Here is a 126769-nt window from a genome sequence, read left to right on the forward strand (position 1 = left end):
CATTGTATTGTACTATTGTACTATTCTATTTTACTTACTACTTACTAAAAGATACCAAAAATGTGTATGTTTTGACTAAATCTCCACTCCTGCTGAATTGGTACTGCCAGCAGCCTCCAATGCCGCATGCTTGGAGTCAGTCAATTGACCTGCTTGTCTGCCTCAGTCTGATTCCAGCACTGTGGAACCCGTAATGGAGTGAATACAAGACAAAATCAGCTACATTTGGTGGGTGGAGCAGATGTAGTAGCAAAAACTTTAAGAGCAAACCAACTTTATCGTAGCATATCAGTGCAAAAAAAATGGTGTAGTCTGTACAGTCATACAATAACGCACAACTAAATTTATCATTTATTGACATTGCATGGTGCTATTCTTAGTTTTTATTTTTATTTTCTGAATTCAGAAAAGAGTTTTTCATGCTCACAAATATTTACTGCACTGTCCTAAGCCATAGGACTAACATAGATACATTCTTAAATCCAGTGGTATTCCCCTTTAAAGAGTTTTGGCATTGAATTGAAATCCTGTGCCATGTTTTTTTTTTTGTTTTTTTTTCATGAAACTAGAAGGCCTGCCAACACAATGCTGAAAAGGCAACAGCGCAGCAAGTATAGCAAAAACCTGGCCTGCACATCCGAGGCTTACAACTGCCCTATCCTGCCCAGTGTGAGTGTTCCAGGCTGGATTGCCTTCATCGGCCATCTTTCACTCGCACCAACCCTGGACCAAATCCAGTGTGTCATGTACATCATCACCCTGCAATGTACGAACAAAAAGAAGCAAAGGTGGTTGGGTTAGTGATGAACTTCATTAAAAAAATAATTGATGGTTGTATGCTAATTTCACAAATTACATTTGCACAGTTCTCAAAGTGTGGTTATAGAGTACCTTACTCTGATCCACAAACAGTGGTAATATGCATACACATAGACTTCAAGCAGCTATCAAACATCCATCCATCCATTCATCCATCCATCCAAGTCCTTGGAAAAGGTTGTTTCCTCTAGATCTCTTACTGGAGATAATCGCAGGTCGTTCACTCCTCAGTTAGTATGAAAAACCCCAGTGGAACAAGCACCCAGTTCATCCATCCAGTATAGAATTAATTCTATGGGTGATCTGGGTGCCTGTATGTCATCATCTAACAATGTACTTTGGGGCAATGCTTTCAACATTATGTCTTAATTCCTGTGGTTAAACTATACAATATCTGTGACCATTATCAGGTAGACGCAGCTTCCTGGAGCTAAATCTGAGAGGTTGATTTGATAGACAGTTTATCTTTTCCCTTAATTAGGGGCAGATTTGGCGAGAGAGACATTGCAGGTTAATTACAATCACATTCATTAAGATGCATAAATGCATTGTAATTCCTGTTCGGTGTTGTTATCTGTGCTGATATAGAGTAATTAATTGGATTTCACCTTTGGCTTTATGACCTGTCGACAAGAGGTTTTATTTGGGCTTGCAGCTTCAGACACTGCTGTCTGGTGCAGTCGATCTCCCATTAATGTTTGTACTCTGTCACTGTGGTAATTGGCAAGACTTCCTGCACACAAACACCTATCTAATTAGGAGAGCTACCCACAGCTTGGTGAGACATCTGAGAGAATCTAAAATGTGATTTTGTACTGCTTTAAAGCGTAGAAAAATCATTAAATCATATTTATTTAATATTTCAAAACTTGTTGACTTCACGTGACATTCATTATAATGAGATCGGGGCAGAGGCTATATATTCATTATAATGTATTAGTAGTGTAATGGGCTGTAATTGAGCCTATAGCCTCCAAGTATAAATTGTGGCTCTACAGGGTGCACAAAGGCACTGCAACAGTACTGATATGAACAAGGAATCCAGTTTTATATGTTGCCTATGTGAAGTAAATGGAGGAGAATTTTGTTTACTGGTGCTGGTTTTGGTCTGGCAAAATCATACAATGACACAAACACCTCAAACACATCCTTCAAGATATTTAAAAAATACATGTCAGTATATATAAATAAAAATGTGAAGCCAAACAATACAGTTGCTAATGTCTGTATATAACTTATTACCCATACATGTCATTACACCATAAGTACATGCTGATAACAGCAGACAGCTACTTAGGCCTAATTAACAACAGAACTAAATGCCTACCACATGTATTCTCGGGGCGCTTGGCTGCAGTTCATGGCAGCCTGTTTAAAAATAAGGCAGCTGTCTACATTGTCTATGCTAAAAAAAAATATTTAACATTTAACATTTTTGCTTAAAAAAAAAACAAAAACATCTTAATGTTGCTCTGCTCCTTCAAAGACAGTCCTGGCCAGATATAGGATGGCACCTCTGAGGACATAGCAGAGAAAATTGTCTCTCTAGTTTGATATTCTGTATCTGTTAATGACAGTGAATGACACACATTCCTTTATGTATCTTCAGATTATTTGCCTGTAAAAATTATTCAGGTTCAAGTTCATCAACTACATCATCTTCCAAAAAGCCTTATTGGGCATGTAATCAGGTTTAGAAAAGCCATGTGCTCATCATGTATGGATTTGTGGATTTTTGAGCCCCATTCATAGCTTCTCCTTGTTTTTGTGAATTTAATATTTATATCATCTAAGTAACATGGAGGAAGGCACCTCTGAGGCACCAGTTTGGCTCCAGGAAGAAATTGGTTTATTTTTGAGGATTAGGAAACATGACTGGTTTGTAGGCATACACACAAGAAATGTTAAGTATTAGAGTCCATGTATCCTAATATTTTAGCATATTTCAGATGCGTAATTAAAGATGGGAAAGCATTAGCATCACTCAAGACTGTCACATGAAGGTATTTACATCTCTTTCTCAGACCAAAGATAACAAAGGCAGGCAAGACTGCTTCCTCTTTTTTACAAAGAACTTAATTTCCCCTTGACTGATGGAAAAGTTGGTTAAAGTCTTTGCTTTAGATGGATTTTTTGGAAAACTATATATTTACCATGTCAACACCGTCTTTTAGGTGAAGCGTAGAGAGAATGGGTAATGGCTTATCTTATAGGAGCCTCCATCAGGGAACCTTCAACTTTCTGACATAATTAGTAGCCTATTTTGATCACTGATGATCTGGGCCATGATTTGCTAAATTACCCATAATAATCAATATTTTTGTGAACTTGTATTTTGAATGATTGGCAGAGTCGACTAATTTAGACCTTAGGAAATCATATCCTTCCTCAACAATGAACAAAATGTTTGCAGCCAAGTTTATTATTTAGACTTTTGACAGGGCCTTGGGCATCTTTCTATTTTTTTCAGCTTTTTTGATCTCTCAACAGAATCAACTGTGAAATCTTCAAGAAATTTAAATGTTCTATTTCTTTGCATAAATCAAAGTTCTCTCATTTCATTGAACATTTATTTATGACAGACTCCAGGCCATTTAAACATGGCAAAAAGCTCAAAAAGCTAAAAGTTGATAACTTTGTGCAGCATAAATCCCATTCTCTGATATAGCATCTCTTAAACCCCACCCCTCAACCCTCTACCTGCCACTCATCTCTATGTGTTTCCAATAGGACTTTGCGGCCAGTCGAGTGCATCAGCCTAGCTCGTCTATGTGATGATTAAAAAGTTGGCCATGCAGGTAATATATGCAGCATCTTTTTACCAGAGAAGGACAACTGCTCCATCCCTTCAACTCCCTGGGATCTGTTAGGAGAGTGGGTGATCACGGCGGTTGAGTGAGGAGAATGGTTGCCTGGGGCCTCATTTATAAAAGGTTTATACACACAAACTGTGTGCTTACTGCAAAACAGCATGCATCCTCAGCAAAACCATTCCCTGGATGAATTGAGGTTAAATAAAAAAGGTCATGATATAAAATTCAGTGGGTTATATTGATTTTCTCCAAGATACAGCAAAGCTAAAGCCAATTCATGATGCAATATATGTAGGTATTATCATATTCATATATCATATTCTTTGAAATGACCGCACAATGGAATCAAGGATGATGTCAATTAAGCTTTTTTTTTTTTTTAACTCATGCACATGGAGCCAGTGTTACTCAGTAGATACTTTACTGAATGGGTGATGGTGAAGGGGCCAGAGCTGGGAGAGGTAATGTAGGTAATGACTCAGTGTCATGACCCAGAGTGGAGCGAGTTTTTCTTGGTTGTGGTCAGATGGTATCAGTGTAATATCTACTTGTACACTGCCACAGACATGCACGCACACAAACACATACAGTCAGTTAGGCAGATAAGCCCAGGTTGAGGTACTGCATCTTGCAGTGCCAGGAAACCTTTCCATTAGAAACCTATTGAGTTTGTGTGCGCACGAGAATGTGTGTGTATGGGTGTGTGCGTGTATGTGTGTGTGTGTGAGACAGAGGAGTCAGAAAGAGGGGGTGACTCAGACTACTTACTTCCAGCTCAAGCACTTTCGATACTTTTTGCTGTAAGTGAGAGTAACAGTGACAGTTAAAGTGTGTTTATAACATTGAACTCCAGCTCAGTTCGATCTGAATCGACCCTACAATGCGGAATATGACCAAGAAGATGAACAAGAGCCTCAAAGCAGCCATCAATCCCTTGCTCATTTTGCTCTCACTCTTTTAACCACTTAAACCCTAGACAAAAATGAGGAAAAAAACACCTAAAATGACATACCCAAAGGCCTATATGCATGGTTCTGGTTTCCTTTGATAGGTAAGAAGCTATGGAATATGAATCCATTGTCAGTAAACATATAACTATTACCATTACAGAGTAAATGGAGATTGAACAATTTGGTTTACTGATTGTGAAAGCCCAAGTCCCCCTCTTTCCAAAACAGTACAACACACATGTCATCAATAAAGGTTTACAGGCACTGAGCACTCTGATTGGACTTGCCAATTTGTGGGTTGGATGTGTTTAGCCTGTGTTTACATGTATCCATGTGAGCAAAGCAACTCTTAACTATTGCAATTGGTCAGGAACAATGTAGGCTGAGGGTTGAAATGTCATTGATCATGGCGACATGACGATTAATTTAAGAAAGCAGTTTCAAAGACAGCCATGCTATTTCTATGAATTTCAGAATTGAAATGGTTAATGGTTAGTGGTTAGCATGTGGATATGAGCGAGAACAAAAATCAATTCATCAGGCTGGATCCAGGCTAAGAAATAAGAAATCCTTTGTAACTTTATATTGATCTGCACGTTTCCTCTTGAGGGTGATGGTGTAATTGATTACCGTTACATTACACCATGCTATGAAGCAGGAGGGTCAGTATGGAAAACCCACTTTGAATAAGTACAGTCTTAAGAAAATCAATTAATTTTAACAGCAATTAAGTGGATTGTGGTAAAAGAAGCATTAAAATGAGTACATTGAACTTTCAGCCGTGCAGTAATCAGATTATAAAAAATGTTAACTATAACCCATTACTGTTACTGGAAAAAGTAATCAGATCACATCCATGAAAAACAGTTGATTATTTGGAATACACATAAATGTATTTAAATGGGAAATGAGCTCATTGCAAATGTATATACAACTTGTGGTAATGATTAATCATGGTTTAAGATAATAATAATAAAGTGATTCAAATTCCAGCCTAAAAATTGAAACAAATTGTCCATTTAACTACATATTCTATAACGCTGAAGGAAATGTTACACAAAAACAAATGAAAGTAATTATTGTGAAAATTTCCTTTCCAACCCAGTCAGGAGAAAGATATCAGTGTCCTCGTTCTAAGATATGGTGCAATTCTGCTTGGCTTCGCTCACTGATACCCAGTCACCCAATTCCATCTTTATATCCAAAGCTGCTGAGATCAGTCACCTTTAGTCAAGGGCAGGAAATTCTGACCTCAGACAACTCCTCAGACAGGGATGATTGAGTAATTAAAAGTAGATTAATCACAATATCTTTTCTCTCTTTAATCATGAATTCACTGTCAGTGTGATGTACGAGCTTTGTAATGGGATTGGGTGGGAGAGGTCTCCATTGAGTTGCTATAAACTCACATTTCAAGACCAGCTATCATAAAGAAGGAGTGGAATGTGGAGCAAAAAGAGAAGGGGAAAAAAATGGAAGAGAGAAGGTAATGTGAAGGGCTCAACTGCTGTGAGACTTGCGCTGATTGAAATTGACCCAAGGAGCACCGTTAAGATCTCGTACATCGAGAAAACTGAGAGCCAACCTCTGGTTTTAATTCAAGTGGCTCTCATGTGGTTAGCGGGGGTGAAACTCAAAAGCGAAAATTCCAATTTGATTGAAAGAAACGAATGAAAAGGCATGGATATATGGCTGTCAATCAATAGGGCAGATGGGGAAAAGATGGGCAATAATCTGCTTGAATTGAATTAAATTCATTTGCTCTTGAAATGTTGCCTGCATGTGCTGATCGCGACACGAAAGTAAAAGTCACATTTTGCCACTTTGCTGTTGTTTCCTTGGCTATCTGAAATAAATCTGCAATCACAGATTTCCACTGCATTTTCTGAGAAATAAACGTTTTTCACTGGATAAAAGACAGAGAGGAAACAGCAAATATGGAGAGAGAGAGAGAGAGCAAGAGAATGAGCCAAACTCATGCATGTGAGTTTATGATTAAAAAATATAAGGTGATAATTCTTTCCTCTCAAGACCGTGAGATAGAAATGAAAGCATCTACGAAATAAAAGTATGCCTCTATATAAGAAAATGGGCAAAACGGAATATGAGATTCAGCCGGTAAAAACCCTTGAAAAGTAGTTGCATATAAACTACTTTAATACAGTATTACATTGCCACAACACATTGGTTCTTACATGTGAGCAAAATACACAAACCACTGCTTCATTCTCTTCTACAATAAAAGGACTGAGTGACTATTATACCTGTGTATGCAAGTGAAACAGTGTTTGAGAGAGATTTTAAAATGCAATTATGCCTTTGATAAGCGCCATAATGTTGAGATGCACCAATGTGTATGGTCTTAAAATGAAGTGGACTTTGCATTGAAATTAGGTGTGCCAGTGTCAGTGTGTGTAGAACTTGTAGCCTCTCTTTCATTTCATCCCATCCTGTATGTTAAATATGTTAATCAGATGGGTAGACACAATCACCAATGCTGTATGCAATTCTTCTTAGAAATGTCCCATGGAAAGAATCACTTAGCAACAGTGACATCCTCTCTTACAACTGTTACACATTGTACATAATCTGATGAAGCAATTAAAATTACATGAAAGACAGTTTTAAAAATGTCCTATTTTTCTCATGCTACACTGCATATTTTGTGTGTGTGTGTGTGCATGTGTGTGTGTAAAGAGCAGAGGAAAAAAGAGAGGAGAGGAAAGGAGAGGAGAGAAGATGAGTGGTTGCGGATGGGTGTACATTTACTTGACAAGCTGTGTTACTAATGAGTATAGAAGACAGTAAAAAAGAGTAAACAATGATTGATGCATTTAAAAACAGACACACAAAAGTCTTTAATTACCTTACAACAAAATAAGCAGAATCTCTCGCTTTTGTACCAGACAAAAGTTGTCAAAGTCTTTGGTAAGTTTTTATTCGATGTAGGCTGCATTCCTCTTGGTCTTTGCAATTTGCCTTAGCTTCAATAATGTAACAAGAAATATATTATTACTTATCATGGGAATACAGATCTTGACTTTTGACCCATTTTTCAACCCACACAGCCTATAATTTCTAATTCGTAGGCTAGGTAATGCAAAGCTGCTCTTTATGTAAAGCACAGTAAAGTACTCACAGTTTTCCTGGTCACAAAGATCCCACAGTAGCTATGTAATTAAGCACTCTCCTGTCAGTTACTTTTGTTCGTTGTTCCAAACTAGACACACAAGTAGTTTGAAAATGACACATACTGTGCTTACAGGTTCTTATAGGTTTTAAATTAGGCTTCAGGAGGCCTCTATTTCCCACTAGTGAGGGTATATGGGTCCCAGATCTTGTAATAGTGACTACAATGGGAAAAACCCATTTTCAACCCACACAGCTGGTAATGTCTGATTCTCAAGCTGTGATTCATGCTTAGCATAGTGAGCAACTTCTCACAGTTCTGTTGGTCATGGAGAGTCAACAGTAGATATCCAGTGTATGCACTTTCCTGGCCAAGTTACTTTACAGGCATGTAACTCTCCATAGATTTAATCTAAGCAGCATGACTGAGGTACTGTAAGATGCATATTTGGTTTGTACAGTACCAGTCAAAAGTTTGGACACACCACATTTTTCTTTATTTTTACTATTTTCCACATTTTAGAATAATAGTCAAGACGTCAAAACTATGAAATAACACAAATGGAATTATGCAGTGGAGCAAAAAAGTGTTAAACAAATCAAAACATTTTAGATAAGGCTGGAAAGAAATTCATACAGGCATCAACTTCACTATTTATATTTGTCTAAAAAGCACATCTCAAACATTTAAGCATTCAAGTCTTTACATTAAAATGGCTTGAAGATAATGAAAAACATAGTACATTCAATCAGGTGCGTCCAAACTTTTGACTGGTAGTGTAGAGTCATTACACTATAGATGTCATTACAAAATATAAATTGTATATAGGAGCTAATATTTGGAAGCCCTTACATATAATATATACTGTATATGAAGGAGTGAACACAGAAGACCATTCTAGACACACAGCAACAGACACTTCTAGGTTCATTATAGGTTTTTGATTAGACGTGGATACAGGGGACCAGCATTTTCCTCTAGTGAGGGTATCTGTGGGTCCCAGAGCTTGTAATAGTGACAGCTACCAGGTGACTGTGAAAGTGAAAGAGGTGACCAATTCTCAATGCTTAAGGACACATCTCATCTGCAGGCAGAGTTGATAACCTCTGCTTTAATGATCCTGGCAGAGTCATTCAAATTAGAGGCCTGCGGGAAAATAAATGAGAATGAATCGAGATATAATCCCCAAACAGTACAGACTTCATCAGCAAGAGGCCAGCAATATATCTCTTTTAAAGGTCCTTTATGTGAGGAGGAGGGAGCTTTCCAATGACAAACTTATTATCTGTCACTATCCAAGGTTAAAGCTAGTAGATCCATGGGAATCAGAATTGGAAAAGAGGGCATTTCTACATCAGCAAGGCTTTTTTATCATATCTGAGACTGTAATAGATGATCAGTGTCATTATGAATGATGAGGTCCCACTGTCGTTATTCAAAATGCTAGTAGGAGGTGAGGACGACTTTCATTTCCACTCCAGATAACATCTTTTCTGTAGCTTGCACATGTAGATGAGCTGGACACAGACACTTAGGTAATATAGGTGACCTGCAGCCAAAGTTCTGCTTGATTAGCTGTACTGTTTATACTAAGGTTGTACAAATGTTGTCAAGCTTAGGTTACGGTTACTGAAATAACTCATATTTGATGTCTGCAGAATGTTGTGGGCTGGCCAGTAAGATAGTAATTATTTATCAGCTAGTTGGTAATCAATATCCTGCTGGGGAAGCTCTGCACTTGTAATATCTCGGCAGGGGACATTTCCAATAGTATTAAAGATGACCAACAGAGCTTTCCATGTAAACAATGTGGATTTCATGAATTCATAAATTTTATAAATTCCCTCCTACAGACATAGAGTATGTTGTTAGACCCCAGAGACTATGTTGAATCCATTTATTATCTTCAAATATGTTCGGAAAGTCTTCATTTTTAATGCTTACAAGGCTACAATGTTTACATCCGGATCTCAGTGCAGCAGCTTAGAGAGGAAGCTCCCGCCCCTTCATTTGATCGACAGCCGTTAACAGGTACTAGAATTTCCGGCTCAGTATAGGATTGTAACACAATTAACATAGCAAGACTAGCTAGCAAGCTAACTTACCAGTGGAGTAAGAAGATGCTACGTCCGCATCAGTACGAAATGCTTTCTCTGACTTCACTTTTCTTCCCAGATCAAAAGCTTCTCCAGTATTAATGTCTTCTTTTATCCATGAGTTTTCTCCACTCAACATTATTATCAGGTTTTCGTTTCTTTGCTTTCCCAAGCTCAGTCGTGTCTCTTTCTTCTGCCGACATGGTTATTGAATGAGCAGAGAGGAAAAACACCCTGGAACGGTGCGCGGGCCCTAAGTTCTCCGTCTCCACACAGTATTGTGAGCTCGCACATGCATCCTCGTGCGTGTACTTTAAAACCACATAAGTGTTTCTGTTGTTGTACGGGGACCCACTTTGCTTTCACTAGCTCTACTAAGTGGCCGTTGATTATCTTTAACTCACAAATTTCTGATTTACATTGACTGCAAGGTTTAAAACTGCTGCGGTGTTATTCAAATATTTTTCCAATTTTCAAAGACCCACTCAGTACCTCCTGCACTCAACAGCAACTTTTCTAAAGAACTTACTTTCAACAGAGGCTGACTAAGCAATATAGTAGCAAAGACTTTATTTTAAAATAGATTGCATATTATATGCATATTATTTTTCATCTACAGTTTTACAACCCCAAAAGGTGCAGTTTATGACACTTGTATCATACAGACACTGTATCTATTCTTCCCAATCCCACTATAGAATTATAATATTCTGTCCAGTATTTCTTTAAAATGGTCTAAAATGGTATATTGCATAATAGCATCAATAAATTATTTTGCATAATTTTTTAATCAAAAAAGGCTGAAGGCTGTCTCACCCAAGAATCTGCAAGCACATCTGACATTGCCAGTATGTACATTATATGGGACAAATTTAGCATGCAGATTGTACAACATGACTGCTCTTGTACCTGATAAGTCTTTAGGGATCAACGAGTCGTGTAATGGTTGCTGATCGTATTCACCACACATGAGGCGAGCGGTGTGTCTCTACTGTTAATGTGTAAACAGACACTGATGAGATAAAGTAAACTACAGGCATCAGACAGAGATTAATAGAGCGACATCATGGTGGAGACAGAAAAAGATGAATAGAAAGCATGTTGTTAGCACGACCAAACAGACAAATTTGACCTCAAAATGAAAATTAATAAATAAAAACCAAGCACCAGACAGAGTAAAACAACACAAAAATACACCTTTCTCATTAATAGCACCAATTATCAGCTCAACCAAAAAGTTTTTGTTAAACAAATTGAGTTCTCATAGAATTCTACAAGATTCAGTATGAGCATTGCTAGCTGCAAAATTATACTGTCTATCAATTAGCCTATATTTTTCAGTCCACCTGCTTCCTTATCTCTAACTGACTGCTCCAGCTCAGGGAGTGGGAAGCCAGAGGAACTGTGGCTGACACCTAATTGGACTTCGCTTGCAAGTGGGCACAGGAAATGAAAACTAAATCAAGACTAATGAGCAATGAACAACAAAAAAGGAAGATAAATGGTTTGATGGCAGCAGGACAGGCAAGGTTGAGGAAGTCAAATAACTTTCTGCCTTTCTAATTTTCCCCCATTCAAACAAGCAATCGCACTCGGATACTTGGAACATAGCCTACTTTGAAATGAATCTCTCTGTTTTTTTTTTTTTTCCCTTCAGAAATAAAATAGTATGAGATAAAAAAATATTATAAAGATACACATACGTGATTTCATTTCCATGGATGTTGAACATTCAGAATATTCACTATTCAGAATATTTTTCAGATATTGCTCAATTAAGCAATTTTACATCAGATAAAAATTGATCAAGACAAATTTTTTTATCAAATCAAAACATCAAATCAATTTATTTATTTGTATTATGCAATATACCATTTTAAAGCTCTGAATGACCCATGTTGAGTCTTAATTTAAGAATCCATATTATTATTATTTTATTATATATTTATTTATATAACAGGGGCAATGGACAGTTAGTAACAGCTCCAGAATTAGCTAGAAAGCTAAATTTCATCTGCAGTCCCTGGACAGGTGATACAAAGACAAGCATGTTTACATGTTAGTAGAAAAATGTTAAAGATTACAATTTAAAGTATATTACATCATACAAGTCATATAAAGTGTGTTGAAGTCACATGATTGGTTTGACTTCAGAGGTGATTTTAGTTGTGATTTATGTCAATGTTACAACCCAGTTTGAAGTTAAGCGCATGAGAACTATATTAAAGCTTTAGTGTACGGTATATTTCAACTTGTATGCAAGTTGTTTTCCCCAAAAACATCTTAAATTATTCAACCTTCAGCTGATATCGCATTCACTGGAAGCAGTTTTTGTTTAAAATAGAATGCAATGTAATGTGACAGGTGTGTTGCTACCGAACACAAGATTGTTGAAACATACATACAGTACATACAGTACATACAGTACATCCATACATACATACATACATACAGTACATACATATAGTACATACATACATACAATAACTTACACAGACCTCTTATCACTATGCTAATGAGGACAAATGTATTCAGTGGGCAGACATCCTTGGTGATCGAGGACAAATCAGAATGTCTGTCACTGTTCTGTTTATCAGTGTCTTGTTTGTTCTGACAACAAATGAATCACAGACACTAAACAATCGGCTGTGTTACATGCGCTTGAATGCTAATTGTCAATTATGCCAATCAAAATCCAATTGTCCGAGCACAAATCTTGCATTATTGAATTTATATCCAATGTTCTCACCCAGGCTTACAGACTTATTATCAGATTGCATTATCCTCAAGCACCCTCTGTCGTTGCACTTCCTGCCCTCTGTTGAAAGTGGGAAATGACAATTACATGATTAAGATGTGTGTTCACAGTTTCATTAATAAGATGAAAGGCAAAAGCAGATTGAGAATTAACAGTCTTAGTTGTGACACAGAGGATCCGGTGTGATCAGTAAGCATTTTCACAGAGGTCAGCTCAGACGGCTCGGTAAACAGTTCTCCGGGATGCGCGGCCATGCTTGTGTGCGTTCTGTCCCAGCGAAATCGCTTCTTTCTCTTCGGTCGGTACGGGCTTGCCAAGGGGAATGACTTTGATGTCAGTGGCAATGTCAAACGCCTGGATGAAATGATATCCAAAAACATCTTTATTTATAAACAACACATTCAACTCTCGGAGGCTGACAAGACACTGGGGCCAGCAGGCTGCGGCCTAACCAGCCAAGCAGAAAAGTCATTGTTCTCCATTGCCTGCAGATTAAGCTCCCACCCAGTCTTCCTGTTGTAGTCCTGTTTAAAGATCTATCCTAACTGCATGAGGGGATTCTCACCCAACAGCTTAACTACATCTATACCCTGCGGCAAAGAACAGGCGAGCTTGACAATAACGTTTTTTTTTTCCTTCTAAAGCTTTCTTCTATCTTACTTCCAAGAGCCTCTTTGAATGGGAAAGTTGATATTAACGCCATCTTTGAGGTTTTTCTTCAACAAATACGGGCAGTGCTGAAAAACAAGAGACTTGTGACTGTGCAATAAAGCTTAAACACAATGTGATGGTGTGATAATTTTTAAATGTATTATATAGTATCACCTGTAACATTCAACATTTCTCTGATCTCATGCAATTATATAATATTTCTCTGCTGGATGTAGAAGTTTATGACTTCTGTTCTGACACAAACACACACACGCATGCACACACACACACACAGACACACACACATATGGTGCGCGATTTGTGTCAGCTTACTAGAGCTCCTATGAAAACACACACACACACACACACACATACACACAGACACACACACACACACACACACACATAAAGAGTAATTACTTTCCAAAGTGCACCTAAAGTGTAAATAGCATCACCTACAGTATGCATACAGTAAGCATTTTGGAAAACGTCTTGCATTGCAGGATTAGTTTGTGTTTACTTTCAGCATATGTGTGACAAATAAGTTTTATATGTATAGAAATTGCTCTGCCAAATTAACTAATTCTAATAAACAGCTTTCTTCCTCAGCTGTGGCCCCATACAGTATAACACAGATAAGCAACAGAGGCTCCTTCTGATTACTTCTCCTCAGTTTCCTGTTGGTTATCCTTGACATGTCGATAGAAGGTAATTGGATGAAGTGGATGGGAATTAATGTACTTCGCACAAAACAATCAGCAGGCATGCAGGTACCTTCCTCAAGGATTAATAGTATTATTACAGTTCAGATGCCACACAATCAACAACAGCAAACTGACTCTCCTTTTCACTCAGCTTGCAACATCAACCCTGACATTATGTCCATTAAACCATCAAACCTTTTTCCTCTTAAGAGGATAGATACTCATGTGTTGGAATGCAACACAGGAAAAACACTGGAGTTAAATCTTTCATGTGACAGAACAGAAGAGGATCCAGACAGTTTCCTACCACTCCTATTACTGGGCTCAGGCAATACTACACCATTTGGTATCACATGGATGCATATTGGATATTCTATTACCTGAACACACACATTTAGGTGCGCAGTGTGAATGTTGCATGATGGCCAATCTGTAACTGTGTAAGTGGAGTGCAGACATTTGGCTTAATTATCCAATTTCACAGTGGCATTGTGATAGTGTTCCAGAGCTAAAGCAACAAAGTTATTGACTAGCTGTATGATAGGTAGGCTCTGAACACCACATCATTTGATGTATTTATCCCATTGGTATTGATAGAATTGATTTTTTGCATTCACACACATAGGTGAATGCAGGTATGTGGCACAGTACTGTGTTTCATTTAGCGGTACTCTACCATACAAAATGCAAAACTAATGAGCCATGGCTATTCTTCATTCTTTGAACATCTTGAGCAAACATCCAACTGCAGTCATCGCAGCTTCCACAGCTGGAGAGGAGGGGTACATTATAATTTGCCATTTAAATACAGTGGGAGAAGGAGGAAGTCCTAATTGCTTTGTGAGATTACCCCTCTGAAGCAGACTGGGATAAGACAGATCGCTGGGCTGATAGGGACCAAAGGTGTAATGACAGGTGCTGTTGACTGAGCTAGGCAAGTCCCCCATCCCATTCACATTATCAGCCCATCAAGATAGGAAAGCAATTTCCCGGCCTTTCATTTCATAAGCTATGCATATCAATGCTCCATTAATCAAATGATAAAGTTCCCAAAAACCATCCCTGAAACACATCCACCTGCACCTGCCCTTGCAGTTATACTGGCATTATCTAAAGAAACTCACCTCCATGATAATGCAAGGAGAGATAACTTACCTTAATTGATACGGCCAAACACAGAGTAGTCCTATCAGGTAGTTTTGTCTGGAGAATTGATTATAATAATACATGCAGGTGTTATGGATGTAACTTTTGGCTTCTTCCAATGAATATTGATCTTGTTTAATCTGCATACAGGTTTGTTTTATAGTCAAAGGACTCTGATTGAAAGTAACTGATTATTCAGTTACTTTCAATTCATCGTGAATCGTCAATTACTTGAGAGAGTGAACAATGAAAAAACACAAGATGAAGATTGACAGATTATGAAATTGCCATACAAAAAGTCCTCACATTTTCCCTTCTTCAGTGACTGTAAAAAATGGTTGAGGCAGGGCAAGAAATGCTTCGGTTGGAAGAAAACATGGAATAGTGTCCCTCTCATCTATTTCACGGCTGGATAGTATGACAGGTAACTAGTGAATGGTATGATTGATTGCCACTTTGTTAAACAAAGCAATTAAGTAGCAGAGTAGAGGAGCCGTTGCTGTGGAACACAGAATGTCTTAAATAACAGCAACCAATGGAAAGACCTGAAATACAAGCACTAATTAAAATGGATGATAGAAGAATGAGTAGCAGAGATTTTTATATGATCATATGCAAATGAGAAGAATGTGTACCATAACCACAGATATATAAAGCCATGTCTTTTGGGGTGTCTCGAGCATTACTTTTCACTTCAGCAAAAAACAAAGGTTTGGACCAAAAGAATCAAAATAATAGCTTTAAACTTCAACGGCTCCTACTTTTCAACACAACCTATTACATCAATTTCACTGGAGAGTTATATCCTTGAATGACCTCTGCAATTTTCTTCTTCTCTTCATTACACTGAATGGGAACAAAGTGAAGGCATGTAATTGGTCCAGGGCACACAGGGGGTAAACAAAGGTGACTAGTACCTCCCTGAATTGGACAAACATCACCTTTCTACTCTTATCAACAATGACATGAACACAAGCCATGCAATTAAAGAGCACAAGCACTTGCCATACCCTTCAATCAAGAGATGCTAACTAAGCTAACAAGCCTTCAATTTGCCGCTGAATTGCTTCATGGAGCAGCAGAGCGGAGTATAATCACCAAGGCCAGTCATTGTAACAACACTGCTCAGTGTGTCTCCACCAGGTCTAAATACCATTTCCAAGTTTCTTTCTTTCCTGGTGGTGGGTGTCGTTTATAGTGCTACTCAAGGATAATCAGGATGATTTCCAATATGTTTCCACTTCATTCCATGTTTGCATACTACCACACAGAATGTTGATTGGGTGTTTAATTCTGTGATCAAGACCTAAAAAGAGTACACTGGACATATTAACTTCCATGCTACACGAACAATGAAACAAGAAGGTTAGGGTTAGGGTTAGGTATCAATAGCTTGTACTGTTGTTTTAACTCCCACACCCCAGAAGGGTCTGGCTGCAGACCTCCACTCTCAGGACTCTTCTTCTATCACTTTAATGGCGCAGTGCAACGTTCTTCTACGTTGGTTATTTTCAACTCCAATCAGTTGGTTAGGGTTAGGGTCAGGGTTAGGGTTATCCCCAGTGTGGGATTTTAATGATATTTTGGCATCAGTTATTTTAATGGATCTTTTTGTGTTGAATGGGTTGATTTTGTAATTTGATTGTACTTGCAATGTGAATATTTGTGATTTGTGTATTCTAAATTTAAGCATATGAATGAATTAATGTTGCATTTGTGCAGCGCTTTTTAACCTCAGTAGTCCTACAGAAAGCGCATATGATTTATTTTTTCTTTTCTTTTTTTTTTACCTCTTACAGCACCAATGTACATCCACCTGGACACCAGAACAATCACTACATAATGGCTGTATGGTGGGGAGTTGAGAAGTGATACCAGCCAATTAAGCAGGTAACTATGAATAGGTGGCCTGATAACAAAGATCTTCAAGCCTGTTGGGTGTCAGGCTTTACTGTACATGCAGCATCGATGTCTCTTTGTCACCTGCATACATTTAAGCTTTGATGTTTCACTGACATGAAAAATAATTTATTTGCATAATATGGTTACTGAACTCTGGGCTTCATTGATGTTCCCATCCTGTTTCAATTTGATTGATGGTAATTTATTGGACCAAAAATGATGCTTTTTTAACCTCTATGACAATACATTGACTCATCTATTTGTTTGTCTGTTACCAATGCCAATTATAAGGGCAATTCACCAATTTCAATTTTGCTTTTACTGTACAGAAACGTTATGCATTATTGAGTATATATAACAGACCAAAGAAACCCAATTTATAATTCCAAATCTTCCTCTGTTTTTGATCGAACAAGGCATACAGCATTGCAAGAAAGGAAAAAGGCAATTCACCAAAGATCAAGTTTTCTTTTTCATTCCTAATTGCCTACCGTTAAAAGCATGCTGTAAACCCCCATGGATGTATCAATAAAATTACAGATGAGTTATGCAGGCAGCTGCTCTTGCAGACTTTTGTTGTTAGACTTGAATAGGTTTTATGCAGTAAAACCATATAACAAAGCTTCTGCTGTGTTCCTAGTTTTGCATAAGTCTTAGATTGCATATAAAAATCATTCCATGGGCATAACTTCAAAGTTAAACATTCCTGAAGAGCCTACTAACTACAAATTTCCAATAACATTTAATAGAAGAACAACAATTTCCAAGTTTAAAGTTTGCTGCGTTATTGATGCATTGTTGTTATGAGAGGAATTGTTTGGTAAATTGTAATTTTCTTCCATTTTCAGCCGTCAGAAGGTGCAAAGAATGGTTCGGCAAAAAGTAGTTTGAAAGATTAGTTTTGTGTTACATGCCTGTTAACATTTTTTAGGCTACTGTGGCTGTCACAATACTAGTGAAGGACAGTTGCTGGATAAATACAGAAAGGGGGGCTTATTTGATGGCTACCACTGTGCATATTTTTGTAAACAGACAATATTTTCCAATATGCAACACTTGTTTGACTTACAGAAAAAAGCTGTTACATGGCTTTAATCTATTACCTTTCTTATATACTATGCACCTTGCTTCAAACTATGTACTTTATTGTCATATTTTGACATGTTGCTAATGCAAATGTTACTGAACTACAGCCTTAGGGTATCGCCCACACAAGAGCAATTAAAAGTTATTTTTTTAAACAATGTTTCCATTGTCTTTGACAGTCAGACCGTACAGTGAATTTCTACAACTATAAATGATAGCTGGCTGAATGACGGTGGGTTCTTTAAATTTGAGAAGTTTGAAGCAGATTAAGACATCAACTGACACACACACACACACACCTACACACACACACACACACACACACACACAGTGCTACTCCATTAGGCATGTGATGGGCTAACTGTGAGAACTTACGTGTTTGTCCCCTGTCGTTACTTAGAGGCAGAGCACAACACTAGATAGACCTTGTTAGCTCCCCTTGCCTGGAGGTATTGATTTGATTTTACCTCTGGGGTCTCCCCCTCCTCTGCTCACAGCTCTTGTAGAGAGCAACCAGCTAGCCTAACGCTGAAGGAGCTCTTGTAGTAAGTGATGTAGAAATTGTATAATGGAGAGAGTTTAATGAAGGCTCCCCACTGGGGTTCTCAGGCTAACGTCACTTAATTAAACAGACAGGGTGAGAGTGTCCACAGAGACAAAAGGAAATACAGGCAGAGAAATATGACAAACTGTAGGAGCTGTATGGGCAGATGATAGGATCTGAAGTTCAGGAAGGATGCAGGTTAATGTACTGCTATTAAGCCTAGTTACATTCCAAAATATTTTGGGTGGAGAATACTCCACATTGTACATCAAGCTGGTGAATGCATACATGACACAGTTTTAAACTAAGCATAACTTATATTTAAATACAGAGATAAATATAGATACCTAGGCCTACTCACAGTGCAGAAATATGTTGACACCTGGCTCTGCAGTAAAACTTTTCACTTTTCATGAGGGATTCTTCCAAATTTTTGGAAATCCCCATTCCATCCTCATTCACACACCCACCAATTTATTTTTTTCTAAGAAAATAATTAGAATTTATTCATGCAGTGAAGAAGTATCTTCAAGACAGGAAATGTGCAGTATTTATACTGGTAATTGGTCTTTCATATTGACTTTTGTGAAGTTGTGGGAGGCAGAGATTACAGGCTTAGCGAGGTCTCAAACCTTTCCAGGAGCACAGGGGATTACGAGGCAAAGATTCAGTCTTGTCTGAAATAAAAAATCACCTCCATACTTCCCATTTTTAAAGATCTTCAGAGTAAAATTGGCTGACTTTCCACTGTGGTTTCACTGGGCTTAATGAATGACCTGCACAGCAGCGTGGAACTGCCCTTCAAGGATGTCAACCAAGTCTCAAATAATTGATGGTGGTCTAAAGCAATTTGATTGAAAGAACACAACCTTATAAGCACAAGCCAAACAACTGATAGTCTAATAAGAGGTTAAGTGAACCCAGAGGCGTCACTAGAGCCTGGGAGTCTCAGTTAATCTGATACGCACCCGTGATATGAGTCTGACTGGTTAGATTGGAATTAATGTGATTTTTACCTCACACTCCACAGTGTAGTGTCATTGTCACTCTGCATTGGCGCACTTCAGAAAAGATGAAGCACAGCAACAACAATGGAAGTCATCTTTATCAGCAGACGAAGCCTCAATCAACCTCCACTGCAAATATTCCTTAAAATTGGTTTGGACCGCAATTCTGCTTACACTTTCACCAGCTCCCGTGATTTACTGTGTCACTGTGTGATGTCATTCGTTGTTGTTCATTTGCGCATGCGTGTGGAGGTCCGTTTATAGTGATGTCGGATATGTGTCACTTTTCAAACATGAATGAGAACAGGTAAGACAAAAAAATTGGATCTGAGCAATAAATTGGACTTGAGCATTAAGGCCTGTAATGTGAACGTCTGACTGTGGTCCTGCCAATGGTGAGATGGGAAACCGACCAAAAGCTGGGTTAGAAGAACCCATTACCTTACTGACTTATCATAGGCTCAATATTTCCACTGCATTAAATAATAACCCTGCAAAAAGACTCAAAAAATATATTGTGAACTATTAATGCTTACACCTACAGTTTGTTTTCTTTGGTTTGAACCATAATTGAAAAGTTTACTTTGTGACATTTTTGTATTTGGTTCCTTTAGGTTCATGGACTCACAAGATGCACATTTATTGGAAAGCGTTTTTGTAAACTTTCCATCTCACGAACAACATTTATTGGAAAGCGTTTTTGTAAACTTTCCATCTCACGAACAACATACTCATAAAACCATATGTTTTGACGAATCTTAAGCCAATCAGCATGGAAAATAAAACTACCAAATCAAACTATAATCATACTGTCAATAAGCATACCTACAGTCAATCATAACTTTTTTTTATTCTTACACTGTATATTACTCTTTGTGGAATTTGATCAATCACACATATTCCATTTTCATGATCACGTTTTGAGGAAGTATTTCAGTAGTACTAATCAATATATTCGAGTCGAAGTCAGTACATCTACTGCAGAAGATGACGATAACATAAAGCTCGAAACCTCAAGTATACCAGACAATGCCAGAAAGCAGGTCATGTACTGAATAGGATATGCAGATGAAATAATATACAATTTGAGTTGTTCACATGCTGAGTAGGAGGATGATGGTACTCGCATTCAACAGTACAATTGCTGGGCTACTCAGGTAGCCGGACTTGCCCACTTAAAATCAGTGAATTGTGGTGATATACTGCCTTTATCTTTACTGCATGCACAAACAAAGCAGCAATCATTTTAGATATTGATACAGTTTGCAGCATATTATGTTTTGTTTTCAATCCTATTTTACTTTGGGGGTAAAGACAAGTAACATGAGAATCACACCTTAGCCATCTACTGAACATCCTATGCCTCAAAGAAGGTCAAATGTAGATGTTCCCTAATACTGCTGGCTTTCTATAAAAATAGAAAGGTGCACATTTTTCAATAGACTTTAGTCAGTCCAGATATTCAGTGCTCAGTTCATAGTGTATAACATCACCCAGGATCCCTCAAAATGTCTATTTTGTATGTAATCATACTGCCTATACTGATGATAAAATCAGCCAGCTTAAATCAAGAGCTTATTAATTATAGTTGCTTATGGAAGTGCGGTGCTGTGTTAGATGGACAAATGTCACAAGGAGACTCAGATCCAGCGGAAGCTCTTTTGTACTGTGCTGTTATCACTCTGACATGGTAACCTTCTGCAGCTCACCACCCAGGGCCTGCTGCCCACAGACAGTGATTCAGACTTGGCTGTTTCATCACTCACCATGTCCAAAAGCAACACTGTGTGTGGACCCACACTGTCACAGGAAATATCATGTGAAAGGAGAAGAGAGGGAGAAGGCAGGAATACTATTGTGCCCTTAATGCATTTCTTTGATAAGACAAGAAAAAAAACCCCTCCACAAATGCATTCCACGTCCCCGTAGGAACTGCTTAAAATTCAAAACAAGAGGACAAAAATAAGTTGAAAAGGGGTGAAGAGGAAAAACGCATAACCCAGGGTCAGAGACAGAAGACAGAGGTTTGTCCTCAAAGTCATTAATTGCCTATGTGGATGACTGGAACCTTCAAACACCCACCTCCTCTTCTTCCTCCCCTTGTCCCTCTCGTTCTCACCCCTCCTTCCCTGAACGCTGTTAGCCAAAGGTTTGGCTAGAATCTAAAACTATTACAGCTGCGCGGCCTCAGTGACTAGCCAGACTAAAAAGAAGTGACAACACTGTCTCAGGGGAAGGTTGACAACAGAGGACAAAGAGAGAGAAAGGGAAAGAGAGAAGGACTGAGAGAGAGAGAGAGAGAGATAGAGAGAGACAGTGAGAGATAGAGAAAGAGCAGGAAAGCAGATGGAATGAGGCAAACGGAGAAAGGGATCAAAGCTACATGAGAGAGAGAAGACTGCAGAAGCTAAGTGGAGGAGAAACAAAGATGGAAGTAGTAAATGAGGGACAGAGTCAGGAGTAGAGTAAGAGGGACAGAGAACAGGCTAAGCAGAGACCTGTAACAGACTGAGAAGAATGCCAAATGGATGGTCACCTGCAAAAAAAAAAGCTGATGAGATCTCCCTCATTTTCTCTCTATTCCCTCCTTGTGATCGACAGAGATAATTGGTACATCTCACCACTTTCCCTGACAGCCTTTCAGGCCTCCCACCAGATTGCGAAAACGTATTCAAGTTATTAACTTTCAACCCAAACGTCAGAGTGTCTGTGAGCCCCGCTTTAGGAACATGCAACTCCCCTTTCCAAAAATCATTACAAACCTTACATACAAATGTTATTGCTCAAAGATGTGTCCAGATCAAAGTGCGTAGTGGTCTAGGAATTCAGTGGTGAGAAAACACTGATCTGATTTAGAGCTGTATTTTATGCACATATTCAGCCTTTTCTACAATAAATTGGTCTCCACTTAACTGTTTTTTCAACCTCGCTTTCAGCATTGATGCAACTGTGCTGCATTTGACTGGTGTTCTTTCACCAGCAAATTGCTGAAAAAGAGCTATGGTTCTTGTGTATTGTGCAACCTGTTTCTTTGAACTCTTTTCATAGACTGCGTTTACATGGACTTGAGTATCCCGGTTATGATTGGGTTTTTGAAGTATCCCGTTTTTGTGTTTGCGCATGTAAACATCATATCCCGATTTCAGAAACCTGGATAAGCCCTTATCCCAGTTTTGAGAAACCCGATTATGCTAGCTGGAGTACTCCCAAAGAAACCGGGATACTCTTGCATGTATACATCTTATCCCGGTTTCTGACCGCTGCCGACTACCTGCGCAGGCGCGGCTTTGGCCAAGTGACGTAACAGAAAAACACAGACAATGGCGGCAACGAGAGCGTCTCACTTCTGGAGCGATGAGGAAACAGAGTTTTGTCTTTCGGTGATGAAAGAATTAAATATACTTGGCAGTTTAGATGGGAGAAAGCATTGAAATGCTGACCTATTCAAGTCTGTAGTATACAGACTACAGGACGCCGGTTTCCCAACACGTACAGTGGAGCAAGTCAGGTCACGGTGGAAAATACTAAATATAGCTTATAGCCGCTTATAGCCCGCTATAATCGAAAGTGGTCTCATTTTCAATCCACAATCAAATTAATTTAAGGTTAACAGTTACAGAGGAATATCAGATTAACAATTTCAAAATTGTCGGTTTGTGTTGCAAACATCACAGGCGCCTGCGCAAATAGCATGCAGTAATCAGTAACCGGGATACTAGTATTTATCATGTATACGGGGATATGAATAACCAAATTTCTCTGTGTTCCATGTAAACGCCATATCCCGAATATGATCAAAACCGGGATAAGCCTCATAACCGGGATACTCAAGTCCATGTAAAGTCTAGTGACTATTGCTACAGATTGATTCTTGTATGGTGTGCAATTTATTTCTTTGACCCCTGTTCATAGTGACTATTGCTTTTGATACATAGATTATCATACTGAGTTGTTCAGAGATCACTGGCTGTATTAAATGGAGAAGTATCAGTGCCTTGAAAATCTACAATTACTGTAATCTCCTTGATGTCTATGCATCATCTATTGGGTACTTGTGACAGAGTACCTCTGTGAGAGCTGTGTGTGTGTGTTCGTCAGCGCTGGCAGAGTCTATGGGTGCAGCTGTGTGAGGATGTATGCACAGGATTAGTCCCAATGAGATGCTAGATTGCATTGAGATTGGACATGCGAGCATGTGATTATTATTGTTGCTCTATGCCACTCCAATAATGCATACCCTCTGAGCACCTATAAAGCGCTAGTGCACTTGAAAAATAACACACACTCATGCACACTCACATGTTCACACTCAGACTCAAAGATGCCTGTACGCGCATGGGCACACGCATCCACACACACCGCTGGTTTGCTCGCCCTGCAGAGTAGCAGAGAGCTGATTACCATTGTCAGAGGACCGCAGACTCAACATTTTGTCACTTCCACAGTTAGTGCAGCTCTACTGGGCATTATGGATACTGTTTGTACTGTACTCTACCTGCTGTAAGCATATAAACTCAGAATGAATCTCACACTGAAAGAAACCAAAGGCTATATGGTCAACAACAGCAACAAACACAACAACAAAATTACCTAGCCAAACCACTCAAACCACATACAGGTTGTGCACACACATATACAGTATACGCACACAGAAAAAAAAAAAGTGCACTCGTGCTCCCTGTCTGAGACACATTCACCACAGTTACAACTGTAACACTGTGTACTGTATATGTGTATTGTTTGTATTTACATGCATGCACTGATTAATGTACATGACCTTGCCCTACAGACCGTAATTACAACAAAGATTAATGTAACCCACGGAAAAGACATATACAGTCTCAGGATGGATGACTTGAATCCTATCAATCACTCTTGAAAGCTGCGTGAAGGAGGAAGAGGTGTGTGAGATTGGCAGACAGCTAACCATGAAATTCACTTTCACTGACGTTTAGAGGGATGCGTTTTTCCAGAGGGATTGGAGTGAAACCCTTACACTCACACATACAGTATGTATGTGTGTGTGTGTATGGAGAGAGGAGTGGGGATGCACAGACTTTTTCTCTCTTGTAATCCCTGTTTACAACTATTAATCGAGCACTGACTTCAACTTGGCATGACTGCAATTTTACCAAAACAAATTTTCCTGTAATGCAATTTTGAGTGGATATTGTATTTACTATAAGAGCATGGATATGATCCACAGATCAAAACTGACATGTTGCCTACTCACACAGTTGCCCTGCATCATACATTAGAGCTAACCAATGTATTACTTTGTATGTCAGGTGAAGAAAATGCAAATCTGACCTGTAGCATATTATGCCTCTCCACTATTTGACTCGGCACATGGAAACATACTGTACTACTTACACTACTAATGAGTAAAATGTCTCACTGGCTCGTGGCAAACCTCAAGGCGGTAGATACACACTATGCTGTGGTAATAACAAGCCTTACAAAAGTCCATATCAAAACTTTTTTCTTTTTTCTTTTATTCCCAATTAGGATATGTTTCCCGTTCCACCATAATGACTGTTGACACCCATTGCCTGAATCTGTGGCCCTTTCTCCTCTGCCAAGATGTTGGGGCATTTGCTGGTATATATGGATATGTTTAGTAAATTATATGGATTTTCGTGGATGTGTTCTGTGGGGGCCTGAGGAGTTCTGGTTCATCAGCCTGACTGGCGGTCAGAGAGAGGAGGAGTGGATCGGGTCACTGGCAGCCTGGAAGTAAACAGGGGATGTATCAGCGAGAGAGAACGAAAACAAAACTACCATGATAGGAGTGTGTTCAGTCAGTGAGGGAGTTCGAGAAAGACAGAGTCGGAGAGAGAGAGAGGGAGAGAGAGAGAGAGAGAGAGTAATGATGTTAATACAACTGCTCTCTCACCCAATTCTGGATCCCCTGCAGCATGAATTAACATTTTATATTCAGAGCAGAATGTGAGCCGCTCTGGCTCCGCTGAGGGCTCAGTGAACTCTGATAAACTTGGCAAGCTCTGTAGGCTCCTACACTGGCATTTATAATTAGCCATCCACATCCACATACGGCCTGTGGGAGATATACTATACATTTTATAATTATTATAAACACAATAGAATCTAAAGTATCACCTCTAGTGCTAACCGTACACAGCACTTTTTTTTTTTTCCATGGGAAGACTTGACTATGATGTGTGATTGGCTATGATGTAAATATAAAAAAGAGGTGTTGATGAAGAACTGCAAAAAAACGGTTCTGTTGAAAGATACAGCGTAATAACAGTATGGTACAGAAATAGCAACTCAGTAATGCGTCAGATTATATCAAATCAAACCATTTCATCTCAAAATACAGTACAAGCAGGGGCTTTTTTTAATTTCATTTCATTTTCATACAGCTGATTAGCGCTACAGTAGATTGTTTATATTACTCTATGATGGAGTTTATATTTTAAACATTGGTGCAGTTCTTTGCAACTGTGTCTGAAAAATTTATAGAAAATTATAAATGTTATTCATGTTGTTCTTTGCATTTGGTAACAGATTTCCCACAGACTCCCTTTTATATCTTGCTCGGTCATACAACATCATTAGCCATAATTATCATTTCTAGCATGTTACTTCTTTTGACTTATTGGTAACTGATACATGGACTTAATGGCTGTCTGAGCATGTGTCTAAGGTCGAGGTTGCAGTGGCTTTGTTCTGCTGAGCACTCTGCATAGGGCAGGGGGTGCAGAGGCTACGAAAGGGTGCGCTCCCCTACGGCATCCTTGCAGGGAAGGACTTAATGACACGCTCAATATCGCAAACAATGTCGTTAGGAACAAACAAGGCCTGCCTCGCCCCTCATTGATGGGGAAGATAATTGTGGCCCAATTTGCATGAGAATTGCTGTTGAACCGATTGGGGTCTTGAGTAAATAAGCATGTGCATAATACCTCAGATGCATAATTAAAGGTGAAGAGTTGCTGGTAATTAACCAATGACCTTAATAAATGCCAGTCAAAATGTTATCTTCTGATCACAGGGCAAAGGGGACAGAAGTGGAAGGAGGGAGTGAGAGAAAACAACAGAATCTACTACAGTACCTCCCTGCACTTTCTTGTTAGGAATTGCATTACTCCCATATTCAATGATTAATACTATCATTGCTTGGCAGTAAAAAATATTGTAGTCCAGCGGCTTTCATGAATGCAGTTGAAATTCATGTTGAGTAGGAATGGTAACCTCTGGAATACACATTTTGTGTCACCGCAAAGTAATGCAATTACAATCCATTATCGCCCAACAGGTCTCGGGGTTTGGGGGTCAACACGGGTTTGATCAAATTACCCGTAAAAAAAAGTGGAGCCCCTAGGTTTTTACCTCTGTTCAATTTCATGAACTCACCTTAATTGATTCAGGACTGCCTCTGCCCAGTTGGCGTCAATCCATCACCAGTGCTGCCTGTGTGGAATATAATACAGCCACCAGCCAGGCAGGCAGCATACCTGCTTCTGCTCCCTCTCCTCCACCCTCCTCCCCATGTCATTCCCTGTTTGAAAGACAGATTATATTGGCCCCCTCTCAACACACAAAACCCCACACCCCTCTGCCGTATCATAACAAGCTGTAAATGAACTCCTATAATGCTGCCGTCAACTGAGGAGCAAACCGGCAGTGGGCATGAGCACGTCCTCTTTCTCTTTTTTTTTTTTTTTTACTTCTTTTCTTTTTTTCCCTACTTTTCTACTCCTTATGGGCCAGCGGTTGGATTTACTGTTTTAATAAAACTGCCATAATTCTTCCTCCTCTATATCCCCCCAACCTTATATTTATGGTACTCTGAATTATTCCACCAAACATTGTGCCAGTAAGGCCAGAGTTATAGGGACATCACCTTGCATCACCACAGATGTATCCGCACAATGAAAAATGACCACAGTCCCCGCGGTACAGTATGGCTCTGCCAGTTGGATAAACTATCGAAGGGGCTGACAGAGCAGAGAGAGGAGGAGGCTCCTTTTTTGCTTATTGCCGTTCATGCTACATTCAGACATCAGTCATTGCTGCTGTAGATTCCCCGCTTCCAAAGACAGCAACAGGTCCTCAATCACAATAAATGCCCATAGCAGGTACTCCCGCACAGGCTCATCTCAAAAGTCAAGCGTGTTCTACTTCTCGTCAGCCCCAACAGGCCCTTTAAATCAAACCAAGTCAAGCAGAATAGTTTTGTTTCCGATTAAGTCACTGTCAAAATTCTAGACATCAGGAGCCCAAGGAGAAAGACAAACATTTTTAGAGGAATTTCCATGCATTTTTTTCTGCTGCAGTGAAATCCCAGAAGTGGAGGGCTATTCCACATATCCTCTTTGATGTCAGTGTTTTTGACATGCACAATAAAATAAAAATGAGAGCTATTTATATAGTTACATGGTATCTTGTGGCGGAAACCTGCCTTGCCGACCACTAAAATCTGCTTTAGTACGATGTATCATACCTAAATCAGCTTTCCTAGCTGTTTTCATACAGTATAAACAACAAGATATAGGAGGAAAATAATTTAATTTGTGGAAACTATCCATTCAGTCCTGTGTCTTGTCATCACTATTTTTTTAATACACTGTCACTGTTCGTTTCAATTTGCAAAAAAAGCAAAAAAGAAGTTAACCTTGCATTTTCTCCCGTACTCTGACTGCATGAATATTTTTCCGTCACGCACATATCCTTATGAATTACGAGGGTTTACGGCAGAGTTACAGTACTTTACTGAGCAAAGAGAAATTCGACACTATGTGAATATAATGAATGTAATCAAGGGGCATATGCAGAAGATGACACACCATAAGAACTGTACATGATGTTCCGAATCCACCTCTAAGCTGTTCGACATGCAGATGATCTGGAGCTACACGGCCGGCAGAATGACCAGACAGCTGGAGGTTCTCTGTTCCCCCCGTGAACCGTTTCCGTCTCATCTTCCCTGGCTGTGGCATTTCTCCCAGCTGCTGCTCCTAACTCACTCCATCGTAATGCTCGACATGTCAATCAGAGCTGCGAGACAGAACACTCATCTCCCAAAGAGATTATATGTCATCAGAGGATGGAGGAACTTGCAAATCCCCCTTTCCTTTCCCCGCTCCTGTCGAGGGCTCCAGGAGTAGCCCATCTCCTTCTTGGTGATTAAAGTGGGAGATTGAGTGTGTTTGCCCAGTACGGGGAGAGGCTCATTACAATGCACTAGCATGTTGTTGGAAATAGCCCTGGCCAGGAGCTCTAATCCAGAATGTGCTTAATGAGGGGCCACCCAGCCTCTTCATGGGCCCAAGGAGTCAGTCAGACCTGGAGGGGAGAGAGAGGGAGAGAGAGAGAGAGAGAGAGGGGGGGGGAGTGTGGAAAAGAGAGAAACAGGTTTCTCCGCCAACATATCAGTCTTCACAGTGATTGAAAAATTATAATAATAGAGCTCACCGGTGATATGTCTGCCTCTCTGTGCTGCACTGCCGGTGCTTTAACGAGACTCATATCAGACGGTTGGTGAAGGGAGAAAATGAGAAAGTATGGAGCGTGTTAAAAGAACGTGCCAGCAACTTATAAACAAAGATGACTGGATTTGAGAAGGCCTGATGAGATGTTAGGGTGATAATGTGATAACTGGAGAACCGATAAGTGTCTCTTCTGTGTCAAGTACAACAGATGAAGTGGCTCTTTTTATTTCTTCTGCAAACCCTACAGAATACTTCCCTAAAAGACACTTTTGGATCTTTGACGCTCTAGCACAGTGGTTCTCAACCGTTTTGGCTCATGTTCCCATAAAACAAAGCAATGTCTACTCGCAATCCCAGTCACAAGCGTGCATGAGTTCAACCAAAGAATGATTTTCCCTTTTCAGGTTGTTTCATTTGATTCATTATCAGAGGAGGCCTCCAGGCTGAAAACTATTCAGTATTTCACAAAAAAAAGGCAAAAATTAGACAAAATCAGAAAAAGACATCATGTTAATACATTTGTATAGTAGAAATATGGGATTCCTATCCCATAAATCATCTCGTAACCCCCCCAAATTATCCCACGACCCCCTGGGGAGTCTCGACCCCAACGTTGAGAACCACTGCTCTAGCGTGCACTACAGTACATGGCTTCATTTCGAAAAAAGACCAAATTATATTGATTCAAGTCCAGTGGCACTAACAGTAATGCAAAAGGCTCTCAATGGCTCTAGATAACATCTGATGCAGACATCTGTAATGAGAACCTCTGATCTTGTTCTTTTCTTTGTTATTGCTTTCCACCTTTGTTGTTGTGTTGTTGCTGTGAGCTTCATGTTGATGGCCACAACCAGCTCACCGCTGGCCACAGCCGATACAACACTCACCCACAGAAAATGGTATAAAAAAACATTCCCAATTATCATTGAAAAGACAATTTCAGGCAAACACACAGGGTCACAGACAGACAAAGACTGATAACCCATATAAAACATGTATTTATTGTTATGTTATATGTAAAAAAAAGTTGCATATTTTAGCTTTAAGTTGCTGGTAATAAAACAATTGAAACAGAGTAAAGATAATTGGACAGTATGCTGTATTGTGCAATGTGATTGAACAAGACATAACAAGGAACTCATCATTATTACAATCCATGTTGGGAAGGTTACATTCACATTTTAATTATTTACAGATTCCTGATTACTGGCTTACTGCAAGCAAAAAAAATCATGCAATGCAAAAAATCCATAGAGTGCAGTTAAAAGGAACAATTTATTTCATTATTTCAGTTTACATACTGTAATTTCATCATTATTTCAAGATATGAAAAAATCTGTTTGTGTAACTTCCCAGTCTAAATGCCGTAACCCCCTCAAACATGTTTCTGCACAAGCCACCACCTATTTTGTAAATGTATCCATAACCTGATTACAGTGTATTTTACAGTAAATTTTATGGATTACAGTTTTTGTAATCTGATTACTGTAGCTTTTCAGCACAAAAAATTATCATTGCATTATACTATCTATGCCTGTAAATTGTACACAGCAGAATAACATTGTCAGAAAACAAAAATGGAGTCAATTTGAAGAGATTCCACGTCCGAGTGAGTCCCAAGCTTCCGATGTTATATGAGACTGTCCATGGAACAATAGCCTGATACATAATTGAAAGAAAATTAGTTTTTCTCCTCCTTGTTTTCTCAATACATCTTCCCGCAGGAGGGTCTGCATACATATCTCTCGCTCCCTTGTTTTTTGGGGGTCTTTTCAATTAATTTACTTAATATATTTTCATCCCCTGGATTTCTATCTAGTCAAAAGGAACTGCCTCGTTGTCGCTGGGAGACCAGCTCTATTATGAGAGTCATTCATCCTTGCTGCGCTCTCTTGGGTCAGTATGTGACTGGAGTACTGCACATAGCTTGTTGTGCAGTGAAATACAGCTTGTCCTTTTCAAGTCCCAAATTAGCCAAACAATTACTCACACAACAAACAGTGTTTAGAACTAAATTAGAAAAGTCAGAGAGAAAAACACCATTGCAACTTATTTCAGGAAAGAGTGGAATGTAAACATTAAAGGCGCTGTGTGTATTTTAACCGGTAATCATTACCACATTAATTCTGAGACATTAATTACCGTAACCAAACGAGAACAGTGGCAGCCTCTAGCGGCCTCTATACTGCGTTTTACATTGTGTGCCAGCTGGTCGAAGTTTGAGGAAAATCTGCTGGTTGCTTTTGGAGATTGCTTTACAGCATGAAACAGGAGGAGGGAAGCTGTTCTTCTTGTGCAAATGGAGTGAAAGCTTTGAGAGTTTAACACACACAGATCTTTAGGACAAAGTTGACTAATCTCAATTTCACCAGTTCATTTTTGCCATGTCAACAAACATGATAATGTTTCTTGCAATATAGCGACTGAAAAGCCTATGAAAAATGTTTATCCTCTTCAGTATAATGAAAGGGAAAACAAGCACATGGAGCAATGGCGGGGTGGTGAGGGGGGACAAGTATCAACGTCGCCTTTGGGAAATGATTTGACAAACACTAACAATACCACTGGAATGAGGTACAGGATACCAATCATCTCCACCATGGTTTTTATTTGTTTACAGTAATTATACAAAGGTATCACAATTAATTTGACAATAATATATTGATTGTTAAATATGCTTCATGTAGCACCTATAAGTGTGACAAATCAGTTTGCCGATTAAAACAAAGAAAAAGACAGATTGTCAATGTCAGTACAGAGCCAGAATTTCTTGCAAAGTACAATATACAATGTTTGTATCTGATTAGTCAGACACCTTCTAACCATACTCATAATTCCCAGGAAGAGTCATGCTTCATCTGGTGGTTGCTGAAGGAGCATAATGAGGAATCTTGTTTACCAATGTGTTAGAAACTTTTTGAGTCACAGAACACGCATGGCCAAACACTGCAGATCTCAAAACTTTATCAACACCATAACATCGAACAACATCTCATCAACCAGAAACTTCCCCCTCTATGACATCTTTGGAGACCCATTTCACAGTATAACAGAGTGCTTTTCAGAAATTGAGTGAAATTAGCTCTGCGCCACAGAACCATAAAAACACAGAGAGGGAGGGAGGGATGGAGAGGCTGGTGGCCGGACGCCAGGTGAAGCTCTCCTGAGAAGGACTATGGGCATGGTGGCAGCAAGATCCGGCCAAAGAGCTTTGTTGTGATAAATCAGATTCACAACCCTATTTTTACTCGTCTATAAATCTCATTGGAAAAAAGCCAGGGAGCCAAGGAGCCATGGAGGCCTCGTATAGGCAGGAAATGAGCAAGTTACTTCCCGGTGCTGCGTTGGTTGAACACGCTCTAATGACCATTATTTATTTCTGCTGTCGTCCTGGTCCCAGATACTAATCTACAGCAGATCTATCCACCAAAATGAGAGGATCATTAGGGGAAGGAGTGATGGAGAGAAAGAGAAACAGAGAGAGGAGAGAGAGAGAGAGAGAAAGAGAGAGGAAGGGAAGAGAGAGGAGAGGCAATTACCTCACTTTGTTAATTGCACTTATTTGCACTTATCATGGCAATTATGGGCCCCTGTGAATGCAAATGCAACAGTGGTGATTCTGAATACTGGAGGTAATTTTTTGGTGTTCTGTTGTGGTAAAGATAGATTAGGCAATAGTTTATATACCAGGGGATGCAATGCAATTATTCAAAGGATTTAATCTTGGCTATACCTTGGTTGTCATACTGCAATGAATTCCTGCTCTGCAGCAGATGATACCATCAGCAAACCATAAAGAAAGCCATTCACATTATAAAGCAACAGCTTCCCTTACAGTTTATGAGAACAGTAGTAAACTAGTGATGTATTGTCAGTGCATAAGTGGTCAGTAGACTACAAAGAATATAATTAGAAGTAACATTTACAGAGCTCAAAGCGTGTTAGACTGAAAATCATAGGCCTCGGTTACTAGACTGTATGATATACAGAGAGACAGTTGATTATGGTCATATATCTCTCCAGCAAGACATACTGTATGTGCTTCACCAGGCTAGATACGTGCATGCCGCGTTTCCCGATAGGTTGTAATAGGGTCATGTTAAATTAATGAAATGATATGGAGATGCTGGCTAATGAACCAAACATTTTATGGTAATGATTCCTCCTTGTCCATAATTTAACAGACCCCTCTGCTTTGACAAGCATGTTATCGATTCCCTATGCTGAATCTATGAGGTCCACTCAGTCTGAGTCAGGGTCTGTTCCCTGACATCTCTATCATGCGTCTCAATTCAAAACTGATCTGATCAACGCAGATGGTATCTTTACATCATATTACTGCATCTTACTGAACATTGACGAGGACGCACATATTCGATTTTTACCTTTTTTGCAGACATCCGCTTCTTTTTTTTCTCTCTGGACATGGCAAGCTTAATGATCTGTTTATCCTTTTTAGCAGAGCATGGCGAGAATCATCTCACTCACACTTGCAGCTGGCTTTAATAAAAATTCATGATGTACAAACACTGATAATTAATTGTGTGGCAAATCTTTCTATCTCCTTTCCCCGACTACCAGCTTACTCAGCAAAGGGCAAATATATACTGGCTGTGTGTATAATGAGTGTCTTATTTAATACAGGCTGGATTGAGGAGCACAAATAAAATATGATAGTTCCAGATGTGTTTTTGATCCAACGCAAGGAGGGGAGCAGTTAACATTTGGTCTTAGAATTTAAGAAAATAACATTCCGATGATATTTTTAGAATCATACACAAAGCAAATTCTATGTTAAAAAGAATTAAAGAAAAAAAAAAAAAGATTTGTGTATCCTGAGCACCTTGCAAGACGTTATCTGAAGAGCAGCAAAATATTGTATTCATTATACTGGATTTGACCGCTGCCATTGGAACCGTGCCCTGCTGCTGGCTGTCGTCCCATCCCTTTATTATTCTCATTTCTCCTACAGCTTCAATGAAGGAAAACATACTTGTAAGACACAGACTGATCTAACTTTAATTTTGCAATTTCTGCATAAAGGTTGAAAGGGATAGAATAGATGTTTTCAAGAAGCCAGTTTGATTCATCATGAACTGAAAGAGTCCTTACAGTCATTATAGTAGAGATATTAGGAGCAGACGTTACATTGCGTAGCTGGGTCTACTCTTCTCTGAAAAATCATATGAAATTTAATTTCAAAATGAGATATCCACCATTTGAAACACCTATAGGTAACACCTATTCTTATAAAATGAGCACAAAATTACATCAAATAATGATTATTTTTGAAGGATAGTAGGTAACGTCCTACTATCCTTTTGACCCATCTTTCACATTTACCACTAAAATTAAAAAAATGTCTTTGTTGGATAAATCAGTAAGGGTCACCCACCACAGTGTCCATTAACTTTTAAGATAACATTTGAATACTAGTTTTTGGATTTTGCCTGTTGTTAAATTTTAAATAAAAAGTGCTCTCTTGTAATTTGAATTCTGCTGCACATAATGATGAATTACAAACCTGATGTGTTGTATAAGTGAGTAAGTCTTGAATTAACACAGTACCTGACTCTATACACAGCAACTAGGTATAGGGTCTAGGGTGACATTTCTATTAAAAACATTATCTAGCTTTATGCTTTAAGCATCATGTTTCTATCAAAAACATTATGTATATTAATTATTTTGGAACAGTAAAAAATCTTCTTAGCCAGAAAGTTAACTTTTGACACTATGTATACATTTGGATATGAGAAGTTGAAACAAATGTGTCTCTTTTTTATTCTAAGTGGGCGAAACATACCCTGCTCAAGTGTCACACCACAATTTCTGCTACTTGGGGAGCAGCAGTGTCTCTTAAGAGAGAATTACAAACTTGTTAATTCTTACCATTTCACAGTCTGTTCAGACACGATCAAATATGTAAATATAGACATAGCTAACATCACGATAGGCTAACAAAAATACAAAATAGATAGTATAGATTTGTTTTACAGATGATCTGAAAATATATGTGGAATCAACTTGCACAGGTTTTGTCAGCCTCTGTATGAATCTATACTGTTCTCTCTAGTTCAGACTGCCGCTGACCCTGAGGCTTTGTCAGGCTGTACAAAAGTCAAACAAGGTCACAATAGCTACCGATACAGGATTTATAACATACATTTGATTCACAGAGGCCCTAACCTCTCAGGAAGCAGAGGACTGCACTTCTGCAAATGGGACTAAAAATCCTTGAGCAGAAAAGGTTGTCGAGTGAGAAGCAAGAAGCGCGAGTCTGTAAGGTTTCTATCTGAAGCAGAGGTCACAAACACACAAAACTAACCTCATATCAGGGACATTATGAAAACAGTTTCAAACAATTCAGCACAAGAGTGACAATATGGTGAGATAGATAGATAGATAGATAGATAGATAGATAGATAGATAGATGCAGACAAATTCATGAAATAAATAGATGTCAGATGCAAGTCTGCACTTATATCCAATTTACTAACTCATTATACACTAAAATACAAATCCTCCCACCGTCAACAGGATGTTGTTGGACCTGTCTTTGATGTATCACCAATGACATCCTCATTATTTTTCATACAAAAAGAGAATAGATCAAAACATGGAGAAAGAGGGATCGTACGGACATATGAGGATGAGTAATAACCTTGCCAATGGCATTCATTGTCTGTGTGTGTGTGTGCGCGCGTGTGTGTGTGTGTGTGTGTTTGTGTGTGTCGGGGTAGGCATTTGGGTGGCGTGGGCACGGACTGGCTTGCTGAGACAGCTTGTACACACCCCAGCGTCTGTCCGGCCCCATACGGACACACTTAGACATTCTCTCACACACACACACACACACACACACACATAACACACACACACATTAAAGCATGCACACACACACACATGGCAAGGGTCCATGTGGAGAGAAACTGCAACCTTCCCACCATGGGGTCTGGCCTGTTGCCTTCATATCACTTAGCAAACTGCTTGATTGTGAATTCTGTGGTAATATTAATTAAATTTGTCAAGGGTGTAGGGAGAAAATAACAGCAATTTAGAGCAAACTCCAGTGGAAAACATAGGCTGTGTGTGCGTGTGTGTGTGTGTGTGTGTGTGTGTGTGTGTGCGTGCGTGCGTGCGTGTGTGCATGCGTGTGTGTGGTCTGCATGAAAAGAACATCAAAGCAATCTTTGGCTTTTCAAAAAAAATCGACTTTTCACGAGAACTTTGGCATGGTAAATGGGAGAGTAAGCTTGAAAAAAATGAAAAATCATTCTTGTCTTGCTGGAGCAGCTGTCTGAGTGGATATACAGTATTATTTAAAATGTAAGATAATAATTTTTATCATTATTTCCACATCAAAATTTCATAGACTTGAAGTAAGTAGAACCTGCTATCTCGCTGTAAATATTACATGAGCCAGGTCATTGAGAAAGTAATTGGCTTTTAGAGTTGGCTGATACTGCTCCACTATCTCCGCTGAGATTTATAATGTTGACTTACTGTACAAGACAGAGAGGATAATCACTGAGACAGTTTATCCCAAAGCTCCATCTGTCTCTCACCCCCCGACACTGGGCAAGGAGTGCAATTGTTTTAGGGCAAAACAGGTGTCAGCCTAAATCAACTTGGAATGCTTCATGGATGGAAGAGTTGGCAGAAAGAAAACGGGGGGGGGGGTTTGATCTATTGAAATAAGGTCCAGGGAGAATCTAATGCTTCATTCCAAATGCATTTCTTTGTGTGTCCTTTTCATCTTTTTTCTGCTTTATCTCTCCCTCTCTCTCTCAGTGTGTCTCTCTCACTTGCTCTCTTCAGGTTTTAGCTGAAATTAAATTGATTTACATAATGAAAGGAGATCAAATGTACTGTACAGGAGAAAAATAGAAATAAAAAGGACTTTCCTCTGAGGGCGGTTGGGGTATGAGCCACAAGAGGAAGGGAGAGGTGAAAGAAAGAAACAATAAAATGCAATTATACAGCCTCAATAAACCCATAATTCCACCACGTACAAATACCAAGATAGGCGGTTCACATTATTTCATTCGACAAAGCCATAAAGGCTCATTCAAAGCCGCAGCGAGCCTTACAACACCACAATTTGTCTAATCGTTGGTGTTGAAAAAGTGAAATTACAATGTCGCTAACCCCAGTGACAGCCCCCACCTCGTAGGTGTTATTACTAATTACATTTCTATTATCATGCTAATGTCTGGCAAGCTTCGACAAAGAATCTCATCTAATTATTCTGTTATTTGTTATATCTCTGTTCCGGGTCCCATTCTGAGATGGGGGATCGCTTTTGATTCTGATACATCTGGGTCTAGTTCTCCAAAATGTTGTTCCAGATATGGGAGAGACGGGGAAGTGGGGAATGAATAAATGTGCTTTGGTGAATTCAGTTGAGGAAGTTAAATTAGTTTTGTTATAGGATATGAACTATCTCTGCAGGATGTGTTGCACACAGTGTAGGATCATTTCTGATTCTTATAAACATAGGCGTTGTATTACTCGAGTATTTGGTTGTGATCAGACCTCAAACAAAGACTATTGGAATAAGTTACAAAATACATTCATCAGATCATCAACGTAGAAGATCTGACAAATATAACAGAGATGTGTATTGAGAAGAATTGTAATTATGACTTTTAGAAGAGAAAGAATTATTTTTTTTAATCCAATTTTGAATGGTTATCATTATAGATGCAGGGGCATTCCCTTTTCACTGCAAATGGAAAGACACTAATTATGAAACAAAATTGCAGAAATTATGCTGTTGGCTTCAATTCATTCCAATAATTACTGGAGGTATTTCAATCGAGTATTTTGCTCCATGCACAAACTAGTGAAGCAAACAAAAGCAGGGATTGAACTGTAGGTGGCTGATCAATTCCTGCCGCAGGAATCAACGGATAGCGCACACAGTTCGTAGGTCATATTCTACATAAACAGTATCAGACTGCCATTTTGTTTCTCTATACTGTCTGTGAAATCCCCTTCAACTCACCACTCAACGAGAGAAGACATGAAAGCGTCTCGGAGGATTCACGTCTAGAGACCCGCTGCAGTTCCTCTCCATCAGGGTCTCTCCTCTCTGCTGCTGTGCAGTTAATAATGTATGAGGGCTAAGTCTTCACTTCTTCCTCTCTCCATGGCTGAAATGTTAGAGGTGAGCAGAGAGGAGGTGTGAACAGGGAACTTCCATATATATCACACCATTTGAAGCAGCGATGCAAACTTCATACCCCCCCCCACACACACGCACACACACACACACACACACACACACACACACACACACAAACACACACGCATACAGTATATGCAAATGAGATAAGAGTTTCGTTCCAAAATTAGATATCCACTATTTCAAACAAATTACACCCACTCTCCCATATAGACTGCTGGCAAAGTTAAGCACATTATGGGGTTACTATTGAAGTTAGTGGTAATCTTAAGACATTTGCTTATAAGATTTTTTGACTGAATAATTCATGTTTTTCAAATATTTCCAGCTAAATTTCAGGCAGCAAAGTTTTTCCAAAATGGATGCACATGTATAGCATTTTGGAATGAAATCCATCATATGTATACTGTATGTATATATACATCACTTCCACCACGAGTCCTTTTTTCTCAGGGTAAATTCATAGGCTCACAGATGAGCTTGACATATCGCGTAGTCACGGCTCCCTGTCTACTCCCATAATTCCATCTGCTTTCACTCTCCTTACTTTTGTGTGCGTATTATGGATGTACACTCACTGTGCCATATCCATCAGATTCTTCCTCCCATCCCAAAAATGAGAAAAGTCTATTATATTACTGTTTATTTTAATTAAAACTGCATTTGGCCACTGGAGTGACTACGCCTGGATTAGCCTGGCTCTAATTAATGCAGGCACATATGATTTCTAATCAAAGAGTGAGGATATGTCAGGTCATGTCTCTCTTGAGGTCGAAGTGGTCAAGAAGCCTCTTCAGACAAACCCAGGCCAGATCATTCAAGATAGCCTCATACACCTTGTGCTCACAAAAAGCAATGCATTCTAACAGCAGTGATGACATTTCTATCCATTTACTAAGCCATGGCAATTTTTAGACAACACGTTGTGCATTCATGTGCAACACAAAAGTAATCCAGAGCATCTTTCAACCTCAGTCTTTCCACAATGTATACATCAACCTTTCTTTATCTTCACAGCATCTGTTGTGCCAAATGCAATTTTATTGCCAATTTGTTTAGGCCTGAGTGTGAAAACGATGTGTTGGCAAGCATATCCATTTGGCAGTACAAGCCTGTTTATCACTAATCGGTTATCATTCACTGGAGTATATCTAGCATTGTGATGGCATATTGAATGCCAGCTCGAATGATTGGTCATTGTTGTTTGGTAGCTCAGCTCTGAAGGACAACTCTAAATATTTGAATAGTCAATCATGAGGGAAAGAGCATAAAAGCTCATTCCATACTCCTCCACATCCACAAGGTGCATCATAACCTAAAAGTTGAGTCCAAAACAACAAAACAAGATGATTTAGAGAGTGATTTGTCAGAAAGAAGTGACATGGACGACACATTTTTAGAAACAGAATAAGACAGCTTTACTCCTGTCCTCGACAGGTTTGGTACTCTGTCAACTCCAAGCTGAATTACGATCTCCATTTAGAGGACAATTGATCGAACCAAGGCAAGCCAATGTGGTGGATAGTGGGGGAACACTTCTGCATGCAGGCTGCACCCTTGATATATGCTCTATCTGTGTCTGCCTACTATGACATAGAGGGTAATACAGTATGGCTTGAGGCTAGAAAGGCTCCTTTTACCTCCCTGTGTGAAAATAAGATCATGCTTATAACACATCCCAGTGGAGAGATCAGCTGCCTGGACACCCATTAATTCCACCATGAATCTTGAATGTGAACGCTACTGATGAAGTGATGCATTTTCCCTAGGGTGTACCACCTAGACAACTTTTGACAGGTAAGTATGAGCCTATATGTCTCCTTGACTAAGCCTTCTCAAGGTGTTGGTTAAATGGCTGGATTAAGAGTTGGTATCAGTATGCGCCTTGTGTTGCAGGCAGATTATGCAGGACAAGAGCTCCTAACTGCTGCATGGTGCTTGAAGGGCAAACAAAACTACCTCTGTCTTTTGTTGCATGCACATATGATGACATCAAAAAGGATTGTCTATGGCTTTTTGAATGTGGCTTTTTTATTTTTCATTTTTGTAAAGGCTGGTGCCTCGAGGGAGCTCCTGCTAAGTGACAGCTGAAATTTCCGAAAACATTCAGAATAGATGGGATGACGGCTGATGTCAGCTCAGGTGGAGCGATGGCCTTAGGGGGGGAGGCATCATCTAACAGCTCTGGTGGAGCCCAAGATAGTGCAAGCCCACAGAAATAGGGTCTCAAGGGCATCTACAAAGAGACATGCGAGTGGATCAAGCTACCTTTCAACTGTGTAAACTAGCTAGTTGGATTGTCAGCTTTTCTCCTCAGCAGAGCGAGGGGTTTTGCTGGTTTGCCAGAAATGAGGAAGAGAAAACGTGAGGAGAGAAGGCGGGCTGCTTGCACCTTACAGCTGAAAAAAAGAAAAGGCCCACAGCGTTAAATGGAGAGGTTTGTTGTTCTGTAACCAAGAGGTCCAGCTTGAATTTCATGTTCAAAGTCAATGCTATTGATGTAATACATTTTTGTTACGTTGTTATCACAGTATGGTAACAGAAACCAGGAAGGAAAAAGATTAATTTCTCATTAAAATCCCTGACAAATATTACCACAATAAATATGAAGAAATCTTGATCTTACCATCATATTTATACTACCAGTGTGTTCTGTGCCATCATTAGACACCAGTTTTTATATATTTTATTTCACTTTTCTTCTTTTCCCCTTGCCTTTTCAGTGAACATCCCAGTAAACATCTCTGCTGCAGGCAAACACCTCTATAGGGTTTTTATTTATTTATTTATTTATCTTTTACTTTGGGTGTCAGGGGTGGGGGTGTGAAACAGATCATCCTTTCATCTCTCCTATTAGAATTTTTCAGTGTGAAGATTGATGTTGAAAAAGCTCTCTCTCTCTCTCTCTCTCTCTCTCCCTCTCTCTCTCTCTCTCTCTCTCTCCCCCCCCCCCTCTCTCTCTCTCTCTCTCTCTCTCTCTCTCTCTCTCTCTCTTTCTCTCTCCTGCTCTCTCTATCTCTCACACATGATGAGCTGTGAAATAAGAACAGCATGGAGCAAATAATGTACTTCACAGTCCAGACAAAAGCTGCAGGTCGAAAGACTGTACTAATGCTCTCTACATTGTACATCGGGGCTTGGTGTTGCACAGATGTCCTTCTTTATTTAAAGTGACAGAGATGCTGTAGAGGCAGACTCAAACCTAGTAACAGAGAGACAGCGTCAAATCAATTGTCTGTTACGTGGCCAATGTGCAGTGAGTTATAGAGGAGTCACCATTGACCTCTAAATGTGGTCTAGACATTTTACTTGAGTGCTACAAAAGCAAGAGCAGAGGTCCAGCCATGAATACAATCTGAATCTCTCCATTCAAACATTAGAGGGTCACAGGTTGGATCCCTTAAAGCGATGTTGAACTTTGGTAGTACCTTGGGTTGTGTAGCTTCCTGGACATGATATAACCACAAAATCGGAGATTATCTGTGTTCTGTTGCTCCGGTAGAGATGATTGTATAATTGTGTTTTTTCTCTCTCCATTGACTGACATCATATGGCGAAACAGGTCTCAAAATCACACTTCTAGCACATAAACTAATGCGAACAAAGCAGATTCTGACAATATACAACAAAAATAGTCATTCTGCACATTCTTCTTTTTTTGTGAATCGCTTTCGTTATGTTTTTGAACCAACAAATGTAACACCAAAATCCGGTCAGAAGAATTTCAGTGTTACACTTGTTCAAACTGAAAGGTTTAATAACATAAAAAATAGTGATTTGTTTATGTACTAGAAGTGTGATTTTCAGACCTGTTTCGCCATATTTAGATACTGTATTTGCTCAAGGTAAGCCGCTTTATATAGCTAGGAGTTTTATACTTTATCTCTTATTATACAAACTGATTTTTATTTACATGATAAATGCTTTTTTTTTTTATCATTTAGTAATTTGAAGAAAGTGGTTCATGCTTTTATTTCTCCACGTTTGCTTCCGTGTAACTCTCTTTATTCTGGTATCAGTCAAAAGTCTGTTTCAGGTCTCCAGCTTGTACAAAACGCTGTAACTATGATTTTAACTGGTAGAAACAGGCAAAATCGCATCACTCCATTTCTGGCATCTGTTCACTGTTTGCCTGCTAGGTTTAGATTTGATTTTAAGATTTTACTGATCACTTTTAAAGCACAGTTACGTCTGGCCCCAGGCTATATCACAGTCATGTTAATCCTCTATGAGCCGGTGTGCAGCCTCAGATCCTCAGGCAGGGCCCTTCTGGCTGTTCCAAAGTCTATAGGCATAAAACTAGGGCTGGCCAAGCTTTTGCCATCAGGACCCCGAGGCTTTGGGACGAGCTGCTGGAGGAGCTCAGGCTGGAAGAATCAGTGTCATCTTTTAAATCACTTCTTAAAACCTATTTTTGTAGACTTGCTTTTATGTGACGTCTTTATCCTATTATTTTTATCCTCATATTTTCTTACCTTTTATCTTGTGGTGCCTTTATTTACATCTTATCTTGTTTTTACTTGTTTTATGATTATGGTTTTCCATTTTATTTGATTAAGCACTTTGTAAACTGTTTAAAAAAAAGTTTTATACAAATAACGTTAAATATATATTTATTATATGTTACATTTAATAGTGTATATGAACTAATATTCTCAAGTACTGTCACAGAATATAGAATAAACATTATCAATAGTATTCATGCTTTGAGTGAAGTGCTTGTCTGTTTTGTGGAAAAAAGAAAAAAAAACACACACATTCACTCAATACTCAGCCTGAGTGCAATTTCTGTACAGACTCAATGGCCATCAAACAGTAATAGTCATCTCACTTTATAAATTCAGCTTGTCAGAGAACTACATTTGCATTTGTTGTGGCAAAATCTGATTTGCTTATGCAGTGTGCTTTAAGTAAATGGATTTGTTGTTCCCCTGGTGAAGGTGAAAGCTTTGTGTTTGAGCATGTCTGAAAACTAAATAACTAATGCTATTCAGCCATTAGGCTATATGTGATTGATATTTTCTGCAGTGTACATTCATATTTCCCCCAATGTTTAATCAATTGTCATTATCCAGCCAAGTACAGAGAGAGGAGAAGGGGATATTTAATGTGCAGACGGCTATCCCCCCAGAGAACTGTCAATCACCAAACATCTATCTGCATAACAAATGAAGGGCCTCGCGTTGCCCTTGGAGTTGGGGGGAGAATGTTCTGATTTATGGCAAGACATTAATATGTTCACATGTACAGGCTATCACTGAGAAATGGTTTTTGCTCTGACAATAAAGGAAGATGAATAAAGGCTCATTTGCAGGGAAAAGTGGAGTGACCGAGGGAGCTTTCTCCCCTGAAGAGGTACTTACTCTTTAACCTCAACTTTCATAGGATTAGCCACACAGGTCCATCTTGATGACATCTTCTTGATCAGGACTTCTTTAAAGATGCACACACACACACACACACACACACACACACACACACACATTCCGACCCCTCCTTGTATGCCCGTGACTATGGAGCTCTTGTTGACGTACATTCATTAATAATAGACAGCCAGGCATCCTGTAGTGTGACTTTGCTTCTCAAATCACTCCTTACCATAGATACACAACTGAATACATACACTGTAGCAGTATGGGGAAATACAGTATAATAATAGAGCACATATGGATAAATGCAGTTCTGAAAAGTATGATTCAAACTGTCAAATCAGATCATATGTTCAAACTTCAATTTAACTTAATTTCACTTAACGTTTCCCCTTTAGTGGCCTTGAGAATAAGAAAAACGTCATCCATATATGTGGTGAATTATACAGATGTTTTAGCTTATTCAAATTTCCTTGTCAGCTAGCATGACATATTTGAAACCTTCTCTTCTTCATTCATTTAAAATTAGGTGTTGCGGTGTGTGTTAACTCCTGCACAGTGTTAACTCCTTCACCTGTATAGATACGAATAGACAGCTGAAAGGGTTAGTGCTTCTTTAAGTTGCTGTCACACATTTCAACTACTCGACAGAACACTATTGCCCATATTCATAAAACTCAGCAATAACAGCGTTGCGCAGCACAAAAGCTATGGCGCGGTAATTTAAGGTGATTCATAAAGTTACCATGGCGATGGCTACCGCTGCAGAGACACTACTGTGGCATTATTGTCCATGGTGGCCCAGGTGAAAGCCAATGAAAATCAATATGTAAATGAAGTGCTGAATATTAAACACCCCCTGATTAACCACGCACATGCACAAGCATAATGGATCACAAACTAGATATGTCAGAAAGGCAAAGAAAGACATTCTCAAAATATGTTATATATTAAGAGAAGAAGTTGTCACACATTGCAAAATTGATCAACCACTAACACTAGTAGTAGTAGTTTTTGCGCAGCGGTGTGTTTTTATGAACCACTTACAGGACATGCAAATAATCAGAAGCGGGCGCTGGTGCCAAAATAGCGGTTTATGAATAGGCAAAATGCCGCCCGCCATGGTCTTTCCCACTGCTGCATCGTTAACCCTGCTGGTGGGTTTTATGAATATGGGCCTATGTGTGGTGAAACCTTCTTTTTGTATGGCAGTGGTGCATTTTTGTCTTTGAAACACAATCCAATGAGGCCTCTCAAGAGGCAATCAGCTGATAAAGTACTACTGACCAACAAAAACAAACAAGCTGACATTTTCTTTTAAACCAAATCCGCAAGCAAACGAATGTGAATCCCAGCCAGTGTCTGACTGGCCATTTTAGCAGCAGACCATAAAGATGAAAGCGACTTCATATGCCTCAGTATCCTCTGGTGGCTAGGACAATTACAGTAGTTTGGCAGGAGGCAGTCAGAAGGGACTCAAACTGAGAGGATCTTCTTTGTTTGGTTCTGGCCTGTCATATGGTCTGTTTGTTTCAGTCTAGGCCTATTCTCCGACGCTACCCCTGGTGTAAACACGAGCTAGCTACACAATTATTCATAATTCAAGAGACATCCTCAGCAAACAAGTGGCAAACAATAATTAGGAATACAGACGTTCTATTTACTTTATCACTGTGGTCTGATTTACTCTGCTACTGAGTAATTTAATTTACTGCAGGCAGCGAGAAATAGGCTTTTTACCAAAAAAACTTAAATATTTATTGATTTGAATTTTTTAATTTTCCATACATTTGCAAGTTAAGGTCAACATTGAATAGGTTGTGGATATTGGGTGGAAGTGACCAGTCCACTTATCATCTGTTACCCCTGTACCTCTCCCTCTTCATCAGACACAACCGTCCTTTTTGTCACAAGCTTCCCCCCTCTCCACCCCGACAAAATATCAAAAACAAAATCAAATGTCTCAGGATAGAAAATGAATTGAACGAATTGTACACATTCACACACAAATCTGGAATGAACATCGGCTCCTGGTGGGACAAAGCTGGCCACCAGCCAACTCCATGAAACAGTCATTTTGTTTAGTCCTAAATCACTCGTGCGGTTTGTGCCTTATTGCCTTATAACTGGCTGTGGAGAGCATAAGAAAGGAAATTGTTAACACACAATTGTTCTCAGTATGTGACCTCCAAAAACCCCTTTATAAATCAGCAAAATACAGGAAAAGTATGTCAATCCCAACCACTCTTAGACTAAATTGGCACCTCTTTTCTTCTCTAACTGTTTCTCTCCATCTGTTCCCTCTTTGTATTTTTCTTTGCTTTTCATCGACCAGTCTTAAGTTGGTTATTTTACAAAAGTGTTCATAGAAAATAAATACAAATATTTCCAAGACTGTAATTTGATGTGACCCAAATATCACCTTTGTGTGTTGTCTAGAGTCCTTTGCCCCCCACAGTCCTCCATCCATCCTCAATCTCTTTTCATTTCCATGTTCACTCTCACTCCATTTTTTATTGTCCTCCTCCCCTCACTTTTTTTTTTTTTTAGCACTTCAGTAAAGTCCAATGTTGCAATTACCATAGTGATCATGGTGTAAATAAATAAATAAATACATATAAATGAATAAATACATAAATAATTCCTCATTAAATAAATACATATTTTTCAGATAGTTTGCCTTGGCATGGTAAAACCCTAACCTCCCCCTGCTGGGTTCTGCAGTGTTGATACTTTGAACTCTGAAAACAGTCTCACAGCTAAAAAAAAAATGTTCTCATCTATGATTTGAGAGAGAGCAAATCCTGCCTTGAGACATACTGTATTTAAATGGTAATGTTGCTGCCTATAGTGGGCCAGCAGTATCCTCCTGCAAGATTTACTCCCAAGGTTTTCTGCTTGTTAAGGAAATGGTGATTCTTTCCTGTTTCTCATATCATGACCAGAGCTTTCATGCTGAAGTTTGAAAACTCAAGAACTCTCACAAAAACCGAACATGTGAACAGAAGTGTATTTTTTGAAGTAGAAAGTTGAGTTCAAAGTCTGACACTGGGAGTTTTTTTTCAGAGAGAGAAAGAGGTGGTTCTCTGTCCTTAAGGAGTACACAGTGCTGACTCTGATGATCTCAATCGAGTGCCACAGGGTGAGAAGAGGAGGCAGAGGAGGAGATGGAGGAGGAGGAGGACAGAGGGGAGATTAAAGGTCTCTGTAGACGAGCTGTGCTAGGACCCCTCCTCCTCAGGGTTTCCTGGAGCATAGTAGCCCGCCAGCTGCCTGAAACGTGGTCCCCAGTCGCTGAGGTAGGAGAAATCCTGCTCGGATGTGGTGGACAGCGTGTGGATGGAGCTGAGCGAAAGCGCTGGTGAACTGGTGCCCTCAAAGGCGTACGTCTGGAAGGAGTCATAGGGCGGCACCGACAGGTCCGCGTCGGCCTGCTCCACCTTCTTACGGATGTAGCCTTTGAATAGGGAGAAGTCTGCTGCTGCCCCGCCTCCCTCCGCACCACCCACCCGGCTAGCCTGTATCCACTGGGGCAGTGAGCGGATCTCCGGGCCAGAGTCGGAGCTCTTGGCCTCGGGGAAGTCATAGAGGTTCCTCAGGGCGCTCATGTCGTACGCCTGAGTGTCCTGCTCCCCTCCGCCCTCGTCGTTGTACTTGATGACGTTGTCCCTCATGTCCTCCTCATCCTCCGCCATCCTCTGGCCCTTCCTGTGGCGTTTGAGGGTCAGGATCAGCAGAACGAGGACTGATGGAGAGACAGAAAGAGAGAGAGAGACGAATAAGATCATTGCACACAGGTGTCAAACGTGGATAGGTTGATGTAAAGAGTTTACAAAGAAAACCTTGATACTCTTAGTGCTTATGTTGGGGGAAAAAAGAAGAAAAAATCCAAGGCACTCTCCTCTGTATAAAGTTAAAAAGCCTTTATTATCCTTGGCTATTTCATGTTAAAATGTTAGAAAACGCACCAGCGCATTGCGGCCCCACCCGGTTTTCTTCAGGGTGCAGACAACAATGAAACATACCAACATGAGCAACACTCCTAAGTGCTTGTTGGGACCAACATGTTGCACATACATGTATGTACAGCATAGGACAAAGACCACTAGATGAATTCATCAAAGTTGTCGAATCAGATCAGTGTGAGCAGTGGGACAGACAGGTTCCCAGCTAAGGGATTTCAAAAACTGTCATGAAGTGTTTTGAAATCCTTGACTTTAACGAGGTCTGGAGCTACATCGTGGATATGGATTAAGAGTTGTCAGGCTGAAAGTTTAAAGAGCTTGCATGCAAGAAAGGAATTCCACTACACCGTGCTAAAAGTAACGGAAATAATGACATACCTAAACCTGATTTGAAACTATGGTAATTCAGGGCCTTCCATAAAGACTTGTTCAAGAGTTTGTTGGAATGTGCAAATTCTATTGATGCACATACTGTCTAAACATCTTACATTTCTGGAGGCTATAATCACATATTTTCCACAACAAAGTTTCCAACTATCCAGCTCATGTAAGTTTTGTAACTTTGATTCCACCTCTAAGGACAAAGACACAGCAGGGAAAGATAATATATTATCAAGTTTTACATTTCAAATGCATGAGCATTGATTTTCCACAATCCTGATTGCCTTGCCCAGAAATATGATTCAAACGGCTTAATGGAGTCCAATTTGTATATCAATACTTATCCAAGTCCTATGCAAGTAAAACTTTGAGGTTACATCACTACTGAACACCAGAGGCATGCAACCACCTACAATGGAGAAAGAAATGGCCAGGAAAATTAAGTCTGGATTAAAAAGGAAAAACAATTGAGATGGATCACGTAATAGACTAATGAGACGAGAGGAAAACAAAGGCTGTATGCATCTAGATAAATCAATGAGGCTTTAATCTCAGCTTAGTTATTTTAATTACTGCCTACATTTGTGATTAGACAAGTCTCACTTAGCTCAGACATCCACTCCCTGACTTCATCATTCCTCCTCAGGCTGCTCCCATTCCCTCTGAAACTTCAACAAGATCTGTCTGAGACTTGCAACCACATCAAATGTCACTTTCGGTGATGATAATAAAAACATATTACAGCCAATTATGACTGAATTATGTACACTGAGGAAAATGAGAAAGATAATACGCAATTCTGTTTACTATAGTGTGAAGGATAAACGGCAATCAAGAATCATTTTGATCAACTACTGAATAAGCAAAGAAGAAAGTGGACTGGGATAGATGTACAAAACATACATTATTTAGTTAGTAAATTGTTGCTGTCATGTGAAAACCTCATAACTCCAATTTTGGGGGTTTTCATGTTTAACTTCACCTGAAAAAAGCTGCTCTATGGGATGAGGCAATTTACAACCCTTGGGTTGATGAAACCTTTTCAAAACCAATTAAATGAACTCAACAATGCATGGTGGTCAGGCTAAAAACAAGCTAAGAACAAGGCTGTTTTTCTTAGTTGTTGAAACGCTGAGATTTTGGAGATACAAGGTTTTCACCAACAGTGATATGGTAAAAATACCAACATGTAACAAAAATAATAGCTGACTGCTATTATCATAATATTATTGTCACTTATAAGATAGAGTAAAACCTCATTTCATCATTTACAACCACAGTTTTAGAGCAGTTGGGGATTCCCTGCTCAAGAATCAAACCAGTGTCCTTCTAGCTGCACACATACTTCTCTACCCATTATACCCCATGATACTGTGTCATGACTGGTTTGAATGCTTTATGCTCTTTTGAATTATGTGATCACAGCCAGCATGGGGGTATTTCACATCTTCGCTACTCTATGATGAGTAATTGTTCATGGTTCATTGTAACCATTCTGCCTCTTCCAATTTGCAGTATCAACTGAATTGGTAGTAAGTAATAGGTGTGGTATGGTATGGTATGCTATGCATTCTTTTGCACAATTCTACAAAAATACATGTGGAGGATTATTGATTTGTGGATCTGTCTGATTAGAAATTACATTGTCCTCAGATGAAGAGATGGACAGATGAGTAAATTTGCACTGAGTTGCGAAGTGAAGTTAAAGTGTTTCAAAGTCGATCTGCTTCATGGCTACAGAATGTAATTACTGTATTTAACTGAGGAGAGGTCCAGCCTGGATATACGCACATCCTTCATTTTTACTGAGAATCCCCACTTCTGTCGTTCTCTTTTCAGCAGGGACAATGAGCAAATACAACAAAGGGAAGTCAGTGAAGGGACATTTAGATAGATCATTAACCAGTAGGCACCATGCATCTTCTGGAACAGATAGCCTGCTGCCTAAAACAAATGCCTACAAGCCCACAATACTAAAAAGACCATCTATTATCATGGGGACTGTGCTGTCTAGGATGGCACAGAATGTTTGATGTTCTAAACCCACATGAGTACACCCATACATTGTGAAAATGAAAAATGGCCAGATCCTTTAACACTCAAACTAGATGGATGGTAGTAGTTTATGTGCTGTGTACAGGAAATTCACATGTTTTAAAGCAGTAGTATGCTTAGCATGAAACAAAGCCTACATACAAATCCATTCTCTTCCAAAGTGACCTTGGATGTCAGGGTGTGACTCTAAAACACTGTTTCACCTTCGCTTTTCCTATCTTGTCCTTTCTTTTCCTATTTGTGCGCAAAGCACAAAGAGCAATAGTTACAAACATATTAATCTCTACAAATGACAGGTCCCGGTAATTGTCTTCATTTGGTGTAAAAGGCCTGAAATATAACTTGCGGAGAGAAAATGCTCTGTGTGTTGCTTGCCTGAAGAGCTGTGCTTGAGCGGAGAGAGAGCCTTGCTGATCTTCTATGGGGCTTTTGTGCAATTTCTCCGACTGATAATGTCCAATCTCTCCTCTTACATTGTTTGGTGGGCTCCATTGGGAAACCAGCATCCATAGTCATTGTGTTCATTCTTCTCCTCCATGAATGGGGTGAGTTAATTGCTACAGGGTTGAGGAAACAGTCATGGTTTGTGGTAAACTCCAGCGCACACCTCCATGCATGCAAAGCAAGCACTAAGACAATTACTTTCAATTCACACTAATGAGGAGAGTAATGGGAGGTGGAAACCTTGATGTTGTGAACTCTTTCATACATACAGATCAGCTGCTTCTTGTATACATAGTATGTTGTGTACAATTTATGATGTAGAACAGTAATCTAATCGTAGGTGGAGTAAAGTCTCTTTGGGTTACGGTTGGCATTTCATTAGGATTTTAGAATGTTGTTGTTTTGTTTTTGTTTTCTTGCTTTTAGTCTTGGAAAGTTTGTTATAAGTAATTTAATGCCATCTTGTAACCTTTTAAGCACTTTAGTTTGACTCAAAGACCATCAGATAACTTCACTTCTGACAAACGCTCCCTCACTGATACCATGCTAGTGTCACTACCTGTTACGCATATAAACACTTGAACTGTAAGCCATGGAAAACCCACTTAGCTTGGCAAGAGGCACACCCTGCAGCACCACATACAGAATCCACCTTTGTAGCAACCATATGTACCTGTGTATAGCTACATCCTACACATACAAAGCTGGTCCCCATGTGTACAGATGTTTCGATAAGCGTTCCTGACAAGACGGTTAATTTACCCTTGGGCTGCGCTGGTTGCCCCAGCCCAGGAGTTCATCACAGCAGATGGGAGGTAATTGGAACGGATGCGTGCAGATGCTGTGATGCAGTGGAATGGATTCATCACACCAGGCCTATAAATGAACTGATGGAGGGACTGTTTGTTTGTAGGGTAATTAGGCAGAAATTTGTTTTCATTTTTCTCATCATCCAACAATTGATGTAATAGGGGTGGTCCAGCCTCTGGAGAGAGAAAGAGCTGGCTGGCTGGTTAGCGAGTCGGTGTGTGTGTGTGTGTGCGTGCGTGTGTGTGTGTGTGGTGGTGGTGGTGGTGGTGGGGTGCTCCCTCATTACACACAATAAATGTACTGTATGGAGAGATAATCGATTGCTTTGCAGTTATCGGGTGAGAAGTGCTTTGTTTGTATGTGTGCGTGCGGATGTGTGCCTATGTTGCATGAACAGACATAAACCACAAACATATATGTGTACACAAGTAAAGAGGGAACAGGGAAGCATCAGGCAATGTGCACAGCGTTGCTGCCACATGCCTCGCTCCAGTCTGTTTCCTCTATTAACACCACAAGATAGCTGTTAACACACTGCTCGTCCCCCCGGTCCCAGCCCCTGCAGCCCAGAGATATTACTGTCCACATGATGACTGGCAGAACCCGGGTGCTCCTACTTAGCCTGTCCTTCAATGCTTTGACGAGGTGCTTTCCGTCCATTTTCTACCAATCAATATCAATCACTCACATCGGTATTGACTTCTTAGCACCAATTAGTGTCACTGACATCATTGGAATCAAAATGGGTCAAACATCACATCATACCACAATAGGTGAAACAAGGGACTGTTTAACATAGGCATTCTATTCTTAATATTGTACTGTCGGCTTTCCGTCAAATCACCAAGACTGCGATGAGAAAATCACACTACAGGCATTTGTACCATGCAACACATTCTTCTTTGTACACAGCATCTTGCTGGAAAGTTTAAAGGCCAGAGAAATGTCTTCAACTCAGGTTTTGCGTGGACATGTCATCTTGCCCAGAACACCAAAACCACAATACTCTGCGAACACAGTTTTTTTTATAGCCAGCGGTTGCCTTCCTCACATTTGTACAGTATTTTTGTTGAGGCTTTTAAAATCGAGATGAATAAATGATGCTCTGCTTTTGGAGTTCACCCCAGTATATGTTTTGGTTAATGGAGACACAGCTTTAACGACCCTCATTATAAAAGCTCTTAAAAGAAATAGATAGCAATGTTATTCAAAGTGAAAGCCGCCTGGTGTCAGATCATCCATCATTCACTGCCTGAACAATGCGAAACGTGTAAGAGACGTGAGCGGGGGAGACAAAACATCGTGACAGCGTTGTCGTTTCTTTCCATCACTGAGGAGTGGGATGCTAAGACGTACAGCGTGGGGAGAGCGAGAAGCCAACTCATAAAACTTTCAGAGATGACAATACCAACCCTCTTTGGTCTACTATTCCTCTGGGATGGTGTGCGTGTGCATGCGTGTGTATGTTTGGGTGTGCATGTGTGTAAGTGTATGTGCATGCGAGTGTATGTGTGCGTGTTTAAGTATCAGAGAATATCTGGAAAGCCTTGTCTATTTAAAGCCTGCTGTTCCAGAGGGATACAAGTGCTGAGGCAGCTCTTTTCCCTGTTTGCTCCCCCCCCCCCCCCCCCAACTTCTCTCCCATTCATTCCATCTCCTTCAGTGTTCCATGGAGCAAAGTGGCTTGATATCATTCATAAACCCAACCATCATCTGTACCTCTGCTTGAACAAAAGCTTTCTCCTCATAAAAGCAACAACAAAGTGTCCAGCAGGAAAGTCACTCACGAAGGCAAGATGAAATATTGATCTCCTTTTTATGTCATTCGTCCTTGTTTTTCTGCCACTGCACATGTGATTTCAATCTTGAAATATAGATAACTTCCAAAAGTGGTTAGTCCATTAAAGGAAACATGCTTGGTTGCATGATTTGCTGAGCGGAAGAGATGGAGTCATGTGTTTTGATGCAGCTTACAGTCTACACGTGCTGTAGTATATTGCCTTGGCTTTTCAGTGCTACAGTCCCCTGCTGAACGTGATGCTCTTGATGTTGCTGTTGTAGTGATTGAACTTGGCAATGACCCTAAAAAAGGCAAATGACTCATATATTTGTCTGTCTGTCCATCCATCCAAACACTTACCTATGAGGATGAGCATGCAGACCAGTAGTGCTATAAGTGCCCCGGGGCTGAGAGCAGCACTCATCACATAGGCTGTAGCGTTGCAGGATTGGATGGCTCCCTCTGTGTCGCAAAAGAAAAACAAGCATTCACTGTAGAGATTCAGCAACAGTTATGGAGTGATTCCATGGTCAAGCATTAAGCATGGCTCTGTTTATTTTTAACATTTATATATGATATTTTTTCCCCAGCTGAAATCTCTGTTAAGGGGACCATTTGTCTGCAAAATCTTGCGATAAAAAAATAAGCTGATAAGGAAAGCGGACAAACAATGGCACGCAGACGCCCTTTATACTGCTACTGCTGCTGCTTCTGATGATGAAGACAATGATGATAATCGTGATAATAATGATGTTAGTAATGACATAGCTCTTTGCTCTCACCTGTGTCGCAGCCACAGACGTGGATGGTCAGGGTGCCTGTGGAGCTGAGGGAGGGAGGCCCACTGTCAACCACCAGGATAGGCAGGAAGTAGACATTCTGCTCGTGGCGGTTAAAACCTGACCGCTGGGTCCGGATACCAGCTGTGTTGTCTGGGTGGGTAGGTGGCGAGGTGTGGGGGTCAGAGAGAGAGAGAGAGAGACAGAGAATGAGAATGAGAGAGAATGAGAGATGAAGCAATAGAGGATTTTAAGAACAAAACCTCTTTCTCTCCTCACAGACCTAGTTTCTATAAAGTGGCACTACTGATGAAACTCAGTCCAATGAGTGCTGGTTATTACCCTCCTCTGTTCTCCTCATTTGAACTCAGAGTGTGTTGATGAAGTGTTGACCATGTAGCCCTAGTTTGGCAGTACTAGAATGTCAGAAGAAATCACGTTGTCAACAACTGGATACTTGACAAGGTGAGAAAATGCTTTCCATTTGATTAAACTATAATAATGAAAGTAAGTCTTCAAGTAATGATCAGTGCTCGAGTGACAAACAAGGAGCCAGGCAGAAAAATGCCATCCTCAGTATACATAGTCTGAATAAATCATCTACCATAATGCACAATTCAAGGACTCTGGAACAAGGGTGTCAGAATTGTCAAGTTAAACTTGGGGTTGAATAAATCCAACAGCAAAGTGAATTGCCTGCGCCCCATTAACATTTATCATGTTTTTTTTAGGCAAATAAAACCAGGGGAGAAAATGAGTGAGAGAGCCACTGTTTGAAATTAAACTCCACCGGTGTATGTATGCGCTCTCTATGGGAGACAGAGACAAATGTAACACAGCATACGGGAGGAGGCTTTGACAAATATAGTTGGAGTAGCATAGACTTGCATGTAGGATACCAAGCAATCCATCTCCCAGAACATATATCACCGTCATCCATGTCACCCTAGTGCTTCTCTGGCACATGTAGCACAATCTCCGTATTACCATTTATGTACGGGAACGTTACGCCCCTGAGTTTGTCCTTTTGACTTTTACACAGTATCCACTTCCATGCCTGTCTGCTTCAGAAAAAGATTCCCTCCAAGTCATATGGATGAATACAGATTAAGACATTTTGGTGTAACTATTTTTGAGCAGACACCACTGAACTTAAAAATGCCCCCATACGCAAAGTTTTCTAAGAACAACCTCAAGACCAAGATCCCATGATGAATTAAGCACAATCAATAGTGTGACTGATGTAGCCTATGTCTTAACACTCTAAATAAACCAAATGGTGTAGTTCAAGTAATGTGCTTTAAAGGTAAAAAAAAATAAAAAAATAAAAAAAAGATCAAGAGGTCCTTTTTACACAGAGAAAAATCTGTTTTTACATATGCTTGGAATCAGACTAATTTTAAAGTATTTCAGTGGAATTTTTTTTGTTTTTTTATTTCACATGACTCACTCTTGGCTGACAAGACTCACCCACACTTCCTTTTAAGGATGAAGTGTGATGTTCTCAAGGCAATTCAATGACAATTTGTCATGTAAAAGCAAAGTTTCTCAGTAAAGGTGAGGTTTGCTTTACAGACTTACAGCAACACATTTCAAGAGTTTAGCAACATGCCGGAAAATGTCTTTTCATCATTGTGTGTCAAGGCTTGGAGAGAGAATGCAATGTGAGGCCGTGATGGAGAAAAGAAGTGACAGATTGAAAGTGACAGTTTGACAAATGTGTCCATGAAAAGAGACAGTAGAGTGGAAAAAAGTGGGGTGGGAGGATAAAAGGTCTGTGTGGGGTTCTGTTTGTCTTTCGACGAAATATATACCACTGGGTCTGCAGTAGTGTGAGTGTGCGTGCATGTGCATGTGTGTGTGTTTGCGTGTGTGTGTGCAAGTGTGTACATGTGGATGCAGAGCATGTGCATGTAAGCACACACACCCACCCTTCCACCCGCATATCTGCGCACACATACACACACACACTCACACATACACCCACACATACACACACACACACACACATGCACACACACACACACACACACACACACACACAAAGAAACAGCCTGACAGAGATGATGAGGACAGAGAGTGAGGCGTGGAGACAGGGCATCTTCTACATTGTGTGTGAGTGTGGCTGACTGATTGGGTGGTTGGATGAGTTAGCCTATGAATGAGGGCCCGTGTGTTCCGGTGGCAGAAACCCACGTGAGTGCAGCAGGAGCTGACCATCTGCGTGAGCTTGCAGTGTGTGTATGTATGCGTGTATGTGTGTGTATGTGCAGGAGAGAGAGAGAGAGAGAGAGAGAGAGAGAGAGAGAGAGAGAGAGAGAGAGAGAGAGAGAGAATCCTTTTTTCATACTTAGTTCTGCATAACTGTTTGCTTGTGTGTGTCTGTGTATATGTGTGTGTACACTGCACAGTGCCAGCGCTATCGTGTGGATGCATGCTCATGCATGTGAGTGACCTCACTGCCTCCGCACGGTGACATTTCCCTAGCTCGGGCTGCTCCCCTGACATTTTCCTGGTGTCAGATCAATCTTGATTTAGCCAGATGTCACATTCACTTAGGTACACATCTCCAAAAGAGGGATCTGCAAGTATCTAATCCTGCTTGGCTCTGTGGGGGCAACGTTTGCAAAAACACGGACAAGCATGAAAAAGTTGATATCCAAAGCAAAGCGAAATCATCACTGGGGAGCGTGGCGGTCCTTATGTTGCCTTACATAATGCAGTTACATTTAAATGGTGTCTTTATACAGCATGCTAAATTCATGATGACACTTGAGGCAATTATGCAAGTTGTTGACATTCCATTAAAATGGAATGGGGAATAGAATATGTGCTAAACAAAGTACTTAAAGAAATAGGCCTACACATATTTCAAGGCTAATGACATTCATATAAAATTCTTATTACTCTAAAAAAATAAACTCTCAGTGTGGAGTTGCCGTTCAGACAGGAGAAGGAAACACGCTTTCGGTGTATAGATAAATAAAACAAACAACAAGATAAAAATTGAACAAAACCACCTTTTAACATGTTACAGAATCTCAGACATGGGTCAAATAATAGTTGCAAATAATACTTTGTATTTATATAACCTTGCTTAAAGGGCCAGAACAGGTGAGGTTAATTCTATCAGGGTAATCTTGATAGTGTCAGGTAAATGGCCAGTCACATTCACTTTCAAATTACTCTCCTGTGCTTGTCTAAATTTTCTGGCTATGTATTTATATACTGTCCTAACTTTACCCATCCGGCACCTGAATAGGATAAATAAGCCATTAACATTAGTGCGACTATTTGGGCAACGTCTATGGAGTCCATACAACTCTTAAATGAAACCAAAATCCCTTTAAGCCAGGTCTACATTTGTAGAATGCCCTCGAGAATTTCACATAACTCTCACATTGCATCATCACATCACAGGGGGGAAATAATTGTGAGATAATATCCTTCGCCTGAACCCTTTCAATCTTTCTGATCTTCATTATGATGTTGAAGGTTTGGCAGTGAAAAACAATGGTGCCACACCTGTGCATTTCAAATGCAAATCTAGGCTCACTTCCTGCTAATATAATAATAATAATAATAATAATAATAATAATAATAATAATAATAATAATAATAATAACTTTATATAGCACCTTTAAAAACAGAGTTGGGTTTTAAGAAGTGATTTAAAAGAAGCAACTGATTCTGCTAGCCTTATCTCCTCAGGCAGGTCGTTCCAAAGCCGAAGGGCCCTGATGGAAAAGGCATGGTCACCTTTAGTTTTAAGTCTAGACTTTGGAACAGCCAGAAGGGCCCCGCCTGAGGATCTAAGGCTGCGCACTGGCTCATATGGGGTCAACATATCTGTTATGTAGCTTGGAGCCAGACCAAAACGTGCTTTAAAAGTGATCAGTAAAATCTTAAAATCCATTCTAAACTGAACAGGGAGCCAATGGAGAGAAGCCAGGATTGGGGTGATGTGATGTCGTCTGTTAGAACCAGTAAGAAGCCTAGCTGCTGCGTTCTGAACTAGTTGGAGGCGAGAGAGTGACTTTTGGTTGATGCCAGAAAGGAGGGAGTTACAGTAGTCGAGTCGTGAGAAGATTAGGGCGTGGATTACTTTTTCCAGGTCGCTGTGTGATAGTATTGGTTTGATTCTGGAGATGGTTCTCAGTTGAAGGAAGCAGGACTGGACAATTTTTTTAATTTGTGGTTCGAAGTTTAGGTCAGAGTCAAATAGTACTCCCAAGTTTCTGGCAACGGGCTTCACATTTGCAGACAGAGGACCAAGACCACTCTCAATATGACTGATAGAATTTGGGGGACTGAACAATATGATTTCAGATTTTGAGTTATTGAGCTGAAGAAAATTCTGTGCCATCCAACAGTTGATATCATTGAGGCAATCTACAACAGCAGCTAGGCTGTGTGAGTCACCAGGTCTCAGGGGAAGGTATATCTGTGTGTCGTCTGCGTAGCAATGAAAAGAGACATTATATAACCCTCCGGTCTTTACAGACTTCTGCTTGCACTATCAGACCACAGAAATCAAATTATGCTGGTCATCGGCTTTGTTACTTACATATTCCTCTATACCTCTATACCTATGACCCCAATCTATAGCACCGGTGACCCTTGCACTCTCACCTTTGACGTCCCAGAGAGTAAAGTGTCGATTGCTGGAGGCTTCAGGGGCCAGGGTGAAGTAGAAGCGATGTCCAGACTGGGGCTCATCTCTATCCACCACACTGATTGTGTGAATTAGCTGTGGAAAGAGAAGGAACCCAAGGAGAAAAAGGGAAAGGAACAGGAAAAGAAGAGTTAGGGCTTAAACAAAGATATGATTTCCTCTAAGATCCTTTCAGTGGCTAAATAGCAAAATAAATCCACCAAAATAAGCATTTTTTCAGGCATAGACACTTAACATATCAAATGCCTCTTTCACGTTACGGGGTGGGTGGGGGAGGTGGGGTGGGGTTGGGGGCGAGGGGGCTGGGTGGGGCCTGGGGGATGGTGGGGGCTGCTTGGATGCAACTGACTCAAACGCTTCCCATAAAACTGCAGTTTAAAAGGGCTACAGTCTCAAAGAGGAAAAGTGTCCATTGTAACTAGCTTTTCTTTCTGCATAATGTTCACAGAGCAGTGAAAAAAGGAAAAAAGTCTTTTCAACGGTAGAGTGCAAAACTATCATAAAATGCCTCACTGAAGAGCTGGGGAGAACAGAAAAGGACTGAGCTATTCTGTGAGAGCTGCCATATTTGCTTTACAGCAGAAAAGAAGACACAGTGATTGAGCAAAGGTGCAGAATTTGTATTTAAAGCAATAATGGTGATCCACATTCAAAGAGAAAACTCAACTGTGATCCAATTGGGCGAACTCTGTGTGGACACAATAAGGTGAGATAGGATTCACTGTGAGCTGAACAGACATCAAACACTTCCCAGAGATCCTTTCACCTTACCACAGGCCTCTCAGTGACAATTCATCCTCTCATCCTATTACTCTTCAGCTAGCATCAAACCACAAGCTGATAAATGACATTTTCACATCAGTTGGCTCTGTTTCCTCTGACCGCACAGAACATAAGAGTCCACATATTTATTATTATTTCGATTATTTCTTTAACCTTAATTTAACCTTACATGGGCTGCATTTTTGTGACGGCACATGGTGGATGATGGGGCATTTTTGTTGGGTACACAGGTTTTTTTCTCATCTGTTTGGTGAGATAGGCGCAGTAGGTTGTGTGTCAGTAAAAATCAAGCAGTGCAATTCAGTTTTGGTGTCAGGGATAATGTGGTTTTGCGCTTGTGTCACCTGGCACAAGGCGCAGTCATGTTCTGTGTTTTTTTCGTTGCTTTACCAAGCAATGCACGCATGAACAGATCCTATTCAAAAGCATACTCAGCTTGACTTTGATATGAATCTGTCAAGCAGGAAAAAATAAGAAACAACATTTTTCGTTCCAACAATACTCTGTGGTGTAACTGATTGTTATCCAACATAGAACTGCGAGTATGCACCATGACGCACGGAGTGGGGATTGTGGAGGCGGCTGCATCCTCTATAGATGTCAGGGACTGGCTGGTGGAGCCTCCTGTAGCCAAACTGTCCCTGAGGTTCCCCGCCAACTTCTATTTGGCTCATTAATATCATTGAACCGTTTCCTACATTGAGCAACGGCTGTGCTAGGACCAGAGCAACACGGTAACCAAAAGTGTTTTCTCCTCCCAAGCTAATTTAATTTAAGGTGCCGTATATTTGCTTGTACTGATTCTGCATCTCTTGCACAAGGACATCAGTGCTGTGTCACAGAGCGCGCTGCTTTTAAAGGGAAGGAAAAGAGGTGATTTGATTAGTCATCATTGGTCATGACCGACGGCCCCTAACGCCCCTAACACACCTACTGATAATGTATTCTTCCTAATCCCACCCTGTTTCCAACTGTGCTGCAGTTGTGCCGTGCGCCTCTGGCCACAAAGTTACCAAAAATCAGAAACCACACCCTCTGCACTTGCACCATGTTCCTTTGATTACGCTTTTTGCCGAGCGCCATTGATTCACGAAAACAGAGACCATAGCCCCACTGAGATAAAGAATCTCCTTTTCAAGGGAGCTCTCGTCCAGAGAAAAATTACATGTAAAGGAAACGTAAAAAGGCAAAATTCACTACTTAAGTGCTCAAAAGGCAGCAGCCCAATAGCAGACCGGCAGGATCATGGGCCAAGTTAGAAACAGATGAGTCCACTTTGTCGAAGACCAGGAAAAGAGACAATACATTGAGGCAGGCAATCTCCCCAAAATCCACTGCTGGCTTTTCTCATTACTGTAGAGCCTTGTCAGAGGGCTCACAGAATTCATTTTGGTTTTGGAAGTCAGCAAAATACTAATGAGATTTTTTAACTGAATCTCCCAAGCAATGTTCTTTTTCCTGTTGTTAAGGTAGACAAGTTTTATCTTGCAGAAAGTCTGACAGAATTTTCGGGATACCTCTCTCTCTCTCTGCTAAACACACACACACACACACACACACACACACACACACACACGCACACACCCACACACACACACACACACACACACACACACAGGAGGCACTGTTAGAAATCTGTAGAAACACACATGACAAACAACATCCAGAACTACTATTAACTGAGGCCCTTCTCAAGATGATTAAAGCTGGATGTTCGATGGACGTAATTTCCTTTGTCTGGTCTCACAAAAGCTCGGTATCAGATAAGAACTAAGGAAATATATCAAACTATTACTGGGCTGTTACAGTAGCTGTCTCCTCTTTAAGGGGCATGGCCTTTTTGAAATGCTAAACATAGCTTTGTTTACTAGAGTGATCCCTTCCCTCTGTCTATCTTTTCTCCTCCACCTCTCTGCCTCTTCTGCCTGCTCTCTCTATCCGTCACTGTGAGCCCCTCTTCCCGCCTTCCTTTGTCCTTTGCATTTATCTCCTCTAGAGTATCTCACTCTTTCATACCTTACCTTTCCAGAAAAATCTGTCCCTCATTCATCACTCGGCTGCAAATTGATTATTCAAACAATACATACGCATGGAATACTGTAGATATACAGCACACCTTTCTCGTACATAAAAATATCTGCTTTATGGTGTGAATTTAAGCTCATGTTGCCTGTCTGTGCTAGACAGCCTCATTCATTTACAGCATTGCACACAAATCTGAATTATGAGCATAAGGGGAGGCTATGCATTACTGTGACTAAGCTACTGTTGAGCGCACTTCTGGGCCACAATTGTACCTTCAGCATAAACAGCTCCTCAGCACTGACGTAACCATCACAGACACAGAACAGGCTTAGTCATACCCACTGCTCAGTGTGGCTGTTTGGGCCTATGTGACCTGCTGTGTAATTACAAAAATGCTATGGCACGATTTCAGGGTAAATTACACACCTTTTCCTTATTGCTCTGCAAAATCTGCACTTGAGAAACACGAGGAAATGAATTAGGAACTATTCCCTGTATTCCTCTGAAGGAGTTTAGAAGACAAAAAAAATGAATAACATGCCGTCTCAGTACTCAGCCATATTCTGGATTGTGTCACGCAGTAGTTTCCAAATGTTTTTGGAAGAAAAAAAAAAGGTTTTCTTTTTTCTTTTTTTTTGATACATTACATTGTGTTGACGACAGACAGTCCTTGAAGAAATACAATCACACTCTATTACTGCTGTGTTGCAAATGTGTCAAAATGGATCTTTTCATGCTTCTTTTGTATGTTAATCAGAGTCAAAGTCAAATGACTAATCATGAATGAATAAAATGAATAAAAGGGAGTGCTTGAGCTCACTCACCTCCGCTGTCTGTAGAGCCACTATATGTAGTTCTCATTTTACAGAACTGAATATACTTTTTTGTTTTGTTTGGAAAGAGAAAGATAAGGAGGGTAGAGGCTAAATAAACTGTGTAGGAGCTAACAAACTCTCACTGTATATTTATACTTCAAAGAAATATATACGTTCTTTTTAGAATTCAATTATTTGGGATTGCATCTTGGTGCTTCCTGTACATGTGTGCGTCTGCGCATGCACACACACACACACACCTATACACACACACACACACACACACACACACACACACACACACACAGACAAAGCCGCGACGAGACATATAATGATGTAAACCACCTGCGGTGCGAAAGACAACTTCTCCCCCTCCCTAGCATACCACGTATTCAGTCAATCCACAGTGATATATTAAAAATACAGCTGAGTGTGCTGTATGCCCAAACAGCCAAGGCCCGACTGTCTCTCCTCTCCACTCTTTGAACTAAGCCCTCTCCTGTTTTTTTTTCAGTCTGAAGGTAAAAGAGTAATGAGGAGAGAGGACACACTATAAACATAGCTTTATTATCAGTCGAGGGATGAATCTACTCTTTTCTTTGAAGAATTATGAACGGCAGCGAGGATGTAGCGAGCAAGTCATGATCTGCGTTCTGTGACAGTGCCCTCAGCAGGGAAGCTCTCAGGCGGCGTCTCAGGGCGAGCGCAAACCACTGAGGGAGAGAAAGAGAGTGAAGCAAGAGAGGGAAATGAGAGAGGAGTGTGTGGGAGTTTATCGAGCAGCTAGCGAAGCTCCCTCAAGCACAATCACCTAATTAGATTTCTATCTAACGGTCCCCTTGTCTGACCCCCTTAAATCTCTAGCATCTCTGGAAAGCTAGAAGGGGAGACTTTCCCAAAAGTAGCCCATCTGCGGAAGAGGTGTTTGGCGGGTCAAGGTCGTGAGAGGGTGGCTGCTTTCTCTTTCGCAGCAGAAATCAACCACTTCACGAGGGTGGCGGGGAAGTTAAAAAAACAGAACTCTTTAAAATGAGCTGAGAGAAGCTTGTCTCTAAAGCCGCAAACACTGAAAGCATCACCAATTGTTTTCAATGGTCAAATGTGCACCCAATGCGTCCAGTGGAAGGTCAAACAGCACGTCACTTTGAACTTGGTTTGACTTGGCAGCGTCAACAGAGGACCAGCAGGGATATTTCTCTGGTTCTGGAGCCGCAGTGCAAAAGAAAAAAAACATTTTTTCCAGAGGGCAATATTCTCGACTTATATTGTAATTATCTAAATAGGCATGTCTGTGTTATAATTTTTGATAAATTTCTAATTTGCAGTCATATATTACAGGGTGTTTTTGGATTTTGTTAATTAGCACCCATAGGCAGCTCATCAAGTCGCCTAGTTTGTAAAGTCTTATTGAATAAAGAGACTGTATACCAGTTTATAGAATTTATATCACAATAAAATATATTACCCATTGCGGTGCAAATGGGAGATTTGCAGTACATCAGCGTCAAACGAGGTGCGTCAAACGATATGCGTCAAAAGTCGCATCCAGCGCATTTGGCCCTTCAGATTAAGCCATAAAAATGAATGCGAACAGGATTAAATGTTGAAAAATATTGGTGGAATAATATTCAAGTCTGAGAAGACCTCAAAAATGGAAGCACTGTTGGAGTGCCTGTATTCATCTACTTGTTTGTCTGTCTGATTCAGCATTAACATTGGAGAGACAAAAGGAAAGGGCATTTTGGTGACTAGAACAGATGAGTCACTCAGTCAGTCTCCTACACAACTCATCAAATATTGTCTGGCAAAACTGTGAGTCTGTCTGGGTTTAATGCCTCGGTTGTGTTGGTTCGCTCCAGTGTGTGCCTGTGTGCGCGTGTATGTGTATGTGTATGTGTATACATGGGTTGAGTAAGTGTGTGCAAGTGTGTGTGTGTGTGTGTGTGTGTGTGTGTGTGTGCCTGTGTGTGTGTTGGGGAGGCATGCACCTGTTTGTTTGAGTGTCTGTATGTGTGTGTGTCTGTATGTGTGTACGCATGTGCATGGGGTGAGTAAATGTGTTTATGTGTGTGTGTGTTTCAGACAGGCCTAACATTTAGCCGTTTCAAATGGACTCTCCCAGGGGTTGGAGGTGGGTGGGGGGTTGGGGGGTGGGGGTGGGGGTGTCCAGGCTGAGGTGATCTGTCGCAGTGACCCACTCGGCCAGCTGTGAGACGGCACGGCAGAGCTGACAGGCCTCCGTTACCCCGGGCCATACTTAGTATTTGGCTTCCCACCCAGCCCTTTTTTCTGCACACACGGCACTATATGATATCTGTCCCTCTGCATCCAGTCAGATAAATACCACGGGGTGGGCGAGGAATGGGCTGAGAGGCTGAGATTGTGTTCACGTGTCTGTCAGAGAGGTGCAGCATGTAGGGAAAATGGGCCAATCAGGACATGGATGCAAAACGACAGAAATCAAGAAGGGATTTGAGAGACTGCAAAGCTTGTGAACTATAATGATGTACAATAGCATAACTGGGGCCATGATTTGCGTTATTTTTGACATATCCAATACACAACTAAATGGTGGCAGTTAAGCTGAATTGCATCTGAAAACCTTTAAGGCGCAATCAGGAATTTGAGCATAGCTGTCCCTATGGTGCCAGATTGCTCCGCTGCTGGTTTTGTATATGTAAATTCAATTGGAATAATACATTTTTACATTTGCATTTTATGCATTTACCTAACACTGTTATCCAGAGTGACTTACAATAAATGTAATGGCAGAATATGTTAAAATTCTTAAATGTCCAACATTTTTTCTCGAACTGACAAAAGCCTTTATATAACCACAAAGAGTGCATGACAGCTAAACATTATTTTTAAACTGTAGATGATTTCCTTACATGTGTATGGTCTGCACACACTAGAATATGAAAGCTGTGGAAAGATAATTTTCCATTAACAATTCTACTCTTCAAGATGTAGATAAACCTGTAATTAATGCACAAAAATAGATTAGGTGGGTGTTTGGCATACACCCACCTATTTGAGCATTAATGCATGGTTGTGCACATGTACTGTATGCTATCATATCCAAACTCCATTTTACCTCCTGCACTCTTTATTTTATTTCATTTTATCTCTCTATCTCTTTCTGTCTTTAAGTCACTCTGCTTTTCTTTTTTCTCCATCTCTAAACGTCGACCTGCATGAGACCCCTAAAAGGCCCCCGTAAATAAAAGGTGAGAAGCTATTTGCCACTTTGTGTCATGCCCCTGGCTTGAACTGTGTCCTCGAGCCAAAGCTGCTTAGCCTGTGTCACCCGTTTTTTATTTACTTCTCATCCCCCCCCCCCACCCCCCCCACCCCCCTCCCACCACATGCACTCTGCCTCTAAACACAAACAAAATACGTTGTGTTGCCAACTCTCAAATGGGATCAAACCCAACCGCAGTTAAAAGGCTTAGGCTAATCTGATTTTCTCTGTGGTTCCACCAAAAACTAGACCTGAGCCAGGAAGCTGACACTCCATGAGCGAGACTGGCTGATAACACACAGCACACAACAGGAGACAATGGAGCGCTCCTCATTAGCTTGGTAAACTGGGGGTTGATCTGACATATGTTAGAATTTGACAGTGATGGGTGTGTGTTTGCGTGCGTGCATGAACACATATGTATGCATGTGTGTTTGCATACATGTTTGCTTTTGTATGTCTGTGTTTGTGATGTATTTTGTGCAAAACGGAGCAAGACTGAGCTCGGTGTGAGGACAAAATTGAAACTATAACCACAGAAAAAAAACCCTATGTAGTTTTCTCTGTGTCTTGATACGCCACAGATGATATATCCACACAAAACCAGCAACACTATATCAACATCAACCTCCACAGCTGTGGGTAAGAAAAGCACTATAGAGAGCCACCACATAACAAATAAACAACACCTCAGGAGTCGCTCAGACACACACACACACACACACACACACACACACACACACACACAAAACTGTTCATTAAGGGCTACTTCAGTGGAAAACCCCCCCCAAAAAAACTTATATATGCCTTGTTGCATCACTGACAGCTTGATTGAATGATTTAGGTATAAAATAAATTAGTGTTTGCTTATAATTAGCTATAATCAAGTACTGCTATCAATCATGTGATACTGATAATCCCCAGCGGGTGGGTTTTGGCTGATTTGCAATGGCAACATGGAACAGACGACCACTCTACTGTGTGATGTTTTGAATCTTGAGCCAAGCAATTTGACAGTTGATTCATTCGAAAAATAACAGGTGTTGGGTTGGGCTCTAATTAATTCTGCCACTGTAGGGGGCCTTTAAAGAAGGTGAAACATGCTAGACATTTAACAAAGCAGTAATAGCCCTCTCTAACTTCACATTTTGTATTCATAGAGGCCAGACCAAGTGAGCAAAGTGCATGTTCTCTGGGTAGAGAAGCACATGCACAGGGCAAAATAGGGCAGCTAGCCAATGTCTGACTTCTATGCCAGGTGAAAGAAAAATGGAGGTAATTATGCCTATTTCCGAGAGCTGTTGCCCTGCCCAAGTTTCCAAATTGATTAACAGCATTCTGGGGAACTGAAACAAAATTGAAGCTCATTTTACACGCAAACATCTGCTGGCTGTTGCTTATACCTCTAGGCTCCTCCTATGGTAGTTTCATTTACTGGATAAATAAGTGCATTCTGGGAAGCAGTAGACATCAAAGCACTTCAGCATAACAGACTATAGCCCTCAGCTGCTTGATATTATGAAGTTGACCCTGGCCTTTATATTCTATGGTAAGAGGACACCTTGGAAAAGCTTGCAACAGTAGAGAGCCGTGTTTTACTTATATCTATGGATTTCATAGCAATATCTATGCTTGAATTATTATGCTGCCTATTGAAATATCTTGCTTGTTGAAATTAATGTAGCTGTGCCTAGATCATGTCATTGTGTATTGTGCATCAATTGGATGAACAGAGAATGTGCAACAATAGGTAATGAACTTCACATGCAACCAAATCAAATGATGCTTGCTAATGGAAGGGCAAATCTCTGCAATAGTTTATTTGATAGAGAATCAAAGTAGGCAATGGGCCAACTGTAAATTTAAGTAATTGGCTGTTTTATATTAGTGATCAATGTACTGTCTTGTCTGACAACACTGACTGATGAAATAGGGCTCCGTTATTACATAGTGCATTCATTTGTATTTTATAAATCAACAGGTCAATATGCACGCACAGTGAATCAGAAATTGGTTCAAAAATACTAAAAGAAAATGATAGGCCACACAGCTTTCTCACTTATGCTGCTTTGAAGTGCTCCTTTTTCTGAGTCAGGAAGTCAGAAATATGACTTGACACGTATTCAAGTGCTTTGGTTGGAAATAATGGCAAAATCGACCCCATAACAAAAGCAGCATTTTTGTGGCTGTTTTAGTTCAGGAACCAAGTGGCACAGAGCTACTTTCTGCTGCAGAGTAAGGAGAAGAAAATGTGCATCAGGCATGATAATGATGTTTTAAGCAATTTATCAGCCAAAAGTTGCATATTTGTGCAGTACTAATTATTTACAAAGAAAGCCAAATAATAACATAAAACATTACTTTTACTATCAATTGTTGACATGGCTTCAATGCTCTAACCCTAACCCTAACATCTCTGCAAGTTATACAGTATATTACTGGGAAATTTCCACTTTCCCAGTAATATTTACCACTTTGTTGGGTCATTAATGTGCGCTCGTCTTTACCATATTTCCATATATTGAAATGCAGCCGTTAGCTTGCTGGCTTGCCTGGGTAATGTTACAGGTATAGCATGTTTGCATAGTTAAAAATAATTTCAGAACACATTGTGCACAATGTGAACAACTTCCAGAATGTCAAACAGGGCTATAAATTGTGGTAAAAGTCTTTTTCCAAGCTTATGGCCAAGATAGATCATTATTAACCTGACATAAATAATTATAAACTGGACATAGATTATTTTCTACCTGTGACAGTTTGCTGCTCTGTGTTTATTACATTTGGACAATGTGTGTATAGACTGTATTTGTGCCAAAGAGAAATGCATTTAGTTCCGGCTAAAACATCAGGTTACTGCAATTTGAACTCTAGTACTAGCTTGAACGCGTGATGTGACCACATTGCACAGACAGTTTCCAAAGAACTCAATTGTCTATCAAGAGAGACCAGGGCAAAGTGACAGCAGTTCGGATTTTCTTATGAATCAAAATTTCAGAAAGTGGCACTACTGGAAAAAAGTGTGGTAAAATGTGATTAAAGAAAAACTCTGGAGTCCTACTGGTATTAAGCTGACTTCTGGCAGCAAGGCAACTTTTTTTCATATAGCACTGTTTATGCTGCTGTGTGTCATTAACTAATCTTTTATTGGTCTCTTTCTATTGGAAGAATCTATCTCACCAAGCGCCAACGCATCTATATGGCATTTATATGAGTAATTAATTAATGAATTGATTCGCTGATTCATTTTTCCCTCCGGGTTTGAATCCATCAATAGAAAGGCTCTATCCTTGCCATAAAAAAGTAGAACATACAGCTCTGAGGCACCAGGGCGGACACGGCAAATCCATGGACCCAAATTATTGTTTTTTTCCACACCTCTCATTTCATTTTTTCAAAGGTAAAGATGCAGTGACTGACAACAAACAACAACAACTACTGAAAACCAGTTGTTGTTATATTATTCTGAAAAAAACATGGAGGAGAAAATTGTTTCTCACATGCCCCCCTGCGGTTACCCCTGGGGCTGAAAATGAATGTTAGAAAGCCTCTGACCCAAGGCTAACACATTTTCATTCAATCTCAGCAGTCAACTCCAACAGAACTCCCCAGAACAACACACAAAAAGAGACTGCAAGGAATAGAGAAAAAAAAAGAAAAAAAATCACAGGTTGTATCTGAGATACAAAGAGAGCCAGAACAAATGAGAAGAGATAGATTGATATATAGATAGACAGATAGACAGACAGACAGACAGACAGATAGACAGATAGCTAGCTAGATAGATAGATAGATAGCAAAATTGATACAACTTCATATTCTCCTTTACAATATGTACCTTCAAATGACATCTCTCTCTTCCTTTGGACCATAATTACAGTGTGAAATATTTAACTGCATTTCTCTCTAATGAGAGCATTAAAGAACCTTTTCTTTTACAATGCTGGGAGCCAGCAATGATCTTTTGCTGGAAGACTAATCGTCTCTATGTGATTAGGAGTTGAAGGTTAATGTGGGCTCTTGCAGATGGAAGAGGGAGCGAGGTGGGAGTGAGCGAGATCAGACCAGACAATGTTCTAGAGAGGCGCAGGCGGGCCGTGTTGCAGAGGCACAGAGGGGCTATAAGTGGTTAAGAGTCTGTGGATCAAGGGGAGGGGAGGCCTCAGCCTCATTACACATGTAAATGCAGCTTCCAGCATGGAGGCCCACTTTAAAGCCTTGCTTTTTTAATTATTCCTTTGCTCTGCACATGATAATTGGGTCCAACTGAGCCCAGGGCCTGTTGACTGGGTAAGGAGAATAAAATACCCTAATGACTCTGTCCATTTTTAATGGTGATCAGTGGGAGGATCTGGCCTCGTATTGGATTGGAAACCACCATGGTATTGACTGTCTTGATTTTCCAGACAGCTTCCCACTGTTTGAATAGTGTTGGGTAATGGTGCACATAAAAGTCTAGAATTTAATTTTGCCCGTAGCTGTTGTTCTTTAGTTACACCAACTGTTCTCTTAGAGTTCACGACCTTGTGGTTTATGAATTTATAATTCAATCTGCAGTAATTATTGTATCAGTGTATGCCTGATACGGTATAACAAAAAGGAAGTACAGAACCATCCCAGGTAGAACTACATTTGTGTATACTGTAATTGTAGCCTATGTAACAGATGAAAGACTTTGATGTCTTGCATGGCAAGCCCCTTGTGTAATGGCATGCAGAAAACCTTTTATCCTGAATCCATTCTTTAGTTTAACCAAACACATTGCTGACTTCTACAAAAATCCAGCATTGAAATCAGCAAAGTATTCATCCAGCTGACTTTTAATCTGTATCCACCATGAAGAAACAGAGAAAATCCCTCTTTGGAAAAAATTAGTTTCTTTCTGGCACCAACACTCTTTGGCAAATTGTACCTGTGTCCAAAAGCTGAGTTTATAAATTGACTTTGGGACAAAGAGTCAGATATATCATGCTGTCCAATTGAAAATGGTCCAAACCAGAAATACGGCAATAATGAAACAGTTCTGACAAGAGAAGAAGGTGATTGGCCAGGGCAATAAGAAGAAAATATACAAAAAAGAATAACAATGACAAGGTGATTGCTGGTTGTTCTACACAGATTTCAAGACCCCTCATGCTGCATGTACCCAAAGATTTCCTTGCACCTAATGGAATCAAATGTTGTTGTGTAAATCAAAGATAATGGGGAAGGAAGATGCTAGTCCAGCCTACAGAAACCCTTTGTCCACTACAGCGGAATCACCTAGGGACGGGGAAATCATCTCACACATATGTGTGTGCAACTGTCTCAAATGACAATATTACTACGCATTAACAAAATGGGAGCACCTGCTAAACAAAATTGTTTTTTTTACTAATTTAAAGACACAGCTGGATCTCACAACACTATCTGTAGTTTACGCTGTTTTGCCTGATTCAAATTTGCCTCTCACAGAAACAAGGACGCAATTTGTGATAAGCTGCAACCAGCTTGGCCAGCCAGGACGTTTGGAGGGGAAATCCAGGTCAGGTGGGGGGCGAGGGGCTAATAAAAGAATCTCCTATTCACTTCTAGCCACCAAGCATACTGCTTGATATTTGCCAAAAAACTACATACATTCTCTCTCTCTCTCTCTCTCTCTCTCACACACACACACACACACACACACACACACAACAACACACACACACACACACACACACGACTATAAACACATACAGTAAACTTAGATGTGATCAGATTTAGTAATTCTGATTTTATATTATGAAAAACGTACCTGACCAGGCTTGGCATCTTCGCATATAGAGGCTTCGTACGGTGTGGCCAGTTCAGGAGGGTTGTCATTTACATCCAGGATACGAATACTCACTGCTGAATGGGATGCCATGGTGTGGTTATCTACAGGAGAAAAAGAAAGAAAACTTGTCTGCCAACTCTGTCTAGATACATTTTTATATGTTTTTGCTGCCAAGAACTATAAACCGACTTCCCAAAAAATCCATGAAAAACACAGCAGTGCCATTAAAGCCAAGATTTGTTTTTAGAAAATGCAAGAGTTGACCACCATTATACCATGTTTTTATTGATGGCCATATCACACTAATGCATTTTGACATAAGCCTTCATCAGAATACATAGGTCCAATTAAGGAAAATAAGGAAAATATACTGTGTATATATATATATATATATATATATATATATATATATATATATATATATATATATATACATACATATATATACATATATAGTTGTAAATGTTACTATCTGTCATGGTGTCATTTCACTGGTCTTTAATACTGCTACTCCATCTATAGCCACAACCACTACTATCACTGCATCACAGTACATACTCATTACACATCCATGAGAATAAACTGATTTTCACAGTGTAAGGTGCCACACACTATCAAGCTATTTCCCTAGTGAGCCACAAAGAAGTTTGAAAGGTAAATGGTGTAAAGCAGACACAGGACTGAAGGTCCTGATGGGATTTAATCTTTCACTGTGATATGAATGTTTCTGACTTTCAACTTCAATAAAATAACCATATAAGGACGTTAATATGGAAAACACTGAGTCACATGAGCCTCATATACTGGTATAAATTGCTCTAAAACAAGCCAGGGAAGTAACAAACTACTGAAATTGTCAATTTCAGTCCTCCAAGATGGTTCTTTTTTGTTGTAACATGAGAAATAAAGGCTCATTTCACCATTCAGATGGATGTAATTTTCCACAATGAAGCAGACAGTTGCTTTGGCGATGTGGCTAAGTGCTGGAGGGTTTTAATCTAATGCCTCCTCAAATTACCCCCATTACCTGAATAACACTTACTGGCACCGGCGAGTGACATGAAAATGGCACCAAAGAACCCATTTTCATTCCCAGGTCCTCACTATCCAATAATGAGGACTATAGTATGGCTGTTTAATAGTTTGAGTGCAACAGGCACGTCTTGGTAAGATGATAATGACAAATAAATGCATTTGATAATATTGCAAATGTCATGCTGTAATTTAGTTCCTCATGTAATTTTTAACTAGATAAAACAAGTGGAATAATACCACACCAGACTCTCAAGACACTTTTCTTAATGGGCCAGAATGTAAACGTGGGAGGGGAGAAGATTATATAATTAGTACAATCAAAACCCACTTCAAATTAGCTCTACTTCTCCTTGAATCTTAATTCCCATTCTTAATCATATGATAATGTCTGAAGGAGTTTCCATTTTGCTCGTGAAACACCATGTATAGTACGACAGGGAGCCTGGGGCCCCTAGTGAGAGAGAGAGGGAGGGAGAGAGAGAGAGAGAGAGAGAGAGAGGGACAGGGAGAGGGAGAGAGAGATAGAGAGAGAGAGAGAGAGAGAGAGAGAGAGAGAGAGAGAGCGAGAGAGAGAGAGAGAGCTCTTTCTCCTCTTTAAATGAGTGATCCAGTTACCTCAAGTGTTGGTTCCGTTATCCTGGTTAATTAGAGTACACAGCTTATAAACAAAACAGTATACATTCAACAGCTGTCGCCACCCAGTTAATGCACTTCACGCATTTTGAGTGCCACTTCACACAGAGATGATAACAACATGCATCCATTGACATTTACCCAAAACATGCAATGTGTGTTATATATTTCAGTTTTTTCAGGCAGTCTGGTCTGACTGACTCCAAAAAACAGGTTGATACTAAACAGACAGAACCAAAAAAACAGACACCAGAGAAACTGATAGCCAGAGAGACAAACACACAGACATACAGACAGACAGACAGACACAGAGAGAGACAGACAGGCAAACCAAGTGACAAAAAGACAGGCCAACAGACAGATAGAGGTTGATAACAGCCAGCCAGACAAAAGACTACTAGCCAGCCAAACTGACACTAGAAACACCAGACTGACCGAGAGTCCAGCTGACCATACGACAGATAGAACCGTTGACAGCTGGCATACAGGTAGAGCAATAGACAGATTAAAAAAAAGACAGACAAGACAGGCTGACCAGAGACAGCCAGACAAACCAATAATCGACAGACCAATGCGGGCAGATTCTCAAACACTCTCTCTCTCTATCTCGCTACAAAGTCCTGCCCAGCAGTGGCACAGCAGCTAATGAGAATACTGGTCTCAACTAATAGCATAATCCTCACATCAATGCAGGGTTTTAATTGACTGCTTTTTGCCTGTGCAGCAAGAATATAAATGGACAGAGAGCTCCACCAGCTCTAGATATCTCCTCTCTTCTTCCTCATCTTCTAATTTAGTCCTCATATTATACAGCTGGCTCGGCCGCGCCGGAATGAAAACCAGCAATCATCAGATGTTATACATTTTACATTTCAATTCCCAGAATCGAAAACAGATGAAACAATATGGGAATGCAACCCCCCCACACACACACACCCTCCCCAATCCCCCACTTGCTCCTTGGGGAAAGAGAGTTATCCAGTGAGACAGTTTCATTCAGCTGGCACAAGCGGCGCTGTTCTAAATCTGTCTTCAGATACAGAGGAAGAATAAAAGGATTTCAACAGATTATTGGCATGCTCTACATCTGTTCGACACTCACCAGCTGTTGGGAATCTTTCATAACCACGGTACAGTAGATCTCTCAGGCATTGAATTATACTGACATAACTTCAGGGAAGACAGACAGAGAATGTGTGTGTGTGTGTGTGTATCCGTGCACGAGCGCATGCACGCATGTGTGTGGGTGTGTGTCAGGGGTGTCATACCGCTTGTGACCAAATGGTTCAGCTTCTTTGCCGGAGGAAACAGTTTGTTTTAAAATGTCACTTTTGTCAGGAGGGAAATGAGGGTATGAATGTACTCTACTCTGTCTGCTTCTGGTCTCTCAACTGAGCCACAGGCCCAGCAATGTGGGCACAGAGGCTACAAAGTATTACAGTCATTTTTCTTCGGTGGTATAGTTTCAGTATTGCACAGACTCGCCAGTGTCCAGCCAGAATCTCTTAATTCCAATTTTGCTTTTCGTTTGCTATGAAACTGACAGCTGAAAATGTCCCCCATATGTACAGTAGAGAACATTTCATGGTACTTTGAACACAATAAAACACTGACAGTATACTGGAAAATGTGCCAAAGTGCCAAAGTGCATGGTTCTCAGTGGGAAGATAAACATTTATCTATACTTATGTTTTTTGGGGGCAAATAAAAGGTTTACACAGGACACTGACAGATTAGAAATTAATTCAGATAAGATGCAATTTTTGATCCCCAAAATTGGGCCTTTACACCAACAAAGAATAGAAGCGTAGGTTGGAGAACAGAGTATAAAAAAAGGTAACGCAGAATAAAATAAAATATAAATTAAATACAATTATATTAACAATAACAATTATTTCTCCACAATGGAAAAACAATACTTGCACTAGCACCATAGACTCAAAGACGTTATGGATGTAAACATGTCACACCCCCCACAAATGACAGAGTCCCCCTCTGGGCCAATCAATGTAATTTTAAAATCTGCAATTTTGACACAGTGGTGAGACACACCATTTCCTCAAGTTTCATCAAAATCCAATCAGTGGGTGATTGAGACATTGTGTGTGACACATGGATGAACAAGCAAACAATGTAGTTCCCCCCCTTGGGCTAATCAGTGTATTTGCTGGAAAGCAGTGGTGGGATGCATGATTTCCCCAAGTTTCGGTCAGCGGCGTCTTGAGATATTGCGTTCCATTGACGGATGACCGAGCAAACAAACAAAACTGAAAGACTCCAATCTTCCCCCTCCTCCTCAGCAACTACGCTGACAGTAAAGACATGTGACTGATTACGTAATGCGGGACGGCCCAGCAGAACGCATCAGCCAGGTCACCGGCTCTGCTCCGTCATTACACATCATTGTGTTTCCCCATCCATGTAAACAGACTCCCTCCGCATTAGAATAGCATTACCACATTCATTCAAACACAGCCCTCTTCCCCATCTGTGATCCTCACAAAATTCTTAAACACAAATCATCCCGTTCTGTGCTTTGTATAACACATTTTATTTCTCATTTTGACTCTTCCCCACTTTAATGGCAGCCATGTATTGTTCTTTGCAAATGGGACCTGCCCTGCTCTCTTGATCCATTCTCCTTTCACATTTCTCCAACTTTGATTAAAAAGAGTCACTTATCTCCTTTCACGACATTGCAACAAGTCTGTGTGTGATTCATTTGGAGGCGGAGAGCAAAAAAAATGTTCAAACACAGTAATAATCAAACAGTCTGCCTTTGTTTGCCAGGCAGCGAGGGAGAAAAGTTGCGCTGTAGAAAATGTCTCTTCCCTGCAACACTGCAACAGATAAAGACTTTCCAACTACTTCGGTATCTTTTTGCCCTCGGGGCGATGCTCTTTTTTCCACCTACCTGTCTAGGTAAAAAAGCAGTTTTGCAATGTGATATCATACTTGCTATCAGTTCTCGAAAATTATATGTCACTCTAACTTACCCGATATGTTTCTATGGTGACAGAAGTCTGTTGGGTAGTAGGAGTACCCTGGCTAGTGACAGTGCAGTTAAATGCTACTCCTGGTACTCAGGAGGTTCTCTGTTCTCCGGCAGGGAGAGAAGTACTGTACAGATGAGAGGCTGTTCCCTGCTCTTCAGTGACAATGTCTGCAGGAAGAGATGCTTGCAGTTGTTACTTTTAATTGGGTGAATTGTAGGACATGCTCCCTGTGTGCATGCAGGTGTGCGTGTGTGTACAGTATGACTGTGTGTGTGTTTGAGTGGTGGGATATCAGTGTGAATGTACGGTGCAGTCTGCCTGTACTTGTAGTTGAACTGATACCTCTTTACTTTGTCCCTAGAGACGAATGCACTGATTGACATTTGGCATTTTTTCTTGCGGTTACGTACTCTGGGTCAATCCTAGGGCACAGACACCAAGCACTGTCATAAAGTCGTCATCACTTGTCCAATGCTGATACAGTAGCAACACAGTAGTTCAAAGGTCAGTAATGGACTGGGGGAATAATTAAGGATTGTGCCACAGAGCCCTGTAGTTTTAACAATGTCCTCGGACAAGTTGACCTTGTGCCTCTCCAGCCTTAATTAGCTGAGAGACCCAACAAAAAAAAGAAGAACAAAACCATTATGGAGAAAATGAAGCCCTTTTTCCTCAAAATATTCTAGTTAGCTGCTTCGGTATTTGTCTCCCTTCCTCTTTCCCTGTCCATTTTTCTCTCTCCCCGTCTCTCTTTTTTTTTCTTCCGGTCTCCTGTCTCTGTCTACAGCTCTCTACTTATAGCACAATCAGGACTCAATGAGCTAACAGGCGATAAAGGAACATTCTGGATGGGAATTCTGATGGGCTTGACCACTGACTCTGTTTGTCTGGGCGTTTCCTTGTAAGGCAATGTGAGAGGCTTTATCTGTCAAGTGCAGGCATGTGTTTATGTCTGATATTGGATGGGCTGCAGCTGCTTTAAATGTTCAATTAACATTAAAATGCGCCTATGACATAATGCCAAGCACAAAGAGGCAGAGCACAAAAGCGTACCCTAAGAATTACAGTTTCAGTATATGGCCAAAGACTCCAAAACTCCAATTTAGTCTAAATGTTCGTGCTGGGCGAGACTGCTTACTAGTCAATGTATGTAGTACTGATTATCTGAGAAATCACAATCTTAGGCTATGGAGGAGGAGAACAAAGATATCAAGACACTTGTAAACCAGCATTGTTGATGCGAAATAGCGCGCTGTTTTCTTCCCTCTCATCTTGTGTGGGCAGCTTGATATTACTAGCCAGATGCAGAATGCAATCTCTTCTGCCTTCAATACAGTCCCAAAATCACTTCATCTGTGTGAGATTGAAAAAAGTGTGGAATACCAGGCCTCCTATTTTCTCAAGTTTACTTCTAATGGTATAGTAATAACTTCCCAGCTTCTCTAAGTTATTACATTCTTCATTTTCTTTGCTATGACAAAGGCACCCAGCGAGATGAAATAATGTAAGATGTACTCTTCCTTCATTTCCAATGATGTGTTTGTCAGCTGTAAGACATGAGATGAAATGATTTTCTTCCGTCTCATATCAGAAAGATGACAGTGCATTGATGCCTGCCATCGAAGACAACCGAAATAGTTCCTGATGTCCCTGATGTGTTAGCAGAAAAATAAAGCACTAATGCATGCTACAGCACTTAAACCTACACCTCACACAAATGCATACTATTATATATAGTATTGTGGCGGACTCTATAGACATTATTCACCATAATCTGTGGTTTGGGTATGTTTAACACACGCAGTTATATTGTGTGCTTCTCAGGGTTAAGGAGACACGGTCCCTTTAAGAAAGTCTGGTTTTCTGAGTCTGACGTCAGCTCGACGTAATGTTGTGTTTTTGAGCGCGAGGTAAATTGTCTTGCTCTGTGGGTTAAAAATAAATGACACACGAGTTGGTGTAGTCAACGAGAGAAGTTGTCCGTCTCTGCATTCCTGCCACTTCTACACTGGTGACCCCGACGTTTGTCTGCTGGACGTTTCCAGTGACAGCTCTTCACGAACATGGCGACTAACGCAGTTTCCCTCAAAAGGAGTTCTGGCCGGCGGACACGGCCCCCCCATGGTAGCCGCTAATGGCAGCCCCATCCGCACCTACGGCACAAGGTACGTGGCGCTGTGTTTCGGCGGACAGCGGTTTGGCTGGGACTTTGTCACGGCGAAAGTGTCCGTCTCCCTCCTTGGCGCGGATTTCCTATGCGCCTATGGACTGCTGGTGGATGTCAGTTCATACGCGTGTACACTCAGCGGAGCAGACTCCATCAGACTGTCTAGCATGCTCTCCGCCGCGGACGGAGTTTCTCCGTCTTCTCGCCGAGTTCCCGGACCTTCTCGTCATCCACCGCCAAGCACGGGGTGGAACACCACATCGCCACCACCAGCCCCCCGGTCTACGCCCGGGCCCGGCACCTCGACCCGGCCAAGCTCGCCATCGCCAGGACGGAGTTCGAGACTATGGAGCGCCTCGGCATCATTCGCCGCTCCAACAGCCCGTGGGCTTCACCCCTCCACATCGACCCGAAGCCCAACGGCGGGTGGCGCCTGTGCAGCGATTACCACCGTCTCAACAACGTGTCAACGCCTGACCGCTACCCGGTTCCGCACATCCAGGACTTTTCCGCCCACCTGGCAGGGAAGTACAGCACCTTCGATCGGGAGCTCCTCGGCCTTTTCCTCGCCATTCGACATTTCCGTTTCCTGCTGGAGGGCCGCCAGTTCCCGGCGTTTGTGGACCACAAACCGCTGACGTTCGCCATGGCTAAGGTGGCCGAACCCGTGGTCCGCCCGCCAACAGTGGCAGCTCTCCTACATTTCGGAGTTCACCACAGACATACGGCATGTCGCTGGCAAAGCCAACCTCGTCGCCAACTGCCTCTCCCGGGCCATCGTGGGGGCCGTTCACTTGGGACTTGACTACGCTCGCATGGCAGCTGATCAGGCTGCCGACCCGGACGTGCAGGCTTACAGGACGGCTGTCACAGGGCTGCAGCTGGAGGACGTGGTTTTCGACGACGCCGGCACCACACTCCTGTGCAACGTTCACTTACCTCCTCACCATGGTGGACAGGACCACTCGATGGCCGGAAGCCGCCCCGCTGTCATCGACGACGTCCACCGAGGTGGCCCGGGCATTCATCGGGTCCTGGGTCGCCCGGTTCGGCACTCCATCTGACCTCTCCTCTGATCGAGGCCCACAGTTTACGTCCGAGCTCTGGAACACAGTCGCAGAGGGCCTGGGGGTGAAGCTCCACCGCCCCACCGCGTACCACCCACAGGCCAATGGGTTGTGCGAGCGGCTTCATCGCTCCATGAAGGCCGCTCTTCGGGCCAGCCTCAAGGACAGCAGCTGGGTCGACAGGCTCCCGTGGGTCATGCTGGGCCTCAGGACTAGGGCTGAAACGATTCCTCGAGAAACTCGAGTAACTCGATTACTAAAAATCATCGATGCAAATTCTTTGCATCGAAGCTTCGTTTAATCCATATAACTATATACACGCTCAGTGTTTCGTACGGATGATTATTACTGTTGCACAACGCGCTGGAGAAAGAGAGAGAAAATAGCGAGGGGCGAAGAGAAGAGACAGGCCAGAGAAAACGACAGAAAGTGTCCAAAGTTTCGGATCCAGTGTTGCCAACTTGGCGACTTTGTCGCTAGACTTAGCGACTTTTCAGACCCCCCTGGCGACTTTATTTCTCAAAAGCGACTAGCGACAAATCTGCCGACTTTTTCTGACCATGGGAAGCAATGTTAATGTGTTGAATCCCAAAGCATTTGGCAATAAATTGGTTCGGCTGATGCTGGTTTTCTCTACTTGCTTGTCTAATCCAGAGAGGTCTGACGATCACAGCGCTTCCCACACACAGTGTAGCTCCCTCCCTCCGCTGAGAGCAGGGACTGTAGGATAGGGTCCACTTGTAATTGCTACCGGCGTACGCCGAAACTGGCCGGGTGGGCGGAGTCAGCACTTAATATTAAAACGGGATGAGATGAAGGCTAGTAAAGAATGCACGTTAATTATGGCTATATGTAATGGCTAGTTAAGAACGTAAATCAATATGGTGGCTAGTTATGATGTCCCTAAGTTAGCTAAGTTTTGCTCAAGAAAATAACCACAGAAAATAAAATGCTGCAGTCAATTTGTGAAAGCCTGAGCTTCATTCATGTTATTATTATGATAGTCACACACACATACACACACACACACACACACACACACACACACACACACACACACACCTACTCCCCTCACAGTGATGCATAAAATACCCCAGAAAGCAAAATATCAGGTGGTGTAAGTAGCAATTGGAGCCTAAAATGCACCAGTCCAATACAGCAGGTATATTCAGTTTAGTTTGATTGCAGTGAGTAGGGTCAGCAGGTGTAGGGCAACCCTTCAACATAGCAAATAAATGTACATTAGCCAGTCTTATGAACTTGTATGATATTTAGGCCTAGTAATAAATATCAATAATAATTATTATTTCACCTCGTTTTCAGTAAATCACAGTGTCGTATGGACAGCTTCGTGCGGACAGCTTTTCTCTTTTGTATATTTACTATTGCTCTTTAATAAAGCAAAAGTATTTCTTACTCGATTAATCGATGGAATAATCGGTAGAATACTCGATTACTAAAATAATCGATAGCTGCAGCCCTACTCAGGACCGCCCCCCTGCCCTGCCTCCACCCCCCACCCTGCCCCCACGCCACCACAGGGTCCCCATGGCTCCTCCTGCGGGCGCCCTGGCCCCCGCTCCCGTTCTGCGGAGCCATTGTGGCCGGGTCATCCGTCCCCCTCCACGTTGACTTTCTCTGTTATGGTGAATTCTGGGGGGACGTATGTGGCGGACTCTATAGATATTATTCACCATAATCTGTGGTTTGGGTATGTTTAACACACGCAGTTATATTGTGTGCTTCTCAGGGTTAAGGAGACACGGTCCCTTTAAGAAAGTCTGGTTTTCTGAGTCTGACGTCAGCTCGACGTAATGTTGTGTTTTTGAGCACGAGGTAAATTGTCTTGCTCTGTGGGTTAAAAATAAATGACACACGAGTTGGTGTAGTCAATGAGAGAAGTTGTCCGTCTCTGCATTCCTGCCACTTCTACAGTATATTATATTATATGCAGGATATTGTAAATGTGCCATTACTGCTGATGAGATGGTGTGTCATCATCCTATAGTACTTATTATATCATATTGTAATGGGCATGCATACAGTGAGTGTTCTTGGAGGATAAAGTTGTTTACAATAAAATCCTTTGACCATTCTAGTGATGTTCTATTACAATTCTCCCCTATTCCCTGTCCTCAAAGCTAAAAGCTTTGAGGACAGGTGCTGAAAATCTGCCAAAAAGCTTTGGTAGCCAATGATCAGAAGCAGTTTGAGGTTGTCTGTCGCCCCTTATCTCCCCTGATGGGAGCCAGAAAGTGTTGGACAGCCGATTCAAAATGTACAATTGCCATCATTGGCAGTCACTTAGCTCTAGACAGAGCTTTTTTGGCTTTACTAAATTAGTTAGTTGTAACTAGTTCTCCTGGAGTGCAAACCTCTGCCCCGTTCTCCTGGAGTGCAAACTAAATTGCCCCTCATCTAAGCTTTGTAGTGGTTTCTGTAATTTCCCCTCCAAGTGATATGAGCCAGAAGAACATATGTCTGCTACATTAAACTTGATTATTTGTCCAGTTCAGATGCTGTTAGCTGTCCAGGTGGTCAATGAATAGGTTGTTAATTGTTTGCCTTAACACTTACTTTTGGAATTGCCTTTTTCATTTGATAACCACTGTAAAAAAGCTGTAATTTTGCAATAGCTGGTAAATGCGCTTCACATGTGCCTACAAAGGACTATAGTAGAGCAGACAGCCAGACTGTTGATGGGTTCTTATCTTAAAGCGCCCCTCCAGAGACCTCACACACAGTTTGAAAATGTTCAAAAAAGCCTTTAAAACCAATCATTTTGATTCAGATTGTGACTAGTGGAGACAATCATACATTACTTGTTGAAATGGATTTTACAGAGAATGGGCTGACCACTCCATTTAAAAGGGGAAATAACACCACACTCTTCCCTGCGGTAAAGAATACGGACAATTTCCTTATGTCATATGCTCAATACAATGTACCTGCTTCTACTGCCTTCACAGTGATGTTGTGCCAGCCTGCGGTCTCTCGGTCCAAGATCTTGTCCAGAGTGATGGCTCCGGAGTCAGGATCAATATGGAAGATCATCTCTTGGTCCGTGGTCCGATCAATGGAGAACCTGCAACAAGAGACAGTAAGAAATAGACAGAGATGGGGAGAAAAATAGAGGAAGAGAGAGAGGGAGGGCTGAGTATCTCAGAAGACTCAAACAATTAAGCAGGAATTCCAACTTTGAGGCGTCTACTGTAGGTCTTTGTTTTTTTTTGTTTGTTTTGTTTTATTGTTTTTTTCTTCACTGCTGGCTAGTATGGCAAGGACCGGGCTCTCTGAGGGTGTGGAGAGTTGACATCGGGTTACACTAAGCAATAGCAACTTATACCGAAGAGAAAAAAGGGTGAAAGTAATTATGTGTTAAAAGGCATTTATTGGAAACTTGTCACAGAGCCTGTAACCCTAATAGCCCCGTGTCCCCAAAATGGACACTGCTATAGAGTAACTCGTTGCCCATTCAGAGTAAGAAAACAAACATTAAATTTTCATCATGCACTCTGGCAAAACCACAAATACATCTTCACTTCTTCGGGGTGCAAAAGGTGTTCCCAAAAGAGTGGCGAGTCAACAAAAATCTGCTAAAAGTTTTCTTCTTTTCTTTTTCTTTTCTTTTCCCCATCATTCCAGCTGGCTCACTTGTGCCCACATAAACCATAATAAAATACCATGGGCATCATCAGCTCTTAACACCTCTCTCCCAAAGACCCTGGGCAGCGTTCTCCCAGGTCACGTGTGAGAATGAGGGTCACACGTTATAGGTAAAAAAAGAGAACGTTAAAGGAATCGTATGCTGCACTGCTGTGGCAGAGAGAAGAGTACACAGGTTAAATGGGTTTCACTGTGCCAAAGTCTAGTTTCTAGTTCTATAATTTGAAGAGTTCTATTCCAAGAAGCTGTACATCCATTTTTGGAAGGAAATTAGTTCATCATATAGTTCATCATTCCTCAGTGTAGCAGATCCATTCTGTAAAAGTGCTATCAATTTGGTAACAAGGATGATAATTTGTTGTAGTTTAACGCTATCAGGCATTGAGCAAAGTGCCACTCTTTTTAAATGGGGATATCTCTCATTTTGGAATGGAACTCTTCATTTTCTCTTGTACAATAGCATAGTGTAAGTATCACTATTAGTCTTAGCATTTCTATTAGATTTAGTATTAGTGTTACCATTAGTATTAGTATTTGTAACAGTATTAATATTCGTATTAGTATTAGTTGTCATATTAGCATCGCTAGTGATACTGGTTGACACTGAATGATGCTAGTTCTGATTCTGTCTTAACTCCATGAGGACCAAAAGTCATACTATGTATTAGTCATTGTCTAACTTGGCATGCATGATAACGCATTTGCTTATATTACGATTTTGCCTGTTCAACAAATACCAATGAAAATCAAGTCTTGTAATTACGACAGCGCTACACCAGTGTACTAGAACCACTCAGTGTTCAGGAGGCTATTATACTGTATATGTCAACAATGTTTTCCATACTCAAGTTGTACACTTTCACACAGTCACATGCATGTGTACGTGAGTTCATGTATTTGTGTGTGTATGCCCCCCTTACATCTAGCATTAACATGCATCTGGATTGCGTTTAGATATGATTTGCCAGGATTGCATTTACACCTGGCATTAACATGCATCTGCAGTATAAACATTATAATTGGATTTCTGTATCCTTTGCCAAAATGCAGATTACTGAATGTAATATTTACATCCTTTAAAATTAACACAAAACACCTTGTCTTGCTTGTTCCTCATCCAAGAGTGTCAGAATCTGAGTATGTTTGTATCTGAGCTGTCTGCCACCTGTTTGATTTGAATGAATTACCTGGTTGGATCTGTGCATGTAAACATATTTCTGTTTTAGTTGCTATATGTGGATTGGAGACTCATTAAATTTACAGCTTGTTATTGTGGCCAAATGCATCTCTGACCACCTACAGAGGCGGTTTGGGTAATCAGATCTTTAGTGCATCTTGGGTGCATTTATGTCAGGATTTTATGCATTCTTGCACTACAATTACAATTTGATCACTCAGGATGCATGATAATGCCACATCTAAAGGGGGTATGTTAATGCCAGAGGCCATGATGGGCAGTACAGGCTGCTAGCTGGCTAGTTCTGCCAAGTAAATGGCTCCTGGCCAACCTCCTTCCCTCTCTCCCTCTCTCCATCTCTCTCTCTCTGTCTCTCTCTTTCTCTCTCTCTCTCTCTCTCACACACACACACGCGCGCGCACACACACAGAGCCGCTCAGCTCCAGGCTGCCAAGGCACTGGTGAACGACAGCACTGCCACTGTGTTGTACTTTATTACACCTGGAGCTCTTTGAGCCTCATGCATTTTTAATAGAAGTAATTTGCACAGGCCCTGTGTGTGCGGGTGTATACTGTGTCAGTGAGACTGTCTTAGCCTTTATCTACATTCCCCTCTCACACTACAATTGTTCATCCGAGGACATATGAGCCACAGACCTCGGTGCAGGAGATTACTTGATAATATCATTTTTATCATAAACGATGATCTGAGAGAAGAAAGAGATGTACTGTAGAGATGCAGCCATTGTAGAAGTCCCACTTTTTACTGCTCGCTTGCCTGCTCCCTTTGCTAAATTACTGTTGCTCTTTTGCTCCATTTCCAAGAGGAATTATTTGGAAAAAACAAGTTTTGTTCTCTTTACACGTGTCAAAAATAACAAGGAGTGGTCTCACAGCTATGTTAGGAGACATTAGAGTTTTATTTTACACAATATTAATGTTGTTCCATTGTATTACATTCAACAAAGTTGTCAGTATGCACTAGAGATGCAGGATAAGTGAATGAAGAGGGTTCGTCTACAATGGTTACCAATGTTGCAGTGCTGCAGCGCCCTGTCCAACCCATTGATATGAGGTACTTTAAAAAAAAAAAAAGCTTATTTTTTAGTTTATCCATGTTTAGTTATGAGGCTGTATCTTTCCCAAGAACACTTTATTGCTTACTTTTTTTTGTTGAAATTCAAGATTTTGTTAAGCTACTTATTATTCTGAAATCATATCATTCTGATGCTTTGCATGTTTGGCTGAATGGAAACTAAATAATAAATCGTTTTTTTTTTACATCTCTAACACAGCCAAGAGGTTTGCATTCAAGGGGAATGTAATGTCATTACTAATACAAAAACATACATGTAAGCCAATACAACCTCAATAATATTTAAGCAATATCACACTCGAGGTCGTGCTGTTGTACTGTATATCTTCGGCACTCGGCCTGCGGCCTCGTGCCTACGACGGAATCACAGCCGTGCTGATATACAGTACAACAGCACGACCTCGAGTGTGATATTGCTTTTATACAACAGTTGTATAAACAAAGCTATCGGATCACGCTGCGGATCACGACAACGTCAGATGACGTTGTCGTGATCCGCTTTTTATTTCTCCTCACAAGAAGCTCCAGGCAGAGCTTTCTCCACACAGAAAAACGCTGTGTGTGAACGCAGCCTAATCAAGGTTACATTAGAAAACCTGTGAAGCGGAGTGATACATACAGTACAGCGTCCCAGTGCTGTTATACTGTATATCAGCACTCATGGAATGCCTCTTGTCCAATCAAATTGCTTGACCGGAACTAACTGTTGTATAATCATAGATCAATAACCATAAAGATGTCAATAACTATAGAATGGAATGTTTGTACTGTATGAGGCATTGCAAGTCAGTACACACCACACACAAGAACATACAGTACTGCACTGGGTCAGGCACAACTCTGATCCATTGTTGCAGTAAAAAATGTCTTAGATGAAGAAATGTATTTTGGTGGAGAGCTGCACTAAGGAAACTAACGAACCCATGTCAGTGCAACCTGGCCATAATCTCATTCTAAACCATCAATTCCACAACAAACAATTTCAGTCTGATATATGCCAGTGACTATGATGATGTTGATATCACTGCACACCTTAATAACAATAGAATAGATTACAGACAGGGTCCCATCTCAGTGAGTCATTATAAGTCTAATGATGTATTTCACCAGTCTAATGCATTTTTATTTTGAGGACCTTTGAAAGTTTGAGATCCCCTAGCTGCCATACCTGAGAGGTTTATTCTTCACATCTGGATCCTTGGCAATGACGACACCAACCAACGCTCCTACTTTGGCATCCTCCTGCACCTCCATGATAGCGCCCTCTGCTGGCTGAAAGATGGGCGGCTCGTCTATGTCCGACACGCTCACCCGAACAATGGTTTGGTCTCGGAAGGTGCCCAGGTCCACAAAGCGAGGGTCGACATGCTTATTTACTGCCTCCACCACTACGTTGTGTGTGCGTTTGCTCTCGAAGTCCAGCGGCTGAAGGAGAGGAGAGGACGTTTCCAGATGAATCCTATTTCATTCCAACATGAACTAACTAAGTTGGACCTAGGAAGGCCCAACATGTTGACTTCATCGCCAATGCATGTCACCAAAAGTTAAAGTAACCCTACCTTCTTAATGGAGACGACAGCTTCCTGCGTCTCTACATCGGTGGTGACCTTGAAGAGCTCGCCTCCCTCTTTGATCAGGTAGCTCATGTCTGTGTTGTCTCCCATGTCTGCATCCGTGGCAATGACTCGGCCCACTGAGGTCCCCACAGTCGCCCCCTCTGACACCGAAAACTGGTACATCTCTGGTGCGTGGAGGAGGCGCGTGGATGGAGAAAGCAAGGAGACAGACGACAAAAGAAACAGGGGGAAAGGAGGTTAGAAGGACGAGAATGAGAAAGGGGGGAGAAGGAGGGAGAAAGATAATAGGGAGGGAGAAGAGGAGGAAACGGGGCAGAGGAAGAAGGATGAGAAGAGAATAGTGGGGGAGGATGGATGGATGTAGGTGTTAAAAGGAGGGCGAGGGGTGTTGGGAGGAGAGAAATAGATTCAGTTGGAGGAGGGTGAGGAAGATGGGAATGGATAGAGAACATGAGGCAAAGAGACAGTTGGGGGAGTAGGAGGAGAAAACAGAGAGGAGGGAAAGATGACGGGAATGAGAGAGAGTAAAGTAGAAGGTAAAAAGAAGAGAAGATTGGTAAAGAGAAAATGAGAGTGGGATGGGAAGATAAAAAAAAAAAAAGCATGAGCAAAGGACTACGGGCAGTGATTGTCAGGATCTTTTGTCAATACACAATAATTTGCTCCGTTCTGAACACACCACTATGTTTTGCCATCCTGAACTGCATTAACAGCTGACATTGGCCTGGCCTTTTAGGATTTATCCCCTTTCCCTGCTATATTGAAGCCAAGTGGAGCACATGTACAATATGCAAACAACTCTGACACGTGCTGACTCACGTCTATCTTAATCTAAAGTTATATCATAAAGGACAAAATAGACTCGGAAAAACTCTCAGAGCTGTCAGAGTTCATTATAAACAATTTGAAAACAGCAGTGTGTTTATGTACATGTCATCCTCCTTTGCATACTGTTTATAAATCTGCATTCCAAGCTCTATCTGTACCCAGGACCATACAGTGCAGAGATACAGTAATCCTATAGGGTTTATCCCTCTGACTGGGTAAATAAGATTTACTGAGATGAAAAAGGGATTTATACAGAAATAAGAAAAGATGTGTGGAGACATATCAAATACAATCAACCAGACTGTCAGAAGCTATTCCCCCAACTGTAACAAAAGTAATGGTGTTATGGTGTTACTCAAAAAAACAAGGAGAAATAAAGAGATGGGGAAATGAAAGAAAGAAGGGAAAACACTGTTTTATTCATAAGCAAGAGGTTATTTAGTGGACTAGCAGGTACCACGTTAATGTGCGTGTGATTGAGAAGAACACCACCGTGGGTGTTAATGAAAGATGACTTTCAAAAGGTGCCAGACCTGGAGTGCACTCACACTTTTCACCGGGCTACCTCTGTTTGTGCATAATGTCATAAAATAAACCAGACTCTACAGCTGTGTTTGCCTTGAAAAGGTTATCTTTCAACTGAAGTGTGTGTGTGTGTGTCTGAGAGAGAGAGAGAGAGAGAGGGGGAGAGAGAGAGGAGAGAGAGAGAGAGACAAAGAGAAAGAAAGAGCAAAAACGGAAGAGATTATTGTAAGGGAAGTTAAGAGAGAGAGAGAGGCAAGGAGAGAGGGAGAGTGAAAATAAACAAAAAGTTTCAGTAGGGGAAAAATATTCCTTTATTGTGGATCACTTCTAAAGATTCTGAGCTTTTCATTGCAATACATTTTTTCACTCCACTTTTTATAGTCTATCTGTGACACATAATTCCCCCGTGTGTGCACCGAGAGACTGACAGTATATTTGGCACGTTAGATGTTCTTTAACTCACCATCATAAATCCATACCGTTACAATGAGGGTAAAATCAGCCATATTGATTCAGTCCTCTCTTGAGCCTCACTTATAAAGTGTGGAGACATGCACAGTGGCAAGCATCAGTTCTCCACACTTGATAGCCTACTTTGTTAAGGATTGAGTGTTTGACCAGCACATGAATCTAAGTAAGGTGATTTTCTCTCACAAGTGTATAGGCCACTCAGCATGGCTGCTGATGCTGCCATTGCTGATTGGTGTCAGCGCCCTGCAGGATGAAAACAATACTCTCTGTCTCTCTCAATATTTCTCTGCCTTTTCTCTCACTTTGCTCATTATTTTTATTCTTCTAATTCTCTCTTCTCTCTCTCTGTCCTTTCTGACTCTTTGCTCAGTTTCCCTCGCTGTCTTTCCCTCTCTTTCTCTCTGTGCCTCTATCACCCTGTCTTTCTCTGTCTAAAATAGAGGAATGTGCAGGAGACACTCACTCTGTGGAAAGCGCGGTGGGTTGTCATTAACGTCAGTGATCACTATGGTCACCGTGGTGGAGCCGGAGAGGCCGCCCATTTGTCCTGCCATGTCGGTTGCCTTGACCACCAACTCATAACGATCCTGCGTCTCGCGGTCCAAATCTGCTACTGCCGTCATGATGATCCCTGATGATTGAGGGATGGAGGAGGGATTGAGAGAGAGAGAAGGGGGAGTGGGGTGGGGGGGGGGGGAGTAAGTGAGGCCAATGGAAAGGTCACATTAGTGGTTAGCACTTCTGCAATAACCAACTACATTTCCCCTCCCATTTTGAATATCAACTTCAGTTAAGCGCTGTATTATGGAGGCACAAGTGCAGCGCATTCCATTTCACCTCCTCAGACAGGCCGGATGGAAGAGATTGTGTCATATTCGCGCCTCTGCGCTTATACCATTATATGGCTCAGCTGTATTAAAATGAATAATATATAGGGGCAGAATGAAGGCATGCCTCAGCCTGACTGAACAGCATGACAACTCTTCCATGGTGGAAGCCAAGCCTGTGTCAGACTGCACTCCCAGTCTGAGAAGTGGATTTGCGAAGAGCAAGTGAGGGAGTTAGAGAGAGCGAGAGAGTTAGAGAGCGAGAAAGAGTTAGAAAGAGAGACAGAGGGGGAAAGAAGCAAAACAGTTGCAATGGCTTCATTTAGTCCACAGTGCACTTTGTTGCATTTTAAGAGGCTCTCTGCTCAGTTAAAAACAGGCCCTTGACTGAGTTACACCATGCCAGTCTTCCAGTTCAAAGAACTGCATCTATAACATGTGAAAGACCAATAGTTTACTTTTATTTGAAAATGGATAATGTCCCATGTATTCACTGTGGATAGATGTTGCAATTTGGTCATCATGACCAGTATTTGTAAGAACAATTTTCAGGTCAGGTTACTTTAACCAATCACAGACAGTCTGACCAATGTAAGATACTGTGAAAAAGTGTAAGATACTGTGAGGATAATGGCTTACCAGATGTAATTTCAGTACCATATTCTCTTTCATTTTTCAGTGCAAGACATATTATTTTGTTCATGAAATGTTCTTTAAATAAAAGAAAATGGCAGTGTTCCATAAGGAGCCAGTTCTACATGTTCTCTTTCTCTTTCTATCTCTCTCTCTCTCACAAACACACACATGTTCCTCCTTCCGTGGTTTAAAATAGAGTTTCTCCTCGCTGGCCCAGCAGTAACAGCAACAGTAGCTTGCTGGTTTACTGTGCGGTAGTAATATAATTCTACTTCTCCCCTTGGGATTTTCCACATCAGAATCTATTGCTGCATTTCCTAGGCTACGCATGCTGTCTCACTCCCAAAGGTTTGCATTGTGTTGGATACACAACTCACTGATTCCAGTCACATTTAGCTCCAGGTAGCTCCGGGCCATGTTTGTGAGTAGCCAAAATACATGCAGCACTGGAGTTAAGGAAGGAGGCAGATGACATGCTCCTCTTTCATCCACCAAAGGGCTGGGGGGATGCATCTAAATTCAGCATTTAAAAAAAAAATACTAACCCTCCCTGCTTTCAATAAGATTTGATTCAACACATTTGTATGTAAAATTCCTTAAGTGAATTTGCATTTATTAGATGCCCTCTGTGTTGACTGCCAGAACAAAAAAAAATAAATAAATAAAATAACAGTACATAGCACTGGGGAAGGCATTGCGGATGTCAAAATGTCAGTAAACCTGACCAAAACCCTGTCTGTTAATTAACTCAAAAAATTATTGATCATTTTTTCTGTGGTCAAACACCAACCAATTATTAGTAAAACAAATACCTTCTTAACCTCAGCAGTTTAGAGTCTTTGAACATGGCTATTGGCATTCAACCTGAAGCTGTTTTTGTTCTTCAATTAATCATTGAATGACTTGTTGCTGTTGAGATGATGAGCTTTTTCCTTTGCAGTTAACTTAGCTACAGATGTATACTGTGAAGTATGGAATTACCTAGTCGTGCACTATATCATCATTAAAATCCTTGAGTGAGGAACGTTTCCATAAGAAACTGCTCAGCTTCACAGACTTGGTGAACAAAAGACAAGGACATTACAGCACACAAGACAAAAACATAGCGGACATAGTATTATGAGAGAAAACAAGCACAGATCCTGTACAGGCCCATAGCACGTGTGTTCAATTCAATTCAATTCAATTCAATTCAATTCAACTCAATGTGATGTATTGAATGTGATGCTCAGCTAGCACGACACGGTTATCAGTTCAATTACCTAATTCCACTAACATTACTTAAATACCACAAGGTGATATGTTGCTAATACATGCTGCTAATATTAACAGCATGCAATATAACCTTCTTAAACCTTTAGGAAAACGTTTAACATAAGCTTTCTTTTTTCTGAATTGATCTCTTTATTCTGTTTTAATGTTGCAATGTTTTGGCTTTTAACTGTATCTTGCATGTAGTTTGACCCTTTTATGCCTGTTTCTCTCTAAGTTCCTGTTGATTTTTTTTTTTTGTTTTTTTTTTTGTTTCCTGAATTGTGTTCATTTATTTATTTATCTGTACTGGGATGCATGATGTATTGATATAATGTCACAAACACTGAATTGTGGGCAAGTTCCTCAGAAAAGTCTGCAGACGTGTGGCCAAATATGCAGTATAGGTGTCAAAAAGCCTGCATCAGAGCCCTGATGCACTTGCTGCTTTTTCACTGGGACAGCCCTAAACCCTCACGGACTTAGCGGGAACGCATCTCAGAGGCCGTAAGTGCGGACAATGGGATTTGGCCACTGTCTGCCTGACCTGAATATGCCTCTTGATGCCCTTTGCTGTGCCGTGAGGAGATCAAAACACAATATCGAAAGCAACCAAGACAAATAACATAATACAAAATAGGAATAGTACTATAATGAAGATTTGTTATTGCTCTTCCTATATTGTTATTCTCTAATTATTAAGAGTATTATTTTGTAGTCTATATGGCTTTGTAGGTTCTAGGATGAAAGTACATTACAGTTACATGAATCCATGTGAGTTCAACATGTGAATGCATAAACCTGCGTAAACGTAACCATATATGGAAATCTATCAATAACAATAAAAGCCCATGCATCAAATCTCAGAGACCCATTTACATAATTGAGACAACAAATTACATTATTTACATTATTTCTGTTGAACTTTACTAGAAGCAATTATTTTTTCCAAGATATAGTGGTGTTTAAGATATGATCAAAAAGAGCTTAATGACAATAATGTTTATTTATTTATTTATTTTGTTTTGTGTGTGTGTGTTTTGTGTTTGAAAAATAAAAATCACAAGTAGTATAATGCTTAAGTACTGTATATAAATTATAATTCAACAGGGCATTATGAGTGCTGAGATCTCCCCACAGAAGTGTAAAATAATGTATGTAGGTAGGTTAATTATTATTATTATTTAACGACAACCAATCTTATACCTCTATCCAGAAAGAAGTCACCACAGTAACAAAATAAATGCACGTCTTCTTCCTCCTCATGACAAAATCTGCAGCTAGGCACTTTTTCGGTATTGCGTGTATATAGATTTTGTAGCAAAAATTGTAACATTGTAACATATTATATACAGTATGTTTCCCATAAAGACAGAGGAAAGGTTAATTGTATGTATGTATGCCTTGTATATCCATTTTTTTATATTAAACATGTTCAAATTTAGTATATTTCCATTTGCATCAACAGTGTCATTTAGAAAATAAACATGTTTGACACAAAATGAGTCCCAGAAGAGAGGTTTTGCCCCTATAATAATATTACTGTCAAGCCATAATAATTGCTGGAGAATGTCTGTCTGTGATTTAGATGGGTAAATCATGCTATGATTTCATCTTGGAAAAAAGGGGGATGCATTATGCATTAATAATAACTGCTCTAGTTGCATAGATAAATAATTTCCCAGCTGAAAGAAAGCATATAAGTTATTTGCTAATACTGTATCCATTCAAGGGTCAATTATTTTGTTGTAAAGCAATTGTTGTAAATGTTTGGAACCCAGGCTGCTTTCACTGCCTTGTGCAATGCTTTCAACTTTAGCAGTTTTAAAACACCATCACCATACGAGTTGTGTATATACAGCACGTCTGTCTATTTCTTTCAGGTTTGTAATTCCAGATGTATATACATATTTGATGCTCATAGACTTTAAAGAAGCTATCATCAGGGGATCTGAGAGACATATGGTAATAAATGAACTGTGGCAACACTAGTTAATGAGACGGTTTTATCAGTCTTACTAAGTTTGTTTTAAGCTTTTTTCATAATTTGGTTTCAAACAGATGACAGAACAAATACATCTAATTCTTTGGTAAATGCAGTTAAGGATTTAGTTTGTGGACTAAGGTGAAAAGTAGCATCATCAGCATACAAAAAATGTTATCTATATTATGAATGTCTATTCTTTTTATTTTTGGGTTATGTTGTATGTATCGTGATAGCAAGCGTTTAATGACAAGGAGGAATGAGTATGCTGATGGGAAGAACTTTATAACTCCTTGAGAAAGTGTAAAACTATTGGATATGTGTCCATAATTTATAACTTTACGTAGGGAATCATGGATCAGTTTGTTAGGAATTCACCAAAATTAAAATATTCTAAACATTGATATTTAAACTCTTACTGCATTTCACCAGCCTTAATTTCTACATCACAAAACACAATTATCTCAAGAAGACACTGGATATTATCACCTACAGTTCTACCATACAGTACCATATATAGTTCTATAATTGACTCAATTTTTCTCCATGCCACATTCATGTGGCTTTGGCACTGAGTATAATACCACTAACCCTTTGTTGATACAATCTCTCTAACTCCCTCTGTTTCTCTTCAAATATATTCAGTGTTGCTGGGATATCCACAGCAGCTTCAGCAAATGTATATTATATATGTCCTCAATCAATCAGCATTCTTTACTACACAGTGTCTTTTGTCTCTAAGAAGTAGACTTAATTACTGTAAATGATTAAATATGATTGCCCATCCCATTCATGTTTCCATTTATCCTCATCAAAGTAGAATGGGTTTCTTGTAAATAAATGTTAATATTTTTTTTATCTCTGTCAAAACACAGACCTTCTCAACTAATATGGAGAAAATAAGATATAGGCTATATTTCCTTAACATTCAGCCATAAAAGAAAAAAAGAAAAACCAATCTGTACATAACAAATAAGCTAATAATATTGTTTAGAGGTCAGCAAAGATGCAACTTTGTAATTAAAAAAGTCCCAGTATTTGTTGCAATCATTATTTGCAAAAGTGCAAATAAGTTTGCATTCGACCATTACCTCATGGAGTGGTGGGTTAATATAAGTCTGTTTGTGGGTTATCTATCAATCAACAAACACTGTGGTAGGTATGGAAAATCTATATTTTGAGCTTATATTTCATAAAAAGTAGGCAATTTATCATAGAGCTTTCTGTCGATATATAATTTATCAACTGTTAGACTTAGTTTTTCTTGTATTTTTTGCCATTGGGGGAAAATTTTGTTACATCTTTCCAAAATCTAAGATGAGAACTGATCAAGGGTTTCCCTGCCAGCCGCTTTCCTCTCTTTCTGTTTGAAATGTTCAAACTTGACCACTATTGCTCTTCCATCGTCTGTATCTGTTCCATCTCCACCATTTGATGCACCCGCTGAAAGGTGATGTTTTGGACAGTTTCCTTATTCAGTGACAAGAAAGGACTTAACAAGTGCTCTCCACATTCTCATTCTGTTTTTCTGGTTATAGTCTGTAATCCTCACATTGTCCCTCATGGACCTTGTTGTCAATTCTGGCTTTTTTTTTTTTTTTTCTTTTGGAAGAAAAATTGCAGCGGTGATGGCATTTACTGAAGACTGAAGTTGTTTAACTTTTCCTTTCGGCAGCTCTGCCTCCCCATGAGTCTGTTGTAATAAAGTCATTGAGAATACAGCAGTAAATTTTAGCTCCTTGACATATCTTTGTGAATCATCCAAAATGTCAAGCTTTTCCAGCTTTTTATTTATAGCCTAATGTACATCCATTCTTATCCATTCTCTTTGCGCAAAGCTCAGGTAATTGCATTTGGGCTGGTGAATTATCAGGTGAACTATCCAGGTCCCATATAGGTTGTTTTGAAGGTTGATCAGAGGACATTACATGTAAATCATTGGAGTTGTTCAAATACTAGTTGGATACAGGTACTTCAGCGTCCAGGTTGTTTGAATTACCTGGTGTAGATCAGTCTACAGGTAGTTCAGTGTCCTCAATGCACGTCTCTTTAGATTGAGATTCAGTTGAGTTTTTGGACAAAAAAATGGCTCTACTTATTTAGATATCCAAAAAACACAAAGCATAGTGTCAGCTATTTAGACCAATATTTATTACCGCTATTTAGACCTTTGTAAAAAAAGATCTATCACTCCAAATTTAGAAGATAAATTATTAGTAGAATAATGATTATAAATTATTATTATAATTGATATTAATTTCACTGATGGTGAATACAGTTTGATTTTTGAACAGTGGGTATCTTTAGTGTTGCATTATTTTCTTTTAAAAATATTTACAACAAATACAAGGCATAGGAATAGCTCTTGTCGTTTTGAGTGGCTCCTTTGGGGTCTTATAAGTTGAAAGTGGTATCTTGATCTATTTTCAAACAGAAAAAGGAAATGTTCCTGCTGAAGGTCTCATATAGCTGCCCCTTTGACTCAGCTACTCAAAAACACCTTCAGACAATTCCAGCATGGCTGAAAAGACTAAAAAAGACAGTGACTTGCTGTTCAGTTTGTTGTCAGGGTGACTGAGGGTGATATTAATGAGGCGGATTTCACAGCTGTTCTGTCTCCTCTCCATTTTGACCTTCTTGACTCGCACCTATTAGGCTGGCCCATCCGCCTACGAAACGGGGAAGGGGGCGGGTGGGATGGGGGTCATGAGACAGAAGCTGGAACGAACCTTCCAGTCTCCTGGCTAGCCCCACCAAGGCAGAGCCATTTATCATCCAGGCACCCGGGCCGACCAAATCAAAGTGGTGGAGACCAAAAAAGGAATCATTAAAAGTTTAGTGCTTTTCCCAGGGGGCCATTTGCAGGCAACACCAATTCTAGGCTACGCCTGAGAGACCGCGGTTCAGGCCATATCCCTCCTATCCCCCAGACCAGCAGGGAATTCTTCAATATATGTTGAGTGGGGAGAGAGAGAGAATCTGCATCTGGTGGAATAGGCAGTATGACCCTCTAGAGATTTAACTGTCCTTGTTATGAGCATATTTGTGAAAATTAATAATGAGTTTAAATATTTGTTGATGCTAGTAAATGGCACACAAAGTGCAAAAGTAACTGCATTTGCGATCAAACCTATGGTGCTTTACAGTGCCGAAGTCCCCATGAACAAGGCATTTAACCCTTATTAATGGATATGAATGTGTGTATGTGGCATGGCAATGTCCACAATCTTTTGGTTAGTTGTGTGTATATTGACCCTGTACTCACTGTCAGTGCCGAATACCATAATGAAGCTAAGACAGGAAACATTGGGAGAAAGGGAGAGTAAAGAGAGAAAGAGAAAGAAGTATAGCTGCAAGCAGCCTTTAGCAGGGCCCGAGCTCATGGACCAAACACACATGTGACGATGCCTGAAATATCACAATTTGCAAAATTGGCAATTTGCTTCGCAGAAACATTATAGAGCACGGCCAAATGTGATCTGACACACTTTTGACAAGTTTGATTGCTCTAGCATTAAATGTTTAGGTTTGTTACAATTTTTACCTGATGGTGGTGCTATGAAGCACAACCATATGTGGTCTGACACACCTGGGACCCATTCCAAACATTTGTGTGTCTGGTTGCTCTAGCTTTAAGCATATAAAAATTCGGCCTCACTTCCTGCTTGTACATCTTCGCCGTCAACTTTGTGTGTCACAGTCAAACACTTTGGAAATTCAAAAGTCTATGTAATAGCTGTAATGTAGGAAGACCAAATAGGCTGTGTGCAGGGAATCTGAGAAAAATTCTGAGAAATCTGAGAAAAAAAAAAAAAAAAAAAGATTCTACGCCATATGGTTCAGAAGTTATTGGCTAAAACGTAAAGCTGTTACAGCACCACCATCTGGCCGACCAGTGTAATTTTTTTGGCAGAGTAGTGGGGGAAGATTTGAAACCTATCCACTAAGTTTGGTTGCTCTGGGACATACAGTCTCTGAGTTCCAGATCGTTTTAAAAGAAGAAGCAGAAGAAAAATCCAAACAAAAACAATAGTGTTGAGTAGGTGGCCTTGATCTATCTTACCTGTGTGTCTGTCTACAGTGAAAAACTTCTCTCCATCCAGCACGCTGTACACCACTCTGGCACTGCTGCCGTATGTAGGGTCGTCAGCATCCGACGCAGTGACCTTCATCACGGACGTTCCTGTTGAAAGCAAGAACATCATGTCAGAGAGAGAATACACTTCTGAGCCTGACCACTGGGAAAACTTCAGGCAAGTGCTGGAATCCCAAAACGTGAGGTAGAATCGGACAGAAAGAGGAAGAGTTTGTGTATGAAGGGAAAGGCGAATGTGAGGAAGTGGGTGTTTGGTGTTTTTGCGAGTGTATGTGTGTGCGCATTCATGCATACTTGTCTGTGATTATACTTGGGAGAGGGAGGTTAATACATTAGGGTACCGCCGCACCAAAGAACTATTTCATCTCTATGTACATAATGTTCCAAACAAATTTTTTGATGTTTCAAATTACCTTTCCACTACGCCATTGCACACAGTTGTTCTGCCTCTCATAGGCACACAAGCTGTGCTCAGGAGATGAAAGGGAACATGAAGTCATTTAACATCTCTATCTTCAAAGACTGATTAAAGCGCATGAAATCTACAACAACAAACAATTATTGGTGATCACTGGCACTTAGGGAGGGAATAAAATCATTTCCACGGGAAGCCTTAAATTTGGGATTTGTGGGCAGCAATATTTGTTAAGTCATTATTCCCCACTCAGTGTTCTGTGTTATTTGTCAACAGTGTGCATATAGGCAAGCCTCTGGCACCCAATACGCAGGCACATCTTTCCATTTAGTCACACATTTTAGTTAAAGCTCAGCCTAAAGCCCATAAGGCTTAATGGCTCTACATTTTCGGGGTAAGAACCAACCACAGACTAGCCTTTTAGCATCTGAGCATGTTCTTTTTTTCCCCCTTTCTATAAATAATTACACCTTATAGTGAAAGGGAGAAGGGAAAAAAGAAAGGAAGAAACAGAAACATTCCTGGCCGCAAAGGGTCCTCAAGGACGAGGAGTCAGTCTTTGTCTCCGTCCCCCCAGCCAAGGCTATAGGTAATTACTGACAGCTGGTGTTGTCCACCAAAGGTCACCGCTGTAGCCTTTCTCAGAGCCCTGTCATGCTACTGTCCAGCCACATAATGGCCGTATGCTAATGATGCTAATTAGCGGGAAGTGTCAGAGCACTGTTTGTTTCCTGTCATCCAATGGAGCTCCCAAGGGGGACAGGGAGGGAGAGGGCAGTGGATTATCATTAAAGCCACCCGGCCATTACCACAGACAGCTCAGATCACTATCCCGCTGCTGTCGCCAATAGCACCCTTTTTGTTCCTCCTGGATCTTGCTGGGAGCTGCCTTGCTTGCATGCTAACATAGCTAGCAGATGATGCAGTACTCTCCTTGGCCTATGATGCTAGTGAAGCTAATTGAGGATTAGCTTTTTTGCAGCTGTTCTGAACTAGCAATGGGGCAAGTATCAGAGTATCGAAGCAGTGTTGGGTTTTTTTTTCAACCTTTATTTAACCAGATAAGTCAATTGAGAACCAATTCTCATTTACAATGACGACCTGGCCAAGAGGCAGAAACAGAAGGCAAGTCGGTGCAAGACAATTAACACATAAATACAGCAAGTACATAACAACATTAGTCAAATTTGTGTCAAGTGTGTGATGTTCCATGCGGTGAAACAAAAGCAAAGTGTGCTAAGAAATAAGTGAACAATTTCTGAATGTTTCCATGTCCAATAGCACAGTTATCACATCATGGATTCTGTTTTCAGCAACCTTGTGTAGCTCTCAGTTAAATCTTGATAGTGCAAAATTTAAACTCCCGCTGGATTCAAAGGTTAGAATGAGTTTTTAATGTACGCTCAGCGTTGTATAATACAATCATTATCTCATCCAAATATGCAAAAGTACACACCTGCCTGATCCTTAGAAGATCAAGATACACTGCATCCCAGTTGGGAGATCAGTGAGATACCGGTCTTATCGTATTGAAAACAGAAGGCCATATAGGGGCTAGCTGTTTTCATTACTGGGGACAGGCAGGGGTTTGCTAATTCTGCCTACCTGGTTGGCCCTACCACTGTGGGTCCAACAAAGCCATTTCCTTCCATGGGATTACTCCCTTATCTTAATTTTCCCCAGGTACCAATCAGCTTGACGTTCAGCTGTTTCTGGGTACTGGCTGGCAGCGACGTCAGACGGCTTGGAAGAACTATATAAATGCAAATGCTATTTTATTGTGTTTATATTAAAAAGAGAAGGGAAGCAGTGACTTTGGTGCTTGGGCTCTTATTAAAGCCCTGGCTGTTTCAGTGGGAGAAGTCATTACTTATCTGTTGGCGTAGTTGGCGTCTCTCTTAAGCAGATTCTACCGGTGATGGACTTGTGGGAATTCAATAAAAATTATTGACTTTCCCAGATTGGAAAACGTAATGCATATTGCTGTAATGAGAGAAGTATGTCTAATAAAGAAAAGCTCACAAAATTAATTATCTAAAGTTGTTTTTCTCTTGCTAAACAAAACCTGAATCACAAATTACTCTCAGATGAGACAGTAGGCATGGCAGCAATTATTTTGTTGTTTGCTATAATGATAAGCAGCATATTTATTTCTTTTCTTTTCTGAACAAATAGATATTTTTCTTTATAACATTTCTCGCAGTGAACAAACTTTCTCGGATGACTAACAATCCAGGCGTCCTCTGCCTCAAGTAACCCTACTTTGGGTGAAGCTAATAAAAAGCTCTCTCCATAAAATATGCATCCATGTATATCTTTAAATCATTGATCTACTAGGAGAGGAAAACAATATCAAAAGAAAATATTAATTACCGTGCTAATTTTCAGTGTAATAACTGTATGTTGCAAATTTGATCCCCCACAACTATGCTTGTCATTGCAAACTATCATATTAGAGTGTCCATAATATTAAACCATGAAGTGTGCAATAAGCATATTTCAGTGAGTGCAAGCTTTGATGAACACAGAAGTGCATTCAAGAGACCAACTGTCTTTGTCAGTGTTGCTTCCAGTCCGTTGCCTCACCATGGAGGCCTAGACTGGACTGCATGATCTAACTAGGATGTGGCTTAGTTATTCCTTTAATCCTCTACTGGAGCAAAATTCCTGGAAAATAATGAAAAGCTGAATGAGAGGGAAAGCAGCTGGTTATTACACATTATTTTCCATTTCTATTTAACGATTGTTTTTTCTATTCGTATTTGTTTGCAGTTATTACGTTAACTCCTCTTTGTGGCACTTAAAATTAGCCATCAATCTCACTAGGAAGGACAGCGGTGAATAAACTACCAATACAAGTTTTGATGCCTATTACAATGTTTTTATGCCTATTCCTTAGTGGTAAGCTTAATATACTTCTTATATTGCAGTGTCATGGCATTATTAGGTAAGAAGACGGTTACAGTCTTTCTAAAATATAGTACAATAACATAGTCATACAGTAGCCTGTGTTGCAAAGTAAGTTTGAGCAACACATAATTTCCCTTGAAGGCAGCGAAAACAAACACAGAATGCTAATGTATCAGTATGTATTGGGACAGAGAAAATAAACAAATTATATTCTGATGAAAACTAATCCTGGGGCCATTTCCTGTGGAATGGAGTAAGGGGGGTTGCTTTTGGGCTGTGGGGGGTAGGGTGGGGGGCGATGGCTATATATTTGCCCCTACTGGGTTAGATTTATGCATGAGTTGGGTTTAATGGTATCAACACAGGCTGTCGGAATGGCTTCCCACACCATTTCAGCACTCTGGGAGAGATGGTTCAATTACCGAGAGGGGAGCCGGAGGAGTGCGCCACGTGTGAGACACTAGACTGACAGCTATTTAAGAGGCAGCCTCGTAAAAGAGATTTGTGCCCATCTCGGCTGGCGCAGCGCTGGTGCTGGCTGCGGTGGAAGGGTCTAACGGCTGCAGCAGTGAGCTTCTCTCCCGCTCCGACCCGCCCTAATCTGCAGGACTGAGTACTCCCCGCCCGCATTATGGATCATTTAGTAAAGCCATAAAAGCTGAGGTGTTTTCACATGAAAAGTTATTTCTTCACTACTTCCACTGTGATTCATTCCTCTCTCATCCACGTAAATGCCCCAGGAGAGAGAGGTGGGGAGGGAGAGAGGGAGAGATAGAGGGAGAGAGAGAGTAAAGTATAAAAGGGAGAAAAATCTGCCATGTCATAAAAGCCAATGGCCTGCTTACTGAGATCTTCTACGAGATCTCTACAAGGATTTAGGGATATTTTCCATCTGCCCGACAGAGAGCATAAATCTAATCTTTATCAGCCGTTTAACCTGTGTTTTTTAATAGATTGGATCATTGTTTGTTTTGTAGACAACATTGTGGAGCAGTGTGGCATGTCAACTTTAAACCTCAACTATACTACTATCGTCTCTCCAATCATGAAAAAGTGAAAAGCTTAATCAACTTCACCAATGCCCATCTCCATCTCACACTCAGATATAAATGCACACATTCTCTCTCTCTCTCTCTCTCACACACACAAACCCAAATACACACACACACACACACACACACACAGACTTCAGATGCGTCAGAATCAATGATGTCCAGCGCCGTTGTTGACTGTATAACGGTGGATGTTACTGGTCACATAAATAAAGGTGGTTGGCAGTGTGTATTGATTGTAAGATGCTCCTGCCTTATCACATTCCTCTCTCCTGTGATCCTGCTGCTCCAAATGTCTCACCTACAGTTAGCGTGACAGGCTGGGACTGTCCTAATGGTGACTTCAGCAATTTGCAGCCTCCTGGGCAACCTCCCTGGACCACAGCAGCATGAAGGGTGATCCAAGTGGGCTCAGGATGTGAGACATTATATTACACACAGTCAGAGAGGGAAAAGTATCTCTCTGTAAAGATAATAGGCACTATGCAGAGAGAGAGAGAGAGAGAGAGAGAGAGTGGAGAAAAAAAGGGCAAGAGACAGGCAGAGAGAAACAAAGAGAGAGAGGCAATGTGTTGCTTGTTGTGAAGGTTTTGTTGATCTGCGCACCCCTACCTCAAGGTTTTATTCCATTGTGCCATAACTTTATTCATATATGGGCCTCCAAGTCGGCTCCTTTAAGCTATTGTTTTACAAAGACAAGGCCATGTTCCAAATGTGGGTAGGTCCTTTGCCAAGATGATAGCAGGCAAAATCACTTTTGCGTCTCAAGAAAAAATATTTTGAAAATGTGGGTCACACAAAATGGACTTTTTATACAGCTTTGCTACAAATACAGAGAGGATGTGTTTTGTTTTCTCTGGGCTCTGTGCCTCGTGTTTAAGATATTCTGATTGTCAGTCATCACAAGTAGCCTTGCCTATGTCAGAACTTTTGTGTATTTTGTGTGTAAGCCTTACATGTACATTATGGGCTTTATTCTTGTGATGGCGCATGGCGGAGCTTTGCACCAGCGAAGTGGGATTTTTGTTGGGCACACACACAGGTATTCTTCTCGGCTGCACACATTTGCTGACTTGCCATGATCTCAACAGTGGGAGGAGAGGTGCAGTAGGGGGTGTGTCAGTAACAATCAAGCAGCACAGTGCAATTATGGGTATTTGCACTTGTGTCGCCCACCTTCTCAGACCATGTCAAGGATGATATGTAGATCATATGTTGGCTTCCTGTAGTTAAACTGTCCCTGCAGTTCACCACCAATTTATGTTTGGCTCTTTGCCTATTATCGTTGAACCGTTTCCTACATTGGGCAAAAGTTCTCCTAGAACCACAGCAACACATATTAATGAAATGTATTATATCCTCACAAGCTAATTTAACATCACCTGCCGCCAGCGGCTTATTTAAGGTGATTCTGCTCCTTCCACACAAGGACATCACTTTCCCCTTGGGAGAATATTTTGTAGAGGAACCGCTCCGGACTGTTCTCTTGTCAGCGCACTGTGGTGGAGAGCACACTGCTTTTAAAGGGAAGGAAAAGAGGTGATTTGATTGGTCATGATTGAAGGATCATAAAAATCAATCAATTCATGATTGAATTGGTCATGAAAATCAACAATTGATCCTAAAACAAGTTAAATTAAGTATAAATACAGGATTCGATTTACTGTAACAACCAAGCTAGGGTGCCATGGCATTTACAGAGATAACATGCCCAGAACTACGCAAGACAGCCTCTGAAGCTGCTATTATTTGTATAGTAGGTAAAAGTGTACAATATTGGTCAGCTTAAAACTGGCTCTATGCTTATCTCTCTGTTGTTCTGTGGTCTTCATGGCCTGTCAATTTCTGCAACTTTACTTCAGGTATTAGATTGTGTCTTTGATAGATAATAGGATAGCAGTCAGTTTAAAACCACTATCATGCTACTTTCTACTCTGTCCGTTCTTTGTGCCTTGTAAATCTCTGCGACCTTAGTTTGTGTCATTAGTAGATAATAGCGCAGGATAGTGGCCAGCTTAAAGTGTGTTATCACACTACTTTTTGCCTGTCTGTTGTTCTGTGGGCTCTGTGCCTTGTCAGTCAGTGTTAGCTGCATCAGGTAGAGGTTAAGAGGCTATGGCGCAGACGTCGTGTCCTGCCACGTCTCTGCCACTCGGGGGTCCTGAGGTCCTCACTAATGGAACCACATCAATCACAGGATTAGCTCAGCGGAAACTTTTTACCCCGCTGTGATTCCTCCACTGAGAGCTGCCCCTCCACCCCCCACCTCCCCTCCCACCCCCCCTCGCTGTCCCCTGACCCTTGAGTGGCAGGAAGGAAGTCTGCCTCAGTGACTGACTGGGCTCAAACCCAATGAACTGTGCTACTTTCTTAGTCAGCTGACATTAAGACTTAGAAATGAACCGAGTGAGGAATGCCTTATAGCATGCATGCTGTAACATAGTGTAATACTTATTTCAAATTGGAAAAGAGCTGTCTTCATTACTTAAATATTAGCTGGGTGTGTGGAGCAAACGCATTAGCTTTGGGTACAAACCTTTCAATAATGTGTCCAAACCACATGTCTTTGACATTATGTCTAATAGCACAATGTATCCATTACTTGTTTGTATTATAAGACACTGAATTGTACCATATAATAGTGTGGTGTGTTGTAGAAAATGGCAGTATACTGGTTTGACATTATTTTTTGCCTGTGGGTTTTAAAAATTGTTGAGGCTGAACTCAAAGCTAAATATTTAAACCCTTGCTTTGGCTTGGCAAAACCAAAGGGAAGAGAGATGGATCCAATTCAAATATTAATGATAAGGCTTTCCAAAACATAAACAAAAGCCCAACTCTGATCCCACTTAAGCTGCCTCTCAATCTGTTATTCACAAATCAGCGCCATGGAGACACCATTGTTGATATGGAAAAATGAAATTCAAGGTCCACACGCCTATAATCAGGTCTATGAGTTCTATGAAAGACACATTGCCTCAGGCAGTGCAAAAATAGGAGAGAAATATACTCTTTCCTTCTCCACTTAATGCTACATTCACACTCATCTCTTGCCTCAACAGAAATGTCCATTACATTTCTATAAATAAATATGCACACTGAACCTCAAAATCTTCCTACCTACCTGACTTGATAACAGTACATGCGTATATATGTAATTATTTTCATCAAAGTGGGTTTGCCAGTCTTGAGTGCACCATTTTTAAGACATACCCTTCTCAGTCACCTCTGAAGCATTTCTAAGCCTTGCTGTGAGCAAATATTCAACCCCTTCCCAGCTTTTGAGCTTCTTTACCTCCTAGCATTACCTACTTTTAAGTGGAATCAATTAATGTTATTCAGACTTCCAGGAGGCCACAGGGCTTTGCCAAAGCTGAATTAGAGGTATTTTAAAAGGGAAGGACCCGCGTTTTAAATGGACAGACCAGTGCCTCTAACATCAGCTCGCAAATGGACAAAAGGCAACATTAGCTTTTAACATGGCAGGTGATTTACATTAATGCAGGGTCCATTTCTATTTGGAAAATAAAGAGGATGACAAACCATAAAGAGAAGGATGACGACCTGTTGGATTTTAAGCGAGCAACCATTAATCAAATAGCCCTGTAATGCAAAGTGTTTAATGTTAGAGTACAATACATCTCTGTCTCCTGTTAGCTATTATCCAAAATGTTGGCATGAAACAAGAGCCTCCTGGCCTTATCTGCCTACAGGGCTGCGGATGACTAAGTTAAGCTTTTTAACAGGTGTCTACCAAGGCAACATGTAAAAGGCTTTTTAACAGGTACCAACCATGCTCCTCCAGCCGGTCAACAAGTAGTTAATAACTACTTCTAACTACAATTTTTTTTTTTTTAACAATAGCAATAAAAGCACTAAGTGCAAAATGTAGTAATAAAAAATACAACATGAAAAGTGATTGGAGTAGAGAGTAGCACTCTCAACTACCAGTAAAATTTCATCGGCCATAATAAAGTCCATTATTCTTGATTTAATGACTTCTAGAATAAGGACAAAAAGAGTTTACTTTGATTTTTACACCTGTTTTTTTGTCAATCAACACAAGGTAACAGAAATTGTCTTTCCACATATTACATACACACACATACTATACAGCCTCCAATACATATGCAACTCTTCAGAGAGGTCAGAGTGTTAGACTGGGCGTACACTACATGACGATTTAGCTGTCCCAGACAAGTCTTTGAGGTCTTAGACAAAATCCCCATGTTGATGCCGACATGGTGTGTGCTGCCATCACTGAAGCTAGTTAAGTTTGAGCAGGTTATTGTGACAGTCTGACCCAGTCTTTGCGCCGTCTCAGACATCCAGACATTTTCAAATGTCTTGATTGGCTTGATTTTGTAAGCACAAATTCTGCAATGCTATTCTCTCCTCCAAATATGGTGCCTTTCTTTTTTTCTTTTACCGCAGTGCTATAAGTGCTGAAAGTTGCTCTTCCTTCTCAAGACTCATTTTAGCACAATAATGTGAAAACAAATTTTGACATTTTTAGGGGCACCGCAGCTGCTGGAGTCTTCTTCTTCTTCTTCTTCTTCTTCTTCTTCTTCTTCTTCTTCTTCTTCTTCATGTTGTGGGCATGGCCTATTTTTCAAAAACGGCCATAACTTATGAATGTTTTATGCTATCTTAACCAAATTTGGTGGACATGTCTAGGTAGAATTCCTAACCTAACATGGGAGGTTTAGTGGCATTTAGCCAATAGGTGGTGTTATTGCAATATTCTAACTTTAAATGGCCATAACTCACTGGCTTTTAGTCCCGTTCAGTTGATACATCGCACACATCTTAGCAAAAACGCAGAAAAAGTAACTGTAATGATGAGCGTACAGTACTGAGCATACAGTAAATCGCAATGTCTAGCTGCAAATACTTTGATAAATTGGACTGTCTTAAAAGCTGTCCCTTTGTTTTGCTTCCCCTCTCTGAAACACCAACACCAACACCAGTGCAGTCTGCAATGCACAAGATTGTGAGTTCAAATTCTGTGGTTAACACTGTCCCCTCACAGCAAGAAGGTTTTGCATTTTCTCCCTACATTTGTAGTAGACAGATGCAAATGAGTAAGCAGAAAATGATATTACAGCCTACCATTTTGACAAAATGAGCTCAATATAATTGTAAAGTTTTTTCACTGCGTCCTTTGCTCAAGCAGATTCCATAACATTGGCAAAATATATTCTTGGACATTAAGAACACCAAAGATGTCTAAAATGCATCAGCTTTAAAGCCAAGCACTCGTAAAGTCATACTGTGAGAAACGGTGTCACTCAGTGGTGTCACTCACTGGCTCAGTGTTTATATCAACTGCCATCAGAGGCAAGGGTTGTGAGTTCAAATCCCAGGTGGTGCAACAAAAATACTGACGTTGTCCACCTCCATTGTACCTCGAGGTTCTCAAATGACAAATAGTTGGAGAGTGACTTTGTGAACATGAAATATTTGAGATTGTACATCCAAATGAGTTCTATGTCATTGTAGTGCTAATGAGCATGAAAAGGTGCCTATATTCCCATAAAATGAACGCCACTGTGTCCAAGTCAGCCTTATTGCCAAGGATAGGACACTTGGTCACATGATGGCACTATTCTCTGCAAGCTCACAATAATATAATTAATAGCATGGTTAACTAATCATAATGTCTTAGGTTTCTCATCTTTGGACAAATTAGCATATTGTGTTCAGACCCCGCTCATTGCCGCATGCGGCCATATTTTCTTTTTTTTGTTTTTGTTTTTTAATCGAGACAGCGGGGTATGGAGGTCCACTGTGACTAAATCCAAGTAAAGAATCTTTTCATGTGTGACCCCCCCTTCTGTGCCTCATCATCTAGTGTATGCACCACTGTGCCAGTGAGACAAGAAACTAGAGGGAATAAGGTTGTTTAATGTGAGTGGTAGGGAGATCTTAGGCTTTTCACAGTGTAGTTTGCACTCGGCATCACTTGCAGTGCAATGTCCCTTGAGCAATTTGTTCAATGCTTCGACAAGGGCACATTAGCCAAGCACTGAAGATTTAATAACAAACACCCTCCAGTCACAGGCTAATAGCAATAATACACCCTCCTGTTGGTGTCGATAATCGAACCAGCAGCCTTTCAGTCATCAGTGAGGCTCTCTACCTGTAGGCCACCCGGCTGTCCCAATTTGCTTCAACTAAACTACAAGTTACAGACTTTTGAACCTCTATAATACAGTATATATGTAGAAGTCTGATACATGTTGATTTGCACTCCAAATAATACAAGCAAGCCCAAAGCAATATCAGTCAGCCAGACTCATATTTGATTGTTCCATTCAAGCTGGGATGTCCCCTACTACCTTCACAGTGCATTGATCCATCTTTCACAGTCTTTATCATCATGAGTCGGAAGACACTCTGTTCTGCAGAGTGACTCCATCCATGTTCTCTGCTCTGTCGCAACATAAAGACATGCACGGTTCTCAGAGCAACATTCAATCACCCTTGCCCTGCAAATTTGATTGAAGACAGCAATTTCATTAGCCGCGCATTTTCCACAGGACAACACTGAATTGAGGCCCTCAGACTTCATCATACTCTTTGCCACTCCTAGTTTATTTTCCCTCTACTCTTGTTTTTAGAGTTAACCAAGCCTGAACAACAAACAGACTTTGAATGATATGTAAACAAATGTTATTTTTGGTAGCGGACGCCAAGTAGACAGACAGGCAGGCAGGCGTGCAGCCCGGGTCTCTGCCAGCAGAAGGGGGGCTGGGGTGGGGGTTGTAAGCTATGACGGAGCCGTGCACTGGAGGACATGACAGGAGTGATAAGTAAAAATGAATATGCCTCAGGCAGCTGACTACTGATTACTTTCCTACTATAATGGCCTAGCGTTTTTCAACGCAGTTGGCTACAGTGTATGGTCAGCTATAAAACGGCACACTGAGCATACCACTGGTGTGGCTAATGCTTGCAACCTGCTTCCTTCACAGTATAAAAGGCAGCTATGCTTCAGATCACTGGCTTCTCACATTTTGTCCCATTAGGCTCTGTATAATCATTATGCAACTCCATGACACTGATTGGATCTCCCACACAGAGTGCAATGGCACTACAGTACATAGGCAATTGAATAAATGCTGATTTAAGCCTGTCAGTGTAATTCTGATAAATGTTATAAATACTGTGTGGATAGTGTAATTTAATGTATGGAAACTATGGATATGTCATCATTAACTCCCACTTAGACATGATTTTAATGACAGCTCAATGATAACACCATAAATTGTGAAATTGGCAGCTAAAGTTTGAATATAATCATTATGAAAGCTTTGGCTGTCATTAAGTTTTACCATATGTAATACTTAAAAACACTGTTTGAGGCACGATGCCTCATACACACATGCCACAGGGATTGAATGCCAAAGACACAAAAGGTTAATCATGTCTCTCTTTTTCATATTACAGAATGGCACATGTCCATTTCAACATATTCAACTGACAATGAACAGAATGCTCCTCTAACAACCACTTCTATTTAAAATTGATTCACTCACCAGTTGTATGCTACATGCGCTATTAATAATACAGTACTATTTAAAGACCAGTAACCTTCCCCACCCATTTGAGTGTGAGCCAACCTCTCCTTGCCACCAGTACTGCAGCAGACAGGCAGGCGAAGGGCGATGTGCAGCAGCAACCCAGGAGCGGGTGAGTGACATGTGGCCGTCAGGCTGGTCTGTCCAGCTCCTCTTTTCCTTTCAGTCCCTTCAGTTTATCATGGCACTTGTGACCTTATCACTACGCGTGCCAACACAATGCTGGCCTTAGCTGTTGTTCAACAGGAGAGCAAATAGCAGCAGAAAAAAAAGAAACAGGGACGGCGCAGGAGAATGCTTGACTAAGCAGTAGCTGTTATCTCATTAGAGCTAGTGCTCCACAACGATGTTTAAAACATGAACTGCACACTCATTTAGGACGTAATTTGACTGTGAGGTGGGATGGGGTGAACAAGGAGGGGCAGCCAAAGAGGAAGGGTCGTGATCATTAAGATTACATTAACTAACATTAACTAAGCATGATCTCCATGGCTCGTTCTCTTTCTTTCTTGAGGAGATAATGGCTCTCCACCTCCCTAGGCTTTGCATCTTTTTCTTCTACTCTGCATTTTTCTGCATTTCTGTTCTCTTTATCTTTCTCCTCTTCTGGCTACCTTTCTGTTTCGCTCTCTCTTTCTTTCTCTCTCTCTCTCTCTCTCTCTCTCTCACACACACACACACACACACACACACACACACACACACACACACACAATTCAGTTTTAGAAAGCACTGTAGGCAGAAATGCCCATGGTTTGAATCATGCTGAGGAGGCAGGAATTAATTCCAATCAGGCTTGAACAGGGAAGAGCCATTCCATTTTGCCCCACTCCTGAAGTCTCTCACACAAAAGACTCTCTCCCCCCACCCCACGTATGCACATACACAACCAGACACACACACGCACACACACACACACACACACACACACAAACCAAACACAAATATAAGAATGCACAGACACATTTCTGAGCACACATGGCATTGTGTAGTTGCTTGACAGAATAGAGAAGAGGTCAGAATTGTCTGCACGCCGCTTCAATACGACTATGGCTGAGCCATTAATACCATGCTAATGAAGCCACTGACACCATCATTCACACACACTCACCTGTCTTTCCCATTTTACTGAGAATTTTCACCAGTTATGAGGCAGTAGACTACTGTTGCTCTGTCAAAACATGTTTGTCAAGATTAAATGCCTTAATCAGAATATGCTGCCCTCATCATCATCTACCCTTTTTGAAGCACCTCTCCTCTGCTGCCCCACTCCCACCCGCACCCCCACCCCCACCCCACCCTCTAAGCCTCCAGTGACGCAACCACAAAGCTCATCAGCGAGTAGTGCAATTGAATGAAGCCCCGTGGCTCCCTCATTTTTCTCCTCTACCTTTACTTTCTTCTCCCCCATCTCTCATTTCCTTCTTACCAGGCCATAACTCAGACACAGCCAATGTATAGGGAGTCTCTAGAAACTTCCATGCCACCCTTCTATTTCCCTCTCATGCATTCACAGAGAATTCAGTGTCTGCCCATCCATTTTCCTACTCCTTTTTCCATCTCCACAATGGGGGAGAATTTTAACATATTGCTCTCTTTTGCCCTTTCTCTCCTCCCTTGCAGGACAGGACAAAACACAATGGTATGGGCCTCACTTATGCTTTATGAAAATAACTAACTGATGATTTTGTGTGTGCACCTTTGGGCCACTCTTAGCTCAAAGCCTGGAACAGCTGTCCTGGGTGTCCCTATGTGACTGCACCTCTCCCCTTACCTATGGGCGACAGCTCTGCCACACTGCCGATATAGGGCCCCTCCAAGAACTTGGGTTCGCTGTCGTTGATGTCCTGGACCTTGATGACAAACTCAGACTCTGGCTCCAGAGGGTCATTGGAGAGCCGGTGCCGGGCCTGGGCCCGCAGCGTGTAAAAGGCCTTCTCTTCACGGTCCAGTTTCTCCGTGGCATGGATGTCTCCCGTCAGCTCGTCGATGATGAAGATGGTGCCCGCCCCCTCGCCGGAGATAGTGTACTTGATGTTGCCCTCACCCATGTCGGAGTCTGTGTGGATCTGTAATACAATGATAGAAAATCTTCAGTTTGTATGTTTAAATGTTTAGATGTTACATTAGCTGATTTCATTGATTAAAATCAAGTATTATTATTTTCTGGAGAAACAATAGAGGGCAAGCTAAGAACTAGAGTCTTCAAAGAAGTGAAAAGTTTTAACATTGTTAATGGCATTTTCTAACTACGTTCATTTGAAGCACTGTCGATACTAATGGTTTGTGCAATTGATAATTTTCAGAAAATGGCATTTGGGCATCACGCATGGCCAAAATCAGTGCATTTCTCCTCCCCATTTCCTCATCCATTTTCCCAGCAGGAAAATGCAGCTTAAGGTCTTTTCGCAGCTCCCTATATGCCAGCCATCATCGCTGCAGTGAATAAAGACACCACAGTTCAAATGGTGATTTACACCGTCTCCACACAGCATGCCCTTCACAGCGTGTGACGCCCAAATTAGGTGATCAAAGTCATTTCTAAGATTGTTAAAGGTGGGGACGTATAGGTGCCGGGGTTGAAAAGTGAACTTAAAAAAGCCGTTATAAATCAGAGCTATAGTTCTCCCTTAATGTGATGAGAAGACATTCCAGAAGCAGCAATGGGAGCAGCATCGGTTCCCATTCCCAACCTCCCCTTTGGCTCTTTGGTGAGCACACAGGGCCTTCTCTCTCTCTCTCTCTGTCTCTCTCTCTCTCCCTCTCTCACCTTCTATCTGAAATTATAATTCAGAGCTGTCTCTGCACTATAACTGGTTCAATCTACTGAGCAGACCAGGGGAGAGGGGAAATCGCCCCAGCCTCCCTGGTTAATATTTTATAAAGGCTTAATTAAATACAGGCTTCTATCGCCCTCGCGGGGGTTTTCATTAAGTATTTGTCGTAAAACCACAGAATAATGCAAGCCCATGCCTTGATATTGCTTCCCTTATCCTATTTCCCCTCCCTTTTTATCTATCTTTCTTTGCCTTTTCTCTCCATTTTGAATCATCCCCAAGACAAATACATGAGCAGTCAGAGAAAATATACACTTTGGCGGTATCAATATTTCAGTGATAATAAAAGAAGTTTCATTGGTCCAAACTGAGAGAGAGAGAGTTATCCAATAAAAGTGTATGTACAGATGTGCCACTGGATATGAATTGTTCTCTGGGATACTGTGCCTGTCTGCCTCTCGTACTTTCACTCTATTTCCAAATTAGATTCTTAAGTCAATCAAAAACTAGCTTTTATATGAAATGTGTCATCATGTGTCAATTCAATTAGACATATGCTGGCACCATGCATACAGTACAGTACATACCTACATGTTCGCGGGCGGACACACACACACACACACACACACACACACACACACACACATATACACGCTCAGCGAGTTCCATCATTCTGCTGGGATGATGCTATTTCTCTTCCCTCAGGCTGGATATACCCATCTGTCTGTCAGTCTATCCTCATCGGAGTGATTCAGGTTGGCAGCTTCAAAAACACACACACTACGCTTAGCGAAGTTGTTCTCTTCAAACTAAAGGTCAGGGCCAGGGCTTCACTTGCTTAGCAAAAAATAAACATTTGCAGTGCAAACATGCCCTTGATAAATTCACTGTGTGAAAACAATCGGTGTGTTTTTTTTATTTTATTTTTTTATTCTTGAATAAAAAAATAAAATAAAAAAAACACACCGATTGTTTGAGAGTTCTGAGGGGAAAAAAAAAACTATTTTGCTGCTGTTATGCATAAAAATGGCATACCTTTTTTTTTCTTTTTCCTTTCTATGTTATATACATACAGTATATACAGTATGTTTGTACAGGTACGGTATGTATGCGCGTCTGTGTGTGTGTGTGTGTGTGTGTGTGTGTGTGTGTGTGTGCATGTATGTATACGTGTATGCATGTATAAGTGTATGGATATGTACATTCATTTATTTTGTTCTAGGTGCACAATGGGTGCAGCACCTTCACCTGTATTACTCGATTGACCATCGCACAATAATAAAAGAGTAAAAAAAAACAATGGCAACCTCAACCAAATGTGTAAGTTGAACAAAGGAGATGTAGCTAAATCAGAAAGTGTGACACATCTCTTCAGAGAATAGTATCTGCTTCACTGGTCAGATCTGCCATGCACCTTTCATTCTTTCATCTTTTTCACCTTTCGTTCATTTTTGAACCTTCCTGACCTCTTTGTATTTTAGAACATGCAATGTTTGGTCAACAGCGAAATACAGAAATGTGATGGTGATAAAACATCTGACCTCCCCAGTACTTGACCTCAAAGAGAGCCAAGACTCTGACATTGAATACATACACATGTGCAGACACACAAAGACACCATGAATGTACACATGCACATAGACACTATAGTATATACAGTATGTGCAAGAACGCACACAATTTCATCACAAATATGCAAGTAAGTATTCATAATGGGTGCACTGCCATTACTGATTTTCACATACAATAGAAAAGGGTTCACATACAATAGAATACAAAGGGATGCAGTTGTCATTGCTCATAGTTAGGGCAATCCATATTTGAGCTAACAACAAACAAACAAACTTTTAGGAAGTTAAAAATGTTTTGAGTACATTGACTTTGGAAATTAGATTCAAGAGATGTGTCAAAAATGTCATGTGACAGTCTACTGACATGATGTCATCACATATGCCATTGTTTCAACACCAGGGTCTTTTATTAAACCAATTAATGAAGTTAAAATTACTTCAACAATACATATTTGTCTATATAGCATAGTAGTTGTGACGAGTTAACGGTTGGCTTTGAGTTAAACTTACTGCAAGTACTAGTTAGCAGTGCCTTGGGGTTTACAGTGCAGAGCTGCAGGGTGACTCAAGGCAGAGCGAGGTTGTTGATGCCCTGTCAGGTTCGGCTTAGGGTCATAACAAAGTGTCCAGCTGTCACTGTGGGCGAACCTGCTGAAGGGCATCACACATGACTCACATGCAGTGATGGAAAGTTTCCTTCTTCTTTGGAGTCAGCTCTTTCGAGTTCGCGCAGTAGAAATAAATATTTTAATTTATTTAAGAGTGGTTCATGATAAATCAGTATTGGAAAGGCGCTGACTTTAGAAATGCAAAAATTCTGCAGGACCTGCAAGTCCCACGTGCTTTATTGAAAATTAATCGCACATGCAATTAAAAATGTTTACAGGCTTCTCACCTCTTGCTAGTGTACTGTATAACAACTTGCATTACTTGAGACATGCAGCAACACATAAAGACACACACACACACACACACACACACACACGCACACTTTTTTTTTTAATAGAATAGAATAGAATAGAATAACAAGACATTTGTGGACAAGGATTTCTTCTTTTTTTTTGTTTTTTTCAGTGGAGATAGAATGTGGGCTACATTGAATCCTTGGGTTTATCGCGGGTTTCAAAGCAGGAGCAAATTGGCCGTCTTATATTTAAGTCTGTGTAATCAGGAATATCCCTGCCACATTTCACCACTGCTTGTCAAGCTCTCTGATCTTAACAGCTTCAAAGTGTTAACAAGGTGACTGTATCAGAGGCAGCATACGTGAAGAGAGTTATAGGGAATGAACGGCACAGGCCAAGGGAGACAGGCCCAGAGAGGAGGGGGAGAGTGAACGGCAATAAGGTGAGGCCAGAGAGAGAGAGAGAAGAAAGTCAGAGGAAGAAGAAAGGTTAAGATAAGGGGGGGGGGGGGGGTGCGAGCCAGAGCCAGATGGAACCTCAGACGGGGGAAAAGATGGAAGACGGAAGGAAAGAAATATAAGCGCCGAGGAAGGCGGAGAGGAGAGCGACGTAACGAGGTAATAACATAATTTAAAAGATGACAAAGCAGAGTAACTCAAATTCCCTCTCATCTTCCCAGGAGGAAATGTGGTTCCCTGAAACACCATGTCCAACAGCCTCACAGTTCCTCCGTTTCTGATCCTCCCTTCCTGCCTTCTTAAGCTGCTTTGTTCCTCTTTGATGACAGCCGAGTGATGTTACAATTGGACCAAGATTTGACTAATTATAGCTTGGATCATTATGGCGAGAACAATTGCTTAAATAGGCATACATGTGCGTGTGTGTGTGTGTGTGTGCGCGCGTGTGCGTCTGTCTGTCTGTTTGCGTTGTCGAACACCCATCAGACACAAACACAAGTATGCACCCGCACCCACACCCACAAACACACACAGAATTACCATCATGCCTTCAAGCACTCAGTTATCACATATGACTGAAGAAACACTGTCCATGCACTAGAAAGAGATGTAACTGTTGAATAAGGTCCAACAATTGTCTCCGGTTTGGGACACGTTTAACAAATTCTTATTTATTTCTTCCATCCAACAACCACTGCTGTTTGTCACAGGCACCTTAGAAAACAAGACAGACAAAAAATAGGAAACTAAATATTGTTTTTACTCTCTATGAGGTACTCAAAGCGTCCTCAAAATGTCCAACCTACAGCAAAGCTGTAACAGCTGTAGTCGGAGCCACGGCATATGATGACCTGTATATCAAATTCATATTCTTCAGAAGGATGTAGACATTCTGTTAAAGAAAAAGATGAGGCTGTGTCATTATAGCATAATTGTAAGGTTGTGAGCAGGGTTGCGTAGGTTAATTTACTAAATATATTCCATTACAGTTACTGCTTACCTCATCAAAATTGTAATCAGTAGCATATTCTCATTACTTTCAGTTACTTTGCCATATCTGAGGTATAAAAATGCTAACCGATGAGGAGAAAGTTAAAATTACAATCCTCAGGTAATTTATTTGAGGATTGCATACAAAAATTGTATGATGTGGAACACCTGTCACTAAATGGCCTTCTGAGTTTCTTGCTTTCGTTTTAACAGCCAAAGCCACGCTGACAGGATTTGAAACTGTACAAGCTAGACTGAATAGCAATCTTGTAAAATAATTCATACTCCCCTTGTTTGGTCCACTAGTAAATATTGGCCAGCATATGATGTCTATCTTGAAACAAATTCATCCTACAACACACATCATCATTTAGTTTATACTAGAGCAAAGAGAATAGTATAGCTAACTACACTAGCAAATTATCTTTTAATTTAGCTTGTGCAATTCCTATCAAGCAGGGCTACTACAATGCTGTAGAGCTTTAAGTTAGACAGCCAGACGAGGCTCTTCGCTCTTCTAATGCATCACTACCTTTTCAATTACACCTGCATGACCATCACATTTTATCTGATACCATGACGCTTTACTGTCTGTCTGCACAGCTTCCATCTGCTGCAGCAGCGAAAGTCAAACCACTCAGCCAATCACATAGGCTAAGTGAACTAGAAGGGCACTCGGAGAGCGCAGACCTCCGCCAAGGTTCGTGCTATTATTGCTTGTTCGTGAGTCGGATCCGGATCCGCTCCAACATTTAATGGGTTCTTCCTTGGCCCATGCTACACCCTTCCACGAAGTTTCATGAAAATCGGGCCAGTAGTTTTTCCGTACTATTGCTAACAGACGAACAGACAAACAAACAAACAAACGGCACCGAAAACATAACCTCCTTGGCGGAGGTAATGAAAGGGAGGCGGGAGAATGTTTTTTTTTTTTCCCCACGCATCTGGAACGCACCCTTTGCAGAGCAGATTAAACTATTTCACAGGAACACGTGAGATTTTATGTCATCAGAAAAGTGGTAGGGACACATCATGTTAAAAGTATTCCTAGAAGTAATCCTCTAATTTTTAAAAAGGACCGGTTTGACTTCTTTGGCTGATAAATTGCAAAAGTAGCCTAAGCAACCGGCAGGTAGGCTATTGTGAAACTACTCAACCATTGTAAAAGATGCCTACCTTACTGTGATGAGACCTGTGATTTGGAAAAGTCTTTCACTAAACTGTAGTATTAATTTATTATTATTTCACTTTTTATCAAGACAACTGCATTTTTTACCAGCTTTCGTGGGCTCGATGGGCATGTGTTGCGAGCATCAAAATGCCACGTGCACGTACTCACGAACCACTGGGCTACGAGTCTAGATGCTACTAACAAGCAAGCCAGCTAATGTTAGTGATAGGTCTCCTGCTTTTGCTTACAGATGCAATGTCTGTGCAACTGATGGTGTGTTGGTAATTTAATTTCACCTCACTTGAAAGCTAAAAAACATGGTGTTTAACACACATTATGTCAATGAACTGCCAAAATACAATGGTTGTTCATTCTGTCAGATTTAAATGTGCAGTGTGTTTGTGCTTTTTTTTTTTCTTGAGCCCCTGCCCCCCAAACAACATAATCTCATAACATTTTGTGAAATGAGCAACAAGTCTGAAACACAGACTACGTGTTGTGTGCACAAATTATATGAAGATTACGTTTTTCCACCATGACTTGGATAATGTGAACGTAGCACAAATTGGACACGCCATTTTCACCAGTTACATAACGTGAAAGGGTTAGCTAAGGGTTAAGTTTAGACAAGAAACTACTGAGCAGGATTTCCCCCCTTGAAATAGCATAAACTCATCCAAAATGTATACTACTCTATCATTACTTATGGCCCACTGGTAGTTTGTGACAGTGTCTGTTTCTGCAGAGACCCTGCCTTCTGCCTGGATTTTCTTATTTCTGAAAGTTCGGACGTTTCTGAGCATCAACCTTTTGGCAGCGTGTGTCCACCTGCAACCAAAACTACTGCTGAATCATTTTATATCTAAAAGCCACGGTGACTATGGTAGCAGTCCTGAACTCTAAAACAGAGAGTTCTGGTCAGAGCTAGTGTGTGTTGTGAGCTAGCAGCTAGCTACCGTTGTTAGCGTAGCTTCATTGTTGTAGAAAAGCTGATATAGCTAGCTAAGCTAACCGGCACTTACCTGTCCAACAGAAAACAGGCCAACTCTGCGTTGCTCTTCATCCCCATCCTGTCCTTCAGTACTCGCCAACGGTTGAAAGCTAGGGTGACAGGCGTTTTGCCTTGCTGTACTTTTTTTTTTTTTTTTTTTACTGTTTTTTTACCATTCTAGCAACTGCAGGGAGGAGGGGTCAACTTTGTGTTTACAAGCCACAACCAGCAAAATCCTACTCAGTATGCCTTTAAGGTTATGGTTAAGGTTAGGCAACTAAAACAATTTTATTTAAAGTTAAGTTAAGTTTAAGCAACTAAAACAATTTGGTTAAGGTTATGGAAGGGCTTTGGTCATGGTTAAATAAGAAAAACTTTAGCAAAAAATTTAAACTTCACTCACAGTAGAAATCTTCTAGATATATTTTATATTTGGGAATTGAACCCAGATAGTCGGAGTTGAAAGCAAATGCATACACCCATCCACCATCCTGACCGCCACACCCTTACTTTCCACCGCATTATTTCAATGTCAGATTGTCTGTTTCTAGTCATGCCTCCTTCATGTAATCCTTTCGTGGTGGGTAAATATATTTCTCTCACTTTTTGTGCACGGAGCACGTTTTTGCATATGAAGACATTGTGCTCATTTCCACGCAATTTCAGGAGATCAGGCTGCCACCAAAATGTTAGTGCATGGCACTGTGTGTGAGTAAGGACTTGCACAAACACATCAATAGAGGGCAAAGTTGGAAGAATACAAAAAAAACACTCCAAAGAGTGTACACAAAGCCATTGAACCGCACAATATGCGGTAACACTTTACAATAAGGGTACACTAAGTTAAGGGTTAGTTAATGCTTAATAAGGGTTAGTTAATGCTTAATAAGGGTCAGTTAATGCTTAATAAGCATTAACTAACCCTTAATTAACAATTACCTAATGTGTAATTTACTAATGGTGTTCATGTTAACTAAGGTATTAATTTCTACATTATTTAATAGTTTATAAAGATGACTATTAAATAATGTATAAATTAATACCTTAGTTAACATGAACACCATTAGTAAATGATTACCAGACACATTAGTTAACTGTTAATTAAGGGTTAGTTAATGCTTATTAAGCATTAACTAACCCTTAATTGTTGTACCCTTATTGTAATATGCTTTCTCTCACATACAAAAAAACGTGTGAGCGAACGTGTATTGCAATTGTACATGCAACACACATGGTCACAGTCACACACACACACACACAGACACACACAAAATGAATTAAATTCAGAGGGCTTTTGTCAGAATAGAAGAGGAAGAAACATGGTAATTTTTATGCCTTGGGCTCAACAGCAGGCCTGTCTCTTACAAAAGTACATTTATTTGTATTTCTATACATTCATTGCAATGCATATTTAAAAAGTAGATGATTATAAAAATATGTAGTTGTCAGATCATTTAAGTTCACAAGGATTCATTATCCAAATGTACCGCACAAAGCTGCCAGTTTATTGCCATGCGAGCGACCATTTTATTGGTAAATCATATTTCATTAGCAGAGTAATGGCAGCCAGAGTGTGAGACAGACAGGCTTGGCAAATTTGCTGAGTTGGAGTAAAGTAATAATATGAAAAAAGCTTGCTGTAAATGGCCAGCACTGGTACAGAGGCATAACGCCTGTACGTAATCATCTTTTGCTCGAATTAAAGTCTTGATACCAAAAGTCCAGCAGAGTCAATGTTTGTGGTGTGTGTGTGTGCGGGTGTGTGTGTGAGAGAGAGAGCGAGGAAAAGAGACAGACAAACAGACAGGCAAACACACACACACACACACACACACACACCATTAATAGCATTAATAGTCTTGGCCCGTGGCCTGGTCGCATGGAGGGCAATAACTCTGGGTAATTTTATTAATACAATCATCTCTCTTCTCCCTCCTGCTGTGTTCCTCCCCCCAGCCCCCCCACCGAACCCTTTTATCAGTTCACTGCTTTCCCTGGCACACTCTCCTGTAATGAATCACAAGTAGATGCAGTCCCCCTCTCTCTCTCCGTGTCTCTCCCATTCTCTTTCTCCGTCTCTTTCTCCCTTCTTTCTTTCCCCCCCATCTCTCACTTGTCTCTATCTTTTACTCTGTCTCTCTCTTCCACTCTATCACTCTCTATCTCTCTGTGTCTCTGTCAGCAGACTGATAGGCCTTCTAGCCATGGTGTTCGCCTTGTGTCTCCCCAGTAGGAATGCAGTACAATGGCAGACAAATAATGGCCAGGGGGCAATTATAACACCCAGCCCCGCTGCGGAGAACAGCAATGTTCATTTGTAACAATGGAGAGATCAATATATGCGTAAGTGTTAGCCATCCATTTGCCAAGTCTAAATGAATAGAAACAAGAGGATCACATGACTGATGTGTGACTCATCTTTGAATCTCATGCTGTCGGCATCAATATTCCATCTTTTCATATCACATCGTATGTAAGCCAATCGAATCGTACATGCTGTCCACTCTCATCAACTCATTGAGGTTCGTTAGAAGCAGCCGATGAATGAGATGTGAATGTGGAGAGAAAAAAAGAAGGTGAAAATGTTCCCCATCGTAAACACGGGACCAAGCCATTAAAAAACATATTTGGTTTGACATCTATTCATTATTGACATCTATTCATTATCTATGATTTCATTCATGTAATTTAATAATCACACTTCCACTGTCCACTCGGAGGGTTAGTGTCCAGTCAATGCCCTCAACATCAAGACATTTTTTTTTTTCCCAAATGAGATATTGTATCCACATTTGAAATAAAAAAAAAAAAAATGAATAGTGATACCTATCCAAAATTATTGCAAGCACACAATGAAAACAAATTATCAAGATGGGCAACTTAAGTTGTTGTTTGACAAATTGATAGCACTTTTGGATACTTAATTCTCTATATTTGATAATCTACATTCACCTGGTGTCCCAGGTGTAAATCAGTCCCTGATTTGAGAGAATGAAAACTAGCATGGCTCTGGGTGCTGAGGATATATACAGACTCAATAATATTTCTGCAGTTTCTGCAGAATTAAGAACTATACAATTATATATAATTAATTCTGAACTATAAGAACTATATGTGGTTCTAAATAGAACAAGATACCTCAAGAACAAGTTTGATCTGTGGTTCTATGTAGAACAAGTTAGTTCTATGCATGAAAATTATACTAGATTAGTCAAATAATCTTTGAAGAATCATTTGGTTCTACATGGAAGCACTAATGGTTCTTCAAATAGCAGTGAAGAGCAATTTAAATCTTCAGCTGTTTTTTCAAAAAGCAGTGGTTCAATAAAACACAATTTAATCAGAAAAGTATTTACAACATAAAAATCACATTAAAATGGAATATCTTACCTTTCCTACATATAGCGGTTCTGTGCCCGTGTACTCCTCCACCACAAAGAACTGGTTCCAGACCCATCCTCTCTTAACCCGCTCATGGGGCATGAGCCCTTGCTGCTGACTCCCTCCTGAGGCCGAGCCACTAGTCCTTGAGGCCTCACAGCAGCCAAAACTACAGCAGCTAAGAAGACCCAGTGCTGTTAACACTGTCCAAGCTCTTGCTCTCCAATATGGAGCCATTTTGAAGGAAAAACAAAATTAAGAAATCCGGCCTGGCTCTACATGTAATGTAGGAGGCTATGCAGAGAGACAGGGAGAGTCTTTAGGTAACAGTTTTATGTCAAATAAAAAGGTACAACTCCACCTGGGCAAACTTCAAAGGTCTTTGTTGGAGAACTTGGAAGTTAATCCACAGGATTCCGCAGCATTCTAAAGTCTTAAGTGGTTTTGTTGAATACAGGGCAGGACATGAAGCTCCATGAGCATATCGGATTTAGAACAGCTGCACAGGTTTTATCTCTGCTGTAACTTGGTCAGTCATTCTGAGCCTATTATAGTATCTGCACCACCACCTGACAGAGCTTCTGATATTCCCCTAAAATGGGAACTAAGGTAGAGCTGAAGCAGAGAAAATATGGGAATCTCTTTGAAGCTGAAGTTTCTGAAGGGAAAAAAACAACAGTTTTTAATAGATAATCAGTTCCATGTGGTCAAAAGTAATTTCGTTGTTTACTGCAGCAACAAAGGGAACAAGGGAATGCAATGCCATGGAGAAACACCCTCCTGAACAGTGACAGTTTTCATCCATTCTTGGCTACGTCTTCTTATTGTCATTCAATCCTTTAGATCTCACTGTATGCCATTTTGTCAAAGGCAATCAGGTCTCACAGGAATCCTTTGATGTCAATCCCAAAGGTTAGTTTGGTTCCTTTACTGTGTGAGGTGGTTTAGCATCAAGCTGTCCATTCAGGTGTACCTATAACAAGCTGGTATGCAATAAAACTCTCCTTCTCTCCCAGTGCCTTAGAAAGCCACGACCAGGTTTGCCTCCTGGAGTAGAATCCTTGAATTATTGGTGATGCTGATTGGTCTTCGGGGGCAGTATCCTCCAGAATACTCCATCGGTTTGGAAAGTTCACTGTTGAAAAGTCCTATGGTATTTTTTGGGCCATGATGACAACCCCATCAGTGATTCATAGGCCAGAAAAGGTCAAACCTGTAAGACAGAAAAGGAAATTGCTGTTATTGTAACTGCCGTATTTCCTATATAATGACTTTTGCCTGAGTTTAAGGGCGAAGCCATCATTTTCTCATCCTGATGCTTTTAAAGGCAAGCTGAGCATCAAACACATTCAGTTTTTGGAATGATATTTTGCTCCTACACTTTTTGTAAATGTACACATTGCCCCATATGCACTGTCACTGGTGTTTCCTATAACGTGCGCACTGCAGAATTCATTGTGTTATTTGTTCATCGTACCTCAGTGTACCCATAAACTCCAATAAATAACTAAAGGGAAAAAAATATCCTCTCCCACCACCTGTCTGTTCATCCTGTCTGTTTTTTTTTTTTACACCTCTCTGTGTTCTGAACCACAAAAACCATAATGTGTTGGGTTTGTTAGGATTATCTGGAGGAAACTGTTTTCCACCAGCGATTGTTGTGCTCAGCAAGAATTCTAACAATGAGCTGTGAGCAGGAGAGTGATGGCAGAGCATTGAAAGGAGGACAGGGAACCAGGTGCGTGGAAAATAGGGAAAAGAGAGAGAGAAAGAAAGGGGGAGAGAGAGAGAGAGAGAGGGAGAAAGAGGTTGTTGTTCATCACACACCGGGCCCACAGCATCTGTCTGCCGTTCGTCCGGCTGACAGAGCGGCCCTAACCCCAGCCAGCTGATTAATTGCATGAGGGAGCACTAATTGGATAAAAGTATTAATCAATTAATTCTATCCAATGAGGCAACAACCCTCTAATACTTCAAACAAACACTGGAGAGTAGTAGAGGGAGCAGATACGGTCCACGGCTGCTGTGAAACATGCACAGAGGTTAGAGAGAGAGAGAGCGGGAGCTAGAAACAGAGAGAGAGGGGGAGAGAGAGAGAAAGGGAGAGGAAGTGAGAATTTGAATGATGATGAGAAAGATGAAAAATTGACAATGAAAGAGAGAATGGAAAAATGAGATAATGAGAGAAGGACCAAGAGAAGGAGGGAAAAAGATTGTGTTTTGTGTGTGTGTGTGTGTAGGTGTGTGTGGGTGATTAATGGTCTCTTTGAAACATAGAGAACAGGGAAAAAAAACAAAAACAAACAAACAATAACATTTAGTATGTCTGTGGCCTTACAGACCCCAAGAATGGGAGATTGCAACACCAGTCGAAGAAAAGCTCCTCAGGCCAGCAGGTGGTTTAACCTATTGTGTTTCTGCCGGCGAGGAGAGGACTTCTAATCTCACTCCTCCTGCCCGGTAGCAAGCCTGGAGCTTCCGGAAATAATTCCTCCTCAGACTGTTGGTCAAGGCAATGTCCGTGGTATTGGAAACCAACTGCTCCGGGGGTGTCCAATCTCAGGAGCAAACAGCTTAAGAGCAACTGGCTTAAACCCCTTGGTTTATAGTTGGTGTTAATGGAGGACCTCTGTACTATGGTGATGTGTATGCATCATGACATTATAAAAATGCAACTCTCATATTTTACATACTGTATATTCAGTCTGTCAATGCAGTGATATATGTTGCTTTATTGATATAAAGCAACATTATCCACATCTAAAGTTTAGCCATTGTAAATGGTTCTTGCTCTGAGTGGCGAAGCACCATTGAGTAGCCATGCAGAAAAATAGTGGAAATTGTATGATGGCTACCTCTGCAGAACTATAAGGAGTGACATTTTCCTTCAGAACAGATCCCTCTAATGGCGTGCCATTTGTGCTTTAAGTTCTTTGAGTTGCGAAAGCTGTGGCCTTTGTGCTGTTGTTTGCACAAAAACAATTGGTTATTTATAACATCAATGTGGAACCTTAGGTCTCGAAGAAATGAATCATTCACTGAATGAATTAATTAAGCCTGTGATTGTAAAAGGTTATGGCATGGGTGACATTTTGCTGACTCACATGTCACAGTTCAACATCTCTTTCATGTAATAAGACACAAGAACTACAACATAACAAACAAAACAGTAAGCTTCCCCCAAACCAAAAGGTAAAATCCAAGTTAATAAGCTAAAAAGCAGTGAATTCCTTCTTGCACTTTGAATGACAGTCCATCAAGAAAAAAAAAATCATCTGAAGTCCCGTGCTTGACTTGAATTGATCAAAAATGTTTCTTTTCATGTTCCCAATTAGATATGTTCGTGCTATAGAGCGACAACTTCAAAGAAATAAAAACATGCTGTTTATTCCTCTCTGCCTCAAAGGCAAACAGCATTGGGAGGATAAAATTAATTCATTTTTGCCTATCTAGACTTTCCCTGTTCCCTTACAGTAGATGACTTAACAGTGCACCAGGCAGCTTGTATATGTTTAATTAGAAACCATTTGTATCAAACATTTTTCTGTGAACGCGAACAGCTCTGAAGTTGCTATGCAAACTGAAACATTTGCTGAGCACCAACTGCTTGGTATTTAAAAACAAAATCCACACTCCTCCAATGAATCTCCTTCTCCGTCTGTTCTGCCTCCTCACTTAGGGAATTTCATTAAGTGTGTACACATTTACTCACAATTAGGTCTAAAAGTAGGAGACTCTAATGAGTTGGGGAGAGAGAGAGAGAGAGAGAGAGAGAGAGAGTGAGAGAGAGAGAGAGAGAGAGAGAAAGAGAGAGAGAGAGAGAGGGAGAGTGAGGGTGGGGGTGGGGGCAGTCTGGCTACACTCTAAGTTGGCCGCCACTCCATTGGAGTCAGAAGCCATCACTAGCAGAGGCGAATTAGTAGCATGTCAATTAATACCCTTTCTTTCCCAGCACTGGCCAGCAGACACCTCTCTCACCCTCTCTCTTTCTCTCACCACCACCACCACTCCCCCCTCCCCTCGTTCTCCTAACCAAAAGCTATTGGCAAGCACTGTGCAGTCATTCGTGACCTATTAGAGTGTTGGATTGATTCTAGAGCATGGCTGCAGCCTCTCATCAGTGGGCATGCCCAGAGCAGGCCCTTTGACAGCTGGCAGTGAACAGACAAGAGCCAGGCAAGACTGATCACTGCAAACTGATAGGCGTGGGGCCAATGGCCAGCAGACATGCCCTCTCTGTCTCCTACACGCACTCACAGGCACGCAGGCAGCTATACATGCACATGAACACACAATGTAACACTGATGCACAGATACATATGTGACCAAATGTCATGCACCCAGGCTCTACAGGAGAACCATTTTACATCCGATCAAGTTTGAGCAAAATGCACCTTTTGGATTCAGTAATTAATCATTTCAAGAAAATAATTTGCTGACCGCTATTCTGTAAAGCTGAAAAACATCAAAAATCTTAAAGGGAATATCAATAATGCATGAAAAGCAAAAGCAATATCTTCCACGATGTCCCTGTTTTTCTATGTTGTGTCACACATGCACCTTGGCACAATCTAATGCACAGAAGCACGAAGCATGAAGCACTGAGAAATAGATGCAGCCTGGAGCCAATTTTTGTCATTACTTTGGTGTTCTTGCAGCCATTCCAGGGTTCAACAATAATGATTACCCGGTGACACGGGGCCAGTGAGACGCTGATGCACCAGTTGAGTGGTCAGTCAGTGGCCCATTTGGGTCAGTCTCCAAAAAAAGTTTCTGGTCTTGCTATTTTCCACTGAATGATAAGCCTGTTATCTTTGCTTCTCTGCTCTGCCGTTGGCCCACTCTCCTCTGTTGTGCTTTCCCTGACCAATCAGATTGGACGCCACTTCAGAGAGTTGTGTGGAGTACACATGGTGAGGAGTACTTCGAATTACAAAGCGAAAAGTAAACATCCGCTTCTTTCCTCATGGAAGCGACTCTTACCTTGGGTTGAAAATGATGAATCAATTCCTGCAATGTTTTGTACCATTTGTCAGCAATTTCAGAGTAAAGCGGATAAAGCTGGCTCATATTTTAAAGGCACCGACAATTACCACCAACACACACTCGATGCCTCCGACAAGAGCTGGCAGCACCTAGCTTGTATGCTGGCAAAGCATGTAGCTGACAACCCCACATCATGTCCCATTAATGTTTTGGCAAGACAGATGAGAGGAGAGACTTACTGGCCTTATAAAATAGTGTTTTTTCTATGTTACTGATGCAATGCTACATTTACAGAGTAGCTTCTTTCAGTTGGTTAAAATTCATACATTTCCACTTTATTCACAATCAGCCATTTACTTTTTTGTAATTTA

At 40.7% G+C, this 126769-nt stretch overlaps 1 protein-coding gene across 2 annotated transcripts; it reads right to left on the minus strand.

The window, feature by feature from the left end:
• Positions 1-46844: 46844 nt before the first annotated feature.
• On the minus strand, positions 46845-121649 carry cdh22 (cadherin 22). 2 transcript variants are annotated; one of them, XM_071903771.2, is made up of 12 exons: positions 121422-121649; positions 110943-111237; positions 97176-97295; positions 88878-89045; positions 86573-86754; positions 86182-86438; positions 82023-82159; positions 71156-71277; positions 58470-58587; positions 53841-53990; positions 53419-53520; positions 46845-47368 (listed from the first exon to the last, which is right to left on the minus strand). In XM_071903771.2, the coding sequence occupies exons 1-12, from the start codon at positions 121647-121649 to the stop codon at positions 46845-46847; spliced, it is 2403 nt and encodes an 800-aa protein (XP_071759872.2). The 2 variants fall into 2 exon arrangements, with proteins under 2 accessions (XP_071759872.2, XP_078139599.1); XM_078283473.1 differs by lacking the exons at positions 53419-53520; positions 53841-53990 and having other exon boundaries at positions 121422-121514.
• Between the last annotated feature and the right edge of the window lie 5120 nt (positions 121650-126769).

This window comes from Centroberyx gerrardi, chromosome 5 (genome assembly GCF_048128805.1).
Source record: "Centroberyx gerrardi isolate f3 chromosome 5, fCenGer3.hap1.cur.20231027, whole genome shotgun sequence".
NCBI lineage: Eukaryota > Metazoa > Chordata > Actinopteri > Beryciformes > Berycidae > Centroberyx > Centroberyx gerrardi.

Bases quoted from the DNA above. Each gene is read 5' to 3' on its own strand.
- cdh22 (XM_071903771.2), bottom strand. From the start codon at position 121,649: ATGGCTCCATATTGGAGAGCAAGAGCTTGGACAGTGTTAACAGCACTG. The intron at 97,296-110,942 runs GTAAGGGGAGAG...TGCTTTCAACAG, and splicing joins GGCAGAGCTGTCGCCCATAG to GAACGTCCGTGATGAAGGTC. The intron at 86,755-88,877 runs GTGAGTGTCTCC...TCCACGCACCAG, and splicing joins CCCACCGCGCTTTCCACAGA to AGATGTACCAGTTTTCGGTG.